The sequence below is a fragment of the Siphateles boraxobius genome, unplaced genomic scaffold (assembly GCF_051911475.1).
Source record: "Siphateles boraxobius isolate OS27281-9 unplaced genomic scaffold, OSU_SipBor_1 41, whole genome shotgun sequence".
Taxonomy (NCBI): Eukaryota; Metazoa; Chordata; class Actinopteri; order Cypriniformes; family Leuciscidae; genus Siphateles; species Siphateles boraxobius.
The window spans coordinates 22524778-22655506 of NW_027509042.1; the positions used below are offsets into that span (position 1 = coordinate 22524778).

The 130729-nt window shown below is 41.4% G+C and overlaps 4 protein-coding genes across 6 annotated transcripts; all 4 read left to right on the forward strand.

Moving 5' to 3' along the window:
- Positions 1 to 11250: 11250 nt before the first annotated feature.
- On the forward strand, positions 11251 to 21515 carry scinla (scinderin like a). Its single transcript, XM_077198937.1, has 17 exons — positions 11251 to 11618; positions 13177 to 13362; positions 13553 to 13707; positions 14439 to 14600; positions 14705 to 14854; positions 15985 to 16074; positions 16185 to 16317; positions 16454 to 16542; positions 16624 to 16839; positions 17760 to 17893; positions 18017 to 18107; positions 19195 to 19365; positions 19450 to 19624; positions 19755 to 19870; positions 19959 to 20036; positions 20534 to 20594; positions 20818 to 21515. The coding sequence occupies exons 2-17, from the start codon at positions 13182 to 13184 to the stop codon at positions 20976 to 20978; spliced, it is 2163 nt and encodes a 720-aa protein (XP_077055052.1). The 5' UTR covers positions 11251 to 11618; positions 13177 to 13181; the 3' UTR covers positions 20979 to 21515.
- A 1145-nt stretch (positions 21516 to 22660) lies between these two features.
- Positions 22661 to 34890, forward strand: LOC143706711 (retinol dehydrogenase 8). 2 transcript variants are annotated; one of them, XM_077198941.1, is made up of 7 exons: positions 22661 to 22765; positions 22942 to 22998; positions 24005 to 24166; positions 25785 to 25964; positions 26117 to 26210; positions 33834 to 34017; positions 34158 to 34890. In XM_077198941.1, the coding sequence occupies exons 1-7, from the start codon at positions 22747 to 22749 to the stop codon at positions 34380 to 34382; spliced, it is 921 nt and encodes a 306-aa protein (XP_077055056.1). In that variant the 5' UTR covers positions 22661 to 22746; the 3' UTR covers positions 34383 to 34890. The 2 variants fall into 2 exon arrangements, with proteins under 2 accessions (XP_077055056.1, XP_077055055.1); XM_077198940.1 differs by lacking the exon at positions 22661 to 22765 and having other exon boundaries at positions 22788 to 22998.
- Positions 34891 to 42559: 7669 nt separating this feature from the next.
- On the forward strand, positions 42560 to 46299 carry dr1 (down-regulator of transcription 1). Its single transcript, XM_077198943.1, has 4 exons — positions 42560 to 42834; positions 42922 to 43297; positions 44816 to 44979; positions 45082 to 46299. The coding sequence occupies exons 2-4, from the start codon at positions 43078 to 43080 to the stop codon at positions 45226 to 45228; spliced, it is 531 nt and encodes a 176-aa protein (XP_077055058.1). The 5' UTR covers positions 42560 to 42834; positions 42922 to 43077; the 3' UTR covers positions 45229 to 46299.
- A 991-nt stretch (positions 46300 to 47290) lies between these two features.
- Positions 47291 to 118388, forward strand: gng12b (guanine nucleotide binding protein (G protein), gamma 12b). 2 transcript variants are annotated; one of them, XM_077198946.1, is made up of 3 exons: positions 47291 to 47422; positions 113655 to 113764; positions 114883 to 118388. In XM_077198946.1, the coding sequence occupies exons 2-3, from the start codon at positions 113675 to 113677 to the stop codon at positions 115006 to 115008; spliced, it is 216 nt and encodes a 71-aa protein (XP_077055061.1). In that variant the 5' UTR covers positions 47291 to 47422; positions 113655 to 113674; the 3' UTR covers positions 115009 to 118388. The 2 variants fall into 2 exon arrangements, with proteins under 2 accessions (XP_077055061.1, XP_077055060.1); XM_077198945.1 differs by having other exon boundaries at positions 47293 to 47427.
- Positions 118389 to 130729: the final 12341 nt, after the last annotated feature.

Consider the following 130729-nt stretch of genomic DNA (forward strand, 5'->3'; position numbering starts at 1 on the left):
TACATTTCTCCTTGGTGAGTACACATTTCTTTATAAGAAATGTATTTAGTTGATTTGAATGTTTGATGTTATTCTTGGAAGAGTACAGTGAACAAATACTTTGAAAGAGTGATGATTTGTAAGGTCATGTGCAGGGCAGTGAGATCTTGGACTGGTGAATCCAAGCTATTATAATCTTCTGGGCTACATAAATTGAATCTTCAGCATTACATAAAATGCATTATGTCTATTTCCGGTTTCTTACCTCTGGCAGGTCATTATGAATCTCAGAATATCAACTTTGCTGATAAGCATCAACAGTATAGCCTACAGAACTCTGGATGGCCTGTGAGGGAATATCATCATATATATTCTTAATATATACTAAAATCTCAGGTGCTTTATTTACGCCAAACTCTCTAATTACATTATAAACCCTATCAGGTCACTGCTTAGAGAATGGAATATTACAATACTGGACACTTTGGGTCATTCTCAGGTAACGTGCCACTTTTTGCCCATTTTGTTTATTTATTTGTTTTGTATTATAATGGTGATGAAAGGAAATTTAGGTAAACAAGGAGGTTTATCACCGTCTATCACTCCCATCTTTCAGTTTCCTATAAGAATGACTTTATTTCTTATACTGCCTAAAAAATTCTCACTCTTATAGAGCATTTTTTTCTAATTAAAACAACTTCACTTCAGACTTGCAATCTATTTTCTCAGACTAATATTTTTACGAATTCTGAATCATTTTTGTTAATATTTTAGTAATGTTTTGAAAAATAATATAACAAAATTTGTTGTCATCTTTTCTGCCTTAACTGCAAATCTATCGCTATGCTTTTTAACCAGCTTTAAAGAAAACAATAATAATGGGTTTAATAATATGTTGCATGTGCTACTCATACCACGGTTTCCATTAAATGCTTTATGGTCATCATTGTCATAATAATATGAGTACCTGTTTGTGCTGTTGAATCTATTACTAAAAACAGTGGAGGAAAAAATTTGTAAATCAGTTTGTCTTGTGGATTGAAGAGTGAGATGCAAACATGCAAACAATGAAAAGCCTACAAAAAAAAATCTATAGAGCCTCACTCCTCCAAAGCCTCCACACACTGTTTGCAGCACCAGACACCACTCTTCATGCTGATACATGTTCAAAACCATGCAGGAAACTTGCAGGATTTTTTATCTATATTTGTAAAATAACTTTCAGTGGAGGTATAGCCTACACTAAAATATATCTCAAATGCAACACTGCAGTGCACCTATGAAAAGTTGTGTGATTTACATGTATTTAATGTGGATGTGCTGAAGGATTGAGTGTATATGTGCCAAGTAATGTAGTCATAAAAAGTGTACTATCTTTAAGCACAATTAAGTGACTTTTTATTTTATTAATGTTGTATTATGTGCTAGTGCACTTTTGTGTACTTTGAAGTACATTGAAGTACACATGTAGATTCAAAACATTTAAGTATAAGTGTAGATTCAAAACATTTAAGTGCACTTCTTTTTCCACAAGGGTGGTCCTAATCCAATCTAATCCGCATACATAAAGGGTAATAGACTCATTAAAGGTAGGATAGGCAATGCTTTTCATAAACTTTGTTTTACTGGTTGAAACTTTCTTCACATTCTGATAGTAATCAATAATAGAAGTGGTCTTAATATTAATTTTGTTTATTTGCATATATCTTCTGTTGAAGTCTCAGGCCCAAAAAATGGTCACCATTGCATTCAAATGTCCTACCTGCCTGCCAACCTGTATTTCCATACCTCCGCACACCCTGCTCGCGCAGTATACTTGTGTTTAAAAGTGCAATTCCACAATTTATATAAAAAAATCTTTTCATCTCTGGCTCGCAATGAATTCTGGGGTTATGCAAGGCCGCGAAGAATCCATGTACTGTATCCTTCATTGCACGGGAAACGAAGGATGCATTTGGGGGCTGCGTTTGAAGGAGCCTTTGAATTGGGACAGCTTTCATCGCACAGCAGTGACCCAATCAGCCTTCAAATGTGGCCTTCGAAGGATGCAGCCTCTGAATTGGGACGTAGCTGTAGACAGACTGTCACAGAGCGCTGCAAACAAACAGCAGCCATCTTTTACAATTCCTCCTGAACCAAAACAATGAACTTATTGTTCATGCTATGTCGTAATTACCGTAAATTACAAGATGATAACCCGTAATGTTCGTTGAAATTAACTATTTCAAACTTAAAAACTTAAAACTTAAAACCTTCAAACTCAAAGCTGTTAATACTTCAAACTTTCCGGCTAGGCTTTCTCAAGCCAACATCAAAGTTTGTCTACGAACTTTACTATATAGTTTCATTTTAACAATTTAACACTCACTCTGAAGGGAGGGGGTGGGATTTAGGATTTCAAAGCTAGCTTGCTATTGCTAGCCTCTCCGAAGTTGACTACCTTTAAAGACCCCCTGTGGTGAAAAGTTTTTAATGTTTTTAATGTTGTTTATATGTTTATGTGGTGTTTTTAATTTGCTTTAAGACAAACCATGTGTAAATTATTATTACAACTCATTATTAGCTGTTTGATAACGTAGTCAATCAAAAGGTCAAATCAAACATATTGATTACCGTTATGTGTCCAACGTTGTAGCAATACCATTGAGCAGCGTTTACTGCTGTAACTTGAGTAAAGTTGACCGAGTTGATTCATACACTTCATACATTCACTAAAATGACCATAGGCCAGTTAGGTAGATGTTGCAAAAAGTTTCTAAGAATGGTTAGATCTTTGTTTGCATTTGTATGAGCATGTCTATTGTTTGACTTTGTATTTCTAATTATAGTCAGGCCACATAATGAATGTGATGTGGTTCTAAATGTCCAAGACAACTCTAAATTTTAGACCCAAGACATTTTGGTTATGTGGCTTCATATGATCACAATCAGGCCATTGTTGCATGTTTTCTTCAAAATAGACATACAATTGTTCTGTAGAAGTACCAGAAAAAAGATGTAGGATCACACGTCTTGTGTCTCTCAGATTAGCATCAAAACAAACCACACAATCTGTCATACAGTATGAGCAGCCTTTTCCCAGCACGTTTGATAACTGTTCACACTTAATTACATGGTTTGCTTTTTCAAAAACAGACTGTATTCCTATGACACATCTGAGTCAAAAAGAAGAGTGCGTCTTTGCTGTATCAGCGTCTAAACTTTGGAACAGTTTGCCTAAACATATTAGAGACGCTGTACAGCATTTTAAAGTACAACTCAAACCATCTTTGTTCAAAAGCTTTTAATCAGTGACATTTTTATTAAGTGTTGCTTGTGCGATGCTTGTTTTTATTGTGTGACATTGTAAAGCACATTGGTCAACTTGTGTTGTTTTAATTGTGCTATATAATGTTGCAATTGCTATTACGATGCATTATAATAGTTAAATTCTTCACAGATGTTTTACGAGTACATTCTTGTTCTGTTGACAAAATACCTCACAAATAACCAATTAGGCTTCCTGTACTAGTGAACTCAATAAAAAATAAAATTTTACAGTTACATTAGTTTTCCATTTCTAGTCAGAACTGATTAAGGCGTCTGTTCACACATGTTCAAATGGCGGTCGTGTGAGTGAGACGTGGCATTAGTATGGCTATGCCATGAAGTCTGGCGGCATTAGTATGGTTTTTCTGTAAGATCCAAGAATCAGCAACAGGAAATGAAAGTGCTGGAGCATCTGTTGGACATTCCGCACATGTGTTGCTCCCAAATCTCTCTGAGATCCACATTCACAAGGACACAGAGCACTTGAAAACTCTACAGGTTAACCGGGTATAGGGACAGGGAGCCAGAGTAAATTTCCATTGGCCCAGGAACAAATGTAGCGATGCAGAGAGAATAAACGTTTTCTTCAGGGATTCACATCCAATCCTTTCGAAAGCTTTTATGAAATTAGACATTTAGTCGCTTAACCGGCCAGTTTGTGATATAATGATGATCTGAAACTGGTACATCTAACAAGATTTTTGATTATTTTGAAATAGCATCCATTACACTTTTTTTGGAATTGTTAGATAATCGTATAAAGCCTGATTCATCCACATTCCTGATGGCACGCTCTGCTCACACTCCTCCGGTCTGGAGACAATAGCATTATATCCCTGTCTTTTGTTGCATGTGGGCACCGGAGCACAGTTTTGTATTTGTGAATATGTGCGTGAAAGGGGTTTGTGTAAGTTCTGACAACTGGAGTGTGTTACTGATCACTTCAGGAGGTGTGTGTGTGTGTCAATGTCTTAGTGTATACATACACATGTGTGCAAGCATGTGTACAGGCATGTACTTATGTGTGTGCGTGATCTTGTATGAAGGGCGAGTGTGTTTAAAGGGCAGACAATAGCAGAAAATGCTGAGGTTGTGGAGAGGGGCTTAGGGATTCTGCAGCCCTCCCCCCAGTGTTAAGTCATGAGAGGGTCCGGTCCATGCAGTGGCACGCATTCCTCTGCCAAACAGCCATGCGAAAAGTGCCAAAATACAGGACAAATCTGGTCCACCAAATCACTTTTTGCCATACAGTGGGATCCACAAGTCCAAAAGTTTGTAGACACTTTGAAAATCTGGGATTAAAAATCTAATTTACATCTGGAAATAAAAAGAATGGGTGTCATTCACTAATATCTGTGTAGATTATTCATATTTACTGTATACGAATAGGAGAGCTTCTCATGAAAAAAAGCCTAATTCACATTAGTGTTGTGTCACGATACTTGGAATTTCTAACTTTGATACAATACCTATTGTCCAATATTACAGGGAAAAGGTACAGGAACATTAAGGACACGTGAAATTTTGCAGATTTCACTGATATTATACTCTGCACGATTTCTATTTCTATCATAGCATTTGTACAAAAAACTATTTAAATATATATATATATATATATATATATATATATATATATATTTGAAATGAAAGAAAGTATATTATCAAAATATTAGTTAATACTTTACAGTGTTATGTTTCATATACTTACTGTAGTAATTAGCGCAATACTGCCCTACAAAGCAAAAAGGCAGTAACTGCATTTTTGGTCAAAAATGAGTTATTATCATTTTCATGACATTCAAGGCATCCTTTGTTATGTGACAAAACATCTTATCTCAAATGTGTGTTGTTTTGGAGAAAAATGGTAGTCGTTTCTACAGTAACTGCAAAAAGCCCTAGTGAAACAAAGCAAGAATACAGTAACATCCATTACTGTATTCTTGTTATGTTTTACCTAACAAAAAATAACCGTGTTGCTGCGCAGTGTAGTTACTGTTGCCATGGTGAACACACAGCTGATTTCGCGGCATCCTCACGGGACGGTTTTAACATTTTTACCCTTCTAACTTCACACAAATTTTGTTTGAGATGGCACAAAGCCGGGGAAAGAAGATGGTCGAACTGGCGTTGAAAAGAAAATACCCGGAGAATGGTAAGTAAGAGTGACAGATTAAACATTTAGAGGCTAGGCTATCACAATATAAACTCCTGTCAGCCGCCAGGGCGGGACTTCCTCTCAGAGGTCCATTCAGATAGCATTATGCTAATTGACAGGCGATGTTTTAAATAGCTTTGCTAACCTGCCCCTGATCCTCCCTGCTTCGAGCTGTAACTTTATTCTCTGTAACTTCACATCATCGCCGATGCCATGTCATCATTTTGTTGTTCATGTCACAAAGTTATAATCCAACCAGCGGTGAAAAAATATTCAATAACTAGAAAAGCACTCGGAGAGCACTAACCTCTGTCAAGGTAGCCTAATAGGTCACTGAGGCAATTCCAAATGTCCCGTGTTCCGGATCACCACCAAAATGTAGTAATCTGTTCCGTGTCCTAATACCCATGTTGTCCGAAAATGTCATCCAAATTCGTACAGTACTTTTCGAGTTATCTTACTAACGAACAGACAAACATACACAGCACCAAAAGATAACCTTTGGGCGGAGGTAAAACTTCTTAAGGCATCAGGCTATCCCATAACATCCAAGCAGCCAGCGTGATCTTCTTCGCTCTTATTAGCCTACATGAACGGCGTCTTCTTTTTTCAACAAACTTCTGCAGACAGAGCGAGCCGGCAGGTATTTACATCCCCCTTAGCGCTAAGGCTCAAACACATTGGTTCCTGTTCCTAAGCATTTATTTATTGCACGGTTTCTTCTTCAGAATATAAAATTATATATTTAATTTGGATTCCCCTTAATTATATTAACCTATGAAAATGTTGTCCCTCTGCATGAAAGCAAGCTTCTATGTTTTATCCTATTATAGGCCTAATGTAACTTATGAAGCCAGGCTGCTTTTTGTGTGTTGGCTTTTCTTTCTTCATTTTCATTAAGGGTGCAAAATTATTAATTTATTGTGTTAGCCTAATTCATCCATTATTTTGTCATGGACCTAATTTAAGTTATTTCCTGTACAATGAAATATTATGATATACAGACATCAATACATATATTGATCAGAGTGAAGATGCTGTCCTGTAGGTCCATATAATAATAATAATAATAATAATAACAATTTGTTGCAGTACACAGACAGACAGACAGACAGACACAGACAGATGTGGATTTACATTCATGCCACTAATGTTCTCTCTTTTTCATTTAATCTGTAGTTACTGCCTTTTTCCTTGGTATTGTGCCACGTTTTTTGTTAAGTAATACAAAGCAAGAATACAGTAACTGCAAAATAGGGGTAAAATATCAAATTAAATATGAGGATTGATATGTACAAAGAATAAGCTAATATAAAGTAACAAAACAGCCACATGTCCAATAATCTACCTACAACTACTTAGGCTGGATAACAGGATAACTTTAAAGTCATTTTTCTCAGTTCTGCACTCTGCGTAGTTACTGCCTTTTTGCTTTGTAGGGCAGAATATCGTACAGGTATAAATAAATTTTTAATTAATTATTAATAGGTTCAATTAAGGTGCTAATTGTGCTAACATGCTAGTTTCCATGACAGAGTTCAAGATGAATCTCAATACTACTGGAGCTGCCAGTTTGCTTCAAATGGTTTCAAATTAAACAGCAAGCACCAACTACACTAAAAAGGCAACCCTTCCAACGCACTGAGTGTCCGAATTCACTCACTCGTTTATATTCACTCCTTCAGTGAACTATATTTGTTGAGTAATGTAGGGAATAGGGAATGAGGGTATAGCGGGTGATTTCAAACACAGCTCTAGTGTGTGCCAGTTTGTTCCCTAAGTTACTGATTCGTTTACCTGCTGTTTATTTTGTTTCCTCATTACCACTCCTTCTGTATTTAAGCCCTTAGTTCTCCTCATTGTTTTGCTTGCCTCTGTCGAAAATGAGATTATGATATTGAGGGAATGCTCTCTGCAAATAGTACTATACGTTCATCATATTTGCTTTCGCTTCATAGCCGCTAAATCCCAGCGTCAGTCCGTTCAGAAATTCCGTTTGTTGGCAAACTGCTAAATGCCACTAACCTTTGTCAGCAAAAGTCCACATAACCAATCAGAAGACGGAAATCGGATCATATGATTTCAAGATGAATGATGGCGTGGGTGTAAATAAAATTGTTACAGTGGCAATAATGACAGGATCTGTGAGTAGCATGGAAAACAAAATAATTTTCAATGTTTTCAGTTGCATCTTTAGTGATTTTGCAACTGTTTACTATGTATTGTTGTCCATAGAGTTGGACTTACTGTCCATACTGTCAGACGAACTTAGAAGTTTTGGCATCTGAAGCCTGCATATCAAATTCTCTATCGTCAAGTTTATAGACCAGCAAATTGTAACAGTAACAAGGACATCTTACATTTAAGTATAGCCAAAGGTAACAAGGTATTTTACAGTGTCCTTGTTACATATACATGTAGGTTACTATAAATTTTGCATATATGTACATGCAACTAACCCTAAACCAAACCCTAATACTAAAACCCTAAAGTAAGCACCTGTTGTTAATAATTATTACTCAGTACTTAAATGTATTATTAAACTAGTAACACAGACACCTTAAAATAAAGTGTAACCTAACCAAAAGTCTGCGCTTCATTGATACAATGTACAACAAAATGTAGCCTATAAAACCATGTGCAGTTATACCTGTAGGTTTACTTTTATATATGCTGCAACAGCTCTGTTTACACCCTGCATTGTAGTCAATGGAAACGTTTGTTTGTGCCTGTGGTTAGAGTAAAGAGTTTGTGTCATTGCAGTACCAGCTTCAAGAGACACATGTCACAGCTTCCTTAAACAGGATGTTATAAAGATACAGAGAGTCTAAAACTGGTCTTACACATTCATCACTTCAGGGTAGTGGTTTTGTTTTGTGGTTTGCTCTAGCTGTATTTCAACATTAAAATATTAAGAAATAAGGCATACAAAGTTTCTTTGTTTAATCTCTCACCTTTATTTTAAGGTCATGTTGTTACAGTGTAATTACACAAATATGTACAGAGTAATATTAATTTACATGTACAATGGATTAAGGTTGTGGTATGGTTCAGGGTTATAGCTTTTGCACAATTTACTGTTATTACAGTAAAACATGTTACTATGTCACCTTACCTCTGTATTCAATAGTACCATTTTTAAATGTAGATAAATAACGTGTTCACGTGAAGCGGTTAAACCACAGTAGTCACTATTTCAATGATGTCTTAATTACCTTTCTGGGCCTTGAAAGTGACATTTATGTTGGAGTCTATGGCGTGGGGGGTGGGGGGTGTTTGGAACGACATGAGGTTGAGTAATTAATGACAGAATTTCAAATTGTTTGGTGAACTATCCCTTTAAAGTGAGTAGTGCAATTACAAATTTAATGGAAACCAGTCAGGAAGTGTTCAATAGTTGTAGGGCTCTAGCAAAAAAAGGTATTTTTCAGTCTTGTGGTACGAGATTGTCCTGTATCTCCGAACCGAAGGGAGGAGATCATAGAGGTAGTGTGCAGGGTGAGTTGGATCTCTAATAATTTTGGAGGTTCTGCTCCGACATCTGGACAAATAAATGTCCTCAACTGAAGGTATCTGCCGATGATATTTTGTGCCAACTTGTTGCAGAGCCCTGTCCCTCTCTTGTAAAACTACCATACCAGAATGTAATGCAATATGTCAGTACACTCTCCCTGCACATCAATATTTCACATGATGTTTCTGAGGCAATCTTGCTTTCTTTAATCATCTCATCATGTAAAGAAATAAAATGAAAATAAAGATGTTGCTGTGCCTTTTCATGACATTGGAGGTGTGTGCAGACTAAGAAAAATCCTCTGTAATGTTCAACCCCAAGAATTTAAAAGTGGCTCCACAGCCACTCCATTTATGAACACATGACTCAGATCAATTGTCCTTGTCTTACTAAAATCCACCACTATCTTCTTTTGTCTTCTTGATGTTAAGAATGAGATTATTGTTACAACACCATGCTGTCAGATTTTGTAGTTCGTCCCTGTATGCATACTCATCAATGTTCGGGATCAAGCCAATGATTGCTATACCATCTGCCAATTTTACAATGGTGTTTGTTACATGGGCATGTAGGCAGTCATGAGAGAAGAGTGCATATAACAGGGGACTCAGCACACATCCCTGTTGAAGACCAGTATTCAGGGTAAGACTTGAGGAAGTCTACTTTCTTAGTCTGACATTCTGGGAGCGATTTAACAATAGTTAGCCTCAACAAAACAAATTAAAAATTATAGTGGAAATTATATTTGTTGTTTGTTCAGAATGGCAACAACAGCGAAATTCTCCTGTGATGCATGTAATGTAACATGGTTGGACAAATTGTGTTTCAAACTTATGCAGTTGCAAAGTTTCTTATAGTTAGTTAGTAGAATGTCTAAAGTGGAACATAGAAATAAAATGTTACCAAGTTTACTACAGTATATGCCTGTAGTTTTGGCCCTGTAGACAAAAATCTATTTTATGCACATTTGTGAGCACTATATTTCTGTTATGGAAAACCGCCATAGAGAGTTGAGGAAACACCACTACAAGACTAACTTTAGTACAGAGAGCCTGTGACTATGACTCACTCCCTCCCCTCCAGATCACGCCACTCCTCCTGTTATTCTCTCATTTCAGTCCTCATGTCAGACCTTCATGTTTTAAATCCACGGGCCTTTGAGCAAATCTTAAGGCAGATTCTACCTTGAGCTTTCCGAAACTCAAGAGATGCGCCTATGATTTCTTTACCCTTCACTTTATGGAATGCCTGAGAAATACTATTGGTAGCTTTAGGGCATAGTGGATCTGGGTGGATCTGATGAGAATATTAAACAGAAAGCTTGATCACTGCTTGGTGTCTTGATGGAATATTTCAGATTCTCTAGAATATTATAGTAAATATTACAGGCTTTTTGTTTCTGCCAGCTTCTGTGAGAAAGATTATTGGGTCTTCAGGAGTAGCAGAGCGCAGAGAAAGCCTTGAGATTGTAATGACATTGGAGAGCCATGAGGGCTGGGTGGAGGAGTGTAGGCAAATGCAAGATGAGGGTAGGGCGGTGCATATAGTCAGAAAGCATTATGCTGAGAATGACTGACGTGGGGAAGACGGAATTGTTAACCGTACTGTGAATTTAAGGTGCATGAAGCACAAACAAGTAAACCTGACTGGAGCTATAATTACATGAAAGGTGTGGTCTCACTTTCACTAATGAGAGAATGCCACCTCACTGGAAATATGTGTTGTGAGCTTAACCTTAAATGTGGGAACAATGCTTCACTTTAACTACCAACTGCAAAAATAATGTTGAATGATACTGTACAATAAACACATAATGCACATTATGTCAATAAATAAAAGGATATAAAAGAGGTGAACACCTTTCTTTGTCCTTTGCATGCACTAAAATGTTTGATGTGTTTTTACACAGCATTTGATAAATTTACAATTCCGTACCTCAAACCGGATGACATGAATCACACATTCAAATAATTAAAGTACATTACATTTATTTTGCATTGTCAACATTATGAATAATGCATTTGACATTGACATGGAATGCACAAGAAAAAACAAACTTTGAACTTTATATATGCTTATCTTATGGAGATGAGCCATTTAAAGAATGGAACAGCTGCCCACATTTTTTCAAACTGCATTTTGCCAGATATTTTATGTTTATTATTATTAATAATAAAAGATACCAGTCATACCCAAAAAATACACACTATACAAATATATCCCCTTTAACATTCACATTCACACCTAAAATCTAAATGCATCAAGTACATTGACGTTTTTTAACTGCCTTGCTGCACTCACCACATAGTTTGTAATGCATTTAGTTGTATGTGTAATGGATGTTGCACTGTATAGGCCTATAAGAAGAAAGAATAAGGCGTAATGCTGGCTTATGGTGTGATTTGGTTTGGGGGGAGTGAGATGACTTCGTGCCATAAAGTTGCATAATGTGGGTTTAGAGTTTAGCCTGAGGGGAAGAGAAACAGAGAGTGTCATTGGCTGAGGACTCGCATCTGCCTCTCCCCAAAAAATACGGCAGATCATTTAAAGTCGGCTTGCATCCATTTAAACTTGTGAAACTGAATCTGGACTAAGCCAGGAGCAGCTTCTCAAACCAGATTTGTTCTTCATCGCCTTCTGTGCATTTTCTTGACCAGGAAGGTAAGAGAACTAAACAAACATCCCTTTTAGTCACGTAGGCTACTTTATTCAGTCTCCGAAAGACAGCTGAGTTCAGAATAAACTATGCATTTATCTGGGTTATCACTTTATATATATTATAAATGTATATAGTCTTTATGGAGTCTTTATGGGGAATTTCACGGTAGAGGATTTTATTTATTTTTTTGCATTTTATAGCCTACGCAGATCCCGCTTTATGACGGAAAGTGAATCACAGGAAATAACAGTTTCATTATAAATGCGGACGTGGAGTTCTGCAGACCGCTTTTCTGATGGTCACACTTGATCTATATTTACAATAAATAGCCTATATAGTTGCCATTATTCCTTTGTAGCTACTTTGCAGACATCTGTGATAGGCTAATGCGCGGAACTTTTCCTGAATAAATAATAAAAACTTCTAGCTAAATAAATAACATTTTATTTGCTAAATTTGGATGTAGACTTTTAGTAGTTCTTATTTAATAATAAAAAAGTCTTATAGTTCTTATTTAATTGATTTGTTTATTCAAAATCCCGGCTAGTAGCTACTTTAATATTTGGGCGTGACCATTCAGACACACCCTTACAATAATTATGTGGTAACCCTTTTTTTTTACAGTCTATGGTGGAAACTATCCTATTTTCCATAGGCATACATCTCATGTGAATTAAATTATTCAAATAAATTAATAATCTTGGCTACATATTAGAACCACAATAAATAAAAAAATATTAATTGGGTAAACAAAAAAGTCACCAATAAACTACTTTATGTCTACTTTTTATGAGTTTTAAGAGTTTTGACTTTATCTAATTAGATTCAAAGTGGTTGAAAAAGTGCAATGAACTTATAACTGCAGGCTTTATATTTGCACCATGTGGCTTTGTTCATGTCACCTCTAATAATTTAAGGATAAATCACATTGTTTCTTTTGACAACATGAATCTGTAACTGGCAGATCTAAAACCCATGCAAAATGTATGTTTTGCATCAAACGTTTCCTGGTAAAGTCAAAGGAACTGGGCACGCATGTCTGCCCACAGCTGTAATAATGCAGCATGACTCATTTATTGGCTGCCTCACCCTGCTGGGCTGCACACAACTTGTACTTCAACTGAGTACATCCAGCCTTAGCTGTTCTTTCATGCAACTGATAATATACACATTCTCATGTTGTCCTATGAGAATAAATGCACCTGCTGCACCCTGCATGACTCTCAGTGAGTCTATTATTTTTTACCATGTGCATGCACACATTTACCTTATATTTATATAAAATACATATTTTGAATGAAATGGATGTTTGCAGTCATTTTCTTTTAGAATATGTATTAGATGAATGATGACCTTGGTCTGATATGAGTAAATAATAAGGACTCTTGCTATTTCAGTTTTTTCTTTAATAAGATCCACCGTGGATTTTTTTGATCACCCTCCCAGTAGTTATCAACTTCAGACCATTTGGTTTTAGAATTGTTTGGATTTTCAAAAAATAGTCCAGTCATAGTCATAGTCATAGTCCAGCCCCAACATTCTTGTGCCGGTATTTTCCAGGAATCATGGTTTTCCACAAGGAGTTCCAGAGTGCAGGTAAAGCACCTGGCCTGCAGATTTGGAGAATAGAGAAGATGGACCTGAAACCGGTCCCCAAACAGCTCCAAGGAAACTTCTACACTGGAGACGCCTATGTTGTCCTTTACACCACTCCTGCTCCGTCTTACAATGTCCATATGTGGTTGGGTGAGTAGAAGTTACCACATTTAATAATTTAAACCTTTGCCAAATTTCTAATGTCAACAAAAAAAAACCTGTTCCCTTTCAAGGACGTGGCACATGTTTTTTTTTCTTATCAGGAATGTAAGCAGATACAGCAAAACACCTTGACACTGTTTTTATTTTGGATATTTGTCTGTGTCTGTTTAAACTACAGGTAATGAGTGCTCTCAGGATGAAGGTGGAGCTGCCGCCATCTTTGCTATGCAGCTGGACGATCATCTGGGTGGAGCACCAGTCCAGTACCGTGAGGTTCAGAACAATGAGTCTGTCACCTTCCTTGGCTACTTTAAAACTGGAATTAAGTACAAGGTAATAACCCTTACGGATAGCTGATTGAGAAAAAAAATGTTTTGCTGACAAATCTGACAAAATGGGGTCATTTTGGTTACATGCTTCATTTTAAATTCAGCGCTCCAATTAAACTCAACTTTTTTCTCATTGGAAATGTATTATTTTTGTCAAAAATATGCTGCCAGAAGAATATAATATAATATATGCTAGCATCACTATACTGAATATTTCATTTTAGTTATAAATAAAAGCCTCTTTGGCGGAAAGTTAATTAAGGTCAATGGGTAACAGTGGGGAACAAATGCAAAAATGTGAGAATTTGTAAGAAAATCCTATATTGATGGACCACTAATCCAAAAAATAATGTGGATGCATTAACATCAATGTCTATGGTGGCTACGGCTCTGTAGTAGTGTATGAATAATGTTTATTTAATTTTTTACAGATAAGAAATTTGTTCATGTAGGAGGATCTCACAAACCACATTCAAATCAATAGTGAAAACTTTATATACAATTTTCCCTTGCAAATATATTATAAAATAAGAATGGACTTTCGTAGAGCATTGCTTTGATAGATAATTATCTGCTCCCTTTTACATTTTAAGTGCATTTTACTTTTTCGCTGTAATGCCATCGGCAATTTATTTTCTGTGTATTATGAGAATGTTTTTTTATTGTAATGTAACAGGCACGTTACACTTGTTGGTGTGTTTTGTTCAATGGCACATTGTCTTTTTCCCTACACAGCAAGGTGGTGTGGCCTCTGGCTTCCAGCATGTGGTGACCAATGATATGAACGTGAAGCGTGTGCTTCACATTAAAGGACGACGTGCCATTCGTGCCACTGAGGTGAACATGTCTTGGGCCAGCTTCAATCATGGAGACTGCTTCATCATTGATCTCGGCAAGGTCAGAAATACATGGGGTGAAGTGATTAATAAATCTCTTTAGTGCTGTCATTTTGAGAAATCCCAAATTCACAACCTCACAAATCATATTACATCCTATCCTAGGACATCTACCAATGGTGTGGGAGTGAGTGCAATCGTTTTGAGCGGTTGAAAGCCTCCGAGGTTGCAATTGGTATTCGTGATAATGAGAGAAATGGACGTGCCAGTCTGCAAATGGTTGAGGACGGTTCTGAGCCAGAGGCTGTCCTTAGTGTAAGTCTTACCTTCTTCTACAAAATAAAAAACTATGTGCCATTATGTTGCAAGTTTAAACATGCAGTGTGTACGCAGAATGAGTATCTGCTGTGGCAGGAAGTCAAGACATAATTAACATTGTCAGTGGTGGCTCAGAGTCTTTATTTAATGGAACACAACATAGTTTAGATGAACCAGTAACATCACTGACCTTCTTGATCAGTTTGTTCTAGTTTTTTGAATTGTAAACTAAGGATACTGGTGACTATGAACTGGTAGAACATCTTTATCAGACTACAGCTCAAATTGAAAGAGTTTTAAGTCGGCATGAAATGGAAATTCACATCTATTTTATAAAGGCATGTTATTAATCTTATTTTGAGCAATTCATCCATTTGTAATTTTTAAAACAATTGTTTGACCTTTTTACATGTTTAATCACGTGTGCCGAACTCCTTCAATCTTTTAATCTGCTCAAACTCTGAACCTTTGTTACTATCAACTGCAAACTTGACTTTAAACTGAATGTAAGCCCCAAACTTTGCCTCATTACCTTTACATCATCTTTATGTTCCAAGGGAGAAGTTTGTCTGGTTAGCATGAACCAGTTACAGCATCTACCAGCCTCTCTCATATTGTTCCAAAAAACAGGAGTTCTGAGCAACGGTCTTTGAAATGTATGGGAATGCTACCAGATAGTTTTCTCCAAATATCATAGACCATCTTTGTAGTTACAGAAACAGGCTTCAGTAATACAAAAAAGACATAGACACAACAGAGACATTGGATAAATTAAAAAACAAAGAATCTGTAAACATTCACATGGCATACAAATTTACAGGATATTCAAGTTCATGTATTGTTTGGAAATTTAACTCATGACCTTAGCATTGCTTGTCTAACACCATGCGTTAGTGGGTAAGGTACAGAAACAAAAAGAAAGCTGGAATAAGTTTGTCACAGTAAAAATGAGTAAACAGTAAATAGTAAAAACGGGATCTAGTGAGTCAGCAAAGAATGCCAGTTCATCTGGTTTTCATTTTGACTTCTTGCCTGAGGTTCTGCACTGTAGTCTTTTTTTGTGCCCTGGGTTGACCTCTGCCTTGGAGAAAACTGTGGAAACTCCTATTGTATTTGTTTGTTTTTAGGCTCTTGGGCCCAAGCCCAACATCCCAGCAGGAAGTCCTGACGATGAGACGACTGACAGAAGCAATCAGAAGAAGGGCTCACTCTACATGGTACATTTATTTATATGCACATATCAGAGTTACCATGAGCACTGTATTATGCTAACTGTGTAGTATTCATGGCATTTTATAAATGGATTTGTGTGTTTTGTCTGGGTTAGGTATCTGATGCTGCAGGCTCTATGAAGACATCTCTGGTGGCCCAGAGCAGCCCTTTCAAACAGGAGATGCTCAATCCTGCCGAGTGCTCCATCCTGGACAATGGAGGGGATGGCAAGATCTTTCTTTGGAAAGGTATGGTCAAATTTTATTTTGATGTCCTTATATTACATATACTGTATATTAATTAAAGCTGCAGGGTGAAAGATATAGGCTACCTTAGATGGCTGCTTATGACTTTATTACAGTTTCATCTATTTTGACCTTTCAGGACCGAGTGCAAACACTGAAGAACGTAAGGCAGCCATGAAGGTGGCAGAGCAGTTTGTCAAAGACAAGAACTACCCCAAAAACACACAGGTATCAGACTCTAGCCTATTAATGGAAGTAGATTAAATAGAAGCCAAATTCTAACCAGTCTATCTAACTTTTTGTGATCAGATCCAGGTTATGCCAGCTGGAGGTGAGACCACACTGTTCAAACAGTTCTTCAGTAACTGGAAGGATAAGGATCAAACCACAGGTCCAGGCCAGGCCTACAGCATTGGCCGCATTGCCCGTGTCCCGCAGGTTCCCTTTGACGCCTCCAGTCTACACTCCAACCAAAAAATGGCTTCCCAGCATGGTATGGTGGATGACGGCTCTGGCAAGATTCAGGTACAAATATAGGGGCTCATCACCCCAAGGACCATAGATCATCCAAGAGAAGAATTAAGGATTGTTCACACCAATAATGACGATAACTATAAAAGCCTCTACACCAACGTACGATAACGTTGTTTATTATAAGCACGCGCTAATTGGCTGTTTTTATTGTTCATCAGCTGGAAAAAATCGTTTTCTAACAATTGTTTCTCTTTTGCCGTTATGGTTGTAATTTTGGTCTGGACTCTTCTATTCTTTTATATTTTTAATGGTTTTTAAAACTACATCTTTATTGTTGTAGTTATGGTCTTTGGTTTGAACGGGCCTTCAGTGTTTTTGAGCCAGGAATTGCCTCAGGAATTGCTAATTGGTTTTAGAATCATGCTTTCAATTTAAAGGTGCAGTCACATTAGAGAAATTTTGTGGGCAAAAAGGTCCATTGTACTTTAACAATAGTGTAGCAATGTGTGAAGCACAGCCTACACAGAAGTCACTTTCAAATCAAGCAGCTTTCTGGTAGTGAACGCAGCAAATTCATGTGGCACCGATTTCTATTGAAATTATTTGATTTCCACCATGAAAATTTTCCAAATAACGGTAAATGTGACAATCTTTGGTTAACATTGCTTGAAGAGACTTTAAAGTAATTTGTCCTATACTGCAGTGCACATATGTAAAACCTGATTTTTGAATACCTAACAAGTTAAATATTGATAAATAACACAGCTGTTCTAAAACTTAAGTATCAATCTGTATTGCTAATGCTGTTATAACATTTATTTAAAATGAACTACAAACTCATAGAAGCTCTATTCTAAAGAGCCCTTTGAATGGGCTGAACTATAATTGCTTAAAATTCAAGATTGCTGTTGATTTTATTGTAAACTACAACACTGCAATTGTATGAAGTCCATTGCTCTGGACCTCGGCAGGTGTGGCGGGTCGAGGGTGGGGATAGAGTTCCTGTGGACCCTTCTAGCTATGGGCAGTTCCATGGAGGAGACTGTTACCTGATTCTTTACACCTATCTCCAAGGAAGCAGAGAGCAACACATTATCTACACCTGGTAAGTAAAGACAGTCACAGGATGACATGCCGGAACGTACTCCTTAACCACCTGATTAGCCAATATTTATCCAATCAAGTCAATATTTAATATTCTAATTAGATATATTGATTTTCATTTCAGGCAAGGACTGAAGTGTACACAAGATGAGCTGGCTGCCTCAGCTTTTCTAACTGTCAAGCTGGATGATTCCATGGGCGGTTCGCCTGTTCAGGTACTACCAAACTCAGGCCTAATTTCTTGAGTCTGGTCATTATTCCATGCTTTATACACACACACACACACATATATATATATATATATATATATATATATATATATATATATATATATATATATAGGTTAAGTAATTGTCTTTTTGTTTTTACATTGTTCCTTGTTAATTATAATGAGAGTTTTCTATTTCTAGCTCTCAAATTCAAAATAATTCCAAAATAATTTGATGCTTTTCACTTTGGTTCTAGGGATGAACAATATATCTGTACCGTATCGTTATCATTTGGTTTAATTCATTGATATCGATCAATACACTCCCCTTCAAAAGTCTGGGGTCGTTAGGATTTTTAAAAATTTTGAAAAAAGTCTCTTATGCTGAACAATGCTACATTTGATCTAGCATACAGTAAAACAGTAATATTGTGAAATATTATCATTTAAATAGTTTATAATTTATGTTTTCTATTTTAATATATTTTAAAATGTAATTTGTTCCTATGATGGCAAAGTAGAATTTTTATCATTACTCCAGTCTTCAGTGTCATATGATCCTTCAGAAATCATTTTTAATCTGGTGATTTGATGCTCAAGAAACATTTCTTATTATCACTGTTCAAAACATTTATACTTTAATCGAGAGGTCAAAGTTCAAAGAAACAGCATTTGTTTGAAATTTAAACCTTTTGTAACATTATAAAAGTCTTTACTGTCACTTTTGTTCGATTTACTATGTCCTTGCTGAATAAAAATATAAATTTTTCTTTTAAAAAAAAATCTTACTGACCCCAAATATTTGAACACAAATTAGCTGAAATTAAATACTTCATTTTTCAATAATAATAATTGTATATTAATTTGCCATCATCTAATGCTCACTTAAAGGTAAGCTTTACAAATAATGAACTAATAATATTGGTCAAACTTCAAGAAATTGTAATGTGATGGCAGTACATGAAATGCTTCAACACTTCAGGATCAGATTACCGTGGCAGATGTCATTGTAATCTTAAATATTTTTCAGATAAACTATGCATCTCTACTTTCCATTTTTATAAAGGATTTCTAAAGGATATGTCGCCCTGCAGGTACGTGTCACTCAGGGCCAGGAACCGGCCCATTTGATGAGTCTGTTCAAGGGGAAGCCCATGATCATCCATTTGGGTGGGACTTCACGTAAAGGTGGTCAGAGTCGGGCTGGCAACACTCGCCTCTTCCATATCCGTCAGAGCTCAACCCGTGCAACACGCGCTGTGGAGGTCGGTGATGGAAGCGAACACAAATGTGGACACAGTCAGGAATGACCATCAGGCAATAATCTTCCTCTTTTTCTTCTCACCCAGGTGGAACCTTCTGCATCTAAATTGAACACTAATGATGTGTTTGTGCTGAAGTTTCCTGACGGCCTGTTTCTGTGGAAAGGAGTGGCCGCTTCAGAGGAAGAAATGGCTGCTGCAAAATACATCTGCAGCTTCCTGGGAGGCAGTATTACGGAAATTTCCGAGGGCAAAGAGCCGGGTGGGTGTATGCTTTTTATAAATGTTCGGACACTGTGATTTACACAGTTAAAAGGCATTCCTAACCTAATCACGTTTCCTGTTGCTTTGAACTGATTGGTCTGTTTCATCTGTCATTTTTCTCCTCTCAGCTGGGTTTTGGTCTGCTTTGGGTGGAAAGAAGGACTATCAGACCTCCAAAAGTCTGCAGAAGAGTGTTAAACCTCCTCGTCTGTTTGGCTGCTCCAACAAGACTGGACGTCTAATTGTGAGTTAACATAGGATTTGCAACTAATTGAAATTTCTTTGTTAATTGATTGCATAAACTTCACTATACATCTCCTTTTTCATTTCAGGCTGAGGAAGTTCCTGGAGAGTTCACCCAGTCTGATTTGGCCACTGATGATGTCATGCTTCTGGATACCTGGGATCAGGTTAGCATTTGAAATACTGATGAATTACAGTCAACATGAAATTATGTTTAAAACACATTTCTTATGTGTGAAACAGGATATCCAACCATAAAAAAAGCAGGATGAGAATAGATTTTATCCTCAATCATTTGACTGGTTCTTGAAAAGTGGGCGTTAAACCGGAAAAGAGCACAAAATGAAGTTCAGTTATAGACCTTAATCAGGGTAGCGCCATATTTAATTTTTGACAGGAAGGAAATCGAGGCTGTGAGGGATAGAAGTACAGTTCAGTGGATTTTAATGTTGAATACCAACATACAGATTAAGCTGACAAAACAAATTTCCCAAAAAGTTGTGAATATTACATATACAGAGGAGAATTATTATACAGTGGATGCCATTGTAAAGACTGTAAGTCTATCTCTCACAGCCTCATTTTCATCTGTGTTAAATTTAATATGGCTTCTAATGCGACTAAGGTATATTGCTGAACTTTTTTTTTTATCTTCTTCCCTTAGATCTTTCTTTGGATTGGTAATGATGCCAACGAGGTGGAGCGGACTGGATCAGATCAAATAGGCAAGTTAAGATGCTGAAGCACTAACCAACTTAATATTCCATTCATACCTATGAAAATGACAAGTATATCGTTAGGAAAACTCAGTTAAGGCACCAACAACCAAAATCTCAACTGGAACAGTCCATGTGTATCAATAATGGAGAATTAAGTTTGGTTTATCATTGTCACTGAATGCTAAAATTCCTGATTGTTAAATGTCATAAAATGTTTCTTTGCCATCAGCAAAAGAATATGTGGACTCTGACCCCTCTGGTCGCCGTGGCACCCCAATCATCACTATAAAGCAAGGCTTTGAGCCCCCAACCTTCACTGGCTGGTTCCAGGCTTGGGACTCGAAGATGTGGGACATAGACCCACTGGATCGTATCCGTGCTCGTTTCTAAAACACATAAATCATTATATACTTTTGCATAGCTTCCAGAATACTCACCTTGTGTGTTTCATGCAGTGGTGGCCTGGAAGGGATACGGACGGAACACAATATGCAAAAATACTGCATGATAAACTACAATGTACCGTATTTTGCTACTATTAACAACTTTTTGCCTTATTGTTTCTGTGCCTTGACTTTGCCTTGTTAGACATTTAAACTCTTTTATATATCTTTTTTATATAATTCTGTATTCCAGTGATGTTTTCAACCACATGGTCATTATGATTTTTTTTTTAAATGACTATTAAATGGAATGAAAAAGGAAAATGTAGATTTTTATAAGCAAGACAACATTTATTTGCAATTGACAATTCAACAGACTTAGTGATTTTGGATTATTAAAAACTGTACAAGTGTATGGATAATGCCTCACAAATATGCAGACTGAACTATAATCTGAGAATATATTGTAGTTGCTAAAAATATTTGAATGTACCTCTGCAATTATTCTGATTCCCAGCATATAATAAAAAATACCTTCAAAATACTATTGAGTTATGTGTTTGTTAATGTTGGCATTATTTGAAAGGTCAATTATACACTACTGGTCAAAAGTTTGGGGTTAGTAAGATTTTTTTCTAATGTCACAGTCGGTTGCAGCAAGGAAGAGTAGTTAAGGCAGGATCTAAACACAGCAGTCACATTATTTAACAATAAACTAAAACAATAAACACACAAAAACTTGAACACAGGAGAAAACAACCGTCTAAAAATAAATGAGAATGGACGAAGAATGACTCAAATTAAGAGCTCTAAATACACAGAGAAACTAAAGGGATAAAACAAATGAATTTAAACAGTTGCTATGGCAACAAATGAGAACATTGCTGAACAGTGCTAACACAAAAACCTAAAATTCTCAGGACAGAAGCATGTGTCCAAATTTTAATCTTAACCATTCGATTTCATCAGAAACTATCTTATAACAGGGCTTTACTTGTAAAACGCCGAACTTACCCTTTAAACAAGGAACAGGTGAATCAAATCAATCAAACAATAAGTTATATATGACAATACAGTAAAATAGAAAATAATAGAAGCCATGGAAACAAAAGAGAAAAACACAGGAAACAAAAAGGTTCAAACTAAACGACCATGGAAATGAAAGCAAACTGTACATTATAGAATGGATTTTTTTTAATACTTTCATTTAGCAAGGATGCATTAAATTGACCAAAAGTGACAGTAAAAACTTTTACATTGTTACATAAAGTTTCTATTTTAAATAAATGCTATTTTATTTGAACTTTCTATTTATCAAAGCATCTTGGAAAAAATGTAGCACGGTTTCCACAAAAATATTAAGCAGCACAACCATTTTCAAATGTGATAATACTAATAATAAATGTTACTTGAGCATCACAGGAATAATTTACTTTTAAATAATATAAAATATAAAATAGTTTTGTAAATTGTAACAATATTTTATAATATTACTGTTTTTACAGTATTTTCGATCAAATAAATACAGCCTTAGTAAGCATACAGGCTTCTTTTAAAATCATTAAAAGAAATCTTACTGCCCCCAAACATTTGAACAGTAGTATGTGTGTATTTATGATTTTATGTTTTACAAAATCACAGTGATATTATGTTTTATCAGATATTTCTTTTAGACCACAGCAGTGCATAACTTGTGTCTCGGCAGTCGTATTGTTACGTATTGTCCACCACATGTCTAGAACGGAGTGACACGTGGGTCATTCTGCTGAGTCTTTATGCAGTGGATTAGCAAGAGTAAGTTTTAGCTCATCTCTCAAGCTCCCAATCATTCTGTCTCTTTATCTAGTTTCCAGTTATTCTTAGCTGTCTTTTACTTTCTATTCTTTGTCTCACCGCACTGTCAGAGAAAGCAATATTTTTTGTTGCAGCCATGAATCAAAAGGTTGTTCTGATCACTGGTTGTTCTTCTGGCATTGGATTGGCACTTGCTGTTCGTATTGCCAGAGATGAGAAGAAGAGGTTTATGGGTAAGACCAGCATATAAAATACATACAAATATTGTGAATGTAGGTTATAGTAGTATAACAGGGGTGTAGTTCAAGAACAGTTGTGAAATTTTGCTTTTGTATTGCACAAAAACATATTTATCTGTGTAACCTTTTTTTACACATTATCAAAAAATAAATGTCAAAAACCTATATAGATAATATATAATTTCCACTATTAATGGTTAAAGACCAGGAGTGCTTTTGTTACCCCGTGCCAAGTACAACTTTAACACTGCCCTGGGAGTGCCAAATTAGATAGTAGGTCTACATATAAGTGAAATATACTGACACATTTTATACTAAATCATTGTAATGTTTGCATATGTATCAGTTCAGTATTTTTGTAAATTAATTATTTATAAGTCTTAATTATTTTAAGTGGTGAAACAACAGTGTTACAACTCTTCTCACTGATCACCTTGGATGTTTGCCTGATTTCCTTAGCAAATTAGCACACTAGCATGTCCCAAAACTGTTACCCTGTTAACCTTGTTTTAGTTCAAATGACATTTACTGTAGGCTATATATTTGAGCCTTGGAAGTGTATGCCACAGAGAGGAAACTTGTTAGAAGGGAAACTTTGGAGGAGGCAGCATGTCGTACTTTGGAACGCACATTGGAGATCAAGCAGTCATTATATCGTTCTAATGTGAAAGTGCACACAGATAATGTCAGTTTGAACTTGCATGAGAAAGGAAATATTCACAAGTTTACAACAACTGTGCTCTGTTTGCTTGATAAGCTGAGAAATTGCAGTAAAAAAAAGTCTCATAATATTTCTTCATGTGTAACTTGTGGATTGTCTTCAATAAATTGACTTGGCTTGAAGATTTTCTTAAAGTAAGTAGCTAAGCTTTAATCTATTAGTTATTAAATGATGACTGTGTTCCCCATCTGTTACCTGAAATCACGTAGACTGGCCAGTGCAAATGTTAGCAGACTATAGTTTAAATGGAAGTTAAGCTAAATGATTTGACTTTGGCAGTGTATGCCACCATGAGGAACCTGGCTAAAGGAGAAGCTTTGGTGGAGGCAGCGGGTCGTACTTTGGGACGCACACTGGAGATCAAGCAGCTCGACGTGTGTGACGAGAACTCTATCAAAGCCTGTGTCAACAGCCTGCCCATGCGCAGAGTCGACATTCTCAGTAAGATTTTATTAGATGTACTTCTTACGTAAAAACACAAATGCTTCATTGTTATTTTCCTTTGTTTCAGTGCTCTAAACAATATTATCTTAATAATAAAATGCTACAGTACGTTTATCGTATATTTATGTAAACATAGTATTCACTTAGCGGCCAATGCATTTGGTAGCTCTACTGATATTAGTAGTAGGAAGTACTAATAATACTAATGTTTCTAATACTAGGAAGGATCAGAGACAGCATAATATGGAATACTGCACATGAAATTTAGTGGAAAAAACAAGATATTGTGGTCACGAATTAAGAATTAGTTCCCACAAATTATAATTTGTTCTTTTGTTATAGGGGCAGTTTACACGACATGTTTTTATCTAAAAATAGAAAATTATGATTAATCATATATGATTAGAATGGATTATCCATTCATTTACACGACACCGGCATATTGGGGGCCTGAAAATGCACGTTTTTGAAAACAATCCTGTTAACGTATCCATGTAAACTACAAAAACATGAATTTGTGAAAATGATGATGTCATGTCATGTCATGGCATATTACACAAAGGAAAAACATTTGTTTTTAGTATATTGCTGTTGTGTAAACGTATCCTTAGATAAATTGTGGCCAAGTTGTACTAATTTTTTCCCTCATTTTAGTTAAATCATGGTCACAATTTAACTAAATTAAAATAAGTGAACTAATAAGTACAACATGGGCATGATTTAACTAAAACAAAATGAACTAACTGAACAAATGTGGCCCACAATAGAACTAAAGTAACGGAATAAATTAATAAAACATAGCCATTCATTAAGTTGTGGGAAAGAATTCTTAATTTATGGCCACAATATCGATTTTCCCCTGTGCATGTCATGTGTGCGGCTCCATAGTATAAGGAGGACATGGACATAATCGTAATGCTATACATGGTTGCCGCAGGTATGGAAGTTAAAAGAGCCAATCTGGAACCAGCATTAGTATAAAACAGGGTGGATTCTTTGAGGCATGGATTTAAGAATCTGAGGACATTCCTGACCTGAAATTTGGCCTTTAGTGTACATTGAACTTAGTGTCATGTTTGTGGAATCAACTTCAGTTTCCTGTTCCGACAAGAGAAGCCAATTTGGGCTTCTGCTGCTAAAGCCCGCCCACTTCAAGGGTCAACATTTTGCATTCAACGTTGCTACTCTGACGTTTCTGTCACCTTTAATCTGCCTCGCCATTCAGCTCTGACATCTCTCACAAGGTATTTTCACCCACTCAATTGCTGCTTACAGGATTACTTTTGAACTGTGCATGAAGATCCCAGCAGTTTACGAGATTACATTTACATCACTTAGATCAGATTTCTTTGTATTCTGATGTTTGAACAACAGAGAAACCTCTTAACCATAATGTACACAATTAGCTGATTACACATTTGCATTAGGGTGTACTGATTTACCAAATAAAGTGTGTTTTAAGAGCACTGAAAATAGGAACACACGCAATCGAGGGTTATTTACAAGTGCTTTTGAAATTGTAGCTAATATTCAAGGCTTATGAAAAGCTAATGATTTGTTTAATTTATCCTGACTCAGAATTGATGTTCCCACCCCTCTATTCTCTGCGTTTCAGTTAGTAATGCTGGAATGGGAATAATTGGCCCCATTGAGTGCCAGACCATTGATGAGATGAAAACTGTCATGGACACCAACTTCTTTGGGCTTGTGCGACTCATGAAGGAGGTTTTGCCTGATATGAAAAAGAGAAAAAGTGGCCACATAGTGGTCATCAGCAGTGTCATGGGGATTCAGGGTGAGCCTTATTTGCGTCTGAGCTCTTTACACCAGTATGTGAGAGAACGAACTTTGTATACTTAAAGGATTAACAACAATGACTTAAAGAAGATCTGAGAGGATTCAACAGGATTTTGCTATCTCTAATCACTGTCGTATTCATGTACACAGGTATTTTGTTTAATGACATTTATGCTGCTTCCAAGTTTGCTGTTGAAGGGTTCTGTGAGAGTCTGGCGGTTCAAGCTCTAAGATTCAATCTAAAGTAAGTGATCTGTCGGTCCAAGCCCTGAATGGTGCAAAACCCCCCCACTACCGAGGAGTACATTTATTGGTAACACTTTATTTTGATGGTTCCTTTAGAACATTCTGTTGACTAGGCCTATAAGTAACTTTGCAACTAAATGTCAACTATGTCTCATTAGAGTATTAGTAGACTCTCTGCTTAATATCTGTTAACACTTTTATTGTGATGGTCCTCCAATAGACATTCTACCGAGTCTGACTAAGTAACTTACTGCAAGAACATGTCAACTTATTCTAACCCTAACCCTACCAGTCTACTAATACTCTATTAATACTCTAATGGGAGTTAGTAGACATGTAGGTGCAAAGTTTTTATATTCAACAGAATGTGTTAAAGGGACCATCGAAATAAAGTGAAAACCATTTATTAAATTAGAAAACACTTTTCCCCAAAACAAGCAATTTTCATAGTATACAATACCAGGTTTATAAAACTAAACTAGTAAAAACACGCTAAAACAGAGGAGCAATGAGTAAATACACAGCCATACATCCAAAACTATGTATTAAATTTACATTTGCTAATAACGTGTGAGCTATAATCAACTTATTGTTCCTCTAATTCATTCAGATCTCCAAAATCTCATCAAAATGTGAAACTAACATATACAGGGTGTCTACTTTTGTGAAAGCTGGCCACAAGTTTGGGCTGTAATAAAATGATTGATATAAAATTGCACCTGTACAGTGCAATACAGTGCACCTGTAGTAGTGTACCTGGTGTTCTGCATGTTTGTGTGAACAAACATTGACAAAACTCTGACACATCTATTCTACTAATGCTAGCTACACATAACGTCTCGGTTACGTATGTAACCCTCGTTCCCTAAGTAGGGAACGGAGACGTTACGTCGGATGACAACGAATGGGGTTTCGCTTAGAAAGCCTATCAACTTCGAGTATTACAAAACGAGCCAATAGCAAAGAAATGCCATGGGTCTGCGGAATTTGCATGACGTAACTCCGCCCCACCTCGTGGGTATAAAAGGAGGACGCTGGCAACAGGCAGATATGTTTCTTCGCTGAGGAGCCAAGACTGAGCTCAGGCGATCCCCGCGGTACAGCGGAAAGTGGCAGGAAGACGTAACGTCTCCGTTCCCTACTCAGGGAACGAGGGTTACATACGTAACCGAGACGTTCCCTTTCGTTGTCACTCCGAGTTACGTCGGATGACGACAAATGGGGTTACCAGTCTAATCACGCCACCTTCTCAGCTGTCTTCCAGTGCCCTGCGTAAATCTGAGATCCCTGTCGTGAGACTGGCACGGACGAAGGACTCCTATTTAGCACAGGAATACCAAGGTACACTGGGGAGCATATCCCAAAGTTCAGGGGAAATATGCAATTACTGCCAACCCAGAGGGGGGGACTTAGAGAATACACATGTGACCCGAAGGAGACATGGAGAACACTGGGGTGTCCAGCCGCAGGTGGAATATTTCAACCTCAGGGGTGGCAAGGTGGCTTGCCAAGGGAAAGACACATGCTCAAGAGGCTTACAGTGGAAATACACATGTGGGGGTCGCTCAGGGGAGGGACCATGCACACGGGAGGCACCTAGCCGACGCTCAGGCAATAGACACTGGCGCCAACGTCAGGAGTGCTGGAGGAACTCAGGGCTTTCGGGGAAGCTCACCTGAGGAGAATATCGCACGTATCCAGTCCGTGGAGTGGAATGGCGAGCAAGCGAAGACACCTGAGCGGGTCCAGTACTAGCTGGTTGAAGCGAGTACATGAGAGGACACTGGCTCCACTCGGAGATTGTAGAATCTGGCGAATGTGTTAGGTGTCGCCCAGCCTGCAGCTCTGCAGATGTCTGTTAGCGAGGCGCCATGCACTAGAGCCCAAGAGGATGCCACACTCCGGTTGGAGTGGGCAGTCACACCAAGGGGGCACGGTCAACCTTGCTGCTGGTATGCCAAAGCAATGGCGTCCACTATCCAGTGAGACAACCTTTGCTTGGAGAGAGCCTTTCCCTTCAGCTTCCCACCATAACAGACAAAGAGCTGGTCTGAGGTCCTGAAACACTGCGTCCTGTCTACATAGGCGCGGAGGGCGCGTACTGGACAGAGCAGTGCCAAGGCTGGGTCTGCCTCCTCCGGGGACAGCGCTTGCAGGTTCACCACCTGGTTCCGGAAGGGAGTGGTAGGAACCTTGGGCACATATCCAGGTCGGGGTCTCAGGATCACGTGAGAGTAAGCCGGCCCAAATTCCAGGCACGCTTCGTCAACGGACAATGCGTGCAGGTCCCCCACCCTCTTGATGGAGGCCAATGCAACCAGGAGCGCTGTCTTCATAGACAGGAACTTAAGCTCCACTGATTGCAACGGCTCAAAGGGAGCACTCTGCAGGGCAGTTAGAACCACTGAGAGGTCCCAAGAGGGAACGAGAGGAGGGCGAGGAGGATTCAGTCTCCTCGCTCCTCTCAGGAACCTGATGATCAGGTCGTGCCTTCCAACAGACTTACCTTCGACCGGGTCATGGTGTGCGGCAATAGCGGCAACATAGACTTTCAGGGTGGAGGGAGACAGCCTTCGCTCCAGCCTATCTTGAAGGAAGGAAAGCACGACACTAATCGAACATCTCCGGGGGTCTTCTCGGTGAGAAGAGCACCAGTTGACGAAGAGGTTCCACTTCAACGCATAGACGTGTCTCGTGGACGACGCTCTAGCGGAAGTGATGGTAGCCGCCACCGCTGGTGGTAGGGTACTCAAACCTGCCTCGTCCCGTCCAGGAGCCACACGTGGAGGTTCCAAAGATCGGGACGAGGGTGCCATAGGGTGCCCCGTCCCTGAGAAAGGAGGTCCTTCCTCAGGGGAATCGGCCAAGGAGGTGCTGTCGCGAGGAGTACTAGTTCGGAGAACCAGGTCCGGGCGGGCCAGTATGGCGCGACCAGAATGACCTGCTCCTCGTCCTCCTTGACCTTGCGGGTCTGCGCAAGAAGGCTCACTGGGGGAAACGCATATTTGCGGCCCCGCGGCCAGCTGTGCGCCAGTGCATCCGTGCCGAGCGTGCCCTCGGTCAGGGAATAATACAGGTCGCAATGGGTCGAGTCGTGAGAGGCAAACAGATCTATCTGTGCGTCCCCGAACTGGTCCCAAATCAGCTGAACCGACTGGGGATGGAGTCGCCAATCTCCCGGGAGGGGCTGAAGCCGTGAGAGCTCGTCGGCTGCACAGTTCAGGGCTCCGGGGATATAAATGGCATGAAGCGACCTCAGATGCTTCTGACTCCATATGAGGAGGTGGCGGGCGAGTTGCGACATACGGCGGGAGCGTAGACCACCTTGATGGTTGATGTACGCTACAGTGGCGGTATTGTCTGAACGGACTAGTACGTGTTGGTTCTTGAGCACGGTCCGGAAGCGGCGCAAAGCAAGACGTACGGCCAGCAACTCGAGGCAATTGACGTGCCAGAGGCGGCGGGGTCCTGTCCAGGAGCCCGCGGCAGCACGTCCATTGCACATGGCACCCCAGCCCGTGGAGGAGGCATCTGTCGTTACAACGACGTGCCGCGAAGCTCGTTCCAGGGGCACTCCGGCCCGTAGAAAACTGAGGTCCGACCACGGGGTGAAGGTCTGACGGCAGGACGGAGTAACTGTTACTCGGAAGGTGCCGTGTTGCCATGCCCACCTCGGGACTCGGTCGCGAAGCCAAAGCTGAAGCAGTCTCATATGAAGCAATCCGAGCGGCGTTGCCGCGGCTGCGGATGCCATATGCCCCAGGAGCCTCTGAAAGAGTTTCAGTGGAACCGTACTCTTGCCCTCGAACTGTCTCAGGCAAGTCAGCAGTGACTGCGCGCGCTCGCTCGTAAGCTGCGCGGACATGGCGACCGAGTCGATATCCATACCGAGATAAGAGATCCTCTGCTAAGAGATCCTCATCTCGGCCGGAGGGACGGTCTCGATCGCACCCTTCGCCAGCAGGGTGGCGATCTCTGCTCTCATGATAGGGGCGTTGCCACCGTGGAGCGGACTCCCCTGAAGCGGGGAGGAGACCGCGCGAACTGAATCGCGTAGCCGAGCCTGATCGTCCGTGCGACCCTTCGGGACAGGAGGGGAAGCTCTAGCCAGGCTCCCAAGAACTGTACCAGCGGGGTCATACGGACCACAGACCTCCCACCGATGGTGCAGCAGGGCGGAATGACTGGCCCGGACGTGGACGGCATAGCGGCCCGGTGTGGGGGCACAGTCATTAACCGCGCCCTGACAGAGGAGACCAGGGAAGGAAGAACGTTCCACGGGGGTCTGCTCTGCCAGGGGGCTTTTGACAGAGGCGGAAGAGAGCGGCACGGTCCGGGGACGGCGCGCACTGTCAACCGGCTCTGGGACAGAGGGGGACGAGGGGTGCACGGCTCGGGGGCGGCGCACCGTGTCGTCCGAGAACTCTGTGTGCTCAGGGATGGAAATGTTACTTCTTTCTTGAACCACATTAGGGTGCTGCCCACCGCGCAGGAGGGCGCCCTCGGCGGCGAACAGACTGAGGGATCTGCCCGGTCGGCTGGGTGGAGGCAGCAGCGGGCCGTCGGGGCAAAATGTGCTTGATGGCCTCAGTCTGTTTCTGGGCGGTGGAGAACTGTTGGGCAAAGTCCTCCCCCGCACCGCCGCATAGGCCGGCCTGGGACATGGGGGAGTCGAGCAGGCGAGAGCGCTCAGCATCCCGCATGTCAGCCAGGTTCAGCCATAAGTGTCTCTCCTGGACCACAGCTGTGGACATCACCAGACCCAGGGAGCGTGCGGTCACCTTCGTCGCCCGGAGGGCGAGGTCGGTGGCGGCGCGCAGCTCTTCGAAGAGCCCTGGGTCCGTCCTACCCTCGTGCATGTCCCTTAGCATCTGGGCCTGATAGACCTGCAGAGTGGCCATGACATGCAAAGAGGCAGCCGCCTGTCCCGCCGCTCTGTAGGACTTCGCCACTAGGGTAGACGAGAACCTACAGGCCTTGGATGGGTGCTTAGTCTCATCGCGAGAAGAAGCACTCTGAGGACACAGCTGCATTGCAACAGAGCGCTCAACCGGGGGGAGCCCAGTGTACCCACGGGTGGCTGCCACATCGAGGGGAGGAAAGGCGGATGAAATCAATGAGCGGTCGCGGGAAGACATGGGAGTCTTCCAGGACTTCGAGATTTCATCATGCACGTCCGGGAAGAAAGGTATTGGGGCAGGCTGAGGACGGGAAGCCGCAGCTGCACCCAAAAACCAATCGTCCAGCCGCGAGCGCTCAGGACAGGGTGGAGGGTTCCACTCCAAACCAATGCTCGCGGCCGCCCGGGAAAGCATGGCCGTCATCTCTGGATCGGACTGAGCCACAGCCGTATTCACACCCGAGGGTGGCAGCTGTGACGAGTCGTCACTTCCAGACGAATCAGACCCGCCTTGTGATGCTGCGATTGACATCGCATCTTCCTCTGGAGCGCCAAAGGACAGCCGTGGGACCTCAAAGGACGGTCCCGCGGGGATCCCCTGAACACTCGCGGGTTGCAACACTGGAGAAGGTGCTGCGGGGCACGGACGAATAGTCGGCGCTTTGTTCCACACAGTCACCCTCAGATCACCCTGGCCACCAGCCGAAGTAGAGCCTCTCGAGGAGGCGCTAGATCGGGGTGTGGATGAGGGGACTCTCACTCTTGCGAGATCATTGAGTCTCGATCTAAGTGTTGCGATGGTCATGTTCCCACAGAAAGAACATGACTCATCCACGAGCGCTGCTTTAGCGTGATTAAAGCCCAAACACACCAAGCAGCGCTCGTGCCCATCAGAGTCAGACACCAGCCGACCGCAAGTGCACGGGTGAGGCATCTTTAAAAAGACGTGCCGCGTGCAAGCTCTTTTTGTGAGAGAAACTCAGTGCTGAAGCGCCCGCGGAGAACACACTCGCAGAGTCAGAGATAGCTTAAGGAGTGAAGAATTACACTTGGCTCCGAAGCGAAAACATATCTGCCTATTGCCGGCGGTCGGCTGGTGTCGACCTCCTTTTATACCCACGAGGTGGGGCGGAGTTACGTCATGCAAATCAGAAGCTGACAATCAGAGATAGCTTAAGGAGTGAAGAATTACACTTGGCTCCGAAGCGAAAACATATCTGCCTATCTGGTTGCGGTCGGCTGGTGTCGACCTCCTTTTATACCCACGAGGTGGGGCGGAGTTACGTCATGCAAATTACCGGTAGTTTGCGCTTTGGTGTATTATAAACAATGGCGTCAATAAAACCAATCGGACCCGGTGAAACGTTAGTGAAGATGATCGAGCAGAACCTGTTCAAGAACGGCTGTTAAACGACGTTTCAGAAAGGTTTGTTTTTTGTTGTTCTCTCATTACTTTTTAGATATATGCTGTTATTTAATTGTACTAATTATTATAGAATTACAAAAAAAATAAACTTCATAAACAAGAATTTCATATAATCGTTCTAACAAATTATACTAAAGTCCTCAAAGGGATTTTTTTGAGTAAAGACTGCGGATCTATAGTGATCGTTTCTGACTGTATGCCACCGTTACTTTTGTATTTTTAGAACGATTGTAGACAAATATCTGTCACCAGAACTATTAACCCAAAACGAACACTAAACATCGGCTGCCAAATCAAACACAGACAGAACCATGTTTAGCATGCCTGTAGATAAACAAGCATGTAGATAAACATAAAAGTTCTAATCAAAGAATAATTTACACTAATTCCAAGTTCACTGTTGAGATTAAAAAAAAAGTTTGTAACCTTGGGTGTTTGTCAGATAACGTTAAGTATGAATGAGCACACCAAACCAGCAGAGCCAAACAGCGTTGTCATTTGTTTACTTCCTTGCTACAACGTACAATTAACAATACGAACTATCACAGGAAAACACATCCACGAAAAATAAATCATATTTACAGGTTGTGGCTCGTAAACAAAAGCTTCTGTTTTTAAAGTTGGTACTGCTCCATCTTTCAGGACAAGCCGATGTGCGAATCCTGCATTGAACTCGCGAAGATTGTGAAAGCTTTCCTCCATAACATGTGCAGCACAGAGAGTGAGATTTGGGTCATAATTATGAGGGACCGAGTTAAAAATAAATTAACCATTGATCCCTAATTCCCTCGTCCCTAGGAAGGCTGAACAAAGTGGACCTTCAATCCGGATGAAAATAACAGCGTTTCGACGGCATTGCAACAACTCCTCTCCAAAACAGCAATATAAAATGGCCTCGCCCCGCTCAAGTATTCTCGGAGGAGGGGTTTATGTAAATAATGTGATATACTGACGTCAGCATATCCCATGGAATGTCGTGTAGTCCAAAACCGGTCGTTTGATGAAGTCCTTAGAAATTGATTTTTTAAAAAGCAAATATCTTCCTTTGCTTTGAACTTTGAGCGCTGTAACTTTGCAGATGTTGTTTATGCTCAAACAGCAACATTACACACTGGCTAAAGTTAGAAAAGTGAAATCGTGTTTTACCACCCCTTTAAGAGAGCTCAGTTCTAGAGTTCATGATAATATATTGATGCAGTCATTTAGAAACGTATGATGGGTTCTTAAACCACTGAATGCCTTGGCCGTCACATTTAATTTGTCATTGTATGTCTATTTTATTTGCATCTGTACAGTATCAGCCTGATTGAACCAGGACCTGTCGTCACAGAGTTTGAGCGTAAGGTGTATGAGGAAGGCTTGAAGATAGACCTCTCCAAAGCTGATAAAGTGACTGCAGATATGTTCCAAAACATCTACTTGAAGAATTACAGCCAGATATTTGAGAGTCTTGGACAAACACCAGAGGTTGTTGCAGAGGTACTTGGCCAACACTTCCAAAAAGTTTCATGCAGCAATCTACCAATCCAATAGATAGCCTATTTTGTTTTCTCTCTGAATTACTAATAGTCCATACTGTACTAATATTCCATACTGTATGTTATTTCTTCTCTAACCAGCACACATTCAAAATGATTACCATGGAGAACCCACCATTTCGCCATCAGACTAACACTCTGTACACACCAATGACCACCCTGAAATATGCAGATCCAAACGGTGACCTTCCCATCGAAACTTTCTACAAGATGGTGTTTGAACACGACAAGGTGTTCAATGCAAGTCTCAATTTCCTCAAACTTCTGCGCTGGAGGAGCCGTAAGAGCTTCACTTTGGAAAAATAAAAGACTGTCTCTTGACTTACAACTAAGGAATACAACAAGCAGTTCATCTTAAAGAGGCAATAAACATGAGAAGTGCTAGTAATACAAGGTTTCAGTCATCGCTCAGGATTGTACAAGCTAGAATAGGAGGGATTAAGAAATAGCAAGAACAAAGGAATATAGTGAAATTGAGAGTGAAATAGAATTAATTTATTTTTAGCTGGCTGCAGTTAAGGGAGTGAAGGCCCTGATCTTCTTGATGTTGTACATTGTAAACCTGCATGATTATGCTGTTGTAGCAATGTGGTCTTTGAAGGTCAGCTGGTCATCAAAAATGACCCCAAGATTCCTTGCTGAACTTGAAGGGATTATTGTTGCAGAAGTTAGCTGGATGGTTCCCCATAATAAGAATATCTCTGGATAAACCCTGCTGGATGGGACACCCCTGTTATACAGCCATATTATCTTTGCAAGCAAAGACTGTTTTCATACTGTCATCATACAATAAATAACTGAGTATCACACACTACCAGACTTTCAAATAGTTTCAAACACTCACACAGAAATGTGTGCTTCGTTACTAAAAAACAAATAACAAAAAAAATACATGTTCTAAAATTTAAACATGTTTGATATCCTCCAACTGGATGTAATCGGAGTCTGAAACTAAAAAACATATCCCCAATACACAATGTGATTTTTTTGTGTGCAAAATCTGTCAACTCTGACAATTTGCATTGCCTACTAGCTCCGACTTTCTACATGCAGCATCCACGTGTTCAGATGTGTTCAGAAAACCAGAGCAGAAATCTGGGCAAAAGTTTTGTAGTGTATTCCAGGCTTAGCTCCAGACTGCGTTTCAATTAATAACCGCATACACAAAACAAGCTAATCAACTGAGAGTTCTGGATTTATTTGATGGTAAGCACTGGTGGATAAAGTACTTGAAAGCCACACTTGAGTAAAAGTATAGATATCTTACCAGAAAGACTTTGGTAGAATTAAAGGCCACCTATTATGCCCCTTTTTACAATATGTAAAATAAGCTTCTGATGTCCCCAGAGTGTGTAGTTTTAGCTAAAAATACCCCAGAGATATTTTTTATAGCGTGTTAAAATTGCCACTTTTTGAGGATGTGCAAAAGCATGCTGTTTTTGTACATTCCTTTAAATGCGAATGAACTGCTGCTCGACTTTCAAGAAGAGGGCGGGGCTTCAAGAGCTCATGCAACAAACCAACAGGAGTGCGTTTCCCAAAAGCATCGTTAGCCAACTATGGTTGCAAGCTCTGTTGTTATCAGCATAGTTGAACGAGTCAGTGTTTCCCGAAAACATAGTTCCAAAGAACATTCGCAAACAGCTTCAGAAAGTTGTGTGGTTAGAAAGACAGGTCTCAACCTGTTGTTAGAAGCAGAGTTTCTAGTTTTCATGACATGTGGACTTAATAAATCTGTATCTTGAGCAAAATAAGCAAGCTGACATTCAGTACAATCTATATCTTTTATTTAGAAAACATTCAAATGTAATTTACGTCTTTTAGTTTGTCAAGAGATTTAAAGTGTCGTTTTTGAATAGTGCGAATGTGCGAACATGCTCTACTACATAAGAACGAGCCTATGATTGAATCTGGAAATAAACCAAAATAATACCCTAGAAATCTAGACGCACCCTAGCGGCAGCAAAATTTATTTTGCAGCCAGTGTAGTCTAGCTACTCTCCGTTGGCTTTCGAGCTTGAACAAACTCTAGTCAGGCCAATCATATAGTGTATGGAGTTGGTGGGCGGGCTTAACATAATGACTGCAGAGTTGTGACGGTTCCGCGTGAATTCCCTGCTACTGGAAAACAAAGAAGATGACCGCTGCTGCTGGCGAACAGCGGTCTTTCGAATCGGCTTTGGCCGAGACTCTGGAGGACTTGGAGTTAAGCTTTTCTTTGAGAAAAGAACAAAGAACGGCACTTAAGTCATTTTAAAAAAGGAAGTTGTGTTCGGAATTTTGCCGACCGGGTGCGGCAAAAGTTTAAAATATCAACTAGCTCCACTGGAGGGAAAGCGCATGGGACTCAATTAGCCACAACTGTTCGTTGCTCTGGTTGGTTGTAGCACTATCCTATTGCGTGCAGAGGGAATTTGAAAGACAACCATTTATCCCGCCCCTCGGATTAAGGCATGCCAATGGTGAGTTCCCAGACCTAACATCTTGATGTGGGTCTGGCTTGCCAGGCTAGCAAAATAACTGAGAAAAATGAGAAATAATCATCAGATGCCATGTCTGTAATTTATAGCAAAACATTTTGCATTAATTCGATCTCAAGCAGATTCAATAAAAGTTGTTATTACTACACCACCTGCGTGGCATCTTTAACCAACATGGTTGAACGACCAATTTGCGACAATACAGTTTTGGGAAACAGTCGAGACTAGCTAGTTGATTTCTTCAACGATGCATCGTACTATGGTAGTTAAGCAGCGAGTTACGTCGTTGTATGGGAAACACACCCCTGAACAATCTCATGCACACTGAAATCTGAGTCGGACGTTAATGCCTACAGAGCCATAGAATATGCTGTATGGAGATAAAACAGGTATAGTCTGGGTCCCTTCATTTCAGGGTCACACTCAGGGTCTTCGGGACCAAATGGTCCGGAAGGGTTTGATTCATATTTATTAAAAGAAAATCTTTTTTTTTACTTGTTTTTTATAATATTTTTTCTTTTCTTTTTTGGTGTTTTGAGATAATTTAAGATTTATAATTAATATTTATGCAATAAATATGACCCATTTCCCCCCCATTGAATATAATAGAAAATAAAAAATATTTTTTTAAAATTTTTTTAAAGCTGTATTTCATTTTAGAGTCAAGCCTAGACCTCATAAAAGCAATTTTTGAAATTAGATGGATGCCATCTGGTGGACAAACTGAGCATTTTAAAAATGCAAAACCCATATGTAATCTGAATTTATTCGTTTGTTTATTTATAAAAGTGTGTTTGTGTGTGTGTGTGTGTGTGTGTGTGTGTGTGTGTGTGTGTGTGTGTGTGTGTGTGTGTGTGTGTGTGTGTGGATGTGTCTGTTTTGCACTCTTGATGTTTTATAGATTCACCCCTTCACTGTTGTGTGCTTTTTTTCTGGATCGTGGCTGATTTGTAGATTGTACGCACAAAAAAACTCTGTATTGTCACATTTTTGCCAATTTCCCATTCATTTCCTATGGCGGGACCATTTGGTCCCGAAGGCCCTGAGTGTGACCATTTTTTTTTACAACCACTTAGACTATTCAAATCCTGTCCCCAATTTTTTGGGGTGTTCATATACCAAGTACCAACAAAGTCACCAAATTTCGGACCATTCCGATGAAGCTATGATTTTACACATTTTTTTATTTAAATTCTTCGGGACCATTTGGTCCGAAGAACCCCAGAGGGTTACGGTTATAACTTATGTTGTCACCTTGCTTTTGAATGATGGCCAAAACTTTACTGATGAGTTTATTGTACATCACACAAAAGATGAAGCACCCATTTCACTCCAGAAAATCCACTGTAAGAGCTGAATAAAACCGTACAAGAAGTGTGCATTAAAGTCTTATCCATAAACTCTCTCTCTCCCATTCATTATCATCAACATAAAAGCGAATTACACAGAAACACTCGTTACAACTAACATTAAACAAATATATACAGACTTTATGCCTTTTCGGGGGGTGCTTAATAAACTGGTCAACTTAAAACCTTAAAACAACTCCGATGAACTGTAATAAAGTGTGTGCTCTCTCTTTCATTACTGCCGTGATCAGTAACGTTTGGCCTATTCGGCACATTTGGCCATGTGTCGGATGGCTGGTTGTATACAGTTACCCTGAGTTGTAACACGAATTTTTTTTTGCCGACAGGCCCCGAAAAAGATGGAACGAGTTGAGTACAAAGTAGGTAATCATTAAAGTCCAAGTGAATTTATTATGACAGCTGTCTCTGCACACGTGCTCCAAAAAAAGTTAGAAATAAACTAAACGAATCAGCAAAAATACTCAAAATAGACTGTACAAAACGTAAATAAAACATGCGAGTGAAGCAAACAAGGCATCACATCTAGCCTCTGACAATGACGACTCACATCAGACATTCGCATCTTTCAACATTTTGGCTGTACAAGCTCTGGCTCTTTAGCCGACTATGGCTCAACTAGGCAGCCTCCCTCTAGCAGCTGCCTAGGCTAGAGTGAGTCTAGCTTGTATACAATCTTCCCGCCAAACACTAGCGGATCATACCATCAGTAGGGGTCGGTTAACACCCATGACAATGAATACACATTTAGTTCAATATCAGTGCTGTCACATATGCATTTGAACAGATAAACATGATCACGAATAATATCATTGATCAAAGGTAAACAATACACCCTTTAAATTTTAAATAAGACTACCATTTCAGAGCATTCCTATCATTCTCTGTCCTAGTAAATGGTATAACCACTAATAAGCCATTCTGGGGCTTTAGGTCATCTGGCCACTCCCTACCAAACACTGGACCAGACAGGTAAGATATAGGCTACTAATGTAATGTCTTAACAAATAAACATATATGCAAAATAAAGAAATATAAAGTCTTCAAAGTCTCTGTTCAATTATTGTACTCTGCTACAAAACCCAGTTTGAATACCAAACATTGGCATAGTCTCTATACATGAAATCATAACATAATAAACAATAAATCAAATGTATACAATAACACTGTGAACTGATGTTCACGTGATGATAACCCACAGGTTCATCATCTCATGTACACACACTGCCAACACATTATGCTCAAACACCATGTAAAAGTGAGTTTTGCATAATAGGTGCCCTTTAAAGTCACTGTTTAGAATACTTAGAATACTTGAGTAACAGTTTTTTAAAGTATGTGATTTTTTATTTTATATTGATTTGTTATTGTTTTATTGTACTTTTATTTAAAAGTATTGTTTTTAAATATTACACATACTTAAAAATAAAAGTACAAGTAAATGCTAAATACAAAAGAAGCAAAACCATGTTATTAAACATTCTTCTATACAATTTAAGCAGCAAGATTGTGTGCAGTTTTAACTCAGTTCCATTTTGTTTTCCAAAATGTTTATATTAAGTTTTAAATATAAAAATATTAATATATTAATTATTAATTCATGTTAATTCATAGTTTATTAACTATTGTTAAAGACAACTTTAAAATGTTAAAATATATTAGTAAATGTTGAAATTAACAATGAACAATACTGTTATTAACCTTAGTTAGTTACAAAAAGACTCATTGTATGTTACCATTTCATATAAATCCAAACAGACATATTTACACACAAATTGGCATAACATTGAATTTAGACATGTATATTATATGTATACTTTCACCCGTTATTTGTTTCTATTTTAGAACAATAGATGATTATTTAATCAAAATAGCCTGTGTTACAGGGACGATAAAAAAAAATCTAATGTATTTCTGATTTATGTTTCTATCAGCTGCATGAGGATAGGCCTACCGTTTGCTTTCTCATATCACTGCTTTTAAATATGCAACTTTGCTGGAAAACGAATGCATAAAGGGGAACAAATAGATTAGATATAAACTAATGCATATAGATAGTAGGCTATCAATCGTGACATTAAACATTTGGTCTGCCTCTTGCGTGTGTTTTAGTCACCTTGTTTTAACCGCTTGCTTCCTCTCAGCCTCGACGGCAAATATGCTGTTCTCCACTAATGCAGCATCAAGTCAACAGATTAATTTATAATATTACGAAAACATGCAAAGTGAACAGACCGTTTTGATGTCTTAAATCCGTTTCTGAAGTGTCCCGCTCATGCCCTACTAAAACGAAGTATTATTACTTAAAGGTGCAGTGTGTGATTTTTAGCGACATCTAGCGGTTCGGCTGCGAGTTGCACTGAGGGCTCAGCCCACTGCTCACCCCTCCCTTTCGAAGAAGCTACGGTGTCTAACATGGGACAAACATATCGTCGTCTGAGACAGCAGAGAATAGCCTAGCCAGAGTAAGCCAATAGTGTGTAACATTGTCACAGTTTCTGCACCACAGTCCATGATAAACCACACCATGGATAAAGTTTACAAAGCCATAGTCAGGTGAGGATCAAGGGTCTTATTATATAATATAATAATAGTAATCAGCTGATTGTCTCACAAACGTAACCAGCACATTTCCCCCCACATAGCAAACCCATAATACAGCGAGGGAGAAGAACCACATGAAACTATATGCAACTATATATTTTTTCTAACAGGGTAGTAAAAGTTTAGCTGGCTAATATGAGCTGTTACTGTGGCTGAGCTGGTTAAAGCGTTAAGCCTTGTTTATACTCGACGCGTCCGCATGAGCTCAAAGGTGCGCGCGGCAAAAATGGCATGATTGTAACAGCGCGGCGCCTCCGCATCCCCTAGACACCATTTACCCAATAGGCTTTTTTTCTCTGATTTTGAAAACTCTTCGCGATTGACTTAAAATGCTTCCAAGATCGACTTGTCGACCGCGATCGACGGGTTGGTGATTCCTGTAACGTTACTGTTTTACGGTCAATGACAAGAGTACTAATCAGCTGTCTCACGAACGTGCAGCACATTTACCCCCACATAGCAAAGCCATAACACAGCGAGGGAGAACTAAGTTACATGAAACAATCCAACTATTTTACACCACTTACAAGGGAAAAGTCACTACTCACGGTGTTTATGGTTAGCTTCCAGCTTTCTGCTGCTTCTCTTTCAAGGTAGTGATGAAACGCGCTCTGTAGCGCTGTTTGTCCGACTTTTGGCTACAGTAGAAACATGACGTCACAATATGTCGACCTTCATAGAAGGGGGTGCCCGTGGTTATGTAGATATAAATGTCTCATTCTAAGGTAATAAAAACATTACGGTTTATTGAGTAAGTTCTTACACCACTGAAAACATAGTTATGGGTGTCATATTGCATTTCTGTTAATAGATACTCAAAATTTTTACACATTGCACCTTTAATTACATTACAACACTGATGGTAAGTTAACCTCGCTTTCCGAAATACATTACAGGTGGCCTACAATTGACCTGTTTCCCCTGTTCTATCCTTTATTTAAGATCACAGAGAGCTGGTTAAAAGTGAGCAAATTGTTCATAATAGTTCTGTTACTTACCTGTAAAATCTTTTCCTCTATCAGCTGAGGACATCTGAATGAATTGTTCTTAATTTATCTCATCTTTTTTCCCTTTTTTTGTCATCTTTAGGTCTTAATAGATAATCCTTGTATGCAATTCCCAGCAAAAGAAAGAAAGAAAGAAAAAAACTCAAACTTAACGTGCACACATACCTATATATATATATATTCCTTACTTTAAGTTTATATCCAATTAAATCAAGTGGATGATTAATGTAGTGTACGTTATGAATGAAACTAAAAGGTTCTTTTAACAACTGTTGAGGAGCTATTGAGGCCTATGAGAATTATAACATGTGTCAGGCAAAGGAAAAGGTGGTAACATGATAGTTTTACAGTTTGCACTTTGTTATTCTTAGTTATTTACCTATAATGACGAATGAATCGGAAGTCTCACACATTCACAAAAAATAGCTTACTTCTGCATTGTAAAATAACCTAGTTTTTACAAGGTTTGAATCCAGCTTGATTCAAATGTAAAACACAAATGTAAAATCACTGCACCACCTTGTGACCAGGTCTCTCAAAAACTGCCTTGCATATCCTAAATGTCATGTCATTCACCATTTTTTTAATATATAAATATACATATAAAATTATTTATATTTTAATACATGCAAAATTAAATTAAAATCACACAGTTGAGCATCTATGAGGAGGATTATGTATAATTAGTGCCCCTCATAACCTAAACTTGAGGAAATTTTTGGTTCCTTTTGTCTGTGTGTACTAACTATAGCCTATAATTTTATAGGTCTACTATTATATTACAATAATATAATATCATAAATGTAGTAATATATAGGCCTACACAATATGCATAGCCACAGTAAAATAAGAAGGAGGAGAAAAAGAAAATCACAACAGAACTCCTACAACCCTGCTTGGACCCCAACTATGTAACCAAAATGACTTTCCCAAAATCTTGAGCTCGAAATTTTAATTCGAGATTAAATTCCTTGATTTCCGTTTCTTACAGTAGGCGGCAGTATCGCGCAATCCCTCGAAACAATAACAAGCCGAAGAAACACCGGATATCCGGAAGTGTTGCATTGTGGGGTTCATTTTGTTGGTTGCTAACCGAATGGTTAAAGTAATGAATTAAGAGCTTTGGGTGCTTAAACTTTCTGCACCGTGCTTTAGCTGAACAAGCGCGGCGTTTATTGGTTTACCCAGGCAGCTTGAAAATGAACGATCGGAGTTGAATCATGATTATAAAGGCGCACAGGAACAGCAGCAGCACTGATGTGTGGATGTGGAGAGACAGCGTAAACTGATCAACCGAAAGGTACTGACTCCTCTTATCCTCCAAACACTTACTCTCTACCTGCATTTGAATTCAAAGCTATATTTTAAATTGCACTCTCTCGGACAGTGTTTTAACGAGCTGCTATAAGAAAGCCGACCAGATCATCCGAATCTCCACACAAAGCCGTTGCTGTGGTTTTATCATCATTAACATCCCATTGAACCTCCTCGCCTGGTTTCGATTCCCTTTTAAACTCTGAAGCATCTCGGCAGCTCATCCCTCATGGCCTCTTCATCGGGGAACGACGATGACCTGACGATCCCGAGGGCGGCGATCAATAAAATGATTAAAGAAACGCTTCCCAATGTGCGAGTAGCGAACGATGCCAGAGAGCTGGTGGTGAACTGCTGCACAGAGTTCATTCACCTTGTCTCATCAGAGGCCAACGAGATCTGCAATAAATCAGAGAAGAAGACTATATCCCCTGAACATGTTATAAACGGTGAGGATAGCACTTCTTGATGATCGTGAGGTCACTAACAGCTCATTTTTCGTTTTGGAAGAGGGTTTTACTCAAAGCTTGTGCAGTAAACTGGAGTTAAAGAGGTAGTTTGCTTAAAAATGAACATTCTGTCATGCATTTGCTCTCATACACCCTCACCCGTATTTCTTGCTTGCTTCTGTTGAACACAAAACGAGATGTTTGTCTGAATGATAGTGTCTGACAACCTCAGTCACCATTCACTTTCAATCCATCTTCCAAGCAAATCTTGTTGAAAACATCTTAAAGGGATAGTTGTCCCAAAAATAAGTTTTGTCATCAGCTACTCCCCTTCACGCTGTTCTAAACTGTATGGGTTTCTTCTGTTGAACACAAAAGAAGATTATTTAAAGAACGTTGGTAACCAGGCTTTTGGCTGATCCCGTTGACTTCCATAGTTTTTTTTTTTCCTACTATGGAAGTCAATGGATGCCGTCAACTGTCTGGTGACCAACATTCTTTAAAATATCATCCTTTCTGTTCAACAGAAGAAAGAAACGCCTACAGGTTTGGAACAACTTGAGGGCGAGGAAGTACTGACAATTTCATTTTTGGGTGAGCTATCCCTTTAAACAAGACTAAACCATTCTACTGGTCTTAGCGGCTCTCCTAGTGCTGTCAGCCTGTGAGACTTCTGTCTGAAGGACCATCTTTAGTTTAACATGAAAAATTTGACAAACTCCAAACCTGTATCCTGTTCATTCTTATGTGGAACACAAAATAGGATATTTTGGAAAATGTTGGTCTCTTTTGTCTATAAAATGAAAGTCAATTGCATGCAATGTTTTGGTCACCAGTGACTTAAATTGTTGTTCACATTTTTTTTTTACACAGTTCCCCAAAAATATAGGCCTGGTTTCACAGACAAGGCTTAGATTAAGCCAGGATTAGACCTTCAATTTTGACATTTAAGTAGCTTTTATAACACGTGCCTTAGAAAAAAGCATTACTGGTGTCTGGTGTGCATCTTGATACAAAACAATGGCACTGACATGTTTTAAGATATCTCAGTGCAAGTTGCTTTCAGTTAAAACAACTCAAACATGCATTTTAGTCTGGAACTGGGCTTAAGCCTTGTCTGTGAAACCAGGGGTTATTCTTTTAAAGAATAGTAATAGAAAGTAAGTCATACCCTCATGTTACTCCAAACCTGTAAATAAAGAAATTATGCAAGTTTCATTTTTGAGCGATCTATCCCTTTAAATGTTTGATCTAATACACTATGGTGGGTTTGAACCTACAATCATTTAGTTAACAGCTGAGATTTTGGACCATGCTCAATTAATATACACAAGATTCAGTATTAAGTTCACATTTCTACAACATGTGGATGGATATGATTGTATTACTCTCATGTAAAAGATTTACAGCATTAAGATAACGGTTTCTTGTTCACTGGCGGTTGTGCATTTCACTACAAACTTGTACATCTCTCCTAAAATCCAATGTAACAGTGAACGTTTTTTTTTTGTTCTTCAGCACTTGAAAGTCTAGGTTTTGGTTCATACATCGCAGAAGTAAAAGATGTTCTGCAGGAGTGTAAAACTGTAGCACTTAAGCGGAGAAAGGCAAGCTCCCGACTAGAGAACCTTGGCATTCCCGAGGAAGAACTTCTACGCCAACAGCAGGAATTATTTGCCAAGGTAAAGATCCTGGAAGAGCTTGAATTATTCATGAAATGGATAAATGGAACTTTTGGCAGTTTGTTCCCAGTGTCTGTTCTGATGAGTTGTGCTGTCTTCCAGGCACGGCAGCAGCAGGCTGAGTTAGCACAGCAGGAGTGGTTGCAGATGCAGCAGGCCGCCCAGCAGGCACAGTTAGCGGCGGCTTCAGCCAGTTCCGCTCAGCAGGCCGGATCTTCCCAGGATGAAGATGAAGAGGACGACATGTGAATCCCGGCAGGCTTTCTCCGAAGCACACAGATAGATTGACAAATATATATATATATATATATATTTACAGACATGTACGGTCTCCCACACACACACTGTCCTCCGTAAACCTTAGCAGAGAAGGACCCCTGCAGTGTTGTCTCCTATATGAACTTTTAAATCCCAGATCAACAGTATAAATTCATACTGACGGTTCAGGGGGAGTCATGGGTGCTCTCCTGTGATTTGTTGCTACGTTTTCCTTGATTAACTTGTTAACAAGAATGATTAGCTTTTGAAAATCCCTCTTTTCTTTCTCATTTGTTCCTGATTTAATTTAAGGCAGTTGTCATCGTTTTCACCATATGTGTGTGGGAAGGATGCTAAGTCATGTGATGTGGCTCTGATGTAAGACGCACCATGTTAATTGTCATTGGTTAAATTCAGGAGCTGCTGTTTTGAATGGCTGCGTCCTGTTTTAGGCGATTTGCATATTTCTCTTATATTTGTCTTTGTTATATATAGTTTGAAGAGACACAATTGGGGAACATTTTTGGAAAGTGACTTTTACACCCGTTCATCCCCGCTTCCGTATTTCTCTTTGTTCTGCTGAGTGAGTTCAGAGAACGTGATTTGTAATGTAGGATGTTGCTTTTTGGTTCATTTTAGTTCGAGTGAGGATAACGATTGTGTAGATAGGCTTTTACCTGCCCTGTGTTCAGAACAGTATTCCAAGGAAAAGATTTACATGTGCAGAATAAAATCTGTCTTATAGTACCAAAGATAGAAGAAACTATAAAAAAAAAATTCATCACCAGATAGGCTTTGGAAATTTGCTCATGGTATTTGCTCTCTGTATGATTTGAGTGCTTTGGTGCAGATTGCACTGAACGCTCTAACTTACACTTTGTACAATGTTTTGATAGCAGATTTTTTTTACAGGTGCAATGTGTAAAAGTGGAGTTGTGAATGTGTGGTTAATTCATATCTTGTGATGACTGGTAAGGTGTAGTTGAGAAGCGAATTCACATGCCTTTGCAAAAGCTGTAAGCTGTATTCTCTAAGCAATAAAGTCAACCCGTTTTATAGACATTCTGTGTTCTTTTTTTTTTTGGTTAATGGAACGTTTTAAAGTGGGCATGAAATGGAAGTTACGATTGTGTTTTTCTCAAACAAGAAAAAGTCGGATGGGACTTGATTTTGTCCACCAGGAGTTGATTGGATGATTGTGGTTTGCGTGACAGGTTGTCTCGTCCTCTCGTCAATCTAAAACATCATCAAAGAGATGTCGTTGCAAGAGGCATGGGACGTTTATGAGGTTTAAGATTCCGAGGGCACCTGATTTAAAAAAGAAAAAAAGTGCACGGATCAATTAATTATGATAAATTGACAATTTGGTGCCTTTAAAATAAAAAAACAATTACAGATTTTCAAATACGAGTATTCATAACAGACGTGACGCCCAGATCCGACTCACATCTGGTAGCTACACGTTGAATCCTCATGTACCAGAAGTGGGTCTGGGATGATGATGGTAATTACCAGATTGTTTTTTTAAAACGACAAACTAACTACGTATAACCCAAGAAAAAGTGCAGAAAATTGTGAACGTTTCTATGGCTGAACATGGAAATCCTGCCCTGTAGTATTTGAACTGGGTGGTGGTTCTATTATTATGGTGCATCTAACTGACAGATGGCGCTCCTGCAACAGTTAAAGAGACGAGAGGCTTACTATGGCGAAGGCTTTGAAACATTAATATTAATTACGCTAGGTGACGTTCTCTCAGTAGCCCAGAGTGATTTGCTAAATCATTTGATCTTGAATATGATCGGGTTACATGACTGGACGCTACCGGAAGGTGACCAGGGACGTCATTATGACCTAACTAATATTCATAAGCTGTGCATCTGGCATAGTAGAATTGGTAAATTCTCGCTGTGGACGTGTAGAGAAACTGTTGCGCTCCAGTCCTCCACCGTTCCCACCATTCCGCTTTATTTACGCCTACAGAAGTGAAAGGTCGATTGGTTTTCCTGAGTTTGGCTGTATCAAATAAACAGAGGCAGAGCATTCAATAGATTAAAAGAGTAACTGTTATGAGGTAACAGTTATTGGAAGTAGAACTTTATATAGCAGCTACTTGTGAAGAATTGACATCGACAGATCGGTCTTGTTTGGCATTCCCGTTTTTCCCTCATACTACCGAGCCGAGGTACGGTAAGTGTCAAACTGACCGCATTTATACCGTATGTATATAGGTGCTTATATGTGTGCTAACATCACTCTCATAAAGTGTTAAATCTGTTCAGAGGTAAATAATCATATAAGTGTTTAGCCTATAAACACAGTTGCACGGTTGATTTTGATCCGACTGGCTTTAGTCAACATTTACCTGCCTATTGTTTAATAGTTGCTCTAACTATTATGTTCCATTGTAATGATGTTATTGCTTCATGTTCAACAATGAGCGAATATTATTGCCGTTAACATGTGTGGTGCATGTATTTATTTGACATGGATGTGTTGCCAAATGGAATCCCATACATTATGAACGATACGTTTTTTGTCAGTTTAAGATCACCTTTTCTCCTCACTGACATTGTATAACTAGTAATATTCTGTTGTTTTTGACAGCAGAATGATGAATGATGAGTGATTGATCATATCACAGAAAATTCAACAACATTCTGTTCATGTTATCCAGAGTAAATGTTGTCATTATGACTGACATGAACCAGAAATGTAAACTTACTGTAAATGACTTTGTACATTGATCTGTTAAATGCAGGCAGTACATTTCAGGTTAGACATGAATCGGTGGTCTGGGTATTCTCATAGCAAGAAAAAAGAAAAGGAATTGGTGTGGACAACCAAGCCTGTTCTCTTTTATTTTTTGGAAACTGATACAAGATACTATATTTATATATTGTATTTACATACCATTTGTAACTTGTCTCATTAATGTTTCTAGTCTGTTGATCCTGTGAAGTATGTTTTTTTTTAAATCTTAAATCTTTACTAGTATTTCCTGCTTAATTCACTTATTGCCCTTTCAGGCTGAATTTATTTAATGCAAATAAAATGTACAGTTATAGTTCATCCAATTAATTTTTTTGTTGTCATTTTTTTATTGACACTTTGTGTCTTTCCAGACCTGTATGACTTTCTGTCTTCTGTGGAACACAAAAGGAGATATTTTGAAGAACTCTTTAAGGCTTTTTTTTTTTTTTTTTTACTTTTTGGGAAAGTTAACCCTGGGTCGTACTAAACCCTGAGTGAACAAAATCCTAGGTTATCTTGTTTCACGTTTCACACTGCTCATCATTTACCCGGGGTTAACAGTTAATCCTGGGCATTCATAAGAAGATATTTCACACTGTATTGTTCCTATATTTCCAGTGCACTAGAAGAAAAGGTTCTAGAACATAAAAGGACAATTCCGGCCAAAAATGAACCTAGGGTTAAATAACACATGGGTACCGAGTCGACCATTATCTGGGATGCGTTTTCATGATAATCGAATGTACCCCGTTTTAACATTAGTTTTAGTTTAACCACAGATTAGCTTTTAACGCTATTGTATGGGGCATAGAATAAGTTACAATAAAAATCGCTAGTTAATACTACTAACAAGGCTCAAAATAGCCCCACACTTACACGGTAGCATAAATGAGGGTCCCTACCTGCAAACCGAAGCTTTGAGAACATTGTAAGTGTACAGACAGTTTAATAAGAAGAAACTTTATAAAGGCGGTACACTTCGCGTATACAAGGAGGAGCTATCTTTGGAAAACAGTCTCGACCAGTCGAACCACGAACGTCTTATCGAATATCTTCTTTTGTGTTCTGCAGAAGTTAGAAAGTCCTACAGGTTTGGAGCAACATGATGTTGAGTAAATCATGACCGAATTTTCATATTGGGGTGAACTAGGTTTCAATTCAACTGGTTTCTTGAGCACTACCCCCTTCTGTCACTGATTGGTCAAACATATAGTCTCGCCCCAAACTCGTGCCATTGTTTGAGTCCTTGTTACGTAGTTGTGCAATAGGGGTCAACGTTTGGCTGGTTACAGATTTAAGCAATTTGAAAAGCTATTTTAACGGATACCTTCCTCCAGGCATCAAAGACCTTCTTGGTTGGGAACCTCAAACTGAGAAACTTGATGAACACTTAAGCCGTGTTTCCACCGCAGGAACTTTCCCCAGGAACTATGGACTTTGGGGTGGTACTCGGTGTGTTTCGACCGCAGGGACCAGGGTCTAAATGAAGTTCCGGGTAAAAATTCCCCCTTTAGAAAGTCGCTGCTTGTGAGGTAGTACTTTTTCAAAGTTCAGGAACTTTCGGGGGTGGGACTTCTGAACATGCTGATTGGTTGAGTTCACACAGCATTTTGATTGGTTGACTCCACATAGCATTTAATTTCAACCTCCATTTTTAAAAGTCTGTTGCGGAGTGTGCAGTAAGAGTTGTTTTTCTATTCTAATCAACAATGGAGTTTAAAAAGTACGACAGATGGGCCGACAACAAGGTTCAGGCTTTATTAAGCTTATATGCGGAGGACGAAATCCAGCAGGATCTGGAAAGTCGCTTGCAGTCCAGCGTCACTGGCTAATTTGCCTACATTTTACGGTACGCAGGCAGCAACAGGTCTGGGGGAAAAAGTTCCTGGGACAAACTTTCCCGGGTAATTTCGGTGGAAATGCAGCTTTTTTTTTGTTGAGAATTCAGGCTTACTGATAGTTATCACATCACCTTTAATTGCCCTACTTTGCAACATGCTTGTAATATCATATGATATTTGTATCTATAATGCAGAATTGCATGGCGCAACGTTCACTTGGATTATATCTTATAGGAAATATGCAGTGTGCCTTTCATATAACTCATACGAAAGTTAAGTCAGATAACTACAGTCCGATCACTAGATGTTGTCAGGCCAGTTAATCAATGAATGTGGATTTACCAGTTTGGTCCAGCTTCAGGTCAACACAAGTCACAAGGTTAGCCATTAGCTTTCCCTTTGTATGTTATCTGATTTCTATGCAATGAATAGGCTGTTAATTTTAGGATTTGCTAAAGATTACCTTTAACAATGTTATTAAATTGTGTATTTAAAGATTAATTGACTTTAAGTGACTTTAATCGGCCAGTAGGCTATAGATCTTCTTGTAGATTGATTGATAATGAATAAAGTTTCAGCCGAAGATTGTCTGCCAGATCCCTTAGACGTAATGTATTACTTGAAACATTATTTTGTATTAAACTTAATTTTAATTATTTGTATTTTAAAATGATATATTTAGCTCTGCATGACTAAAATTTAAAAATAAAAATTCATTTGTATGTATGTAAATGTATCACTTAGCCTTCACACATTTTTAAGACTGAACCTAAAGATACAAAACAACAACAGCAAAAAAAATGTGCTCATAAAATGTGTAAGGGAGTTAAAACAGTACCAGGAATTCCTCCGTTGCACACAAACAAAGATCTGCTGCAAGGAGTCTGCATTTCTGGTGCCTGTGCCAAACTGTTATGGGCAACGTGGCTCCTATGATGAGAAGATCCAGGTATGCTTGAGCATTCAGTACTTTTTAGGCTCCCATCTTGTCATCATGCACTGTTTTTGGTTTGTTAGATGACTTAGGTCAGTGTTGCGTTCATATTTTTGTCGAACAGCACCAGCATATGTTTGGAAACGGACAAAGACACACCTTCTCAGGGGTCTTGGTCAGGTAGTTTGGTGCACACCAAGGTTCAGATGGCAGCATTTACACTTATTCAAATGAACCACACTAGCAAAGCAGTTGCACCAGAGTTCGTTTTAATCGAACCAAACCTGCCAAGTGTTTGGTTGAAATTGCGGGGGCACAGAGAATTGTCACCACCTTTCTCCTCTCTAGCGACTGTTCCCTGTTCCCAAGGACAACTGTCAATCAAAATGTAATGCTCATTTTATCCTGTTGCGATTGAATCTTAGTTCCGCCATATATTTATGGTCATTTTTATTTCAGTATATGATTAACCAGCACAAGGCAATAAATGTGTTATAACAGACATGGAGAAACACTTTCTTTCTCTTTTACAAACACACCTGTACACACACACAAGGATGTGACACTCTACCACTGGCCTGTGGAGACTTGGTTTGATCTGTATGAGTTTAAGGCAGGACTGTTTTGCAAGGAATGAGTATCAGACGAGTGACTATAAATCACACAAATCAACTTTAAAGGTTTTAGTCCATATGTGCTTGCTTTGAGGTCATTTGTTTATCTACCTCTAAATAGGGGTGTACAATATTAACAAAAAATATATTTTGATGTTTCGTGGAATTGTGTTGATAATGTAAGTCGCGCTCGATCAGGCCAATGGGGGTCGTCTGATCAGCACGGAAGGGCTCTGCGTGTTACAAGTCTTTTCTCGCGGCAAAGCATTTTTGGTTAAATTCAATACATTTTGTCATATGTATTAACTCGTTTTTTCATCTGACTCCATAAATGAAAAGGGTTTTAATGATATCTGTGCATCATTAAATGTGACCGAATGTTTTACTATTCTTTTTAAACTCTTGAATGAAAATAATGTCAAAGTCAATTAGAATAATCAAATATAACAATTTATGATGTCATTTAACTGTATCATTACAATTTCATAAACAATTCAAAAGTAATCAATGCAAAACATGAAATGCTCTAGAACAAAGAGGAAAAATGTTTACCAGACAAGAAATACGTGAGGCCGAGAGACTCGACTCTCGACCTCACGCCTGATCTGGATACAGAAAAGAGAGCCACGAGCTCTCGCTGGATTTCATTATATACCCAGACCTCATTTCAAATCTAAACATCGTTCTCAGTGGAAATTTACCTGCAAGTAACCATTTGTTAGCAGTGGAAAATTTGCATTCAGTCAAATGGTCAGAAGGTGTTAACTCAAAGACAAACCCTCCAGTGTGGAAGATATTTCTAAACTTCTTAAGAACTTTATTACCTTTTGGTTTACTTCTTTGGGAATGAGACATTTGTACCAGTTGCCCTGAGACATTTCAAATAATACCAAACATGTATACAACTCGATGATAATCATTCACATTAAACCATTTAGATTCTTGTGTGAGTTTGGGAGATCTCACCTCGAGTGGGGGTCAAGGGAAAGAGATGTAAATTAGAATGATTTCTGAAGTGAGACTTGCGTCTCGAATGGTGGGCATGAGGGAGTCCAAATGGTAATTTCCTTTGTTCTCTCAGAGAGGAGGCTTCTCCTACATTCTTACAATTTTTCAGTCTTACAATAATGATAATTAGATGACTTTGCTGATTGTGTTGCTGGTACTGTGGCTGGTTTAAGACTGTGTTTACAGTCTTTACTGTAAACCAAGCAAACAGTCCACCACTGGCCACCACACACCATTGTTGAGAATCTGCCTGCTTAGCTTTAGGGGTGGGATACACGTTTAAATATGCATTAACAACTAGTTGTTCAGTTCAGTTCCGTACACACTGGGTAGAATTTCTGTAAATGCGTTTTTTCCTGCATTTTTCGGGAGTTCATTCATTTGTAAATTGAGGTTGTCACTCCACTAAATTACTTAACTCTGAATTGACAACCAAAATTTGCTGCAGTGTGTATGTGGCTGTATATGAGTAAGCGATGAGGTTTAGGTTTCTACAAGTTCTGTGTGAAGTTACCTCATGTTAACTGGAAGTCTATTTGTGACTAATAGTTAGTTATGTGTGACTTATGATTAGTTAACAGTGTTTAGGAAAGGTGTTGCACTCGGCTCCTGCAAATAGTTAATTTACCACATCTTTATTGCAATGTCTGCAGATAAATACACATTGCTAAATAACATTGCTTAGTTAATAACATAATATGCAGGTTTAATCTTCGACGGTGGGATACCATCACTTGCTTAGACTAACCTGTCCTTAGACTAGTTTTTTCCCCTTGTCTTGTATGAGAATGCTAACCTGCTAATCATTAGCAGACTCTTTTGATTTCATACTTTGGTATCACAAACATGATTAGACACTGTTCGTTGAATTCAGTTACACAAATAACTGTTAACAGTATGTCAAACCTAGAAGATCTTGCTTATTTTTAATCCCCCAAACGGTATAGGGGTTATTCCTCAGGGAGCAGACTGGAAGCAGGTCTGGAGGGGGTGTTTTTTTTTTTTTTTTTGAAGCAGCCATTAGGAGTGTTAGTTGTCTCTAGTGATGCTTGTGATTGCTGTGTGGAGACATTGTTTACTATTTGAATTGAATTCATTGAATCATTTTATTCCCAGTGGCATAGCACAAAAATATTGAAGTTACTTTGGAATTACATTGAGAACAATGTGTAAGTATACAGGGACAAGACACAGTAATGGATATATGCTAAACTGTCTGTTTACATCGATCGGAGGCTAACTTCTAAATCTCAGTTAACAGTTACTCACAGACTTGATACTTCAAAAGGACAAAAGATGTGTAGCACATAGAAATTTTAGGGGATTTTTAAAATTATTTACAATTATTATTTTATTGATACATTTTATTTAGACATGCGCTGGTATTCTGTAATATAGTTTATACACTTCAAAATATGTTAATAGTTAATTAGTATGCTTAATTTAAAGATGGTCATTATTCCTCTATACATTTATACTTTCATTAGTAAATGTTCTGTCACATGAAATGCCAGTCTTTGTATTTTCAACTGTTTATAAATCATATGGATTTATTCAGTGTTCATTTTGTTGCTTAAATTTTCATTATTGTTTTCTTTGTTTATTTAATTTTAGATTTTAGTTTATTTAATGTCAAAATACATTAGAAAACTGCACTCTTTTTAGGACGTGCATTTAGTGCATTGACAGAGTAAGGTTAGCGTTTGAAACATAGCCTACGTGCAATAGTTCAGTTTAATGATAAAGTTTACCCTTGTTGTTAAAATGAATGTAAAAAGCAAACTGTTAGCTCAGATATCCAGAAAATTATGAACAATACTGAAATAAGAGTGCACGGTTTATCTGTCAATTACATGCGCCTGAAAGTTGACGAACAGCATTAATGAAGAGTGTTCCACCCATAAAACACTGTAAATGTACTCTGAAGCCGATGAGAGATGTTGACGATTGCAGTTTGCACTATGGAGAGTGTAAAGTTAAGTTTCTGTTAAACTTCCTCCGTGTCATCATTACCTTTAACTTATAACAAGGGCTGTCAATAGATAAAAATGTGTAATCACGATTAATCGCACTGGACCACCTAGGGATAGAGTCTCCACTCTCCCGGAAGCTCAGGCTGTTGTGAGTGCTTGTTGGTTACATGATTGAGCATGCCCAGAATATTAAAGGCTGCTTCTGACTTAATAGGAGGAGATGGCGGGTGAGTCGTGACATGCGACGGGTGCATACCACCTTGATGATTGATGTATCCAGCGGCTGCAGTGATGTCCGTACAGACCAGTATGTGCTTGTCTAGTAGCGGTGATTTGAAGCGGGGTATTCTGGGGTCAAATAATTGAGGCCCATGCCGCAAACTCTAAAGCCATTTTAGATGTTATAAAGCTCAAAGCCTTACATTTTCTGTACTGTCTGTCATGTAAATGAATGAATGAATGAATGAAGATGCTTCAGATTAAAGTCAATACAATTAAAAGCTTATTTTTCTCAGTGGATTTGTGCTGCTTTATGTAACACCAGGAAACCCCATTTGGTTTTCTTCAGACGTTCTGGTACCAGTGCGCATTGGCTTAGGGGATTGAAGGTAAAACTCATTAGTCTAACCATCAGAGAGTACTGTACCTCACTTATTGACTCACTTCATTTCAGTAATCTCCCAGAAGGCTGTGCTGTACTCAGTCTGGTTGAGGCACTGATGATTGCGCCCTGCAAGGCACTTATAGGATCACACCCATTTAAAAGCTCAAACTCCCTATAGCAATTTGGAACTAGATTTCAAAGCATTTTCAAAAAGCAGTTTTCCCTTCCTGCCTCCATATTTACCACAGTAGACTTTATTTTATTGTTAGAATTGTGGTATTAACCTTATGACAATGATTACTTAACCACACCTACCTGTTTTCAAGTGTGGGTACTCTATGTCCATCAAACAAAATTATGTCGCGAGTCAGCTCACTTGCTGATGTACCTTTTGCAAATATGGGTAACTGTTTTTGTTTTTTTTCAAAACATGTTTAGTTGTTTATGGGGTCTACCACAGAGTCTAAATCAGCACTTGCATTTTTTAATTTTTTATTACTGGCTTTGAGAACTCTCTGGATATCTAGTATCAGAATTACATGTATAACAACACCACTTTATCATGATGTTGTAAATTTGCCAAAAAAGAACGTTTGTATGTCACAGACGGTTCAGAAAGTTTGAAGGACAATAGCAGATAACAACAAGGCTTGTCAGCGACGCGATAAGTACATTTATCCATCGAAGGTCAATTGTGTTTACAAATGCTGATTACCAAATCAACCCTAATTGTCTAAACCGCACAGAATCCCTTTCACTTACAAGACATGGAGCCTCAGAAGATGGTAAATGCAGTATTTATTGAGGTCACACACTGACGCACCAGGCCAGATGCTCTTGTCATCTGAGATATCAAGTTGCGGATTTCCGAGCTTCTTGCAAGGAGCCTATTGACAAGGAGGTAAATGGACTGCAGGATTCACTTGTATAATGATGCACAGGGTCACTTGCCTAGAGCTGCTTAAATAGGTGTCGGTAGATGAATGCCGTGGTCATGTTATTGCCTTCATGGAAAGACAGAAAAACAAGAATCCTGTATAAACTCTCCGACAAGGGCAGTAACGGGTTGCCTAGAAACTGTAAAACACATTAGGTAATAAAGAAACAGAATAGGTTCAGCACCTAAACCAAAACAGCACACACCATGATGTTTGGGTGTAGAATAGATGAGTGTCTTTTGACTGTGAGACAAACATGATCAAGCATGATTGAAGTGTTGAAGAATGAGAGATTGTGGATGTGCTTTGAAAATAGAGATAGGACACACTAACTCCATAATGTTTATTAATAGATTTTATACTTCTGTTTATACTCGTGCCTTGATTTTCCTCTTATCGAGTGCAGTATCTGAGCTTGTGTTTTGTGTAAGCGTGACTGTGAATGACCTCAGCACTCAGTTCTCACTGTCTGCAAGGCCTTATCTCCTGTCACAGTGTTGTGTTGTGACAACTAGATTACGCAAATTGCAGACACATAGAGGGAAAACGAGTCCTGAATGAATTTGAATGGATTTTAAGCTAACAAAAACCGCATGATAGAGATTTATAGTCACATTAAATCAGCAGTGAGACATAGTATTTGGACTTTGCCTCTACCTTATGACTTCTTGTTTTATTAAGCCATTTCAGATGGAGTGCTTTCTGTCCCCCCACCTCCTGTCTCCATGGCGAGTTCCCTGCTTTGTTGCCTAGCGATCTATAAACCTAGAATTGTCCGCAGCCCCAGTCTGAAGTTTCTCTGTAGAGCCACACTCTCAGTTTTATGTTGCTGTTGTAGTACTTACTACAATTAGTGTGTGTTTACTGCCAGCATTCAGACTTGGTTATTACAAGCTTGCAAGTAAGTAAATCAGACATGGTACTCTAGCAGAAAGAAACATAACTACTGTAATGTTACTGCATCACTCATTGATGCGATGTTCAGACAAAGTTTGTTTGGAAGTATTACTAGCAAGGGGGCATAGGCATCCTGGAATGTGTAGGGATTGTAACAATCAAAAGCAGTGATAGGCTACATTTACAGGTGATTTAACCAGAGAAGACACAGAACAACCTAGCCTGGCTCCACACACACCCATTCAGAATATACAGTAGGATACGAAGACCAACCTGTAGTTGAAGAACGCATACGGGTTTCTCCACTTCTGCTCTTTCTTTTCAGCAGTGGACGCCCTTCACAGTCTCTCTCAATCCACTGAAATTTACTCTTGCGGTTAGGTGATGTTCTTTTCTCATCTTGCTTTTCCTTGCATGACAGAAATTCAACATTATATGTAAACACAAAAGCAGTGGGTTTTCTCCCATTTTTACTCACTGTATGAATCCCATTCATTTGCAGAATGAGCATACTGCTGTATAACTAAAGATACTCACTTTCATTTGAGCCAAAAGCAGGTCTGCATGGAACATAGCATCCTCTGCTGCACCAATGTCCTGCTCAGCCATCATAATTGTAAAACTAACGGTGAATTGATAACGTTACAACTCTATTTTCCGTTCAAAATAAGACATTGACTGAGTGACCAAAGAACACCATAAAAATATAAAATAAGGCAAATGGCAATAGCTCTAATATAATTACATTGTTGTACATATTGTTGTCAACGTGTCTTACCTGCTTGATGAAGTCCGAAGAGGAGGAAGTCGTGGTTGCAAGCGGGAGTTTTTAACGTCATCATCATTAACGGGCATTAACAGGTATTCTCCCAGAATTTCCACCGCTGGAAATTAATTAGATTAGATGAATCCTGTGAAGTAGTTATTCAGTGGGTTTTTTTCTTCTTTAAAATTTAAATTAAACTATACCAAATTACGGCGACGTCACGTGACGTCTTACATTCAGGTAGTTAGTTACTAAGCAACGGAGCCAGGTTGAGTATTTAAAAGGTTATTATGGTTAACATGGTTTAACTTCGATGTAATACATTGTTTTAGCGTACCTTTCGCCTAAACGAGGAGCTGGGGGACTCAAGAAAAAGAGACGTTTTACTCATTACTTCATAAAAAAACTTGACATTTAGACGTTTTTTCGGCGTGGATCAAGGCAAATGAATGCTTTTCACCTTGAAAATAATAAATGTTTTTTTTTTTTACATTTTAAATAATTAAATAATAGAAAATTGCTCAGTGATCGTCAATACAACAAAATTCCATTTTTCTCGGTTTAATGAAAACCAAAATAGGTCGTTATGCCAGAGCTTACGGCGATAGCGTGTAGAATAGGTCAACATCCGGGTATTTCTTCACTCGAAAGTGTTAACGCAAACGTGCAAGTTTCACGTTTGAGGGGGTTAAACCGTGACATCTACACGTTTTCCAAAGTGGACCAACGTGATTATTTCACGTCTTGTCGTGATACCAGGTTGCAACCACACACTGGGCCAGATAAACAATTACAGCACATTTTGTATTTCTGAAGGAGGGGCTTCATCGAAACTGGAACTAAATGGCGCATTCGGGCCAGACTGGGGAGAGAGGAGCTGTAATAATGTAAAATATGTGACAAATAATGTGGTTTTTGAACAATTATCATGTTATGTAGGGAGCTGTTTATGAAAACTGTGTTTCTTTTTTAGGTTGGCAGGGATGACTTTGCCATCGAAGGAGTTCAGGAGCTAAATAACAATTAGACATTTGACCTGAATTATCATAGTAACACAAATTGCTTTCACTTATTGATGACATCTAGGCCTGTCATGATAACAAATTTTGCTGGACGATAAATTGTCCAAGAAATTATTACGATAAACGATAATATTGATAATAAACGATAATATTGTCGTTCTGAGACTATTTTCATCTAAAATAATGATAATGGCATAATAATGCAGGTACACCTTTTCAAAGATCAATGCACTTTTATTTCTAAAGACTATTTAAATGAACAAAACAACAAAAAACAATAAAAGCAATGGTCTCTTGTCTCTGTTAACAAAAAATGCACGTACCAACGTGTGACTTCCGTTCATACTGAGAATCATATGCATCATGTACTGTGTGAGCATGGGTCTCATAGGAGTATGTGCGCTAGTTTGTGTGTGTGTGTGCTCGCGTCTCATATGAGTATGTGCGCGGAGAGTTTGTGTGTATGTGCTCCGTCTCATTGAGTTTGTGCGCGAGTTTGTGTGTGTGTGTGTGTGTTTGCACTTGCGTCTCATATGAGTATGTGCGTGGAGAGTTTGTGTGTGCGCGAGGTTGTGTGTGTGCGCGCGTGTCTCATATGTGCTTGGAGAGTTTATGTGCGCACGCGTGTCTCATATGAGTAGGCTATGTGCCCATAACTGTACGTTCACACCGCCGCCGACTTGAGCGTCAAAGAAGCTCTGGCCGCTCTGTCAAGGACGCTTGTCAAAAAGCACGGGGAAGCTCGTTGACGCTTTGGACGCTCTGACGTAGCAGGGAGAAGAGAAGTGTCACAACATGAAATGTAATAAACAGAAAAAAACAAGCAATACATTGAAGAAACCTTTTATAATGACAGCATTTTTATAACTGTTTTGGTCACTTTTGGTCGGGGAAAAAAATAATAATTAGCTATTATTATTATTATTATTATTTGCATTAGGCTATTATTTGCATTAGTGCAATTGGTCAAATCTTTGTCACCGTGAGCAAATGAATTGCATTCCCATGCCTCGTTCTTTTGTAACTGGTCCCTGTAAGCAAACAACGTCATATCATATATGTTAGGAAACCCAGCAACAGCGATTATCAGCTTCTCCTCCATTTGCTCGGAACTAATGTTTTGGTAGGAACGAAAGTTCACATCGTATGTTTCTCCGGAATCAGCCAGAGTGAAGGACGTCTTTATTCTGATTGGTTTCTGGCGTTTTGCCGCTGCTTGCCGCTGAACCGCGTCATAGCTCATTACCATAAAGTTGAGCTTCTTTCAACTTTCTGATTGACGCTCAAAACGACCAAAACGCGACGCCGAGGGATTTGACGCTCCTTGCAGCTGAGAGAAGCCAGCTTCCATTGAAAATGAATGACTTCCGGCCGCTTTGGAAGCTCAAGTCGGCGGCGGTGTGAACGCACCTTAGACTGGTTTTGTCATCCAGGGTCACATTTATAAAATTATTCAAACATTTATACATACACTGACCCCTTTCACACATACTGTCTTTACTGGTAAATTAATTACCATTTAGAGATTGTAAAGTTGCAAAATGTCATGTAATACAATGCCCCAAAAACTTAATATTTAATACAAATAATATTGTATTAAATATATATATATAACATACATACATACATACATACATACATATATATATATATATATATATATATATATATATATATATATATATATATATATATATATATATATATATATATATATATATATATATATATATATATACATATATATATATATACAGTATACATATACAAAGTTCTGTCATGAAACTCTATATGTTATAGGCTGATAGGTCATTAACTCAATCTGCTTGCAATCACGTCATTCTATAGTCCAGGTGTTAGTAATCTGTACTTTATCTGTGTCTTTGAAAGACATTTTTTAAACCACGATTAACTATTCTAGATTAAGGCCTACTCTTGACTTAATTTAAACCCTGTCTGGGAAACCACCCCTTTAAGTGGGCTATAAAAAAGCGTTCTTAAAACACACGCACAGAGTGTGCACTTACAAATTACTGTTAATCAACAGCAACATGATGCTGTCATCACAGTAATTTACTGCTCTTGTTTTACTGTGAATTCACATTATACGTTTTTATTAATTAAGTTGTCTTTAACCATGCCACTGTAAGAAATTATATTGTTTAGTACTTTAATTGTTTTGAAGGCACCATAATGGTGATTTTGCTTGGGATCTTTGACCTTGTATATTCATATTCAAATTTCTAGTCAAGTCAGAAGTGTGACAAATGAAAACATTTGTTAAAACAATGACAAGATAGAATATAAAACAAGCAAATTGGCTGATTTTAAGTTAGTCAAACTATACTATTAGCGTTATTTCAGCATAAAGATTTACCAATATCATGTTTCAAATTCATAGTTGTGTGAAAGGTGTGAAATGTGAAAAACACAAGATTTTTTTTTCAGACGTCATACTTTGACCATTGCAGTGTGTGTAGAAAGAATTTGTCTGCTCTACTCCTGAGCGCAAGTCCACCTTAGGTGTTGTAAGGCAGATTTGTTTGTTTTCCTTTTTTCATTTCCTGTCGCTGTGCAGGCTCTTTTATTGTATATGGCAATGTAAACAGCTTAACAACCCTATTTTTTTAAATGCTTATTTTATGTCCCGAAGACTGGTCCGTTGCATTACAATTGCAAGCAGTATCAATAATGTCAAAAATGTGATGTGCAGTCAAATGTTCCTGTGTGAATGCTGTTTAAACGAGTGTTCACACTGATACGCTTGTTGTGGTTCTTGGAGTTTTGACACGTTTTATAGACTCAACATTGTTTCAGCAATAACAGCAGCAGTGTAGCAGATCTATTCCGCCAAGACCAAACATATCATATCATTGTCATATCCGATACCATGCCAAATAGGCCTAATCCGAAAGTTTTCATGGCAGAAATATATTTTAAAACAGTTTTGAAAATAATGATTAAGATGTGCACACCCACTCATTCAATGTATAAGGAAAATATTTTTTTTTCTTGATGGTAATATCACATTTTATCAAATAAAATTATATTTTGTTCTTCTTGAAAATGGTATAAATTAATTTCAAAACCTTGTGAATAATGTCTGTATTTGTATCAGAGATGAGCTTGTCTATTGTAAAGCAGCCCTTGCATAGGAATAAAACTGGGAAGATGATGTCTGTTGCCCCTTTCAGCTGCTTACAAGAGACTGTAATAAACTGAACATCTCGATTAGAGTTACTCTTTCCATACTAAGCATACACTAGTTTGAGATAAGGTCTTATTCTCAGATGTACACTCAAAGACCTCACTCCATTCGCTGACTTCCTGATGCATGTTGCTCAAACAACTGGAAATCACTTTCAATCTGGCAAGTTGGCTGATTGAAAATGTCAATATTGGCTGACTATATGTAACTTACAGGAGTAAGGGAACAGGTTTTTTTTCTCAAATGTGTCTGAGCCTGCAGATGCATCTTTGGCCATCGCTTATTTCCAATGACAGTTGAAATCATGTCAAATATGAATAAGTAAGACAGTATGTATAGGGACATTAGAGGAAATAAAGACCATAGGGATTTTCCCCCAAAAAAGTTTCTCAGGTTTTGTCACGCTTCTTCCGCATTTTGTCACGAATGGTGAGCCTTAGAGCTTAGAATGGTTTCACTAGAATGTGGTCAGATCTTCCTAATGATATCCAATCTGATGACCAATCAGAGCCAAATAATCAGGGTTTCCCTCTCTTTCCGAGTGTTATATCCACCTGGAATATTTTTGTTGTTAAAACTACCATTCACAATGGTTTTCATTTTGGACACTCAGAGACATCCATTTTCAATCCTTCAATGAAGTTTCTTAGGCTCACCAAGGCATTTTTTTGACCGAAAATTGTGAAATATTATTAGAATTTAAAAATAACTTTTTGGTGTTTTAAAGTCCTCCTATAGTCAAGAATTGTATCCCTTAAAACTCATCTTTGATCACCAAAATGGCACATTTAAAGTTTTTTTCCATAGAGTGTAAAAAAAGATGGACAACACACTTCATTCTCTTCCATTGTAGAAAAGTGAAGCCCCCAAATTCCTAATATGGCGCTGACATCTTGCGCAGATTTGGGACCTGCTTCTGTACAGTAGTGATTACGGGACCCGAGTCTGCGCAGTAGTGAGTGTGAAGTAAAGCCGCGATATCAAGGTCCCGCCCTCACTCTCGCAGACACCGTTAGTACAGTTTAGGCTACTGCAGAACAACTCATTATGTCGGTGTGAAATAAACAGTTATGGACATGTAGAAATTAAAGCTGAAGCTCCAATCTCCTCCCGAAAATCCCCCAAAAAGGCTATTGGTGACACAGTTACAAAACCCGTCTACGGAAAGCCTGGCCACTCCCTATTAAGTCCTGTTGTACCGAATTTTGGTTGTAGTTCCACCAGAGTTCCACTGGAGGGCGATCGCCCTGAGTGCAAAATTAATGGGAGTCTATGGAGCTAGAGGATAAATTTGTCTTTTTCATCCGATTGTCATTGAGAAATCTCAGATTTGATTGTAGGTTTTGCAAGTTAAACATGGGTTATAGGTCGAAAGTTGAATGAACGAGTATTTATGTCCTTTCGATTTCTTACAGGTTGAGTTGTTGTTGCCCATAACACACTAACATTCTGCTAATGAACGCTGATTGGTCAGTGAAGTACTGATTACGACCAGAGATAGCGCTTGATGGCATCGTGGCATCCGAAGTGGGACCAGAATGTGTGTGTGTATTTTCGGCGTGCTTTACAACAACAAAACAAAAACTCTTCTAGCACGTGTATTTACCTGTGTCAGCGGTTTTGTCGATGCCTCGAGAGAAAAGAAAGTGCAGAGCGCGAAAGCACCAAAGTGACTGAAGGATTGCCATAAAGCAGTATCTCTGGTGGTACGATGTGTATGATGTCATTGACATTTTAAAAGACTTTTTAAAGCAAATGAGTAATTTCTTTGCATCTCCTTTCGAATACAACATTCAAATTACTAGACAAAAAATTATATCCTGAGAAAAGGGGATTTTGAAGGGTATAGCATAGACCTCCATTCATTCTGCACTCGTCCTGTGAGCGCCCTCATATGGAACCAGAGTGGAACTGCAACCAGTTCAGAAGCCGGAAGTTTACTGAGTGAAAGTTCTCTCCATATTAGACATTCTCTGGTGGTTTTCTTGCTTCATTTAGAGAATCTATCAATCTCCGCTGTCAGTCATGACGTCCCTCTGCCTATAGCACCCAATAACTAACTAAAACTTAAACTTATTTAAAAAAAAACCTAACATTTAAACTTACATAAGCGTGATAAAAACTACCTAAAAAGACAGAAAAAAAATATTTATATTGTAATTTATTTGTTTAGTGTGCCTCACATCACATTAGACTACATGGAGAGGGCAGGGTTTATGACTGGGACCAACCACCTGGGAGCGACTGAGACGCTTTGGCTTTACTTTTCTGGGCTTGTGCAGCAAGCTTGTTTTTCTTCCTGTGAAAAATGTTTTATTCATGCCTTAAAAATAGTTTGAATGTAACACTACACCCTTGCTTCATTTAGTAGTCACGATTCCATGAATATGTAGATCTTTTTTTCACTGCAGTTTTAAGGAGAAAATACTCAGCAATGGTGTTGATTGACTTATGAATTTGCACATGGTTTGTCGTGAAGCATATTAAAAACACCACACAGACATACAAACAACATTAAAAACTTGATTTTCACCAGGGGTACTTAAATATAATTTAAAATTTAATTTATTTCTGTGATGGCAAAACTGTGATGTCTTCAGTGTCACATGATCCATCAGAAATCTCTTTACTGTTACTTTTGTTCAATTTAATGCATCCTCGATGCTAAATAAAATTATTAATTTCTTTACTAATGATAAAAACTGTTTTTTTTATTAAAACAGTAGTGTATATATTTCAGATATTGCGTCATCTATTATCGTATTTAACATTTACTATTAAAATGAATTACTCATCTCTCCCCGTAGTGTGAATGTATAGTGATAAAAATCTCCCGCTGTGGAACACTGACCCCTACTGGGGTAAAGACAGCACTGCATGCAATTACACAGTGATATATTAAGATTTTCAAGCTCTTTCTGTGCAAACCTGGACCGTTAAAAAAAAAAAATCCACAGTGTGTTTAATTTATTAATAGGCAGCTTTACTAAAATCTCATTGTAAAGAGTAGAATATGTGTTGATATAAATGTTATAAGAAATGCTTATTTGTGTTTTTGTTCACTAAAAACTGGGCCTGGGACAACATTTGAATCAGTGGGCCACTCTTATCTAGGCCCCAATAATAGGCTGCTTGGGAGTCTGTGGAAATATCATAGAAAAGCAGTCTAAAAGAAGTTTACATTTTCAAAATGTGCTTTCCAGTACTGATAAAAAAATAATTAATCATCAACACACACACACATATATATATATACACACACACACACACACACACACAGTGAAATCACTATACAATGAGTTCAGAATTTAAATAAATTGTTTCTTTTCAAGTAGATGCATCAAATATTACTTTAATAGTGGGTAAAAGCAAATAGGCTATTTGACAAGTAATGTTTTAATAATTTAATTTGGCTTTAGCAATGTCCATATAAAAGACAATTATTTAATTAAGCTTTCCTTCTTATAGGAAGGGCTATTTAACATCCTCTCGCAGGATCATGAGGATCTGTGCTGTGGTATCATTTTTTAAAAATTCCTCTGGGACAGTTCCTGGTGCGTGTACAGTTCCTGTGACAGATAAGATTGCTTTAGCTACAGTTGGGGATACAACGAATTTGATGTCACTGATTTACATGGCATTCGTTAAGCTATGTTGTTGTGACACCCCTTCCTTCAATAGGGGGAGCCACTGAACTATAGAACAGTTTAATGCTCCTTTAACAACACAAAGTTTCAGTGAACAAATTAGACAGGACACTTTTATTAATACTGAGTATCATATGGACATATATGTATTATATTGGACTATGCTCTCCTCCGACTGTCCTCCTCTACTTCTCACAGTGGAATAGTGTTTTTTCAGAGTAAAAGGCCCTGTTGTGGGCTCCTTTAACAAATTTAAACTAAGTCGTGTTTGTGAAAATCTGAAGTTTCACTTTCAAAACTAGCCTAGTGTTGTAATAACATACTCAGCATAGCAGGACAAGTGCTTATAGTTACTCAGAACACAGCCATAGTTCATGTGAATAAACGTGCATTAGTTAAATGCTTAAACAGAGAGGAGGCTGGAATGCATAAAGTGTAATACAATCTGTGATGGAGTGTCATATTGAGCTACTTCGGAGGAGGGAGGCTCTTGGGCGAGAAAGGTTGTTTTCACCCCTGCTGGAGGAAGTGTGGGAAAAATTCCTTTCTCTTGCAGGACAACAAGAGCAGCAGGTTTTAGTTTCAGTCTTTCTTTTGTGTGGATCGATGGCTCACTCTCTCGGAGCTCATAACCGTGTGCTATCTTGGCTGGTGGGCTTGCATTAATGATACGCTATATCTAATGGACACGGCGGATGTCAGTATATCCATCGGTGGGAAATAGTGCAAGTGCATGAGAACTGGAAGGAGCGCTGGGTGTCCCGCGGCTGTTTTTACACTAAATGTGTGGATAGGAATGAATTTGTTCACCTGCAGGAGACATATATGCACATCACTAAATGCATTTGCACAAGTTTATGTGTCTTTTGTCTTCTAGGATTATACAAATTGCTTTAGCAAGATGTGAACAGTGTTGTTATTGTTAACTAAAACCCTTAATAAAAAATTATTAATTATAAAAAAGCATATATATATATATATACTGAAAAATATACTGAAATAAAGTAAAATGGCTAAAACTGAAATAAAAAATAATAATAAAAATGACAAAAGCACAAAACTAAATTACTGGAATAAACTAAAAATAAATGAAAATATTAAAATAAAAAATAATACTATAAAAGACTGAAATAGCACTGGATTTTATGAAGTGAGAAATTACTCATTTAACCTGCATTACACCTCATGATTTCTTTATTATAGGCCCTTCCCATTCAAGGCATTCTCTATCTTCCTGTTTCGCAAACACCTGCACATATATGGGCATTGCATTAAATGGACGTGATTGAGTTCCGTCTGCCATTCTTTCAGCTCCCCCTCCACAAATACATAGACTTGCACTCTCCCACATCCTCCACACACAGACACACTCGCTCAACATCCGCACAAACCGTCCCGAAGTGCAGACAGGCGGGGCTTGGCAGGAAGGGATGTTACTTGGCTTTGTAGGACTTGTCTTTTTGATCATGTGTGTTGTAGTGCGGCCCACAGGAAAATGAGGAAGTGCTTCATTTAGGATTTGTTGTTCTCTCTGTCTGTTAGTGCGGGTGCTGACCACAGATAACTTTGTAGTTGCTTGTTAACAGAATATGTATGAAGTTCCTTGTTCCTGTTTGTCTGGGGGGGGGGTTAATGTGATTAAAATTCACATCCGTCAATTAAGATAAATAAAAATAAAAATAAATATTATATGACATTTTTAAACTTTAAAGACTCAAGAAATGTTGTCTTGGCAACTAACTGCAATAAAATAAGATGAAGTACTAAAATAAGTACTAAAATTACTAAAACTGATTTAAAAATGACCAAAGCACATAACAGAAAAAATTTAAAATATATTATACATATATGAAGACTTCAGATGCAAAAGCCTCTTAAGTCCGTTTAACATTTTTCTTTAATATGAACATTTTTATCAGGCTCCTATGTGTATCTTGAGATTTCTGAATGGGCTGAGGGTGGGATTTAGTGAGTTTGAAGTGAAAGTATTTGATGAACGTATACTATGTGCGGAGTAGAGCATTCACTCAATATTTTTATCTATTTTTTGACATAGGTTGCTTTTAGAGGCTTTTGCACCGGAGGTCTATATATATATATGTATATAAAATACTACTAAAATAACAGCCACCAAATATGATGATAGTAAAGATCTATATACTGTGTAATGTGTGAGAAATATTTTACTTTTGTATAAAGACAAGTCATTTATTTCTAAAAATATATATATTTTTTTATATTGTATTTTTACTCACAATTAAGAGTAATACAATATAATCTTCCGTAAAAAATAAAATATATGTAATAAAATCTTAAGTCAAAAATTGATTTTTTAAATTATTTCGTAATTACATTAAAGCTCCAGTAGGTAGCTTTTGTAAACAAATATTTGTTAAAACTGTCATTATGTCCTGAAAGTAGAATATGAGACAGATAATCTGTGCCTCCCTGTGGTCCTACTGCCATTTGCAGAAATACACCGCTCCCGGTCAGAAACAACCAATCAGAGCCCGGAGGAATGTCTTAGCAGTGTCAATCACGCTCGTGTACGCGCTGATCACCCCTCTCTTGCACAGCGCGAGCGCGTACCGTCGTTCGTGACTCTCCTGTTCGAATTCGTTCATCCAAATGAACGAATCTTTTTTCGAGTCATTTCGTTCATTCAACGAACGAAATGACTCGAAAAAAGATTTGTTCATTTGGATGAATGAGTTCGAACAGGATCACGAACGTGCATCACAGAACAGAGCAAGGCGAGCATTTGTGCTTATAAAACTTAAAGTTTTTATTTACTTTTGAAATGACCGATCGTTTTCGCTAGATAAGACCCTTATTCATCGTCTGGTATCGTTTAAAGCCCTTTGAAGCTGCGCTGAAACTGTCATTTGGTCCTTGAAACGTTTGTGTCCTATTGAAGTCCATTATATGGAGAAAAAGCCTGGAATGTTTTCATCAAAAACCTTAATTTCTTTTCGACTGAAGAAAGAAAGACATGGACATCTTGAATGACATGGGGGTGAGTAAATTATCAGCAAAAGTTTTTTTTAAAAGTGAACTAATCCTATAACGTTATCTTAGTAGCTATTTCTAACTTATAGAAAGAGTGCAACGTTATAAAGTTACATGTATTGCAAAATACATAATGATTTGAGGACCAAGTTTGTAGTCAAAGTATGGGCAGGCCATAGTCAATTTAAAGCATATTGTTGATGTTTCGTCCCTATTAGTGAATGTTCCATAACTGTTTATAATCCGCCGTCATCGGTGGTCCTGCTTACTAGCCTGCACGTTCACGGCAGGCTCCGCTGTGGGGGAGGAGCTGTGGAGAGAGGGCTGTAGTGCAGCAGAGAGCAAGGGGGTTGGACCTGTAAGTTGTGCTTCTTCAAATTTTCAGGCTAAGTCAACATTTTCTCAAAACTCCCTACTGCAGCTTTAAATTTCTTTTTTTCTCTCAAATTTCCAGTGACCCCTTTGCTGCCCCCTGTGGGTGTTTGGAACCAGTTCAAAAACCTAGGGCATAAGTGATGTCAGCAAACACATTGTTTTATAGGAAGTGCAAGACAATCAATGTTCCACTGATTAATTATTTGTTGCAAGACCAAGTTTCATTTTAACTTAACTGAAAATATAAAAATGCAAAACAGCTACTTTCAGGATTAGGTTTAGGGGATAGAAAATATCACACGCTCAGTATTAAAACAACAGAAACATTGGACAGTCTCTTTCCTGATAGTGAATCAAATGTGTTGGTTTATGCGTGTAGGATCATCATGCCAACTGTTGCACCTGGTGACTTGTAGTGCAGGTTCCTGCTTATGACTTAATTTGGGGAAAAACAGGGAGAAAACCTCCTAGGAGAGCCAGTGAAAAACAAAGGAACTGAAGGTTACGGCAGAGAGAATACAGGCTCAACCTGTATGTCTGCTCCCTGGATCAGTCATATACAATTCTGAACACCGTAGCTATGTCCAAAACCTGGTGAACTATCTACTGTACCTTGGCAGCATTTTAAGGCATCTTAGACATGTTCCTGATGTAATTGTTGTTTCAAAATGATTATAATTGTGCCGACTTTAAAGATGCTCATAAACAAATAGTTATCATGGCAATGAATTATGATTCGTTCCCTCGTACAACGTCAAGTCACCTTTATTTATATATTGCTTTATACAAGATTGTGATAACAGGAAAATTATGCATTTCGGCTGATGTTCAGCAGAAGTCAGTTCAGTGTTGATTCAGTTCCGTTGTGAAGATCATCAATTATTAAATTAGTTTCATTTAATCTATAAAGCAGTTATGCAACAAACAAAAATAAGTAATCGTCTAGCTCAGTTCTCATACAATGTCCAAATGGATCTGGTTGCAGTGTCATGGGTCTGGTTGCAGCAGAGAGGAAACAGGATCTATATGCAGCTGCCTTTATTACAGATAAACTCAAACTAACTGAAATGCTCAGGAATCTTTAGAACTTTAAAACAGGAACAGAACAACCAGACAAAATAGCACATCGACAGACAACTAGACAGGACTAAACACAGGCAAACAAGAGAAACTAAAGAGACTGATTAACAAGACACACCTGAACTCAACTAACACAATCAGTAACGTCCTGGTTGCGTATGCAACCCACCGTTCCCTGAAGGAGGGAACGGAGGACGTAGTCGACGCGACTGAAATGGGATCACGCTAGGGAGCCTGTCTTCTTCGAGTACTATTGAACGAGCAAATGTAATTGGCGTGCGTGATTCGCATCACACACTCCGCCCCCGCGGCGCGGGTATAAATACGGAAGTGGATGCACGCACTAGTTGCTTTTCGCTGAGGAGCCGAGAGTAACCCGGGGTCAGCGGTGGTCCAGCGGTAGTGGCAAGGGGACTACGTCCTCCGTTCCCTCCTTCAGGGAACGGTGGGTTGCATACGCAACCAGGACGTTCCCTTTCAGTCGATAACGTCGGACGTAGTCGACGCGACTGAAATGGGATCAACCATTGAACACGCCACTAACGCTGCCACCTTCCAGTGCCTAAACCAAAGCCTCCTGATGCCCCCGCAAACTTAAGGCGGGGAAGGACAGGGCTTAGGCCAGGGAAGTCACTGCTGTTCCTACAGGACCACTGGGAAAGCGTTCCCCGTACGTTGGAAGGAAGGGACGCTGCGGAAGCCACATCCAACCCAGAGGGAGGTAATGTGGAGAATACACATCTGAACTGGGCGGAAACCGGGCAGTCTAACATATGGAATGTCACTGGGGTGGCTCCAGCCTAAGACGGGGGGAGACACACCGGACAGTGACGGCAGAGAGACTCTGCCGAGGGAAGACACGGGCTCACCGCAGGGAGCCGTATCGTGGAAGAATACACATATGGGGTCACCGAAGGGACCGCAGCATATGGACCCAGCCCTACACAGGTTCCACACTGCTTACGAGTGGTAGGCCTAACACCAGACGTTCCGCACGTCCGACGTCGGAGGGGTGTGGAGGAACTCAACAGGGTTCAATTTTAAGGGAACTCAACTGGAGTAGAAAGGCGCACGTATCCAGTCCATAGGAGGGGAATGGCGCAGCAAGCCGACACTTGAACCGGGCTCACGGTGAAACTGGCTTCATGAGAAGGGAGCCCACGGGAAGCAGCGGTTCAACCAGGTGTCGTCCAGCCCCCAACTCTAGAATCTGTTTAGCAAAGTATATCGTCAACGCCCAGGCGGAGCACTTTACACTCATCATAGAGGAGCTCAACACCTAAGTGGACATGTTGCATCTCGGATCTTTGCCGAAATGAAGGCAAGCACTAAGTGCAACTTTGCATGGAAACAGCCTTCCCTCTCTGCTGAATTCCAACAGATATTTGAAGAGCTGGTCTGAGGTCTATGACTTGCATTCTGTACACGTCCAAGCGAACGGACAGAGAAGCCAGGGCTGGATCTGCCTCCTCCAGGGCAGCGCTTGCAGGCTCACCACCTGCTCCTATTACGGGAGAGGTAGGAACCTTGGGCACAATCCGAGCCGGGGTCTCAGCTTGTGAGAGTTAGCCGGCCCAGACTCCAGGCACAATACGTTGACCGAAAGCGAGCAAGTCCCTACCCTCTAGTAGAGACCACGCGAGCAGGAGAACTGATATAACAGAATTTTTAACTCACTACCTGCAGTGGCTCAGGGGCGGTCTCTGCAGTGCAGTCGCACCAGGGACAAGGCCCAAGAGGATAAAGAGGGACACAAGGATTTACAAGACCTTGCTCCTCAGGAACCTGACGACCAGAACGTGCTTCTGCATACTTCTGCAACACGATGAGCGTCGTTTAAACACCGAGGCAACATCATTTTGAGGGTGATTTAGGAAAACAGCCTACTGCAACCCATTTTGCAGGAAAGAGAGCACTGAAGTGATCGAAAGCTTTCAGGATCTCCTCAGGAGAGAAGACGCACTCAACGACTAGGTTCCACTTATAAAGGCGTAAGCACGCTACCCAATTCTAGGGGGTGCTCGCAGAAGTGATGGTAACTATCACATGTTCTTGTGATAGCCACCTGAACCTCCGCGTTCAGATGTAAGACCGCCCGGAATCTCCGGGGGAAGAACGCGTGTGCCATCGTGCCCCGTCCCCGAAAGAGTTTCCAGGGGAAGTCAGGAAGGCTGTTGAAGGGAACCAGGTCTAGTTGGGCCAATAAGGGGCAACTATGAAGACCTGTTCCTCTCCTGACATGGCACGTAGGTGCAAGTGACGGGCGCAAAAGACAGGAGCATTGCTCAACACAACATGTGAAAATCACTGGGCTTCAGGAGCATTTTCTGCTCAGCACTTGGGTGTGACAAGTTCACTGAGCTTCAGGAGCATTCCTGCTCAACACCTGAGTGTGATAAACTCACCGAGCTTCAGGAGCATTTCTGCTCAACACTTGAGTACGAAGAACCTCACTGAGCGACAGGAGCATTTCTGCTCAGCACTTGAGTGTGACAAGTTCACTGAACTTCAGGAGCATTCCTGCTCAACACCTGAGTGTGATAAACTCACTGAGTTTCAGGAGCATTTCTGCTCAACACTTGAGTGCGAAGAATTTCACTGAACGACAGGAGCATTTCTGCTCAGCACTTGAGTGTGACAAGTTCACTGAGCTTAAGGAGCATTACTGCTCAACACCTGAGTGTGATAAACTCACTGAGCTTCAGGAGCATTTCTGCTCAACACTTGAGTGTGAGGAACTTCACTGAGCACCAGGAGCATTTCTGCTCAGCACTGCGTGTGATGAATTCACTGAGCTACCTGTGATGGACTCACTGAGCTACAGGAGCATTGCTGCTCAACACCTGAGTGCGATGAACTTCACTGAGTTTCAGGAGCAATTCTGCTCAACATGAAGAGTGATGATTTCACTGACTTGCAGGCGCAAGGCGACCATGAGTCGCAGTCACTTTTAGAAGGCTCACTGGGGTTAAACGCATTTCTGCGGGCCCCTGGGGCAGCTGAGTCCCAGTGTTTGTCCAAGGGTAGTCCGCTCGGTTTACCCAAACACTGGCGGAAAAATAAAACCGGGGGGGCAACTGAGCGGCCCCGGAATGGTCATGACCCAGCCGGACCCAGGGGATGGAGTCTCCACTTGCCCTGGCTATAACTGTCGTGAGGCTCGATGGCGGCACGATTGAGTAAGCGGGAGGAGTGGAACAAGGCGCCCTCAGAAGCGTCTGACTCCAAGGAGGAGGTGACGGGTGAGTTTGTGACATGCAGGGGAAGCTTGCGCAACGGTCGCAATGTCTAACAACTCGAGGCACGAATGCCCGTGTAGTCGGGGGTCGCCCAGGCCCCCGTTAAAACACGCCCTTTGTACATGGCCCCTCTGTTGAAGAGGGTTTGGCAGCAGACCGGGATGAACTATAGTCACACAGGGTGAGCTGCTCTGCCACGGTCACCTCGGGACTCGATCGTGAAGCTAGCGCTGAAGCGGTCACATATGGAGGGAGCCAAAGGCTGCGACTACCATATACCCCAGGAGCCTCTGAAAGTTCTTTCAGTGGGACCCTTTCTCACTTCAACACCAGCTGAACACATTCTCATTGGAGAGACATGTTGGACCGAGTACCTCTCCAAAACTAGAACAGAAATACTCAGCCCGTGGGCGAGATTACTCTCTTCCAGTTGACCTGAAGACCCAACGGGCTCTGGAGCACTCGAGGGGAAGGACACTGTACTGATACTCCACCCTTAGACGCAACACACAGGATGGCCTGCGGTGCGGGAGGTAGAGATCTGAAGCACCTGTCTTTCAGGTCAAAGCTGCAGACCAATCTTGGGCCAAGATGGTCACGACCCACCCCCTAGTAGCACGAAGAACGAGTTTACACTGGCCTTCGTACCGGCTGGAGGAGCGGCTATATCAAATCCTTCGCCAGCAGGATAAGATGAGCACGCACAAGTCAGGAGCACTGCTCAACACTCGGTGTGATGAATATCACTGAATTTTCAGGAGCACGTCTGCTCAACACCTAATGTGATGACTATCACTGACTTGAGCGGGGTAGCCGAGCCTGAGGTGGGGCAGCAAAGTAGAGAGAGTGGTGTTAGTGTGCTGTGCAACACTTACCTGTCTCCACAAGCGGCAGGGGGCGCGTGAGAAGGCGGATGACCGGGTCCTCGAACGCACCAAGCTGCCTGCTGGCGACCAAGGGGGAGCTGAGGGGTGTAAGGCTATACAGGGTCACACCCGCCAGACTGGCCCTCTTGGGACCCAGGAACAGATGAAATTGCTCTCTCCTTGAAGTGTGGGTACCGCTTGCTCCGCTTTTTTTTTTTTTTTTTTTTTTAGGGAGCCAGCGGCGGAACAGACACACACACAAACAAAGGCTCCACCCGGCCCTCACCCGGGGGGAGGGAGTGATCGTGCCACTCCAAGAGCATCTCATCCATTCCTGGGCGGCCCGCTCCGGAATGCTTTCGCTGTCGCTTGCCACCTGGCTTGGCAGCGCCTGGAGCGGGCTGGGCGTCTCAACTGCGGCCGGCTCCATGCTGAGGCCTGGGTGGAGGCTGCTGCGGAGGGCCAGCAGGAGCGGCGGCCGGAGAACGCCCACGGCGACGAGCAGGCGGAGGAGCTGCCACCGGCGGCGGTTGGAAGCAGCAGCTGCCCACCTGGGCAGGATGTGCCGGATGACCTCCGTCTGCGCTTGAGCGGCAGAGAACTGTTTGATGCAGTTCTCCACCGCGTCGCCGACCAGCCCAACCTGGGAAATTGGGGAGACCAGGAACCGAACCTTGTCCGCATCCGCCATACCAACCAGGCTGAGCCAACGAAGGCGCTACTGGACCACCAAGGTGGACATCGCCAGACCGATCACGCACGCTACGACACCCGTACCCCGGAGGGTGAGGTCGGATGCAGTGCGGTGCTCACCTATGAGCGCACGGTCTGGATTACCCTCGTGCATGCCATGGGTGCCCTAGCCTGCAGCAACGCCATGGCACGCAAGAGGAAGGGGCTTGCCCATAGGCTTTGTAAGCTCTGCCCGTCGGAGCAGACGAAACTCACAGGCCTTAGGGGGGAGACGAGGATCCCCCCAAAAGGCAGCGGCCGCCGGACACAGGTGCACCTGTGTCGACAGACCGCTCCAATGGAGGGACACCTCGCAACCCTTCACCGTTCCTCCATCAAGGGTAATGAGGGGGAAAAGCTAGTCAGGCAGTTTCTGGCAGAGAAAGATGCTGTTCACCACCTGACAAGCTCTCCATGCATTTCGGGAAAGAAAGGCACTGGGGCGGCGAGCTGAGAACCAGCGCGGCCCGCCCCAAGATACCAAACTCCAGATTCCAACCGAGACTGAACGGGACACGGTGGAGGTTCCACTCGAGCCCGGCAGCCTCGGCGGCCCGTTTCAGCATAGCTGATAATTCTGGATCCGGCTCGGGCAACATTGAACTCCCGGAGGGAGACAATGCAGCCGAGTCATCATCTCTAGAAGTCAGCTCACCCTCCGATGCTGCAATCGGCGTCCTGTCCTCCAGGGGAGCCCCGAGTGAAACCGCTGGCCCACCCATTACAGATGGACCAGCAGACAACACAGGAGGCTCCAGTGGTTGCAGTGGAAGGGAGGAGTGAGGAGCCCACAGGGAATGGTTACCGGGCGGGACATCCAACACTATCCTCCGGTCACCCATCCCACACAGCACCCGAGGGTGGGGCATGGTAATGGGGACTCGCTCTCCGCGAACGAAGGCGAGTCTCGCCCTCAACACTGCGACAGTCATGTTCCCACAGTGAAAACATGAGCTGTCCACAAAAGCTGTCTCAGCGTGCTGTAAGCCAAACACGTGACACAACAGTTGTGACCATCAGAGAGAGACAGGGAACGACCGCACCCAGAAACGCACGGGCGGAATGACATCTTGAAAAAGACGCAAACGCACCCGTGTTGCTCTTTCAGAAAATAGGACCGTCACCAGTGCCGGAGCACACAGGGAAATGACCGCGGCAACACTGAACAGAGAACTGAAACAGTGAAGCACTCACTTTTCCGCCCTCTAACCAGCCATCAACACACACAAACATTTAGAAATTTGTTGCTGTTAAAACAGCAGTTGAGAGCTCAAAGCTCGCGATCACCGCTGCACTCGCGCTGTAGAACACCAGCACTGGGAGAGTCTTCCTGAAGAACACCGACACACTCGCTCGTTGTAGACAACAGCACTCTCAGAGACATCAAACGATCGGCTCCGAAGCGAAAGGCAACTAGTGCGTGCATCCACTTCCGTATTTATACCCGCGCCGCGGGGGCGGAGTGTGTGATGCGAATCACGCACGCCAATTACATTGGCTCGTTCAATAGTACTCGAAGAAGACAGGCTCCCTAGCGTGATCCCATTTCAGTCGCGTCGACTACGTCCTACGTTATCGACTGAAAGGGAACCAAGGATACAAACAGTCAGGGGATGGAGGAAGACTGAACCAATTAACAGGTAGAAGATTAACTAAGAAAAAAAAACAGAGATTGATGTAGAAAACTCGGACAGGAACTGAACAGAAAAAAAACGGTCGAAAACAAACTCTAAACATGAACAAATAAACTCAAATCTTCACAGTCAGTACAGTCAGATCTATAATATCTTTGAAAATGAAGAGCCAGATTTACTAAACAGGGCAAATTAGTTTGAGAGCACAATAATCCCATAAAAGTGCAGATGGGAGCGGAAAGTTCTGCGCGTGATCTACTGACGACGCGCAAATTAAAGAACACAGAGGCAGCCGGATCGTTTCCATAATGACCAATGCTACCTACCAATAGCAGCACAAATTAGTGTTTGGTTTAAGACATGCTTATTTAGGGGCGGTAAATAATGGTGCAAATACCACTAAATTGACTAGCGCAAAACTTAGTAAATCTGCTGCGTTTTGGACCAGCTGGAGTTTATTTATTAAGCTAGCAGGGCAACCACCTAGTAGAGCATCACAATAATCCTTGAAGTCATGAATGCATGCACTAACTTTGCAGCATTTGTCATTGCGAGCATATACAACAAATTAATTAGTCATAAGAATGATGTATTCTACTGTAACAGAGGTTTGCTGTGATAATACAGACATTATGAACACACACAAAATAACACTGAGACATTGGAGCATAATTAACGCGTTCACAGATCTCCCTCATGGCTGAATCTGTCGGATGTTTTGTGCAGTTATGGTCTCCTGACAGCAGTCAGATTTGTTTAACAGTAATAGGTAGGGATGCACCGATACCACTTTTTAAGGGTCGAGTACGAGTACCGATATTTTTTTCCTGGTACTCGCCGATACCGATACCGATGCCTGTTGTACTGGGGGGGTTCTCGTTTTATGTGGCAATTTTCTAAGAAGAACACAATGAGACTAATGAACAAATCAGCATCTTTATTTTCAACAACTTAAATAAACTTAAAAAAATAAATAATTCTTATTGTGCTTATCACAAATTTTCAAAGCCCAAATTTCACAGTGTCCAATAACCTCCAAAGGGCAAAACCAAGGACATAATGAATGTAATTTTTACCTGCCTGTCACAAAGTTGTCAAAGTGCTAAAGAAATCACAGACAACAAGACAATCAAATGTGTCATAAAGTGCCATAGAAATCACAGAACAAATGTTTAACATAACACTGAGTAACAATGTAATCACAGCCGAAAGTGTAAAGTGAAATATTAGAGTGTACTATTAAATCTAGCAACACTATAACTGCAGGAAGAGTGTTCATAAGAATTAAGAAATATAAGCTAAGGATATACGTGAGGTATCGGTCTTTGGTATCGGGGTATTTTTACGAGTACGAGTACAAGTACATGAGCTTGGTATCGGGCCCGATACCGATACTGGTATCGGTATCGGTGCATCCCTAGTAATAGGTCTGATAAGAGTGTCTGAATCCTGTGTTGTTGTGTGCCTTCTAGAGCTCTCTCTGGGAAAAGGGCCAATTCAAATCTTACAGTCACTAATTGACTAGCAGGAGACAGGAAGTGCTCTTTATGAGTGTAATGTCCACCCTTTGAGTCAAAATCAGGGCTTGGACATCTGACTGTGGAGGGGCTTCTTTTTTTTTTAGCAGAAGCGTGTGATAAGATTATCTGTGGAGTATCAGAGCACTGTGTGTGGGTTACCTGTCACACTGGCCTATTTCACCTCCTTTAAGTAGGTCATCTCAGATCACATTCCTGGCTTTCTTTCTCACACCGACAATGCATGTCAATTGTGGGATCCAGTGCATCATTTTTGTTCTGTTTATGTGTGTTTTTAAAGAGTATGCATGTGTTTAATTAAAGGATTGTCATAAATACGCTTTTAATCTTTAACTTTAGTTATTTGTTTAGCCTCTTTGTATGATGCAGAATAGGGGTGTTGATAATCGTGATATTTAAAATGAATAGTAAATAGGGCTGGCGGTATATCGAGTTTGTACGATGTATCGAGATATTTTTTTATATCGAAATACAGTAGTTTGATATTACGAGCACAGCTGAAAAATAGCCAAGGACACAGAGTATCTACAGCTCCAGTATCTGGTTAACACTCCAAGAACGTAAGCTCACCAGTGTGGAAGTTTTTTTGGAATCCCGCAAAAATGACTCTGTGACTCACCCCAGTTTGCAGGACTTGCCAATCAACAGTCAGCGCAAAAGGGAACAAAACCAACAACCTGTTCACCCACCTCTGCCTCTGTTGTCTTGCAAATTTGGCCACTGTACAGAGAGTTAGTTGCAATTATTTTGCTAGTCCTTTAAGGGGAAATGTTACATTAACCTGTTAACTCTTTCCCCGCCATTGACTTAAATTTCCGTCAGTTGTGAGAAAACACTTCCCCGCAATTGGCGGAATTTTCCTGCTTTCCAAGTTTTCACTGTTATACGGTCTTCAGATCAAAACACATGCGAAGAAGATGCAGAAACATTCTCATTTGCATAATGGTCATAGAAATTCATAGAGATTTGGGGTGTGTGCTCTTTTGATTCAGACTAGTTAGCAACAACTTTGCAACACCCTAGTGACGACGAGTGCAATCACATAGGGTCATGTTAAAAGCTGAGTAGCTGACTAGTTCCTTTCCAAAAAAGGCTATCTATAGTAATTACACCCTTCACCATAATGCACGTGTATGTAGTCTGGAACCATTTACAGCAACCTCAGCTTCAGCAGTCTGCAGGATATGAGGCGATATGTTCAATGAATGATCTCACAGGACAGCGGCATGTGACCCATCCCTCTGCGGCCTCACAGGAAAATTCTACATGCCTGAAATTCTGTTCGCAGTCTGCCTTTCATGCCGTTTTTGTCCCCTCTTTTTTGTTTTGTTTTTGAGGTTCATTTGAAGCCATGTCTCTTGGCAGACAGAGGAAAAGGAAATATTTGCCTGGTCATAAATAAGTAGAGTTTAATTGCAGCGGCAGTGGTTGTCGCTGGGCAGAGATTATTGATGTGTTTGAAAGTAGACGGAGGCAGCTTTACCAGCCCTCTCAACCCCGCAGTCTGTTAAATAACTGTTAAATATTCCGCTTTCGTACAAGTTAAGCTCTCTCTCCTTTCTGCTTTCATAATTTCTTACATCTGCACACTGAAAGAGCATTATATCGTTGTTATTTTAATATTGTATTGCACGCGCTGCCTAAGTTAATCAGGTTCATCTACATAAGGGTTTCCCAAATGGGGGTTTGTGAGGGAACTGCAGGGGGTTTGTGAATTGATGAAAAGCAAATACTTAATTAAATCAGATGTAACATTAAAGTAAACAAATGGGGCAGTACAATAAATTTAAGTAAAAATGTAGTCTTTTTAATTTAAGAAGCATATAGTCTGTTGCGTTGCGTGTTTTATAGCGCAAAAGAACAGGCGAAAATCGGGCCTCGCACGCCGCACACCCGAAGCGTTCGCACGCAGAGAGAGAGAGAGAGAGAGGCGCGTTTCAGACAGTGCTTGAACACCGAATTTATTTCCTTTTTCGTGATTTCTTGCACTTGAACGGACACATACACACAAAATTATGTCAAAATACCCGTCTCGGCAAATATTCTCTTGGTTATAAGTGAACAGTTGAGAAAGAAACAGGATGTGTGTCAGTATTTTTGGTCCATGCATTCGGCCTTTAAGTGACGGCAGCCTAATATTCCTGCTGTTGTGTGTGTCATTAATATTAATAAAATTAAAAAAAATACAGCTTTAACAAAGATGAACGTATATTTAATTTCTACTGTGAACAAATAGTGTTATAGTGAGCAGATCAGTCAGGAGGAAAGTGATGACGACAGCTTGTAGGATAAGTGTGCCGCGTAAAGTGCGAGTACCAAGCAACATCTCCAGGTGCTCCCTTGAGAACCAGACCAAAAAGGTTATGTGCACCCCTGATTATAGCACTATTTCTATTGTGTTCTCTCTTGCTTTAGTTTGTATTATCCTCATTTTAACTTTTGATAAAGTCATAAATAAATATGAATACATTTAATGCAAATGGTTAGCTATGAACCACTTGAACCACTTTGAATTATGAGTATACCTCCTAAAGGAGCTTCCCATCAGTGCTGAGAATGGTCATGTGGGTGTAATGTGCTGTTACATGTGTGCAGTTGAGTATGTTTAGTCTGTGTGAATCACAGGCAGTTTAGACACTGCTTTTCCTGTCGGATAAACCTTGTCTTCCAACATGCACATTAAGATCATTAGGACGCAGACCTCTAGGTTACAAACACATAGGTGTTTCTCTTCTTTAAAAAAGCAGTAAATCTTATGAACAACTTACAGCTGACTTGGTTCAAATGCTTGTGCTATTCGTGCTTCCAATGCATTGTCTGCCCATGTGTGACAGTGTGTGTGCTTCTGTGTGTTGGACAAGTACATTCTATATACAAAACTTTTCTTGGAACTCCCTCAGTGTTTACATGAACTATATCTGTCATTGATATGAATCTGTATCTTATCAGACTTAATATTATTTATGAGTGCACATGGTGTACATTCTCAGAGGCTCCCAGAGTGGATGAGTGACATATATCACTAATCACTCATTTTACGTGATTTAAACTGCAGTTAAAAGGTTAAAGAATAAAGGTTCAAGTTAAGCTCAATTGTAAGCATTTCTTGCGAAATGAATTTCCACTTGGGGGAAAAAAAGCACAAATCTGTGTCACTATTGAACCAAGCAGTGCATGTGGAAGAAAAAAAATAGATATCATGGCCACAAATTAAGGATTCTCTCCCAATGATTTGTTAATTTATGGCCATGTTTTAGTAATTTGTTCATTTTAGTTAAATCATAGCCACACTATACCAATTCGTTCCCTCATTTTAAATAGTTTAATTTTTGTAACAAAAAAGAGTCTTAAGTTTTCTTTGTAGTAATCAGCATTGTGCTACAAATGCTATTGATTGAGTTGTATTGAGTATGTTGTATATTCTAGAGCTGTGAAAATAAAAGTTGAACCCAACTTTTCCAGTGGTTTGTTTGGTGGCGGGGGCGGCTTCTTCCCAAGGTTTTCTTGTACAAAGGGAGGGAGGAACATTAAAAATGAACAAGAGAGAGAGGAGGGACCTTCCCATGAGCCGCCTGACGCCGTGCTGTCTCTCTAGGGGTCGCGCTGGCCCCCCACTGAGATTACACATTCCACCTGCAGGTCAAGAGAACGGCCTCCAGACCACAGCAGGACCCGTGGTCGCTCACACACATTTACAAACTCCTACTCACTCCTACCTTGTCCTGTCCTCCCACCAGAGCAAGGCGGACGACCCCATGTGTACGACCCGAATGGGGAAAAAAAATTAGTCGTGACTCGTGAAGGACGCGTGTAAGTACAGGATAAGTTTGTTGTCTGATTTTATAATCTTTGTATTTGGTTTGCATGCACATGGCCCTGGTTTTTACATTTAACCCTGCTGCACTTGCTCTATCTTAACAGTCATCCTTTTCTGGGTTTTCAGTTCAGTTGTATTTTCATTTGCTCAGCCTGAATGCAAGACAATCACATCCTCTTTATAGACAACCGTTTCTCTGAAATGCCCCCTTTGCTTTTCCTCTATTTAACGGACATGTTATTGCTCAACAACACCACAAGCAGCTCCCCTCTTGTCCTTGGCCCTGCATGCGCTCTATTTATTTTCCTTCAGGTATAGGCTTATCCTTTTCCACCTGTTCAGAGAAATCTTTCAATTTCAGTTTGTTAGAAACGGTGCTATCACTTCCAAGAATCAAGGGAGGAACTGAACTGAACTGACACCCAACGCCCGGATTCCAGTTAAGAATTAACTCTGACATTTGCAGCCTTCTCAAGATTGCAGCTGTGCACAGAGGCCAGAGATTCACAGTGCGTAGAGCATTAGTGTGCGAGAAACAATATTGCAAAACAATATGCAAGAAACAACATGAAAGAAGTCTACGTAATTTGGGTTGCACATATTATCAGCCGATATTGGACATTTTTTTATGTAATCTCTAGCAGATCTCTATTTTTCAAACTGTAATATTGTGATGCCTTTTCACATGAATTTACAACAGTTAGTTTTAGAATATAGTGTTTTCATTTTGTTTTTATTTAGTAATATTGTATAGAATTCAATATAAGCCATTTATCTGTTATCAGCCATAACATACATTATATATAAATAATTATCAAACAGAATTTTAATAACTGTGCATACTGACTTGCTACTAACCACTATTTTGATAATTGATTGTTTCTTTAACAAATAGATATACATAAGATATTATGAAACTCTCAGTGCTCCCCTTGAAACACTTAGCAAATTTAAGTCTATATATAATGTTATTTTGTGTGCAAAATGGTTTAAAACATAATATATATATATATATGTATATATATAAAATATCATTTGAAAAATATAACACTTAGAGGTAGAGTGTTTGCAGGAACAAACACATCCTCCTCTAAACACACTACTATATTCACATTACCTCTACTTTTATGAAGTAATGGGCCCTACTCTTTATTTATTTTTTTATAAAGTAATACCATTAAATGAATTGTTCATATGACATGTTTTGAATATAGGACTTCAAATATGAATTCAGGGTCATTTAAAACCTAGCTTTGATGCAAGACAAAAAATTGCATATGAAAATATAAAACAAAATATTTTTGAAAAATCTGTTGATGACCACAAAATGTATTAACTCGCTTGCTGTTTAGATGCACATTCGTGCAAAATGCTGGCTTTATATTATTATAACAGTCAATTGTAAAAGTAAATGCACCGTGCAAGATCATGTGCATTAGGTTTTCTGATATACAACCTTATGTATGCAAGTGTTTGTGTGTTCTTTGTACTGCACTACGGAGGTGACTAACTGTACAGGAATGTGTTCTCTGGTCAGGTGCCTTCTCATCAACAATCAACAGCTTGCTTTCCCCGTGCTACCTCTTCCTACCCGCTGAGGTCAGCCTGATCCTGGCACACACACTTGCATTAAAATCTCTTCCTTGTACACATTCTGTGTCCTCTCTCTCTTTCTCTCAGTATTACTGGCCAGCAGGGACAGTGTGCAGTCATTTAGGCAAGAGCTTTTATGCCTCTGAACACACACCCTTAAGGGATAGTTCATCCAAAAATGAAAATTCTGTCATCAATTATTAACTTTTATGTTGTTCCAAACTTGAGTTTCTTTCTTCTGTTGAACACAAAAGACAACATTTTTAAAGAATTTTGGTACCCATACAATTGATGGTAGCCATTGACTTCTGTAGAAGAAAAAAAAATCTTCCTTTGTTCAGCAGAAGAAAGAAACTCATACAGGTTTGGAACAACGTGAGTGTAAGTAAATAATGGCAGAATTAAAATTTTTGGGTGAATTATCACTTTAGTGAGGAACACTCTGATTATGACATAGTGAGGTCATCCTTATGTTTTTCTCTCTCCTTCGCTCTAGAAAAACAAAGAGACAGTTTTCACCTGCATCAGGGACTTTTCTCAATGAGTCACGTTGAAATATCTAAAAAATGCAGTACATGGGGATTCAGTTTGTTGTGCAATTTTCCAATAGATATTTAATGTTTTGCGAGAATAATTTTCCCACTCATCTCAATTTAGAAGGTTTTACTTTTCTGAATATCCCTGTGTTTCCTAAAGTAGGTGCGATGTTAATATATTTTAATGTTAAAAATGGTCATAATCATTCTTAATTATATGTCTAATATGCCCAAAACGGCTTTGTTAATAGACCTATTTAGACTAGTTCCCTTTCGTCCTGGGAACTCCGACGTGTCGTCGGGGGAGTTCCCTGACGAATTGGGATCACGCTAGGGAGACCAATTGCCTTCGAGTGAATTAAAACGAGCCAATGAAAATTGGCATGCAAGATTTGCATTCCGCGACCCGCCTACCAGCGCGGGTATAAAAGGCGGAAGTAAACATTGCGCAATGCTTTTAGCTTCGGAGCCGACCGATTGTGTCCTCCCTGAGTGAGTGAGCTTTAAGATTGTATTTTTCTTACTGCTACGAGTCTGCTGTTTCGGGAGGGGATCTCTCTGTGTTGGTGAGATGGCGTTTCAGCGACCGCGCGGTTCCTGTCTGCCGGCTGCGTCTATATGCTGTTAATTCAAAAGCTGTTTTCACAGCTGGTAAACGGTTGAGTGCGCACAGCGGGCTTGCAGTTTCCCCGCTGTGTTGCCGCGTTGGGTCCCTGTGTGCTTCAGCACGATAGAGAGAGTACTTTCTTCCTGAAAGAGCAACACGAGTGAAGATCGCGTCCTTTTCAGGATGACGTTTCACTCGTGTGTTTCTGGATGCGATCGTTCCCTGTCCTTATTTGACGGCCACGTTCATTGTTTCACATGCCTAATCCGTGTGTGAGACTACGTTCGTGGGTGGTTCATGTTCTCTCAGGGGTGCATGACCACGTCGGCACGTTGTTCGTCTCCCCTTTCTCGTAAAGGCTTGAGCCGCTCACCGTGCCGTGTGCCGTCGAGCGCCGGCTGACAGCGCGGGTTGTCACGGCAACCCAGCGCGCGTCATTCGGCGCTCAAGATGCGTGGTCAAGATCAAGACTCGCGTGCCTCTATGAGGTGAGTCCCTTTGCTTATTTCCCGATCTAGTTTCTCTTCTGGTGCACCAGAGGAGGGCTACTTTGGCGAATAACATTGGTGATCTGAGGGTTTCAGTGAGCACGAACCACTCACTCCTCTAGCGCATCGCAAACATGCTGAGACTGTGTTCGTGGGTGGTTTATGCTTTCTTATGAGAGCATGACCACGTCGGCACGTTGTTCGCCTTGCCTGAAGGCTTGAGCGCCCAGCGTGCCGTGTGTCATCGAAGCGATGGCCACGTTCACTATCTTGCATGCCTGGTTGACGGCCACGATCACTGTTTCACATGCCTAATCAGTGTGTTGAGACTTCGTTCGTGGGTGGTTCATGTTCTCTCAGGAGTGCATGACCACGTCGGCGTGCTGCTCGTCTCCCCTTTCTCGTAAAGGCTTGAGCCGCTCAGCGTGCCGTGTGCCGTCGAGGCTTTCGGATGGGATTCTGGTCCTTCTCATGAGGGACCAAGCATTTCATTCGGGGCCCCAGGGAGGACAGATGTCGATCGCTACATCGGAGAGAGGGCTGTTATACTCTGAAAATGATGCTGAGTTCCTACTATAATGTCGTGTTCTCGTGCTGAAGATTCAGACTTAACAGCCACACTTTCCTGGGCTGTTCTAAAGCGCCTGGATGTGTGTGAAGAATTTTGGCAGTATGGAAGCGTTTTGGTGCCAATATGGCAAGCCAAACATGCCTAAATCTGCAGAAGTTTTTCCTCTCTCACTACCACTGCACGTGCGTAGTTCTAACTCGGGGTTGAGCTGTGCTTAGTGACTGACCGTGATTAGTCACAGCGCTGGCCCTCGGTTAGACGATGTCCACACTGGTGGTCCAGAAGCACCTCAAAACCAGCCCGCTCGGAGTTTGTTTTTCCCAAGGGAAGGGAAGCAACCCTGAGAGGAGCGACCCAGAGTATGTGACGATCTGCTCTTTGGGAGTGCGTGTCATCACCACTCCTTCCCCCGGGGGAGGGCCGGGTGGAGAATTTAGTTTCTGTTCCGCCGCTGGTTATCCAGTAATCAGCGGTACCCAAAGTTTGAGCAGTCCACTTCCTCTGAGTCGTTCACGGGCCCCAGCGCTCAGATGGCAGTGAGGGCTACGGCCTTGTCACTCTCGTCTCTCGCTGGGTGAGGGGATACCAGGACTCGATGCCCCCGGGCCTCGTCCCTCGTTTCCCCTCACGGTCGAGACTGGCAGTATAATAAGACCAGTTTCCTCCGTCCGAGAGGGTCAGAATGGCAGTGCGTGCCGCCCCCGAGCTGCACCACTCCCGTTCCCCTCTCCCCAGCTTGCAGATAGCAGTGACGCAGCCTCAGCTGCGTCGCTCCGGTCTGCAGCTGTGCCCGGAGGCGCAGAGACCAGCATACGAGGAGTCAGGGCCTCGTTCCTCGTCTCTCCCCCTCCCCTCGCCACCGGGCAGTCCGCAGCAGAACGCCCACGAGCCTTCTCTGCCGTCTGCCCCTCGGTGGAAGCAGGTTGGTGTCAGGCGCACCCAGACCCCCGCTCTCGGTCGCTACAACGCCACCAGAGCCGGGTCCCTGTCTTCCACCTCGCTGCCCCTCCGCGGGTACGCCGGTGGTTCGGGTGGGTTCACTGGGACGGTATCTGGAAGCCTGGCTAGAAGCGCTTCCGGGTCCGTCCCGATGGCTCATCCGCACCATCCGGTTCGGCTATGCAATTCAGTTTGCACGCCGGCCTCCCAAGTTCAGGGGCGTCCACTTTACCCATGTGCGGTCGGTGGACGCCCCTGTCTTGCGGAAAGAGATCGATGTCCTGCTGGCGAAGGACGCGATCGAGCCGGTCCCTCCTGCCGAGATGAGGTCCGGGTTTTACAGCCCCTACTTCATTGTACCCAAGAAAGGCGGTGGGTTACGGCCAATCCTGGACCTGCGGGTCTTGAATCGGGCCCTGCACAAACTCCCGTTCAAGATGCTCACGCAGAAGCGCATTTTCGAATGCATCCGTCCCCAGGATTGGTTTGCAGCGATCGACCTGAAGGACGCGTACTTTCACGTCTCGATTCTCCTTCGACACAGACCATTTCTTCGGTTTGCTTTCGAGGGTCGGGCGTATCAGTACAAAGTCCTACCCTTCGGGCTGGCCCTGTCACCCCGCGTCTTCACGAAAGTCGCGGAGGCGGCCTTTGTTCCCATGAGAGAACAAGGCGTTCGCATCCTCAACTACCTCGACGACTGGCTCATTTTAGCTCACTCGCGAGATGTGTTGTGCGATCACAGGGACATGGTGCTTCGGCACCTCAGCCGGTTGGGTCTTCAGGTCAACTGGGACAAGAGCAAACTCTGCCCCGTGCAGAGGATCTCTTATCTCGGTATGGAGCTGGACTCGGTCGCCCGGACTGCGCGCCTCACGGAGGAACGCGTCCAGTCAGTGCTCACCTGCCTCAGGTCTTTTCGAGGCAGGACAGCGGTTCCACTGAAACAATTTCAGAGGCTCCTGGGGCATATGGCAGCCGCAGCCGCAGTAACGCCGCTCGGCCTGTTACATATGAGACCGCTTCAGCGCTGGCTTCACGATCGAGTCCCGAGGTGGGCGTGGCACAGCGGCACGTTCCGGGTCAAAGTGACCCCGCACTGTCGCCAAACCTTCTCCCCGTGGTCGGATCCTGCGTTTCTACGGGCCGGAGTGCCCTTAGTCCAGGTTTCCAGGCATGCTGTGGTTTTCACAGATGCCTCTGCCACCGGATGGGGGGCCACGTACAACGGGCATGCAGTTTCAGGTCTGTGGACGGGGCCTCAACTGCATTGGCATATCAACTGCCTAGAGTTGCAAGCAGTACGCTTAGCCTTGCGTCGCCTCAAAGGGGTTCTCAGACACAAGCACGTACTGGTCCGTACGGACAGCACTGCGACCGTTGCGTACATCAACCATCAAGGTGGTCTACGCTCCTGTCGTATGTCGCGACTCGCCTCCCACCTCCTCCTATGGAGTCAGAAGCATCTGAGGTCGCTTCGTGCCATTCACATTCCAGGGGAGCTCAACCGTGTGGCAGACGAGCTCTCACGGCTGCCTCCCCTGCCAGGAGAATGGCGACTCCATCCCCAGTCGGTCCAGCTGATTTGGAGTGTCTTCGGAGTCGCACAGGTAGACCTGTTTGCCTCTCCGGACACGACCCATTGCCAGTGGTTTTATTCCCTGTCCGAGGGGACCCTCGGCACGGACGCCCTGGCTCACAGCTGGCCCCGGGACCTGCGCAAGTATGCGTTTCCCCCAGTGAGCCTTCTTGCACAGACTCTGTGCAAGGTCAGGGAGGACGAGCAGCAGGTCCTTCTTGTGGCGCCGTATTGGCCCACCAGGACTTGGTTCACCGAATTCATGCTCCTCGCGACAGCCCCTCCTTGGCCGATTCCTCTGAGGAAGGACCTTCTTTCTCAGAGACGGGGCACTCTATGGCACCCGCGTCCAGACCTCTGGAAACTCCATGTCTGGTCCCTGGATGGGACGCGGAGGTTCTAGGTGGTCTGCCACAGGCAGTGGTAGACACCATCACTTCCGCTAGAGCCCCCTCTACGAGGCGCCTCTATGCGTTGAAGTGGAACCTGTTCGTCGTTTGGTGTTTCTCCCGTCAGGAGGACCCCCGAACTTGCCCGATCGGAGTCGTGCTTTCCTTCCTGCAAGATGGGTTGGAGCGAAGGCTGTCTCCCTCCACCCTCAAAGTGTATGTCGCCGCAATAGCCGCGCATCACGATGCACTGGAAGGTAAGTCCTTGGGGAAGCACGACCTGGTCATCAGATTCCTTAAGGGTGCCAGGAGGTTAAATCCACCTCGTGTTTTGCACTCGGTACCCTCTTGGGACCTTGCTCTGGTACTTAGAGCTCTTCAAAGTCCTCCCTTTGAGCCTTTGCTGACGGTAGAGCTTAATATCCTGTCCATTAAGACAGCGCTCCTGTTGGCATTGGCCTCTTTCAAGAGGGTCGGGGATCTGCAGGCTTTTTCGGTCGACGAATCGTGCCTAGAGTTCGGGCCAGGCCTTTCTCACGTTGTGTTGAGACCCCGGCTCGGATATGTGCCCAAGGTTCCTACCACTCCCTTCGTGGACCAGGTAGTGAACCTGCAAGCGCTGCCCCAGGAGGAGGCAGACCCAGCCCTAGCTTTTCTCTGTCCTGTCCGCACCCTGCGGGTTTATATTGACAGAACGCAAAGCTTCAGAACCTCAGATCAGCTCTTTGTCTGTTACGGAGGCCGGCAGAAGGGGAAGGCCGTCTCCAAGCAGAGGTTAGCCCACTGGTTAGTGGATGCTATCACCCGAGCATATGAGTCTCTGGGTGAGCCTTGTCCTCCCAGGTTGCGCGCTCACTCCTCTAGAGGTGCTGCCGCTTCCTGGGCTTTGGCTCAAGGCGCCTCGCTGACAGACATCTGTAGAGCTGCGGGCTGGGCGACACCGAACACGTTCGCTAGGTTCTATAGCCTTCGTGTGGAACCTGTTTCCTCCCGAGTTCTGGCTACGGCCAGTGGGTCGAGGGAATAAGTTGTGTCGGCTTGCTACGCCACTCCGCCTCGAACAGCGGATACGTGCTTTCTTGCTCCGTATGGCGCCCTACGTTGGTGAGCCTCGTGAGTTCCTCCTTCACCCCTCCGGTGCTGGGCGTGGCGGACCGCCCGGCGCCAGGTCTGCTACCTCTAGTGAGGAGTTGTTAGTAGACTGGGTGCTCCAGTGATCTCTACTGTGAACCATCATGCCACGTGCAGTTTAGCCGTGTCTTCCCCTTGACGGACTCGTTCGTCATCCCTGTTGAGTGCGCTCCCATTTCCCTTGGATTGGGACCACCTCAGGGACTGCCATATGTTTCACTACCCCATTGGGCTAGTACATATGTGTATTCCTGGTCAGTCAGGCTGGGCCTTCCGCAGCTTTCCCCCTCTCTTGGGGAACGCTTTCCCAGTGTTATCCAATGTCCACTGTGCGGGTCTTGCGGAACAGCAGTGTGGTTCCCGTGCTAGCTCCCGCAACTTATTTCAAGAAACTGCTGCAGGGTAGCTTAGCCGGGCGCTGGAAGGGGCCAGCACCATGGCGCTTTATTAGGGATCCCAATTCGTCAGGGAACTCCCCCGACGACACGTCGGAGTTCCCAGGACGAAAGGGAACGTCTCGGTTACGTATGTAACCCTCGTTCCCTGAGTACAGGGAACGGAGACGTGTCGTCCCTTCGCCATGTCGCTGTACCTTCGCGGAGGACTGGACACTGTTCGGCTCCTCAGCGAAAAGCATTGCGCAATGTTTACTTCCGCCTTTTATACCCGCGCTGGTAGGCGGGTCGCGGAATGCAAATCTTGCATGCCAATTTTCATTGGCTCGTTTTAATTCACTCGAAGGCAATTGGTCTCCCTAGCGTGATCCCAATTCGTCAGGGAACTCCCCCGACGACACGTCTCCGTTCCCTGTACTCAGGGAACGAGGGTTACATACGTAACCGAGACGTTTTCAAAATAACTTTTGAGTTACAGTTCTTATCACTCATGGTTTTCATGTACCAATTCGGTCTGGACTAACATATCTGTGTTTATTACAGAGGTGGTAGTGTGTGTTTTCTAGATGTGGGCTTTACAGAAGGTCATGTGCTGTGCATGCGTCACAGATATTATACATATGTCTTTTAATTAATTATTATTTAATTGTTGACATGATTTTAATTTATCATAAAAAAAAACACTTAAGTAAACTTCACAAGTTTATAGCAGTGACTGTTTATTATAAACTTGCATAAGTGAGCAGAGATATCCAGAGAAGTATTTTACTCTTACCTGACACTGATATTAAGATGGGCCGTTTTCGCAGTTTCTGCGATTTGGCTCAATTTTTTAATCTTAAATGTAATTTTTTCATTGGATACCATCCATATTGAAACTAAATGAAAGCATGCCAAGGAATGGTGTGCAAACAGTAGCTCAGGTAGTTCAAAAACATGAGGAGAATCATTGGAATAATACAACAACAGCAATGCACAGACATTCGCATTCAGATGGGATTAGATTTCTCAGAGGACCATTGATTTAGCAGAAAAAAAAACAGTAGGTTGATTTTCTCTGGAATTTTTACTGAGGTTGTATGAGAAAAACACTGACTTGGCAGATTCAGATGGGATTAAAATCGCAAAGTGTCCCCCTGGAAAACTAGTCCCGTCCGAATAGGGTTCGACACAACATTCAATTAGGAAATATAATAAATAAATCACATAAATTATCATTTTCAGTTAAAACTGTCAAATTTGTCGAAAGCATTAGCCTTGTGGGCAGCAGTGCTTCAGGCGACTCGAGTTTAAGTCCTGGCTCGTGGTCCTTTGCCTGTCCTGCTCCCTTCTCTCTCCCTCTGTTGCTTCTTGAATCATTTGCACTATTCTATCTAATAAAGGTATACAAGGCCAAAAAAAGCTTACAAAATTGGAAAACGACTGGATATTATTGTCGGTTGTTTACAATTTCTATCGCTAAATATTGCCAATTTCCACTTTATTTATAAAGCACATAATAATACAAAAATGTTGACCATAGTGCTACACAAACAATAAAAAAATAAAATATATATTTTTAAAACATTGTTTTTCTAATATTAAATTTTTGCACAGGAATATTGTTCATCGACAAAATATGTTGACCCAGGAATGCATCTAATGCCGGGCGTACACCAAAGGATTTTCACAGTCCCAGACTAAAGACCGGCAGTCTTTAGGAATCTTACTAGAGTCTCAGCGCGCTCCCGTCGTCTCGATCGTTAAATGTGAGGTGATAATCTGCAGCCGGCCACCCGATTTATGCCAGTCTTTCTCTAGTCTTTCATATCAAAGAATGTTTGATATTATCGCAAGTCTTTAGTCTGAGACTAAAAACTGTGAACCCAAGTCTTTAGATGTGAGCTGATAATCTTATAAAGTCTTTTCTAAATCTTTTCAAAGTCTTTAGGTGTACAGAAAGCATAACTCAGCAAAATCAGGACGTGCCACACTGCAAGGGCAGACCACCTTAAAAATTGAACCTTACAAACTTTTTGTCGTCTTAACAACATGCAGACCTGCGTCAATAATGTCAAATATTGAGAGGTTCAATTTGGATTATTGGATGTCTATGATGGGTATGGCCCTGGATGAGACATATTACTGTACTTTACTCTTTTTTTCTTTGTGTACAGTAACTGTTGGTTAGTGCGTACGTAGCATATGAAAGAGATTGATTGTTAATGTGGAAATAACTGCATGTAAAGTTTGCTTGTGTCAGAAGCCATGCCCAGAAGAAAATATATTACTCCCAAAGTCAAGAGATATAATGCAGCGCTCAATGATAAGGATGTCTGGGGCGAGCGTGAGAGAGTTTTGGGCAATTGACTGAACTGTCAGCTGCTCTATTGGGCCAGTGCTGCATTGTCACTGGCTTGCCTTCATTGGCCATATGCCTTGAACTTAAATGTTTAATTTTATGTGATATATTGAATATTGTTGTTGTGAATTTTGCGGATTTAAATGTCACAAATGGTACATTATCTAGCTGACTCACATAGATGAGTTCTTTTTAAAATTAGAAGATTGACTTATGAAAGTTCTAAAAGCAGCATTTAAAACATATTGAACGGACCACAATACCATTGCTTTCCAAAAGTATAGTGTAGTTGTAATTAATAGCTAAATGGAGTTTTATTTTAATTTGATTTCTAGCTGTTTTGACAATTCCAATTTGTTTTTGTTATTTGTTATATTTCTTTTTTTGTCAAGAAAAACTAGGTTTCATGTAAAACATTCCTTAAATTATTGATTGATTGATTGATGGATGGATGGATGGATGGATGGATGGATGGGCCAGTTTAACTATGCAAAGGTTATTGTTTAGCCATGCATGATGGCATTCTCAATTATATTTTAAGTACTTTTATCTGTACAAGAAATACAAATTAAAAAATTACTGACGTACATGACAATTACAGAGTTATAAAATAAAAAATAATTTAAAATACGAGAGGCTTAGCCCCCATAACGTCATTGCTGTGGCGAACCGATTGAGATATAAAGATATTTAACATTTGTGATTCTTCTTTCTTTGGGGGTGTGTGAGAGACTGTCGCCGTCTAAAAGATAACAAGAGCATATAATCTCACATTGTACATGTGACACCATTTTTCAGAGATAAGAACGTACTTTTTCACTGTAAAAATCAGTCTCTCTGTGTGTGTGTGTGTGTGTGTAACTGCACCTCACATTCCTGGCTCATAACATCACTGTGCTTTTTCTGCAGTCTGTATCATGCCTGCTGTCGAATCCACCAAAGTCTCATCATTTCTGCACTGTTTGGTTGTCATAATTGTTTCCTGAGAAACAGCTATATAGTTGTAGGTATATGGGTGGGTTGATTGAAATAGATCAAAGTAAATCAGGGGGATTTTAGGAGATTTAAATATTACTTTGCTTGATTACGTCAGTATTCTTACATTTACATTTACATTTAGTCATTTAGCAGACGCTTTTATCCAAAGCGACTTACATTTGAGGATTAAACCAAGCGAGTCATCGTGGAGAGGCAAAAACAACGCAAGAAGTGCTCAGAATACAAAGTTCAAACATTGCTCGGAGTAGCATAAACTAGACAAGCGAAGATTTCAAGAGAAAGGTTTATTTTTTTATTTTTTTTTATGTTAAGTGCTCACGGAAGAGATGAGTTTTCAGTTGTCTTTTGAATGCTGTCAGGGATTCTGCATTACGGACGAGGGTGGGTAGGTCATTCCACCAGCATGGAACCGTGAATGAGAATGTTCTGGACAGTGATTTTGTGCCTCGCTGTGAAGGCACCACGAGCCGTCGCTCCTTGGCCGATCGTAGGCTTCTGGTAGGGATGTAGACCCGTAGGAGCGAGTGAAAGTAGGAGGGAGCTGAGCCGGTGGACAATCTGTAAGCAAGTGTCAGCGCCTTGAACTTGATTCGAGCAGCGAGTGGTAGCCAATGCAGGGAGATGAACAGCGGAGTGACGTGGGCCCTTTTGGGCTCGTTGAATACAAGACGAGCAGCAGCATTCTGGATCAATTGTAAGGGTTTAGTTGCACATGATGGAAGACCAGCTAGAAGAGCATTGCAGTAATCAAGCCTAGAAATAACCAGGGCCTGTGCAAGAAGCTGTGTTGCATGCTCAGTTAGGAAAGGCCTGATCTTCCTGATGTTGTGCATTGCAAACCTGCATGATCGAGCTGTCTTTGAAATGTGATCTGTGAAGGTTAGCTGGTCATCAAAGATTACTCCAAGATTTCTGACTGACCTTGATGGGGTGATTGAGGATGAGTCTAACTGGATAGTGAAGTCGTGCTGTAGAGACGGATTGGCAGGGAGAACAAGAAGCTCAGTCTTTGCCAGATTGAGCTGCAGGTGATGTTCCTTCATCCATGCCGAGATGTTCTTCTTTGATGTCCCTGGCACATAGCTGGAGAGTAACATAGATGTGCATGGAAATGTGTCGTCATAGCATATAAGTCACTCACGCACAGATTGAGAATATAAGCAGACTGATGCATGTTTGCCTTTTTAATGCAGTTTGGCATAGAATACTTGCAGCATGCACAAATAAGTACATATTGTTAGCAGAATGTTGCTAAATCTCAGGCGATGGAATGACTGCACAACTGTTATAATGGTTAAAGCTGCTATTCTGAATGCAACAGAGAAGATTTTTAAATACAAAGAAGGTAAAAGGGGACTTAACAACCTTGCCACGCATCCTTGATGGAGCCGTTTCAGGAACACACCCAAAGCTTTACTGAACAGTACAATTTCTCGATCCCGGGCTGCTTCCGCTTACGTTATGAGGCATTGTGCTTTCGTACATACGCACATACTGCATGCGCATTTACAAATCTTTCCTTTGCTCTTTTACTGTGTCTCTTTGTTGAGGGATTTATGTGTTTGCATAGAGATACTGAGAATAAATAAAGTTTACATGCAAAGATGGATGGCAACATATGCACCTTTGTTTCTAGTGGCCTGGGAGCATTTGATGTTTTTTTTTATAAAGGAAATAAAAGCATTGTAAGGCAGGGCTTAGAGATTGGTCATGTACAATGACACCAATAAGTATTTGAACAAGAACAATGTATCATTGAATTACGTTACAGCAAGTGTAACATTCAGGCATAACTTGTTAGGGTGGTAATTTTTTTCTGATATCATAATGAAGAAAAAATATAAACACATTAAAAGGATTATATATATATATATCTTCTTTTTTTAAGAAAAGCAGTACTTTTGTGTACAAAAATAAAATAACAGTAATGTAATGCAACCAACATGCAGAAACAAAACAGGAAAAACATATTGTAGAAAGGTCCCTAATTATCCTGCCATACGGTCAATGAAATATCAGATGTTTTGAGCTTTTTGGACATGGCAAGGTTAGTTTACGTTGTAAAATGTCATTTAGTACAACCCCTCAAAAATCGTATTGAAATTTCTGAATTAATAAATCATGATAATTGTTACAATATACATATTACCTTGTGGAAATGTGGAAAATAATGATTGAAGATGTTAAAAGAGGTTCAAGGAAAATTCATTAATTACTTGATGTTTATACCACATGACATTTTTAAATTTAAACTTTTCCTACAAAATTGTATAAATGGTGTATAACCAATAAAAATACTATAGTTACAGTTACATACAGAGTGTTCATTTTAAACTTATTTTGTGCTTTTCTTCAATGCCATTGGTTTGCATTTATACATTTTAAGTGTGTCTAATGTGTCTAAACACTTACTGAGGTCACAGTATGTGTTAATGTGAGGAACCGTGAGTTTTAAACCAGATTCTTTTGAAATGAGCTAAGTCTGGCCTGGACCCTATAGATGGAATGGATTCGTTGGCAGGACCTAAATGTATTTGCTCAAGCAGAACTAAAATAGCCTAACTCAGTGCTCAGGGCTCCAGGAAGTGGTATGTGAAGTGAAAAAATGGGATTGAGCTACTGTCAGCATGAGCCCCTCCTCTGTTGACCCTAGGGAGGGTACTGTGGCCAAACCGCTCCGCTCGAGCGTAAGATACACGCTCTTCCTGTTGCAGCTTTCCTGTGTGGAGGCTTTCCGGGGAGCCTCTGCTCTGTCCCTCATATTTACTTCGCTGAGAAATGATGACATTACCTCCTGCTCTCTTGGAGTGTTGCACGGCTGATGGACGTCAGAGTTGCGTCTATACTGTTGCGCAGTAGGAAACGCAGGGTTGAGCAGCTTAACGTGAAATACTCCAGATACTCATTACACTTCCACAGTCTTTACGCAACTATCTAGGAGCATGTTCCAGTAAATGACACTGTTGATGTGGTTTTGTTGTAAAGCTTTAATTAAAGGGATAGTTCAACCTAAAATAAAGTTGTCATTATGTAGTACCGTCATGTCATTCCAGATCTTTCTTTCATGCAACACAACTGGAGATATTTAGCAGATTTTCAAGGGTACAGGAGCAGTTGAGATTCAAAAAAATGACGTTTGCATGAATGTTAACACCCTTAATTCTGCCTTCTCGCCATGTCGTAATTACTGTAATTACTAGATGACAACCCGGACCATTCTAATTATAGCTGTTCACGTCCTCGAATTTGAGTAATCAATATACAAAACAAAATGCAACAGGTAACAGTACAGTCATAATGCAAATGCCTTGCTATTGAACCTATTGTTTGGAGCAAGACCTAATCGTACGTAATTTTCGTAATCGTAATTTTCAGATTATTATTGCATTATTAAGACATTAACAGTAGTCAATTATATGATTTTTTAAACAGAAATATTACTAAATAAATGCTGAACTACATTTTACCACTGCCATTTTGATCGTTTTCGTTAAATGTTGCAGGGGACAAGTAGTACATGTCAGCTTTTCAAAATAGTTTACAGGTTAAATCATGTCATGTGACCGATCTTAAATCGTGCGTGTGAATGTTTTGAACTGAATGGAAATGCAAATGAGGGCCAGTAAACTATGTTTATTTGAAAAACAAATTTTACTTTCATTTTCTATGTAGTTTTTTTTATTATTATTATTATAATAGGTTTGCATTTTTTCCATACTTGTTTAACATACAGCATACTTGAGTGTTGTTACTCAGCAGTAGCTGTGATTCAGAGATTCTTTTGCTTCCAAGAGATAAATGTAGACCTCACAAGCGGAGTTCATCGTAAGCAACAATTTCTGAGCAGGTCAATGAGTCTTTGAGATTTTGAGGAACTGGAATCCTTATATTTGCTGCTATCATTTCTTGTAACCTTTATGCAATTCTTCTTGTATTTTCAATACAGAAGTATGTATGGAACCACAACTTCCTTATTGTCTGTATGCAGAGATCACAGGAAATAAGGATTTGCTTTGATAGCATGAACCATGAAATGACTTTGAAAAATGAAAGTGTCTGTTGCGCATCATTGAAGAACAGAGCCCAGACAGACTGCTCGTCTTCATGTCTGGTATTTGTTATCAGGTTCATAAAGGTGAGTCAATGCTGCACAGTGCACATTTTGTTTGTACAGAGAAAGAAGAAAGCCTTTCTACTTTCCAGCCACACACAGGGCCCCTATTACACTCCACGATAAAACACCTTAACAGAGACCCTAACAAAAGCTGTACTACATTGTGATCTGCTCATACAGGCTTTAAGCAAAGATGAGCATGCGCACTGTCATAAAAGATGACCTCCACATGACTCTCCCCAACTCTTTCATCTCCTCAAAGATGCACTTATACAATACATGACAGTAGGGTGAAGAAAAGGTGATAGGCCACCAGTAGCTTTGAGAATACTGAGCGATTTCAAGTGTTTATCTCTTTGTCAGTGCACTTAACACAGTGACAGTCAGGATAAAAGCTGCTGATGCCATGAAAGAGCAAAAAGAAACTCAGAGTCCATTTTGCGTGTTCCTGGATGTGTTTTTCTGTTCCCTTTGTGGTACATATCAATATGATTCATGTGGAGATGAGCTTTAATGAAGTTATGGGGTAAATATTCTACAGGATTTGCAAAACAACAAATCATTTCCATTGTGTTTACTCATTAGAACAGAGGCATCCAATCCAGTTCTTGTAGACTTTAGCTCCAACCCCAATTAGACTGCTGAACCACCTAATCAATTTTTTCAGGATACTTTAAAGGGATAGTTCACCCAAAAAATGAATATTATTACATTTACTCACCCTCAGTTTGTTCCAACCTGCATAGATTTCTTTGTTCTGTTGAACACAAAGGAAGATATTTTGAAGAATGTTAAATGTTAGTTCTGGGTTACCATTGACTTCCAAAGTATTTTTTCCCCCCTATAAGTCAATGGTGCCCCAAAGCGGCCTGGTTATTCTTTCCTCAAAATATCCTTCCTTTGTGTTCAGCAGAAGAAATTCATAACATTTTTGAGTGAACTATACCTTTAAGCTTCTAAGCTGAACTAGTAATGACATTTGGACGTTCTACATCTGCCATGTTGTCACTGTCATGTGACCTACCAGTGTCAGTTGTGTCACCTTTATTTATATAGCGCTTTATACAATACAGATTGTACCAAAGCAGCTTCACAGTGACAACAGATGATGCATTTCAGCTGTTATTCAGCTGAAGTCTGTTCAGTGTTGATTCAGTTCCAGTGTAAAGATAATCAATTATTAAATTAGTTCATTTATGGCCAGATTTACTAACAGCTTGCACTAGCACACACCCCTCTTTTGGCGTTAAAAAAAACTACTGTCAGGATTAACTAGACACGCTGTGAAAAATTAGCACTGAAAAGGCGTGAACACAATATTTTTTGCAGCTGACCTTATTGCATATCCAGTTGTTGGAGTTTCCATTTCAGATGCAAAATTTATGGGAGGAGCGTATTTGAATGAATCAAGCAAGGTGATTTACTAAGGTCGCCATAAAAGACCTACAGAAGAAGAAGCTTTACTGTCAAACCTACGTTGTCGGTTAGGAACCTGGGTGTGCTCTTTGAAACCAATCTTTCATTTGAAAGTCACGTTTCTAGTATCTGTAAAACGGCATTATTCCATCTTAAAAATACGTATAAATTAAGCCATATGCTCTCAATGACAAATGGGGTACAATTAGTTAATGCTTTCATGACATTAAGGCTAGATTATTGTAACGCTATTATGGGTGGTTGCCCTGCACGCTTAATAAATAAACTACAGCTGGTCCAAAATGCAGCAGCTAGAGTTTATATTAGAACCAGGAAGTACGACCATATTAGCCCGGTTCTGTCAACACTGCATTGGCTCCCTATTAAACATTGTATACATTTTAAAGTATTGCAGATTACTTACAAAGCACTAAATGGTTTTGTTCCCCAGTACTTGAGGGAGCTCTTAACGCATTACAGTCCTTCACGTCTATTGCGATCTTAAAATTCTGGCCAGTTGATAATACCTAGAATATCAAAATCGACTGCTGACGGTAGATCCTTTTCCTATTTAGCACCAAAACTCTGGAAAAATCTTCCTAACATTATCCAGGAAGCAGACACAGTCTGTCAGTTCAAATCTAGACTAAAAACACATCTCTTTGACCTAGCATACACATAACACATTATAACTTCTACAATTCAATGTTAGGCTGCATAGATCATGTCAGGTGGAACCGGGAACACTTCCCATAAATCCTGATGTACTCGTTACATCATAAGAAGAATGGTGTCTACGCTGATATAAGTCTCTCTGTTTATCCCGAGGTTTACCGCAGTCTGTTGGATCTAGGCCGTATCCAGATTTAATGAAGGACCTACGCCTGGACACGACCACAACGCAGTCCTGAAGTGTACAGTACAGATAACTGTACAGATAAAACGTTGTCAAAATAATTCCGGTTCACATGGCTACTCGGAAGCGATAAATAATTCTGCGAATGAGTGGGCCGGAGCCCATCAAGTTTTCTGCTAGAATGTTGTCGTGTTAGCAACTAACTAAGTTAATAACTAATGATCTTTGCAACGGAAGTGAATCGATCAAAACTAACTTTAGCTGGACAATAACTTTATTCTAGAGCTGCTGTAAAGCCAAAACAATCTCTGTTACTTTAATTTCCTATTATCACTGTAAAGCTGCTTTGAAATAGTCCATATTATTAAAATATAAATATTTTATTTATATATAATAAATAAGCGCTATATAAATGAAGGTGACTTGAATTGACTACTAAGGTTTGTGCTAGTCAATTTAGTGGTATTTGCACTATTATTTACCGCCCCCAAAAAGTTTGTCTTAAAACCAGACGCTAATTTGCACTGCTCTCGTTAGATTGTGTTGGTCATTATGGAAATGATCCGGCTGCATCTGTGTTATTTGCGCATCGTCAGTAGATCAAGCACAGAAGTTTCCACTCCCATCAGCACTTTTATGGGATTGCTCTCTCATGATAATTTGCCCTGTTTAGTAAATCTGGCTCAGGTCTATAAAGCAGTTCTTCAAAAAATTGTAAAAAATGATGTAATCACCCAGCTCAGTTCAGTTCTCGTACAACAACATCAGTACGTTACGATCCATAATATTGTTAAGTGTATTAAGTGTCCCCAACTAAGCAAGCCAGAGGCGACAGTGACAAGGAACCCAAACTGATAAAAAATACAATGGGAGAAACCAGGCTCAGTCTTAGGGGGGCCAGTTCTCTTCTTACTAATGAATGAACATGGTGTCATTATAATTAAGGCTGCATCACAAGTCAGAATTCAGATCGGGATCGGTAGCATTCATATATTCATCCAGTTCTTTTTGATCGAAGTTAGAACGATTTTTAGAACTATATCCTTATTGGTATCGTTATAGTTATCACTATTGGGGCCAGATTTACTAAACAGGGCAAATTAGCGAGAGAGCGCAATTCCAAAAAAACGCAGATGCGAGCGGAAAGTTCTGCTCGGGATCTGCTAACGACTTCCACATTAAACAACACAGACGCAGCCGGATCATTTCCATAATGACCAATGCAATCTACCAGTTAGCGTCTGGTTTAAGACCTTCTTTATTTGGGGGGCGTTAAATAATGGCGCAAACACCGATAAATTGATGAGCACAAACCTTCCGATTCATTAAATACTCTCCTCACATAAAATTTTACAAATTTCATCAAATGCATAAGCAATAAGGTCTGCCGCAAAAATAAATGTCTCCACGCCTTTTCAGCACAAATTTTTCACTGCATGTCTTTAGTAAATCCTGACAGTAGTTTTTTTAAAGCTAAAAGAGGGTTTGCACTGGTTAGTAAATCTGACCCTTGGTGTGAACAGGCCTTAAAGTGAAAAAATGCTACACAAGGTTATTTGAGGCCACTTTAAGGTGTGCGAACACCGTCAACCCATTTTACCAGCATTTCATGCCAGATTGTCTCGCTCAATAGTCCAGGTCTAAAAGCAAACAGACTTCTGGAGCAGGTCTGTGTTCTCTCCCCCACCCATCTCTCTTTATGCCATTCTGGTGTATTAATAGAAGCAGATGGTGGGTTCATTCATTGATGTTGCATCTGGTTGTTCCTGACTGAACTCTCCTTACTGTTCTGCCCCATTTCCTGTCCCGCCATACCTCAGAAAGGGCTGCCCATCCCAAATGCAAACATCCTTCCTCGCCGCTCAGTTGATGGCGATTCTCTCTTTTGGCCCTCGTTCTGCTGTGCAGATGTGGCGAGCGCTCATACACTTGAAAGTGAAGCCGGTGTCTATGAAGTCTCTCTCCTGTCCCGTCTGCATTGCATTTTGCAGAGTTGTGTGCAAACCAGCTCAAGAAATGTGTGAGGAGTTGTTACTGAGAAGTTATTAAGGGAAAAATCCAGGTCCAGTACAAGTTAAAACTCGATTGTCAACATCTGTGGCACAATATTATTTAAAACCAAAATTAATTTATACTTTTTTAACAAAAGCAAAGCATTTTATTGAAACATTGTATCGTATCAAGAGATGAATAATGTAAGCGTATTAACATGATTTTAGTCTGAAAATGAACACCTATTAACCTTTTGTGTTATGTTGTCCAATGTTACAGCTTCTTTAAAATGTCAACACAGAAACATAACCAACAGAAGAAATAACGTTATTTGGAGAAATTATATGCTTCACATTTCTGCTTTCTTCCAAACGTGAGCCCCATTTATTTTCATTTATTGTAACCTACATTTTTTTGCTTTTTTTTTAAGAAAAGGATGGACGAGTCGAAAGTATTTTTTGTGGCCACATATATTCTTATGCCACAGATGTTGTCATTTAAGTTGTGCTTCAGCACCGCTCTTCTTCGCAAATGAACCTGATGGTTTGAAGTATATGCCTGTGCCCTGTGGACCATATAAGATCAGATCATGTAATTTTGCTATTTATTTTAATCACAATTACTCTAAATAGTGGTGTTATTCACACCTGTATCATTAATATTAAAAAGCGGCTTGACTTGATAATTTATCTGTTCATATGTACAGTATTCAAGCCACTGCTGTAAGTTGTTACATGAACAGGACAATTAATGAGTCACACCTGTTAGTAAATGTGGTAGTCAATCCAAAACACTAGCTGTGTGAACATAGGCCACGTTCACACAGCAGCAGAATACGGTTGTCAGTTCTGTCTTGGAATCCTTAAAGGGATAGGTCACCCAAAAATAAAAATTCTGTCAGTATTTACTCACCCTCATGTTGTTCCAACCCCGTAAGACCTTCGTTCATCTTCGGAACACGAATTAAGATATTTTTGATGAAATCTGAGAGCTGGATCACTCCTTCATACTAGTCCATAGGCTTCTTCAGGGATTGAACTTGCTGGCCTCGAAAAGTCATTAAAGACATCGTTAAAATAGTCCAAGTGACTACAGTGGCTCAATCTTAAGTTTATCAAGCGACGAGAATACTTTTTGTGCGCAAAAAAAACCAAAAATAAAAACTTTATTTAAACTAATCATTTCCTTCTCTGTGGGCCTCGAGTCAGTTCACTAGTTTAACAGCGTAAGCTTCTGTTGTTGTACGTCACACGCATCACCCACATGACCAGCGTCGGCCAATAGTGAGCCCACGTGTGACGTTGCTCTATGCAATCATACTAAGTTAACTGACTAATGGAGGAGTGATAAAGCTCTCAGATTTAATCAAAAATATCTTAATTCGTGTTCCGAAGATGAACGAAGGTCTTAACGGGGTTGGAACAACAATACTGACCGAATGTTCATTTTTGGGTGAACTATCCCTTTAATAGGGTTGTTCACTCACAGTTCAGTTATTTACAGGAGTGAAAACTGCATTATATAACCAAACACTCACCTGTACATTTTCAGGACTCCTAACCATTTTCTCAGCGAACTCCTGCTCTGTGAACAGAACCATACTGGAAAATTAGTTGTCTTTCACATCATACAGTGCGAGTGAGCCACTCTGTACTGCACTTGCGTGTCTAGCGTGTTAAAGGTAACTGCACTGGAGATGCTCCCATCAGTTTTATAAACTCTCACTCAGCTACTCTTGCTTAATTAAGATCTCATGTAAGGATTCTAACTGTAGGGGCAGATACAAGCTCACACATCACTGATTTACTGATATAATTCACTCATCACCGACACACATATTTCAAAACATAATAAACCAAGGGTCCAAAAAACCCACCAAAAAAGTGATTTTGGTGAACATATGAGCTACTTGTGTAAACACCACAATAAAAGTACATACAAGAACAAGTAACAAGATACTGGTTGATGAGTGATGATCTTCCAGCGCTCTTTCAGCTGTGCGCTCCTATTCTATGACGCATGATAAATCAAAACCTGTCAAGCTGAGCAAACCAATCCAAGCGTATTTCAGCTGAGAAACAGTGTCCTATTAGTCTCAACACATCATCTTTTACCACTAAACTCACCCACCATACCCAAAATCAAGTTTCCATTGGTTGAACTTTCAAATGACGTTGAAAAACACTACGTCATGATCGTGGCACGATCAGACCCCGGAAGTCCTATAGCTTTGGCAAGCAGCATTTCATGTCACTCTGTGATCTACGCATTGTCTTATGTTATGTTTGGGCTCATTTGAGACAACATGCTCTAAATAAAGATATGCGATCTATGGTTTACTATGTTTTGCAAAGTTACAAACCGAAATATGGCTTAAAAGCATCAAATTCTTTACACGTGTGTCGACTCTGTTTTTTCATACAAATACTTGGTATAGTTTGGTATCTAACTGAAACTAATATGCTTGTTGTATTTTAAAAGTTGAAACCTTTTCAACAATATATGATACTGTTATGTACTTCATGTAAAGCAGTTATTTTTTCACACTATGAAAATAGAGCACTTCTAATATGTCAGCAAATTTAAAAGCACTTGTTAAGTGATGGTCATATTCCATAATGACAATCACTGTAAAGCCAAGCTTCTTAGCTTTAAAACGACACCTATTTGGTGTTGGTTAAAAGTCCAGTAAGCGATTTCCGAGAAACGCTGTTCAAGGTGGATCGGACCGAGCACCAAAACACACTTGTAGCCAATTAGCAGTAAGGGGTGTATACACTCATTAGGAGGGAGGTGCCTGTGTTATATAGCATGTTTGTGAATTTGGGAGCAAAACTATGAAGATTGGTGTGTGATCCTTTTGGGCATGGGGCGTGTTTAATTTGGTGATTTCAAATATCAGCAGTTTTGCTCAGAAATCGCTTACTGCACTTTTAAGCAGGTGGTTGTTAATAACTTAGTAGCACCCCCCACTTCAGATTTAAGAAGTTAAGGTTAATAATTAATCAATTAATTGATTGTTAATTTAAACAACAATCGATTATGGGAATTTATGTAAACTGACATCCCTAATCTGATAGATGAATTTGCACCTTGACTGATATTTGTCATGTAAAATGTAATGAGACCTTCCAGTTTTATGAACGTCACCATATTTGATATTACTTACTGTCACTATTACAAAAAAACGATATTGACAAAAAAAAATTCTTAATATTTTCTGGGATTTTGTCACTAATGAGACGATATATTGTGATAGTGTATATAGATGATATAGTGTATTTTTGTGATGGTACATTGCCTGGTTTAGGCCTGACAGTTGATTCACAATGCTTTGTGTGGTGGTTAGTTCAGACAGAATTTAACTTTCCTATTAATGGGTGATATTTGCCCTCTTACGTGAATTTCCACAGGATTGTTACCTTTATAATGGCAATTATTTATAACCTTATTGAAAGTATGCGTCATCTTATGCCAAATGTTTACATTTAATCAACAAATTAAATTAGAATAATAAGACGCTGGAGCTGTTACAAATCAACTGAAATCAGTCAACAAAATCCATCATTACACTGCAGAAGCTGCATCTGAAATGCCATTTAGATACACGGACTGTTTAATGCAGCTCTGGGGTGACTAGATGGCTCTAGATAGATTGCATGAATAATGCTATGAGATTTTTTCTTCTGTCAACAGAAACAGGAAGTAAATGTAGTTCCCAAACACTGGCAGTGTGAAAGCTAGGGGGGAAAAAACAGCCATATATTATCTGAATTAGACATGATGACATTGCCATACTGTGTATGAGCCGTTCGAGCCTTACTGTCCCGGATGTTTCAGGGATGTAGGTGTGCGTTTGCATTTCACCTCTTGTCTTCATTCCTTCAGTCCGAGACACTCTGGAGACATGGGAGAAACTATCAGCCTATGACTCACAGACTAAATGTCCCGAGTACACACTGTAAATAAAACAACCTTTGTTGAGTACCTAGGCTACTTTACACCTCTAAGGCATTCACTCAGCAATCTGTCATCTTCTGTCTGTCATAATCAAGTATCTTAATGTCCTCTTATCTATAGAATTACCTTCATAGTCAGCGTTTAAGCGTTTGCTGCAGTTTGCCAATTTTATGTGGGCTTTTTTGTGACTCCCATCTCTCAATCAAACAAATGCACGCACACCTCTGTCAACACTCCTCACCCCCTTCTTTCATTTCCCAAAGCCCTTGCATCACTGCGAAAGAGGCTGTCTCCCTTCTTCCCCATGCTTCATGGCTGTCTGATAACATCAGGCTCTCTGAGATTAGCTCCCATGAGGGTTTTGTTAAACTGGTTACCTCTGCCTACTATGTTTTGCTGTCTAGCCATAAGCTATCTCCTACTTTACAAGCTGGAGTGCGGCGGTTCTTTGATAGCACAGTCTTCATTGTCCTTTCTGTGCACTGTGCGTCCAGGACTCAACGGCCTTATCGTCTTACAGCAGCACAAGGCACAATTTTAGGCACAACCGTCGCTTAGCAATCAGGCCGTGTGAAGGAGAGATAACAGACCTGCCAAAAGAACACAGTGGGACAGGGGATAAAAAATAGCTTGTTCTTCTTAGAACTTTGTAACCCACGCCGCCACCCAGTCATTTAGGAACACAGTGCTCAATTGATGTACATCTTAAGACGTTATGTTCAGAATGCTGAACACTTAATGTGCATACTTGCTGGATTCTGTCCTAACGATGGTGGTCCAGTCAAACTTGGGCTGTCACTGTGGTCAAGGGCTCTCGTGAGGTAGGACCAGCCGACAAATTCCTTTCTGAGCATTGGAAACGCAGCTGTATACATAGTTCTCCTCAAGTCTTGTAAAAAAAAACAACCTCCTAGTCCTTCATGTGAATTTGAATAATGTTAATTTGAAAGGAGTACTGTAGTCTATAAACCAAGAAATTGTGCGGCAGAGAGCACATAGTAGAACCGCATTCTTAAAATTTTTTTATGCCTAAAGTCAGTGGGGGTTGTTATTAGTGGTGCTTGCTAAAGCAAGCATCATTATTTCTATTGCTCATAATAACACACACACACATATGTATATATATCGTTTGAAACCGTGAGTTCCCCTCCGGAAATATATATGTATATCCGTGATTTCGAAAGATTTTTGGGTGAACTATTCTGTAACAATGTTCAGGGAAGAAGGAGGCGGGAACCGGCGAACAATCAAAATCTACTTTATTTAAAATAAAACAAACAAACCAAAATACCGCCAGCAGCCCCTCGCGGACGACTGCTGGCTACCGAAAATAAACATAACTGCCAGCAGCCCCTCGCGGACGACTGCTGGCTAAAATAAAACACAAAAACCAAACACAACTAAAACACAGGCCTGTTCCTCTCTCGATCATCAACGTCGTCGCTCCCCCTTTATGCTTCCGCTCCTCCGTGAGAGATGCGAGACCGGTGTGCTTCACAGGTGCTGCTCATTAGCAATCGCACCACCGGCCTCACGCCGTCCTCTCACGTCCCTCAGCCGTCCTGTTCGCCACATACCCCCATCGCCCCTCACAGGCCGGGGGGTACCCACGAGCCTGTGCCTACTCCCCCCCCCCGGCGGCGGCGATCCCTGGGGGGTATGGACCGACAAGCCGAGGGAAACGGAGACGGAAGCATGAGGAGCGACAGATCGAGAGAGGGGAGAGAGGAAAAAAAAATTTGGTCCGGTTCCCACAACGCGCTGCCATCTGGTCCCCCACCAGCTGGGCGATCTCCTCCGCGGTGCCTGGCGGTGATGCTGGGTAGCCCTCGGTGGACGGCTCGACGCTCCTCCGCCGCCCGGTGGACGGCGACGGCTCCTTGGGTTCCTAGGGCAGTCGGCAGGAGTCCCCCGCTCCCTGCTCCTCCCCTTCACTGGTGGATGGCAGCAGGCTCCGGCCCACGGCGAGCGGCGGCGACTCCCCCGCTCCCTCCCGGACGTCAGGCGCCCCTCCAACTCCCAGGCGACCGGCAGCGAGCTCGACCGTCCCCCCGGCAACTCACTCCAACGCACCGCCTCGAGCGTCCATGGCCGCGAGTTCCCCGCTCCCTGCTCCTCCCCTTCTGGCGGATGGCAGCAGGCTCCGGCCCACGGCGAGCGGTGGCGACTCGCGCACCATGCTCGATGGCAGCGCGGATTCCCCACAGCAGCGAGGACTCTCTGACAGCGCGTTCCTCCGTCTTCCCGGGTTTCGGCACCAGTGTAACAATGTTCAGGGAAGAAGGAGGCGGGAACCGGCGAACAATCAAAATCTACTTTATTTAAAATAAAACAAACAAACCAAAATACCGCCAGCAGCCCCTCGCGGACGACTGCTGGCTACCGAAAATAAACATAACTGCCAGCAGCCCCTCGCGGACGACTGCTGGCTAAAATAAAACACAAAAACCAAACACAACTAAAACACAGGCCTGTTCCTCTCTCGATCATCAACGTCGTCGCTCCCCCTTTATGCTTCCGCTCCTCCGTGAGAGATGCGAGACCGGTGTGCTTCACAGGTGCTGCTCATTAGCAATCGCACCACCGGCCTCGCGCCGTTCTCTCACGTCCCTCGGCCGTCCTGTTCGCCACATATTCCTTTAATGTTGATTAATTAAACAACTTCATTCAGTGCTGACCAATTCAGTTCGATAACTAATCTGACACAATTAATTAATTTATTAACATTTATGCCACAACATTGTGGCATAATTAAGTCTAGCAATTAATTAATTGTACTGTGAATCAGACTATAATAGTCCCATTGTACGTGTTTATGTATGCTATCCACAAGGTTTAATAAGAAATGTGTTTTCTTGCCCTTGCTTGCCATAATATCATTTTATTTAATTACATTCGATTCCTTAAATCATGCAGGTTATTAAGAAGATGCTATTACTTTTGTGATTTAAACAGACAGTTAACTTAACGGAGGGACCCAAGCATTTTTTGAAACTTGGGGGGGACTTTTTTGACTAACGCCAGTTAGCAACCACCTAGCAAGGCCCTAGCAACTACCCATAATACCGTTGTAACCACATCAACCCTTATTAACCATGAAGACCACCCTAGCATTGCAGCGACACACGTGTTCTTCAGAAAATTAAAAAAATTAATTTACAATTTGTAAAACAGATTTGAAAGTCATTTCCCGCTCTCTGTGCTGTCGCTGTGGTGGTCTCAGTATCCCAGCGCACTGTTATTCTTGGAGTGCTACATCAGAGAGTGGGCTGATGGCTGGAGCCGTCTGGTTCTGGCTGAGATCCAGCAGCCAACAACAGTGCCAGAGCGGGAGGGAGGAGCGGCCCGTCTGCAGAGGTGTGGGTGGCCCAGTGGGCAGCTCAGTCAGAAGCAGTATTGCTCTGGGCCCCAAGGTGGTCTGTACCCTGCCTTTTGGTGGTCTCACCTAGTTTCCTCTTCTTGTTGTTTGTTAGTGATTCAGCTTGAGTCAGACACTTCAAAGCCAGTTACAGTCCCCTCTCATTTTCTCCTCTCACTCGCTGTCTCACACTCTTTCTATACGTTTGCAAGACAAACAAGCATCCCCAACCCCTCCTGACCTCCACATCTATCTATAGATGAACACCAGCTATACAATGCAATATCTGCTTTTACAATTAAAATCCAATTTTACAATTAAAATTCAATGCGACAAATATTTGAATTGGTATAATGGGCTGTTAATGCACCTGTTCAGAAAGACACAAACATATTTGCATGACGTCAATGTGAAGGATTTTTTATTTTTTATTTACGGAGAGTTATTCTAATAGGGCTGCATGATTCATGGAAAAACTCTGAAAATAAAACAGGTTTACTGTGTTTGTAGGTCTGTGCAATTTCACTGTAAAAAATTGTTGCTGCCAACTCTGAGTTTTGTCAACTCAAATATTCAAGTTGTCACATAGTACAACTTCACATTTCAAGTTGACTTAAATTAAAATTTTAAGGCAAAAATTAACACTCACTTTCTTTAAGTTGAAACAACATTTTTTTTACAGTGTTGGTCAATATTTTGTCATTATATATCAGTATGGCTGTATAATAAGAGAGTGAATTTGTACTTACATTCATCCCATCTTGCGTTTTGTTTTCTGCATTGGTCTGAACAGACAAATTGCATGCCAAACAAAAGTGTTGTGTTGGTGTGAACAGGCCTTCACTCTTGAAATGTCACAGTTGTTTTTGGAGGCAGGGTCACAGCGAGGGCAGAGGGGAGAGATTTAACAAAAGACTGAATGGTGCGGCGTCACCCTGAGCTTTTGGAGTGTGCTTGACTCTTGGGTCTCTGTCTCTAAAGCTGTAATTACAGTCGAGACATCCAGATGAGCCGTGCGGCACAGCTCAGTGTACTTTGAGTGTCCTCTCTCCTCAGTGGCCAGCTATACTGGAATCCTATGTCCACTCCACATTTAAGCCAGCGGTTTGCCTGCTGGATGATTCAAAGTCACTGTTACGTAGACAGTAGAGAGCATACGCTAACAGCACTATAGTGATGGTAATATCACATACCGACTTCCCAGTACAGAAAGGACAAGTTCTAGAGCAAAAGAAGAGTTTTATCGGGGCAAACGTGAGAGGAATAAATGAAATCCCGTGAGTCAGGATATGCAGTTATTAGCGAGCCCTTTCTCTGCTGAGTCCAGGCACACAGACGCCCCCGCTTCCTGTTCCTTTGCTATTTATACATTCATACACATCTTTAATCATTTATAGTGCAGGGAGAGGAGTGAGTGGGTTAATGAAACGGATGCGGCCTCTTGGAAGGCTTGCTTGGCGTTGGTTTTGGCGTTTAATCATTTTGTAATCTTGATTCTGTCTCCACACGTGAACCTCTGCTTGGATGGTGTGAGTGGATGAGAACAACAATCGACCTGATAAGTCAGAGATCACCAGTGTGCGAGTAGTGAATGGAGTTTGATTGGCACAGCTCTTGAGCCATGTATGTCTGCGTCACAGTTCTCCTCTCTGTGCTGCGTCTGCAGAAAATTGACTCGTTGTCCCTAAGAAGCCACTCTAAGCGAATGAACCGTTACCTCACAGGAACACTGTGCCCTTTCACAGAGCTGCATTCTTACTCAACCTTGACTGGGATCAAATGAACAAAATCTGTCCTTGGACAAATCATATTGTCTAGGTCTTTTAGTTTCAGACTAAATCAAACAATAAAGGAGAAGAATTATTGTTTTAGTCCGAATGAAATCTTTTAAAGTGCTTTTCTGACAGTTCTGAAATACAGTTCTGACTTTTTACAGTTCGTACTAACCACAATTATCATCATTGTTTCTTTAATTCTTTAGTGTTGTTTCTTTCAATTACAAATGTACGCTGTATAGATTCATAAATAAATGAAGACATGCATTGTTGATCAATTTTGTCATTTTGCAGCTTTAAACAAAAGACATGCATGCCAACAATTTAACCTGTTTGATTTGAGCAATTCTTGATTCATCTAAAATTAGCAACCTGGGATGCTTTATTGTCCTGAAAATGTCATCATTAGTAAACTGCTATTGGTAGAGGCGTCATGTTTTGTCTATACTTGTTAAGCTGCAACTAAGTAGTGTGTTCTCTGGACCGTAATGTATGGATGGCCCCTTGACCTCAGGGCTTGTGAGCTACTACAGCCTCTGTCTCACAGTAATTATGTCACTACATTAACAAGTAGCCTCTTAACCCCTAGCTATGTCTGGTGTGCGACCAGATAAGGTCACCTCCCAACACAGACCTCCGTGTAGAGATAGCAGCCATGTGCCGGTGGAACGGGAGACAGCCATACACTCTTCCTCTGAATTCTTGATAAAGCGGTGTCTGGGCTTCTCAGGAAGTAGGATATAAGGGTTTGTTGTGCTAGAGATTATTAGGCTGACCATGTAGCAATATGGAAGCCACTCTAATAAACATTTCCCCTGTTGTCAAAACTGACACTTACACGGTGTCTACATCAGACACGAACAGAGAAAACAAAAACACTTACATACTTATCAATGGCTCTGTTTACAGTAAAAGCTAACAAAAAGATAAGACAATACACTATTTTTTATTTGATCTTTATTTCTTGACTGTTTTCTTGAATATTTACAATGAATTTTACTTGAATCGAAATACTTTACAAATTTTACGCTACATTTTTTTATTCCCTACATATGTTGCATGTTCTTACTGTAATAATAACAGAAAATGATGCATAATTACATGCAACAAACCCTAAACCAAACCCTACTCCTATTCCTAACCCTAACCATCTAGCAAGTATACATGTTATTAATTAATATTACTCAGTAATTAAGTATATACTTACACTAAAACAATGACACCTTAAAGTCACCATGAAATCAAAATTGACGTTTTTTGGCTTTTAGCATGTTACTATTATCTATAAGGTAGTGTGCTCCAAAACAATGACAAAATTCACATTTAGAATAAATGAGCATTCAAAACGTACAGTCTCTCACTTCCGCCAATATGGATAAATGATTTTGATGACATCACTCTGCACTTCAGCTTCTTATCAGATTTTCTGTCCAATCGCTCTCTAGAATCTAAAGCATCCCGCATTATAAATAGCAATGAAGCTGCAGCTAAAATCGGTCACTTGTTCACAGATTTACAATTTTCTACATGGTGAATGGCACATAGCACACTATAAATAGGCGATAGGGAAAAATCCAGACAGTGTAAATTTGCTTTCCATTGGGGTGAATGAAGTCTGGTTTCACTATAGTGTCACGTGAATCGTCGCAGCTCTGGTCCAGAGACAAGATAGCACAGAGCGAATCATATGAGCGAGTCGGCGCAGACCACAAAACGTATCTGACCCATTTGAATTCTGTACAGAATGCTATATTTTAAAGCGATGAAGGAGATTAGGAGGTGAAACGGTTTGAGATTAGGAGGAAACAGTGGCTTTACCAAGCTGTGATATAAACAAAACCCTATTGGCTGTTCGATATGTCCCACCCTGTCTTCCTGTTTCAATGAGAATTTGGTCAACACATTGAATAATGCTGTGCTCTTCAAGGCACTTAAGGGCTGGGCCTTTAAAATAAAGTATAACCTGTTGTTTGTAAAATGTATTAATCTATCAATATATATATATACATATATATATATATATATATATATATATATATATATAGATAGATAGATAGATAGATAGATATATATATATATATATATATATATATATATATATATATATATATATATATATACAAAATTGTATATATTATTAATTTATAAGTTATTTGATTTTATATTTATATTCCTTTTTATATATTTATTTATTTTTGTTTTGCTATTGTGGATTTTCACTGATATTGATATCTACTACCAAAAATGTTTTATTAATTTCTCAATACAAATGGTCAGCTTTCTCACTGAAAGCTTACCATCCTCTCTATATCTCCTGATCAATGAGAGACCGCCGGCCTCACTATTTCACTATCACCATTTCCTTTTCTACCATTTGTATTGCACGACTCCTTCTCGTTGAACGACTGCAACGACTTTGAACGACTATGCATGATGAGTTGGCAGAGTAACCAGTGTCAATGGTTTAGAAACGGAAAGAGTGCTCTGCAGGAACAGTCTGTAGCTGCAGAGAAATAGCTGCTGGCAGCATGTGATCTTCTGTTTTCTGTTCACACACAGCTTGCTTTGGTTCTCCCTCCTGCAGTCGTAAAGCAATACAGAGGCTGCAGACCCAGGGAAAAAGCCCCTCGCTGGGGGTTTGACGCACTAAACACCCCTACCCTCTGCAGGAGTCAAAGGGACCCTCGGTGCCTCCTCAGAGAGATAAATGTGTTAACATGCAAAATTTCCTGTCTTGCACAAGTTTTGCATGAGAATGCTGCTGTATAGTTCAAGAATCATGGGACTACAATGATATAGCTTTGATCTGTTGCTGGCTGCTCATAGGAAACAAAGCAGAGTGCATGTCAATATCAACTTTTTTTTTTTTGTTTTCAATCCAGGTCTTTGAAGGTTATCAAAGATGTCGTCTAAGCAAAGCTCTAATAATATAGCCCAGGCCAGAAGGACTGTTCAACAGCTACGGATAGAAGCTAACATAGAGAGAATAAAGGTAAATGAATTATTCATTATCATTAAATAAAAGTGCTGTGGCATAACATGGTACCATTAAATATTTGAATGCCATCCATTACACAGTTAGTGAAACTTTTGGACACTCTTGGTTTAATTTCTTTCTCATGATGCTAAAGATGCTGTGAAATGGTTAAGAAATTGAGCCTTTGCATGATTTTTACAAAATTTAAATTAAAATAAATAAACACTTCATGAGATTGCTGATAAAATGAGTGTGCAGAGCTGTTAATCTAGAAACAGGATGGTTTGAAGAAGCTAAATTAAAAGTAAAATTTTATTTTAACTGAATTTAATTCAGATTTATTAATTTTTTTGCTCAAAAGAAAATTCCTGTACTTCCATGTGTGTTATTTTTAGGGCTATTAGTTTAATATTTTATCATATTTTATTTAACACATATATAATATATATGTAAAAACATATATATATATATATATATATATATATATATATATATATATATATAATATAAATAAAATGTGTTTAATATATACTATTTTTTATTTTATTTCTTTGCTTGGGAATTGGATAACCCCTTGTCCCTTTCCCATTAATTTGACTAAATGTAATAATTTTATAAAAATTTTGAAATAATTCACAGTCCTAGACTAGTTATTTAATACTTTTGATGACTTTATTTTGAAATGTGGTATTGGTTAAAGAACTGCGCTTGTAGGTTGTAGGCTCACACATCATTGCATGGACAAAAAACATTGAACTATTCTTTTATTGTGTTTTGCAGAAGAACAAAAGTCATATAATTGACTGATTTTTTTTTTATAAACTACCAATGAAATCTGTATGCACTTCTTTCTTCTGTGAAACGGGAAAAAAAAAGATTTTGACAAATGACTTGGTGGTTTTTTGTCATACAATTAAAGTCAATGGGATTCAGTATTGTCTTAGACACCACTGATGTTCATTGCATGGACAAAATTATGGGAATATTATCTTTTTGCATTTTACATATGAGCAAAAGTCATATAATTGACAGAATTTTCAAGTTTGAATGAACTATCACTTCAATGAATAATTAATAGTTAATTTACTTGTACACAAATCTCTCTAATTTCACTTTGTGTCTCTTCTCTTCAGGTGTCTAAAGCTTCTGCAGACCTCATGCATTACTGCAGCGAACATGCCAAGTATGACCCTCTGCTTATGGGCATCCCAGCTTCAGAAAACCCTTTTAAAGATAAAAAGCCCTGCACTATATTGTAGTGGGATGCTTGAACTGTTGATGTGTGTTTTGATGTTCCTTTTATTGTTATTTTTTAGAGAGAGAATATGATCTTCAAACATCCATTCCCTATTTGCCTTAAAGTGAACTAAACCCCAAGCCATTATTTGATTGTATCCACAAATCTCCTGACTAGAAATGTTCATGTTGTCTATGAAAAGGAGAGTCAAAGCACCTAGTATAATTTGTGGCGCAAAGACAAAACCAACCCATGAATGATTTTTTAGCTTTAGGGCACAGCACAGATGACTTGTTTGCTTTGTGATGGAGTCCACTGATGTGGTTGTGTCTTCTGCAAATAAAGGGTGAGGTCAGGGTGGGCGGTTCTCAGCCTTGCTAGTATCACAAAGCACAGGAAATGATAATTTAATGACTGCAGTCTGTAATATATATCTGCAGATAAGCAGAGCCTCGATCTGCAGTGCTTTTGTCCCTATCTGATGCTTTTAAAGGTGTCCAGTCACAGGGAGTGTGGAAGGTTGATGTGAGGGGTGAAATGTCAGCATCATGAATGTGTGCTTGTGTGCTTGTGCTCATTGGAGGAGGAAACAGGTGTCTTTGGAGGCGTCACATTGACGCAATGCTGCTCTGGCCCTCCCTCATTAACTCACTCTTTGAACAATGGAGTGATACAAAGCTAACTGCTCCTGTCAAAACACTACACACAACGTCGTGCCCTTTTCTTTTTCTCTTTTTCTCCAGGGGAGCTTTGTTTCAAAAGTTCAACAACTGCCTAAACTTGCAGATCAGCATTTTAAGAGTAACCTAATACAAAGTGATGTGTTCATGTGGAAATGTTGTTTATTCCAGCCAGACAAAATGTGGGTAACACTTTACAATAAGGTTCAATTCATTGATTACTTCAACTTAAAATTATGATAAGTATGTATAATACACTACTGTTCAAAAGTTTAGGGTCAGTAAGATAAAAAACAACAACTTTATATTAAGCAAGGTTGCATTAAATTGATCAAAGTGACAGTAAGCACATTTTGTACAAAAAAATCTGTTTCTCTTTAACTTTCTATTCCTAAAAGAATCCTGGAAAAAAATATGGTTTCCACTGAAATATTTAGCGATACACAACTGTTTTAAACTGTGATAATACGAACTGTTACCTGAGCGCCAAATCAAAACTGATTTTTGATGTAATGGTTGCAGAAAATTTTGCTTTGCCATCACACTAATACATCGTATTTTAAAATATACTTAAATAGAAAACTGTTATTTTAAATTGTAATAATATTTGACAGTATATCCTGTTTTTTTTACTGTCTTTTTTAAATTAAATTACTTTTTTTTTAAATGTTCAATTACTCACCCTCATGTTGTTTTCAAACCCGTGAGACTTTCGTTCATCTTAGAAACACAGATGAAGATGTTAAACCTGAGATTTCTGTCCCTTAGTTGAAAGTCTACACAACTTCTATTTTGTCGCTTAAAAAAGTTCAGAAAGAGATCTTAAAACTAATCTGTATGAATTGAAAGGTTTAGCCCAAATTTTGTGAGGAGATTCAATCGCTATATAAGATGAACAGATTTAATTTATGCTTTTATTCACATATAGTAAACATTGATCAGCGAACATAAACAGAAGCTCATCCGTACATGACGCACAAGAGCAAACCTCATTGGTTCTTGCAGAAGCTCAAACGTGCTGCGTAACACGAGAATGAACCTCATTGGTTCTTGCAGAAGCTCAAACGTGCTGCATAACACGAGAATGAACCTCATTGGTTCTTGCGGAAGCTCAAACGTTCTGCGTAACACACGAGAATAAAACTCATTGGTTCTTGCGGAAGTTCAAACATGCTGTGTAACACTGAACCTCATTGGTTCTGGCAGAAGTTCAAATGTGTTGCGTCACACGAGAATGAACCTCATTGGTTCTTGCGGAAGCTCAAACGTTCTGCGTAAAACAAGAATGAACCTCATTGGTTCTTGCGGAAGTTCAAACATGCTGTGTAACACTGAACCTCATTGGTTCTGGCAGAAGTTCAAATGTGTTGCGTAACACGAGAATTAACCTCATTGGTTCTTGCAGAAGCTCAAACGTGCTGCGTAACACACGAGAATAAACCTCATTGGTTCTTGCAGAAGTTCAAACATGCTGTGTAACACTGAACCTCATTGGTTCTTGCAGAAGCTCAAACGTGCGGCGTTACACAAGAATGAACCTCATTGGTTCTCGCACGTCAAGCAAGCATGCTTAAGCTTCCGTTTACCATTACTTACGTGCGTGTTGATTGTTTATATATGAATAAAAGCCTAAATTTATTTTAATATAAATATATATGCCGTCTTTTTAAAAAAAATTTATTGTAAAATATTACCAAACTGTGTTTGTTTTACCCATTTCACAGAACCCCCATTCTTTAAAACACTCTTGAAAAACTTCTGAATTTGCATTAGGATACTTTGACTCTTGTTATTGCCCTGTGTATTATAGGTACAGTAGCAACACTTTATTGCAGATCATGGTACATAATATATTGTAACCCTTTAATGATTATTTACAAGATGCCTTATACCTTAATGTATGCATATCTTCTGATTGTTTCTTTATTATATCAAATTTTTAATGTCATTGTGCCATCTCATTCTGGGATCTAACCAGCAATAGAAACTCACGTAGGTTTGGATATATATGATTTTTCTGTACACACCAAGCACACAATGATTTCTCTGATTGTGGTGATTTTTGTGACTGTTATATTCATGCATTTTGACATCATTCCATGACTACAACTCCTGTACCTTTTTTATAAAACTTTTGTGATTTCCATGCATTTAATGAAAGTGAGAGTGTAATGCCTTCATGACACAGCTGGCAGAAAACAACTTCACCAAACCAGCAGAACCAGCCTTACTGAAGTATTCCTGACTCGTTCACTGTGTCGAGACAACAGCCAGAGTTAAACTACTGTGAACTAGTGGTGCTGCTGTCCCACAGACATCTTCACTGTGTCTTCATCATTAAACATCTGTTTCATCAGTCTGGATATATACCCAGGCATCTGACATCTGATCCTTGCCTGTGCAACAATAATGATTTATCATGCAACTGAACTTGCAACTGTGCTAAACCACAATCTTATTTGAACAACAGTATGCTTTGAATGGCAATTTCAGCCTTACTTTCTCGTTGAGCGATGCTTTTAAAGTGGCATTTGTGCAATGTTTCCCAAAAGTAGTATTAAGTTGTCACAGTGGCATGCTGTTATTTGGACAATTGTGTTTTTGCTGATGCAGTGGTCATTTCTAAAGGTGCTTTTGTATTGTAAATATGACATGCACAAGCTTTTCGGTCTGTCTTATCTCTTTTTGCCTTTGAAAAATATATATCTTTTTTTTATATGAAGAGCATTCAGTGTCATCATATTTAAATGAATTTTCCATCTTCCTTTCATTGTGCAGAATTCCAGAACTGGGTCCCAATATATTGGGTTGTAGATGTTGTCTTTTCCCAACAAAATATAGTTTTATTTTCAGACTTGTTTGCATGTTCTCTTCTAAGTCTAATTAATTTTATTCTAATTAAAATGTATTTATATTGCACTTTTCACAATACATATTGTTTCACATAAAATTCATGTTTCCATGTTACAATCATATTTAGCAAATGCTAATACAAACAGAAACAATTATTACAAAGTTACTGTATGTACAGTATATATAAGTCAAGTAACCTTTATTTATTTAGCACTTTATACAATGCAGATTGTTGCAAAGCAGCTTTACAGTGATAACAGGAAAATAATGCAACAAAGTTTGTTTCTGCTTTACAGCCAATCTAGAAGAAAATAGTGTCATAGTCCAGCTTAAGTAAGTACAAGTGTTGATTCATTTCAATAAAAACTGATACTTTTATCCGGCAAGGACACACTGAATTGATCAAAAGTGACAGTAAAACTTATTATTAAAATTTTTTTTAAATAAATGCTGTTCTTTTGAACTTTCAGTTTATAAGAAAATCCTGAAAAAAATATTGTATCATGGTTTCCACAAAAATATTAAGCAGCATTACTGTTTTCAACATTGATAATAATAAGGACTGTTAGCAACAAATCAGTATATTACAATGTTCTCTGAAGAGTAACATTCAGTTGACACTGAAGAGTAATGGCTGCTGAAAATTCAGCCTTAATTGTAATAATACTTCACAATATTACTATTTTTACTCTATTTTGGATCAAATAAATGCAGCCTTGATGCATTATAATAACTGCATAAAGGCAATCAAATCAACTAATCTGTCATAGGTGCACTCAAAATCACACCCTTTAAAAAGTAGTTTTGTTGTATTATGAAGTTTTTTGTCACTATCAGTAGAGTATAATGTGAATGTAATAACTGCCTTATGCTTTCCCACAGCAGCCAGGTGTTCATGGTCTCACTTCTCTAATTTCTCTGATATTGTTTTATTTGGGTCTCTGCTCCAGGTCAAAGCTTTGTTGTTATGCAATGATCCCAATAGATATCATCTCAAACCCGCTACACTCAGAAACAGGTCAGACTGTACTTACTGCCCTATATCGATGTAATCAGTGGAGCTTCTTGCGGTTGATTGATGAACTGGCTTTGTGCTCTTGTCAATTTTAGTGATAGAGTTATATGTCATCTTGGTAGAAAGGCTCCAGGATAAACCTCGTAATCCTGTATAAGGAAAACAAGGAGCCATTTATTTGTTATTCAGCTATATACCAGAGCTTTCCGAGACCACAGGTGTCCATTAATGAATATAGGATGTTAATACTTGGCTTGGTATTTCAGGTTCCTCTTTGTCAGTCGCTAGTGAGTAAGTCTAGACTGACGAATGGGGATCGCTTGCGAGAGCCTATCTACTTCGAGTGAAACTAAACGAGCCGATGCACATTGGCCTGCGATAATTGCACCAGCTGCTGTGCCTCGCATCCTTGTATTTCGCTTCGGAGCCTGGTGGTGTATGCTTTTCCCGTCTCCTGCAAAGACCTACTGAGTGTCTTCGAGTCTCTGCCAAGAAGAATCTCTAGTTCGTGGTGTTGGTGTGACGACGCTGACTCTCTGCATCTTAAGAGCATAAACAGCTGTTTTCACAGCTTTGTTGGTTCGGTGGGCGTGACGATTGAGAGTGAGTGCTCACACTGGGTTGCATTCCTGGTGTGTAGCCGCGACTATCTCCCTGTGCGTTTCAGCACCTCAGAGCACTCCTAAAAGAGCTAACACGATCTGTCTGCGTCTTTTTCAAGATGTCATTCAGATCATGTGTTTCTGGATGCGGCCAATATTTGACTCCGACTGACGGGCATGATCGCTGTATCACGTGCTTGGGCTATAGGCACGTTGAAATGGCTCTCATGGATGACTCATGTTCTCATTGCGGGAACATGACCATCGCGGCGTTACGGTCGAGACTCCGTTACCTCAAAGAGGTGGAGCCCCTTTGCTTACTCCCCGATCTAGTGCTTCTTCTGCCCAGCAAAAGAAGCCTACTTCGGTTAATAGCCTTGGTGACTTGAAGATCACAGTGAGGGGTAACCCGCCGAGCCAGTCTCCTTGGGCCCCTCACTCCTTCTCCTCAGCCTGTGGAGAAGCTGCCTCCTCCCTACTTGCCATGGCGCTCCTGCAGGTCTACCAGGCCAAGGCGCGACTGAGACGGACGACACAGCGATGGAGGAAGTTGCTCTCCGGGATGTAGTGTCCGCACCTCTCCCTCCCCCGGAGAAGGACTGGGTGGAGAATCTTTTGTTTAATTTTGTTTTGCTCCCAGGAGTCCAGCGGTACCCACATTTGTCCCGCTTGCACGGTGTCTCGCTGGCTCATCCGTACCATCAGACTAGGCTATGCGATTCAGTTCGCTCGGAACCCTCCCAAGTTCAGGGGCATCCACTTTACTTCTGTGCGGAGTTGCGGGCAGAGATCGATGTCCTACTGGCGAAGGATGCGGTCGAGCCGGTTTCTCCACCTGATATGAAGACAGGGTACTACTGCCCCTACTTTATTGTAACCAAGAAAGGCGGTGGGTTACGGCCGATCTTTGATCCTCTGCGGACGAGCCCGTGTCTTTCCCTCGACAGAGCCCGCTCTGTCGTTTCTACTGGTATTCTTTCCCCCCTATAACTAGGCTGGAACCACCCCAGAGACTGCCATATGTTGTACTACCCTGCTTGGCTAGTCCATATGTGTATCCCTCACAGTGCCTCCCTCCGGGGTAGGATGTGGCTTCCGCAGCGTTCCCTTTCTCAAGGGCACGCTTTCCCAGCGTTATCCAATAAGTCACACTGAGTGGGTCATGCGGAACAGCAGTGACTGACCATCTCTGCTTAGAGCTCCTCCTTCTGCCCAACACTGCGGTCAGGCCAGGTGGCTCAAGCGGAGTGCTGGAAGGGCCAGCAGCCATGGCGTTTTGGTAGATATCCCCATTCGTCAGTCTAGACTTAATCGTAGTGACTGACGAAGGGGAACGTCTCGGTTATGCATGGTAACCCTCGTTCTCCGAGGAAGGAACGGAGACGTAAGTCCCCTCGCCATAGTTGCTGAGCTTCAGCTGTACGGCTGAGTCACAGGTTCTCCTCAGCAGAAAAACAAGGATGCAAGGCACCGGCTGCTCATGATATGCTCGCGTCGCGATGCACAGCAGCTGGTGCAATTATCGCATTCCAATGTGCATTGGCTTGTTTAGTTTCATTCAAAGTAGACAGGCTCTTGCAAGCGATCCCCATTCGTCAGTCTAGACTTACGTCTCCGTTCCCTTCTCGGGGAACGATGGTTACCATATGTAACCGAGACGATTTTTGCCTGTGTAATAGTATTTCTCTCTCCTGAGGTTAAAACAATTAATCTCACCACTGCAGAACCTAATATGGTCACACTTTAGTTTAGGGTCCAGTTCTCACAATTAATTAACTAATTATTAATTACAACTTTTGCTTCAATAAACAATAATTATTAATAGTAAGGTAGTTGTTAAGTTTAGGTATTAGGATTATGGGATGTGGAATATGGTCATGCAGAAGGAAGCGTTAATACGTGCCTTATAAGTACTAATAAACAGCCAATATCCTAGTAATATGCATGCTAATAAGCAACTAGTAAATAGTGAGAATTGGACCCCTAAACTAAAGTGTTTAAAAACTACGAGCCTTTAGACTGAACATGTAATACGCATGTGCATGATGTAACCATTTGCACAAATTCGCTTTTTTGTAGTTTACACAGAGACAATAACGGTATCGTTTTCAAAATCTTTCACTTTGAAATCCTTTTTAAAAGTTAGCATTTTCAGGCCCCCAAAACACCGTTGGTGTGTAAATAAAAGGCCAAAACGCATTAAAAATGTGTTCCATTTTTGTTGAAAATGGTGTTGTGTAAGCAGCCACTAAGAGCACTAAATAATGAGGAACTCAACAAGGAACAGGTGAACAACATAATTGGTAACCATGGAAACAAAATAGTGACTAGAACAAAAGGAAACAGGAATGAAACACTACCGTACAAAAGTTTGAGGTCAGTAAGATTTTTTAATTCCCCTTATGCTCACCAAGGCTGCATTTATCAAACATACAGAAAAAAGTGTAAAACTGAACTATTATTACAGTTTAAAATAACTGTTTTCTATTGTAATATATTTAAAAATATTATTTATTATTTATTCCTGTGATGGAAAAGCTGAATTTTTTTAAGTCTTCAGTATCACATGATCCTTCAGAAATCAATCTAATGCTGATTTGGTGCTCAAGAAACATTTCTTATTACTGTCAATTTTGAAAACACTTGTCCTGCTTTTTTTCAGGATGCTTTGATTAATAGAAAAAAAATAATTTATTTAAATTGATTAATAGATTTTTTTAACAGTGAAAAAGTCTTTACTGTGACTTTTGATCAATTTATTGCATACTTATTGAATAAAAGAATTAATTTCCTTTAAAAAAGTACAGTTTAATCATGCATGATTTGTCAAGTAAAGGATTAATTACAATATCTTTTTACCCCTCTGAGAAGATGAACATTAAATTGTATGATCTGTGGCACTGCAGTCAGTCCCATCAGAAACATTTGCATTCCTCATGCGTGGAAACAGCCGACATCTCACTTCCACCTATAAAATCTTGGCCCCAAACGCATAAAGCTGGAGTTCCCTTTCGTTGTCACTCCGAGTTACGTCGGATGACGACGAATGGGGTTTCGCTTAGAAAGCCTATCAACTTCGAGTATTACAAAACGAGCCAATGGCAAAGAAATGCCATGGGTCTGCGGAATTTGCATGGCGTAACTCCGCCCCACCTCGTGGGTATAAAAGGAGGAAGCCGGCAGCAAGCAGATATGTTTTCGCTTCGGAGCCAAGTGTATTCTTCTCTCCACAAGCCATCTCTGAATTGTCAGCTTTACAAACGAGTACCTCGAGTGTTGGTGTGACGGCGATCTACGGCGAGAGCGTGCTTCCTGCTGATCTGTTGCAGTGGTCTGCCAGTCGGTGCGTTTCTCCCCGGGTGCTTCAACACTTGAGTTTTCTCTCACTAAAAGAGCTTACACGTGGCACGTCTTTTTAAAGATGTCTCGCCCGTGTACTTCTGGTTGCGGCAGATTGGTATCGGACTCTGATGGGCACGAGCGTTGCATAGTATGTTTGGGCATTGATCATGCTAGAGCAGCGCTCGTGGATGACTCATGTTCTCTCTGTGGGAACATGACCATCGCGTCATTACGGTCGAGACTCCGTGAACTCGCAAGAGTGAGAGTCCCCTCATCCACCCCCCGTCCTGCGGCTGGTGGCCAGGGTGATCTGAGGGTTACGGTCTGGAACAAGGCGCCGACTATGTGTCCGCGACCCCAGCCCCCCTCTTCAATGACGGTGCCCGCTAGTGAACTGCTGATTCCCGCGGGTCTACCCTCTGGTGGCCCGCGGGCTTCAGTTGAAGCTACAGAGGAAGATGCCATGTCTGTTGCAGCATCACAAGGCGGGTTTGACTCTTCTGGAAGTGAGGGCTCGTCACAGCTGCCACCTTCCGGTGTGCATACGGCTGTGCTCGAGTCTGATCCGGAGATGACGGCCATGCTTTCCCGGGCAGCCGCGAGCATCGGACTTGAGTGGAGGCCTCCACCCTGTCCTGAGCGCTCGCGGCTGGACGATTGGTTTTTGGGTAAGGCCGCCGACCCTCGTCCTCGGCAAACCCCAATACCTTTCTTCCCGGATGTGCATGATGAGATCTCGAAGTCCTGGAAGACCCCCCTGTCTTCTCGGGACCGCTCGCTGGTCTCATCCGCCTTTCCTCCCCTCGATGAGGCAGCTGCCCGTGGGTACACTGGGCTTCCCCCGGTTGAACGCTCTGTTGCCATGCAACTATGTCCTCAGAGTGCTTCTTCTCGGGGCGAGCCTAAGCACCCATCCAAAGCCTGTAGATTTTCGTCGACCCTGGTGGCGAAATCTTACAGAGCGGCGGGACAGGCGGCTGCTTCACTGCATGCTATGGCCACTCTGCAGGTCTACCAGGCCCAGATGCTCAGAGACATGCACGAGGGTAGGACAAACCCAGGGCTCTTTGATGAGCTGCGCGCCGCGACCGACCTTGCTCTCCGGGCGACGAAGGTTACCGCGCGCTCCCTGGGTTTGGTGATGTCCACAGCTGTGGTCCAGGAGCGACATCTGTGGCTGAACCTGGCTGACATGCGGGACGCTGAGCGGACCCGTCTGCTTAACGCCCCCTTGTCCCAGGCCGGCCTCTTCGGCGGTGCAGTTGAAGACTTTGCCCAACAGTTTTCAACTGCCCAGAAACAGACCGAGGCCATCAAACACATTCTGCCCCGCCGGCCCGCTGCTGCCTCCACCTTGCCGGCCGGGCAGACGCCTCGACCTGTTTCCCGCCGAGGGCGCCCTCCTGCGGCTCCCGCCCCTCCCGCCCGGACCACGCAGCAGCCTCCACCCAGGGCCGGTCGCGGAGGAAGCCGTAAGAAGGCGCCACAGCCCTCTCCTGCCCCGCCCCCCGCTAAACGCCGGGCCAAGCGGCGCTCCTGAGACGGGCTGCTCAGGGATGATGATTGTTTCTCAGGAGGTGGTAGCAGGACCACTCCTTCCCCCGGTGGAGGGCCGGGGGAGAATCTTTTGTTCTCCACTCCCCGCTGCTCACCCACGGGTGGGCAGCACCCTAATGTGGTTAAAGACAGAAACAATCCCCTCTTCCCTGAGCTCACAGAGTTCTCGGGCGACACAGAGCGCCGCCCACAAGCCGTGCTCTCCTCGCCCCCCTCTGTCCCAGAGGCGGTTGACACGGCGTGCCGTCCACGGACCGCTTCGCCCCTGTCCCCCTCTGTCGCCAGACCCCTGGCAGAGCAGGCCCCCGCGGGACGACCAGCCTGGTCCTCCCCTGGCCCCCTCTGCCAGGGTGCGGTTGCTAACTGTGCCCCCTCTCCGGGCCGCTATGCCGTCCACATCTGGGCCAGTTACTCCGCCTCGCTGCCCCTCCGGGGGGACGCCTGTGGCTCGCATGATCCCGTTGGTTCAGTTCCTGGGAGCCTGGCTAGAGCTTCCCCGTCTGTCCCACTGGATCGCGCGTACCGTCAGGCTCGGCTATGCGATTCAGTTCGCACGGTCTCCTCCCCGCTTCAGGGGAGTCCGCTCCACTTTGGTCGGTGGCAATGCCCCTATCATGAGAGCAGAGATTGCCACCCTGCTGGCGAAGGGTGCAATCGAGACTGTCCCTCCAGCCGAGATGAGGTCCGGCTTCTACAGCCCCTACTTCATTGTCCCCAAGAAAACCGGTGGGTTACGGCCAATCCTGGACTTGCGCGTGCTGAACCGCTCCCTTCACCGGATGCCGTTCAAGATGCTCACCGCCAAACGCGTTTTCGAATGCATACGGCCCCAGGATTGGTTTGCAGCGATCGACCTGAAGGACGCCTACTTTCATGTCTCCATTCTTCCTCGACACAGACCGTTCCTCCGGTTTGCTTTCGAGGGGCAGGCATACCAGTACGCGGTTCTCCCTTTCGGGCTAGCCCTGTCTCCTCGCATCTTCACGAAGGTCGTCGAGGCGGCCCTTGTTCCCCTTCGAGAGCAAGGGGTTCGCATCCTGAGTTATATCGACGACTGGCTGATCCTAGCTCACTCTCGAGATCAGGTTTGCGAACACAGGGACCTAGTGCTCCGGCACCTAGCCCGTCTGGGCCTTCGGGTCAACTGGGAGAAGAGCAAACTTTGCCCCGTGCAGAGGATCTCTTTTCTCGGTATGGACATCGACTCGGTCGCCATGTCCGCGCAGCTTACGAGCGAGCGCGCGCAGTCACTGCTGACTTGCCTAAGACAATTCGAGGGCAAGAGTGCGGTTCCACTGAAACTTTTTCAGAGGCTCCTGGGGCATATGGCATCTGCAGCCGCGGTCACGCCGCTCGGATTGCTTCATATGAGACCGCTTCAGCTTTGGCTTCGCGACCGAGTCCCGAGGTGGGCATGGCAACACGGCACGTTCCGAGTACCAGTTACTCCGACCTGCCGTCAGTTCTTCACCCCGTGGTCGAACCTCGATTTTCTCAGGGCCGGTGTCCCCCTGGCACGAGCTTCCCGGCATGTTGTTGTCTCAACAGATGCCTCCACCACGGGCTGGGGCGCCATGTGCAATGGACATGCTGCTGCGGGCTCCTGGACAGGACCCCAGCGGCTGTGGCATGTCAATTGCCTCGAGTTGTTGGCAGTACGCCTTGCCCTGCACCGCTTCCGGGCGTTGCTCAGGGGTCAACACGTACTAGTCCGCTCAGACAATACCGCCACTGTAGCGTACATCAACCATCAAGGTGGTCTACGCTCCCGCCGTATGTCACAACTCGCTCGCCACCTCCTCCTATGGAGTCAGAAGCATCTGAGGTCGCTTCGAGCCATCTTCATTCCCGGAGCGCTGAACTGTGCAGCCGACGAGCTCTCACGGCTTCAGCCCCTCCCTGGAGAATGGCGACTCCATCCCCAGTCGGTTCAGCTGATTTGGGACCAGTTCGGGGACGCGCAGATAGATCTGTTTGCCTCTCACGACTCGACCCATTGCGCCCAGTTCTATTCCCTGACCGAGGGCACGCTCGGCACGGATGCTCTGGCGCACAGCTGGCCGCAGGGCCGCAAGTATGCGTTTCCCCCAGTGAGCCTTCTTGCGCACACTTTGCGCAAGGTCAGGGAGGACGAGGAGCAGGTCATTCTGGTTGCCCCTTACTGGCCCAACCGGACCTGGTTCCCCGAACTAGTACTCCTCGCGACAGCACCTCCCTGGCCGATCCCTCTGAGGAAGAACCTTCTTTCTCAGGGACGGGGCACCCTATGGCACCCTCGTCCCGATCTTTGGAACCTCCACGTGTGGCTCCTGGATGGGACGAGGCAGGTGTGAGTACCCTACCACCAGCGGTGGTGGCTACCATCACTTCCGCTAGAGCGTCGTCCACGAGACACGTCTATGCGTTGAAGTGGAACCTCTTCGTCAACTGGTGCTCTTCTCACCGAGAAGACCCCCGGAGATGCTCGATCAGTGTTTTGCTTTCCTTCCTTCAACAGGGGCTGGAGCGAAGGCTGTCTCCCTCCACCCTGAAGGTCTATGTTGCCGCCATTGCCGCACATCATGACCTCATCGAAGGTAAGTCGGTAGGGAAGCACGACCTGATCATCAGGTTCCTGAGAGGAGCGAGGAGACTAAATCCTCCTCGTCCTCCTCTCGTTCCCTCTTGGGACCTCTCAGTGGTTCTAACTGCCCTGAAGAGTGCTCCCTTTGAGCCCCTGCAATCAGTCGAGCTTAAGTTCCTGTCTATGAAGACAGCGCTCCTGGTTGCACTGGCCTCCATCAAGAGGGTTGGGGACCTGCACGCATTCTCCGTTGACGAAGCGTGCCTGGAATTTGGGCCGGCTTCCTCTCACGTGATCCTGAGACCCCGGCCTGGATATGTGCCCAAGGTTCCTACCACTCCCTTTCGGGACCAGGTGGTGAACCTGCAAGCGCTGCCCTCGGAGGAGGCAGACCCAGCCTTGGCACTGCTCTGTCCAGTACGCGCTCTCCGCGCCTATGTAGACAGAACGCAGTGTTTCAGGACCTCAGACCAGCTCTTTGTCTGTTATGGTGGGAAGCTGAAGGGAAAGGCTCTCTCCAAGCAAAGGTTGTCTCACTGGATAGTGGACACCATTGCTTTGGCTTACCAGCAGCAAGGTCGACCGTGCCCCCTTGGTGTGACTGCCCACTCCACCCGGAGTGTGGCGTCCTCTTGGGCTCTAGCGCATGGCGCCTCGCTAACAGACATCTGCAGAGCTGCAGGCTGGGCGACACCTAACACATTCGCCAGATTCTATAATCTCCGAGTGGAGCCTGTGTCCTCTCGTGTACTCGCTTCAACCAGCTAGTACCGGACCCGCTCAGGTGTCTTCGCTTGCTCGCCATTCCACTCCACGGACTGGATACGTGCGATACCTTCCTCAGGTGAGCTTCTCCGAAAGCCCTGAGCTCCTCCAGCACTCCTGACGTCGGCGCCAGTGTCTATTGCCTGTGCGTCGGCTAGGTGCCTCCCGTGTGCATGGTCCCTCCTCTGAGCGACCCCCACATGTGTATTCCACTGTAAGCCTCTCTGAGCGTGTGTCTTTCCCTTGGCAAGCCACCTTGCCACCCCTGGGGTTGAAATATTCCACCTGCGGCTGGACACCCCAGTGTTTTCCATATGCTTCCTTCGGGTCATATGTGTATTCTCTAAGTCCCCCCCCCTCCGGGCTGGCATTAATTGCATACTTCCCCTAAGCTTGGGATATGCTTCCCAGTGTACCTTGGTATTCCTGTGTTATATGGAGTCCTTTGTCCAGGCTGACAGGGATCTCGATTTACGCAGGGCACTGGAAGACAGCTGAGAAGGTGGCGTGATTAGACTGGTAACCCCATTCGTCGTCATCCGACGTAACTCGGAGTGACAACGAAAGGGAACGTCTACGGTTACGTATGTAACCCTCGTTCCCTGAGTAGGGAACGGAGACGTTACGTCTGCCTGCCACTTTCCGCTGTACCGCGGGGATCGCCTGAGCTCAGTCTTGGCTCCTCAGCGAAGAAACATATCTGCTTGCTGCCGGCTTCCTCCTTTTATACCCACGAGGTGGGGCGGAGTTACGCCATGCAAATTCCGCAGACCCATGGCATTTCTTTGCCATTGGCTCGTTTTGTAATACTCGAAGTTGATAGGCTTTCTAAGCGAAACCCCATTCGTCGTCATCCGACGTAACGTCTCCGTTCCCTACTCAGGGAACGAGGGTTACATACGTAACCGTAGACGTTTCCCAGGTCTACGCAATTTTAGCGGGAAAGTACAACTGTGTCACACCGTTTACCTACGCATACCTGTATTTAGCAGGATGAGGTTAATGGAAGGCCTGGTGGTAGAAACTCCAAAGGTCACTGCAGCAGGGGCATAATGTCAGACCTGTTTACTTCAGCCTAGTACAGAAATATCCCTCCCAAAGTGGTCAGTCTGGCTCTCTGATGGGGCTTTTGCATCACAGTTGTGTGTGTAGTCAAGTGTAGTAAAGATCCAAGTGTAGCTTCAAATGTATTTCTTAACTAAAACACATAACTTCATCCCCCTCCTTCTTTTTTTGTTGCCAAAGACTCCCCTTGCCAGGAACCCTAGGTGTAAAGACTCATTTATGCTACGGTATGTGAGAAAATATATGCAGGATTTGTTTACTTCATAGTTGTCAATATAATTATCCTGCTAAATAAATGTAATGAATTCTGACCTTTAGAAAACAGAATGGTCATTAATGTAAAATCTTAGATAATTTCAACATTTATACATTTTTTTAAATCAAAAGTTGTTAATATTATAAAAATAGTAATTGCACTGTGAACTAACAAGAACAAAAACAAACATTGAAGATTTATATTTTTGTTATCTAGCATTAACAAAGATTATTAAATGCTGCAAATATATTGCTTCTTGTTGTTCGTTCCCTAATGCATTAACTAATGTTAACAAATGGGACCTTATTCTAAAGTTACTGATTAATGTTAAGTGAGTTAGATGATAACAAATATCCTCTAAATTTAAATATAGGGGAAATGAACACGCACAATTAAATGCCCAATAAATAAAAATAAACAAATTGATGGATGATCGATATGTTCCCATGTCTTGCATCCATAGTTTAAGGGAACATAAAGAACACTGAGGATCAGTTTCCCGTTTGAAAAGATGGCCTAATTACCCAGTTCCTTTGTACAAAAAGTTGAAATACTGTTTCCCAACATCAGCTGCTTAAGAGCAATGCAGCAAAGCTTTAGCTGGAAATGAAACAACAGTTTACAGTGGTATTCAAAATTAGGGTCTTTCCAGTTTTCTCTCTCTTTGTTCTGTCTCATTCTTGCAGGGAACTCAGCAAAAGGAACAGAGGGCTATTTTTAGTTGTCAGCTCTCCTGCTGCAGCCTTGAATAGCCTTCCCTCGTTCTATTTTTTTTGTTCATTTTCTTTGTGCAAATTTTAACTCTGCCATCATTTTGCATGTCCCCCACCCGTCTGTATGCTGATGCTGACAGGTATGATTCACTCTCTCAGTACTATTTCTATTTCTGGCTTGGTCATGGCCCGGATTATCTTCTGTTTTGTGTAAAGACACAAGGCCGTGATGACCCGACGTCATGCGTCTCCCAGCTGCCGTAGTGAACGTAATGGAATTCTCTGTTCCCCCTACTTGTGGAAATACCTTTTTTTTAGCAATACAAGAGAAG

Excerpts from the sequence above, each read along its gene's own strand:
- scinla (XM_077198937.1), top strand. The coding sequence starts at position 13,182 with ATGGTTTTCCACAAGGAGTTCCAGAGTGCAGGTAAAGCACCTGGCCTG. Across the intron at positions 13,363-13,552 it reads CAATGTCCATATGTGGTTGG|GTAATGAGTGCTCTCAGGAT; the intron begins GTGAGTAGAAGT and ends TTTAAACTACAG. Across the intron at positions 17,894-18,016 it reads CAACACATTATCTACACCTG|GCAAGGACTGAAGTGTACAC; the intron begins GTAAGTAAAGAC and ends TTTTCATTTCAG.
- LOC143706711 (XM_077198940.1), top strand. The coding sequence starts at position 22,902 with ATGAATCAAAAGGTTGTTCTGATCACTGGTTGTTCTTCTGGCATTGGA. Across the intron at positions 22,999-24,004 it reads TGAGAAGAAGAGGTTTATGG|TGTATGCCACCATGAGGAAC; the intron begins GTAAGACCAGCA and ends TGACTTTGGCAG. Across the intron at positions 34,018-34,157 it reads CACCAGAGGTTGTTGCAGAG|CACACATTCAAAATGATTAC; the intron begins GTACTTGGCCAA and ends TTCTCTAACCAG.
- dr1 (XM_077198943.1), top strand. The coding sequence starts at position 43,078 with ATGGCCTCTTCATCGGGGAACGACGATGACCTGACGATCCCGAGGGCG. Across the intron at positions 43,298-44,815 it reads CCCTGAACATGTTATAAACG|CACTTGAAAGTCTAGGTTTT; the intron begins GTGAGGATAGCA and ends TTTGTTCTTCAG. Across the intron at positions 44,980-45,081 it reads AGCAGGAATTATTTGCCAAG|GCACGGCAGCAGCAGGCTGA; the intron begins GTAAAGATCCTG and ends GCTGTCTTCCAG.
- gng12b (XM_077198946.1), top strand. The coding sequence starts at position 113,675 with ATGTCGTCTAAGCAAAGCTCTAATAATATAGCCCAGGCCAGAAGGACT. Across the intron at positions 113,765-114,882 it reads CTAACATAGAGAGAATAAAG|GTGTCTAAAGCTTCTGCAGA; the intron begins GTAAATGAATTA and ends TCTTCTCTTCAG.